The sequence below is a fragment of the Chroicocephalus ridibundus genome, chromosome 4 (assembly GCF_963924245.1).
Source record: "Chroicocephalus ridibundus chromosome 4, bChrRid1.1, whole genome shotgun sequence".
NCBI lineage: Eukaryota > Metazoa > Chordata > Aves > Charadriiformes > Laridae > Chroicocephalus > Chroicocephalus ridibundus.
In genome coordinates, this window is record NC_086287.1 from 83,745,707 (window position 1) to 83,870,439 (window position 124,733).

Here is a 124,733-nt window from a genome sequence, read left to right on the forward strand (position 1 = left end):
CACCACCAGTCCCCGTGAGGATGTGTCTGTCTCTGTCTCGGCTGCTTCACGGTCAGATTCTCTGTCCTTGAGATGACAAGATCTTTGGCAGATGATCTAATATAAGGACATCTCAGGATGTCAAGATGCTTCATCACCAGATTTATTTGGTGATTTATTTGGTGATTTGGGGAGAATTTATTGAAATGTGTCCTTGAAATTAAAACTTATATAATAGAGACACATTATTTACCATGTTGCAGGGTTTCTGTGTCACTTTTCACTCATTTTGTGGCAAGGTATGTCTCTGTGCCAGAACGCAAGCTTACCAATTTTCTATGTTGTTAACTGGATACTTGTCTTTTATGTTAACTTAGAGCCGTACCACGTTTTGCCCTAATAAGGAACAGCCTTTTCTTCAAAACAACAAAGTCATGTTTTAGGCTAGATTTACACTATTGATGGTACAGCTGGGGAATATGCTGTTGTCATTCTGATGACACTAAAAGTACAGTCGTTTTGAAGAGGGTAAATGTTCCATTACATTTTGCATTGTTGAAAAAGTAAAATTAAGGCACTGAGCTCTCTTTCTTGGATGAGATGTGTAACACCATCTTGATTCTTATCACTGAGATTCTTGAATTTCATTTTTAGTAGGGGATGAAGGTTTCACATCACAGTAGCTAAAATCATGTCCGTAGACTAGGCCCTTCTGAGAGCTTTCATCTAAGTGTGGCTCATGAACTGTGACAGGGCTCCACATGCTGTTCTTCCCCAGGGATTTATGTAAGAGTTCTCTCATTCTCCTGTTTTCTTTGGATGTGGATTCCCAAATGATTTCAAGTTCCCCTTCCACTTTCCTAGAAAAAAAATGATGAGAAATCCTAATTTTAAAAACACTTTTCAGCAGTACATAATTACAGTGTGTGGACAAGAAAATTACAAACTGCATGTATTTAGATGCTTGAAACGATCTGATTGAATTTCTTTCTTCCTTTGTTTTTAAAAAAAACTAACTGGCCAGAGCAGGTGCAGTTTGGCCCCCTGGGATAAATTGGAGGATCAAGTCCCCACCCAAGAGCGGTGTGTGTGAAGTCCAGCTGTGGTGGCTCCGCCGTCCCCTGGATGGGCATTGGCGGTGGCCACGCTCCCGGTGCCCGAGCCAGGCCGTGGGTGACACAGAGCCTTTCTGCGGGGGCTCTGCATCTCCCCACCCCTCCATCCCCCCAGCAACTAAAAATGCCCGATGGAAGCAAGCGCCAGACACTGTGCTGAGCCAGCGCCTCTCCAGGGAGGGCAAATGGAATGGTGTAAATGGCTGGGGGCTCTGGGGGTGAGGAAAGATAGTGAAGGACAGTCCTTAAGGCATTATAACTTTTTGGGCCCATTTCTCTAACTGCCCAAGCATAAGTGAATGAATTATTTAATATTCTTCACAAGAAAAAGGTTATTTTTCAAATGTGGCAGTTAACATGATTTAATAATGTAGTGTATTTCAGCAACAGACTTCTTAATAAGTTTTATTTGGTTAAGGTTAAGCTCTTGGGTTTCCTCTGCCTCGCTTCTAGTATATGTCAAAATATAATCGGAAAACCAAGTGGAAAGGAAAGCTATCGCATAGAAAATGAGCACACAAATCTTAACGGCATAGACTTTTCTAACACAGTCACTTCAAGCCACTACCAGCAGCCCTTGACAGAGCCAGCCCTTTACAGAAATTCTGCCGAATACCAGGTTCTAAAACTGAGAAACAAATACATGCAAAACAGAAATGCTTTGGGATTATGGGCAGCTGCCAGGCTATGTTTCTGGCAAAAGGTGTACACTAGAAAATGCATAATCAGTATCTCCTAGAGAGCCCTCTGTGATCCCCAACACTGAGAATGAAGTGGTAGAAGTGGCCCAGGCCGCACTAGCTTGTGTGGTGTTTCACCTTATGACTGGATATAGATGGAAGATGGAAAAAAACCCACCTTCTTGAGAAGGCCTTGAGATTATCCTTGTATATATTGCTCAGAACGAACTTTTGGTAGTGGAAGAGATCATTAACTATTAAGAATGGAATTAAAGCAAAAGAAGGCAGGTGAAAGCAGTACAGTTGCTAAAAGTATTAAACTTGTTTCTCACAAACGTAGGCTGTTGTTACTTAAATGAGTAAAAATAAAAATGCCATTCAACCCCTAAGCTAGCCAAAACGTAAGGTTTTACATCTTATTGAGAATAAGCAGAAGGCCAGTGCTGTGCTGATGGTCGAGGATGAAAAAGTTAACAGAAGCAGATTGTGAAAGCAGTTCATTCTTTACAAAAGACAGGGCTTTCTGCCCTCGCTGAACTAAATTAATTCAGCCATAATCTCAGAATGGCTCAAGAATTAATTTTCAGCTATCCTGTAACAGTTCACTTAAATGCTCCTTATTACAAAGATCAACAATTTTTATGGTGGTTATGATTTTCTCTGTCGCCTTACAGGTGACAGCTCCTCTCCCTTGCCTGTGTGTGGCTGCAACTGTTGACCGTCTTCTGAGGACAGTCCAAGGCAGCTTCGTTACTAAGGCCTCCCGCAGCAGCTGTAACTGTCCCCAAGTACTGTTCCTCTGCAGAAGACTTATGAACTGCACAGTGACCTAGAAAACTCATACAGGTAAGTGTCCTGTCAAATAAGACCTGAGGCATTTATGAACCTAGTTTTCTACCCTAGAACCACGTTAGCAACTTTATATCTGAAATGTGCCATGCATTTCATTTAAGGAAAGGGATGCAACAATGATGACTCACAAGATCGTAAACAATAAAAACGTCATTATGATTATCAGCTTGAAAAATAAAACATGATACTGCTTTCTCATCAGTTGCTTTAGGCGAAAGGTTGCTGTGAATTTCCAATATTCTCTAGCAAAGGCTGTAATTACTGAGAAGGCTCTACACCAGCTTCCAGTAAGGTAAAATTTGCATATCTTTAGAAGCTTTAAAAGCTTTCATTTATCAAAAGAACAATTATACCTTTATGCATTTCCATTTGAAAACCAAGTGGAAAAAATCTGTTCCCTTGGACGCAATGAGTAAGGGTTGCAACCCCTGATTTTAGTCATCAGGTGAAACGTGATGCAGGAGGGGAGAAAGTTTCAAAGGGAAGTCCCCTTCGTTACGTTTTATGAAGCCCATGTTAGTTTAGATGCAGCCTTGTTAAAAACAGAATGATGAGAGAAGCAGCAAAAATGAGGACGCACACAAATGTCACGACTGTCTAAAGGAAGGTGACATCTGCACCCGCTGTGAGGGCAGCAGCTCCCCTCCGGGCACGCGGCGGGGGGGTGGCCCTGTGTCGGAGGGTCCCCCCTCGTCCTGCTCAGACCAATAACAGGGGCTGCTCATCTCCCATGCAGCGTCTTGCTGCAGGATCTGTGCCTGAAGTGGTATCTTCCCTGGCTTTACAAGAAAACTTACCACCACCAATAGATCCGGTAAACGTTTATGGTAAAGAATGTCATGGCAGTAGCTAGGTCAGAGCTGGTGTGGTTTCCTGACTCCACTATTACAAAACCAAATGCAAAAGCAACTACATGGAAAAGTTTTCTGTCTTCACCTACTCGCAGTGCATTTAACTAGACTGACAGTGGTCAGTGCCTTTAAAATAGCTTAATTTGGTTTATAGTCTTCCTAAAGAGAAACTGAAATTTTAATAAAATACAAATCAGCTATGCAAATAGTTGGCATACCTTCAGCTAAATTTTAAGTTAAACTGGCTTTCCTGCTTGAAATGTGGTTTGCTACTTTGATTTTCATTACTTAAAACACTGAAATTAGACAATCTAATATAAAATACATTTATTGGATGTGCTTACCTTAATGTTTATGCAGGTAATTTGAATTGAAACATTATCAGCTAGACAGTTTTCTGGACTATAAATTGACACTGTAAACAGAGCTACTGGAAATAAATGTAATTGTTTGGTACTGTCCTGGCACTAGTGACTCTGGCTGCCAAGCAACAGCTGACTAGCAACATCTAACCGACAAATAATTTCCCCTTCCTTCCTCTTGTGACTGTGTGTAGAGAGAAAATAATAAGGCTTATAAAATCAGACATACATGAAGCTGACCAAAATAGGTGTTTCATCTCTGGCAGATAGGCATAACAGAGTACGTATGTATTTGGGTTACCTTGGGAAACTCCGTTACGTACCACAATACTTGAGGTATAAAGGAACATGAGAAAACTAGTTTTATATGAACAGTATCAGCTATGATGTTAGTTGGTTTTATTGATTTTTGTTTTATAAGAATAAAAACATATTCTTTCTTATATAGGTGTAGAATTCAGGTGACTTCTCAGTGATATTTAATTTTTTTAAATATAGCTTTTAATATAGTTATCAAAAGAAAATAGCTGATGATGAACCAAAATACAACTTGAAAGACGAACACAAACTTTAACTTTCGGAGTTCCTTATGTTATGTAATGCGTTTGTTATATTATACTCTAATATAAAGGCTGTTAAGGTTTAACTACCACCAGAAAAAGACAGTCACCAACTACACTGTTCATTAATATCAGAGACTGCAGAAATACAAGACGTTTGTGCAGTTCATCTTGAACTTGTTTCCATAAATCACTTTTCTTCACCATCATGTTGTTAAATGGTGTAGTTCCAGGGGCAGATCTTGCTTCTTAAAAGTTAGCTGCCAAGTATTAATTTTGTGTGCTTACTGAAGAAAAATGAGTCAATTCAGACTGAAGAGGAAAAAGTGATTTAATGTAACTTCTGTATGGAAAGTGTAATTAATTATCTGACACAGCTGTATTACATCATCTCATTTACCTACTTTGGGGTCAGAAAGGTAAATTTTGCATGATCCACAGATCTGAACTATGCTCTAGTCTACACTGAAAAAAACTTCATTATTTCACTAGCTATTCTCTGCTATAAAATACTGCAACATGAGCCCAAACGTATGAAAGGCACTTAATTAGTGAGAAAATCCTAACTAACTACTTCCAGAAAGATGTGGAATAGTCAAATTACTGTTTTCACATGCAAATTTTAGAGATTAGTGGCATGTTCATTGTACAGCTCCCAGCTACTCACACCTGTTTATGGAATCACGGAGTTGCCTAGGTTGGAAATAGCACTCAACATAGTTTAAAGCATAGTTGATAAATATAGTTTAATAGCACTCTATAAAGTAATTGAGGGGAACTGTGCTGATATAACTTAGATGATGCCAAGCCCTGTTTTTTCTATTGTCTCTAAATCTTTTACTTCATAATGGCAGAGGTGACTTGCAAAATGACAGCTTCGTTACCTCTCTTTGGTTGTAAAAAGCTTTTCCTGTATGCTGATAATATGAATGTGCTGTGCAGCTTTCCACTACCAGAGGGGAAAAATAACTTTAACGAGCTCTATATTAAAAGGATATTTAAACACTGACAGTCATAATCTTGTATAAATACGTTAAATTATCTTTTTGTCTTTTTATTCTGCATGTCGCCAATCTATGTCACTTATTAACAGAACAATAAGGCAGATTGAAAAGGAAACCCATCATATGTGTACTTGTTAGATCCCTTTTATTTCCTACTATTCTGAGAACTCCTAAGGGTTGTGGAGGAGAAAGTGTTCAGCCTTTAGCAGAAAATACTACTAAATAATTAACATATATCTTGATGATTTATAGACACCCCCCCAAATCATCAAAGACTAGGCTCAGATTGATTTTTTTTCTTAAGAAGAAGTCTTAAGAACAGCAGTATTCATCCAGAATAAATTCCTCCTTCAAAAGGTCTTTCTTGGAGCTGGGAAGGAGGGAATTAAGAGGAGCATTTTCAGTATAGCTAAAACATGAGTGAGAAAAGACACCCAGAATGCACTGTGTGAGGATCTGATGAAGAGCAAGAGCTCACAGCTCTGTGCGGTTGCCTCTCACCCCCACTTTCACCGTCAGGTCTAATCGGATCCCTTCAGCTCGTGCTCATTTACCCCTTCCTGCTGCCGGGGCTGCCTTACCTCTTCTGCTGCAGCACTTCATCCAGGGTTTCCTGCCTGTCCTGCAGCAGACGCTGGAGGTGCTTCATTTCTTGCTGGTACTGAGCCATCTTCCCGGCAAATTCTTTCTCCTGCTCAGTCATTTTGAGACTGATATCTCCAAGCTTCCCAGCTGCTTTCTTTTTATATACCTGTAGGAGTTAATAGGAGAAATAAGGACAACTCACTACCAACAAAAGAAACAGCTAGAGATACTAATTTGCAGTTTGATCTTTACATCAGTGATGCCTTGCTTAAATATGTCAGGTAGGTTGCATTATGGTGTTTGGGGGTTTTTTTTTTTTACCTATTTATTAATTTGAAGGTATTACACTTACGCTTTGTTCTGCATATGAAACTAGTGTGTACAGTGTATACCATACAGTATGTTTGTCTTGAGAGAGAAAAGAATTGGCTGCAAAAAAAAGGGTTTCTCTTCCAAGATGCAAAGCTGCACTTCCCAGCACATTGCTCACCATGTTGCTTGTCCAAGTCATATTTATCAATGCATATCATGAAAAAGTGTTTGTGTTATGTTAGTTGTTTAATCTTAACACAAAGAGGAAGAAAAGAGTAGCTTCATGTTGTAAAATAACTTGCTACTTCACATAACAGTTCCTTCAGTGAAGCGCAAGTGACTTTTTTGCTTACTGGCAATAATAACCAAATATATTGGTCTGGTCTCAAAAACAAGAAATCCTTTTTGAACAAAGTGATTTTGCTTTCTGAAATAACTTCCCCGTTAAATTGTCTAAGCACACAAGGAATTGAAAAATATGGCTTGTGTATTTTTACACATTTCTCCATGCTGCTGCTCTCGACAAAAACAAGTATTATCCACTATTAGGTTTTTTCTCATGATTACAAGGAGAATGCTCAAACTGCTATTGTATCTGCAAAATGCAATGTTTGATACAGGCTATAGGACAGAGTTTGGGGATAGAAGCACCTTCTTTAATAAAATTGTAAACTATTAAGTGAAGCTCTGAAAATACCGATATTTATGTTTCGCTAATGTAAAGTTTTATCTACTGTAAATACCGATATTTATGTTTCGCTAATGTAAAGTTTTATCTACTGTGTTTACCACCAAGGTTTCATCTTCATGAATCAAAGCAGAAAGAGTATGCCTTTTGGAGGAAGAAAAAAAAAAGGGGGGGGGGGCATTTTTATGTTATGTGCTGCAAGCTATATAATCCCCTTCACAAACTATTACAAGGTGTCATTTTGGAGTTTCATTTTCTGGAGGTACAGGATAGTGATAAATAGTAATATTTACCTCGAGCGTTAGTTACTCAGTATTTAAGGCTGAGTTCCATGCGTTTTTCCCCAGCTTTTCCCTGTTAGTTCTAAGAAAAGAATAGGAAGCCTGCCAGTTAACCAGTCACATCGCTCGACTTTTTAGATTTGTAACGCTGTGGGAGAACAGAGGTAACGACGTTCCTTTGAGAAGAGGGCGTGCAGAACCAGCCTGGAGGAAGTGCAGAGCACAGGAAAACACCTGGACTTCTGCCTCTGTCGGTAAATGCCTCCTCCAGATCTGGACCCGGAAGATGAAATTCTCTCTTTAGGGCGGGTGCCTATAATTATTTCAGAGAACTAGAGAGAACTTCCTTTCTCTTTTGACACATAAAAGGATGATAAAGAAAGCAGCCAATGATATTGGTGAAATCCATTTTTTTATCTAGTGGGCATAGATTATCCAGCTTGTGGGAAGTGTGTGGCTGAAGCTGCACTGGGATGGCGCCAGCCTGTGGCTGCCCCTGTTGCCATGCCTGCTCTCCATTTGCCAGCTGGATTTGGCTCACTGCAAAATCAATGGGGCACAAAGGGCAAAAGTGCACCATTTTCTGACCCAATAATTGGGGCATGAAACTAGATATAAGGATGCAGAGTTCTGATCTTGCTCCTATGACTCATTATAACTAGGTCTATTTAAAACGCATAAGCTATCTCAGCAGAACCCCAGCAGGTCAGGTGAAGGGTGGCCAGCCTGCTCCGTGCTGCTCCGTGGGGAGCCCAGCCTGCTCCGAGACGGCCCATGGGAGCTGCACCCGGTCGGGGTGTCTCTGGGCACATGGACACACACAGCTGCTGGCGCTTGGAGATCCCTCACAGCAGGCTGCTACCTCTGACTTCTTCAGGACAAGCTCCTAGTAATTTTCTCTGAAGCGAAGCAGGTAGCAGTGAACAGACTGGTGGAGACAGCAGTTGTCAGGAAGAGGGTGATGGCGTGTAGCTGGAAGTGGTGATATTTTCCTCCAGAGCTGAGAAGGGTAGCCTGCCTGAGGTCACGGCGTCACAGGTACATAGTAAGTGGTGATATTTTCCTCTAGAGCTGAGAAGCGTAGCCTGCCTGAGGTCACGGCGTCACAGGTACATAGTAAGCACCCAAGATGGGGAATGATCACAGAGGCAGCAGCTGGTAATGAAGAGGACGTAATTTACACTCTTCTGAAGTCGTTTCAAGAAGGTGTACTCCTGGGTACTGTAATTCTTTTATTCGTGTACTGAATAATAAACTGGAAATTGGAGAATTCTGGATAGAGAGCCAAGAAAACATTATTTCTACAAACACAGGCTGCTGGCCGTGATATATAGAATGATCTGGTCCCAAGATCCTTGCTGAGGCTACAAAGCTATTTTCTGTCAATCATGTATTGTTTTTCTCCTCTCCTTTACCAGTAAAAATTAGTATTGTCTCTTCCAAAAGAGATCAAAGTACCATCTGAAGAAAATTGTCTCACCGTCTCTATAAAAAGTGTTATAATTCTGATCCTGGCAGAATAGCCTTGTAACAGGAACCCGATGTAAGTCTTACTGGGTGCTATGGAACATTGCCAGTTGTCTCCCATGGCAACCAAAAACTTCTAAAATACGTTAATTAAGATCACAGACAATTATCTTCACAGCTGTGTAAAAAGTCATATACTGGGGGGGAGGTCCCTTTTTAGTAGTAGAGAAGGACAGTGCTTATACCTACAACCTTCCCAGGAAAACTGGGTGTGACAGAGGAAAAGGGACAGCCCATATATCCAGAAGTTTTAGTGACAGAATGTCTTTTGTCCAACACTATTGTGATGTTAACAGAAAAAACGTTTCCTCACAAAAACTAGATTTCTGGTCTGCTAAGGATTTGTTTCTGTTTCTTGAAAAGGATGTGTGCAAACTTTTAAATTAAAAAGCCAACAAAATGACAAAAACATTTGGCTGTAGTTGCGATGATACGTGCCACAATAAATAAGCTGCCTTATTTGCAGATTGATCTTGGCACACAGATGAAGGGTAAACAGATGGGAAATCAATTAAAAAGGGAAAAGCTGTTTATGCCGGTGAAGCTTTAAAAATACATATCCAAAGGTATGAGGTGGTTGTGTGTGTACAAGACCTGCTTTGCAAAAATTACATGAACAGAATTGACTGTCTCTTTTAGAAATGTAAGATAAAATTGACACAAGGAAAGGAAATCAAAATTTCTGTTACTTGGGTCTTACTTTATTCATGAGCACCATGAACATAAACCACTTTGCAAACTACTCCAGTATTCTGAAATAAATTTTAAGCTGGAATTATCTTAAAATTTAATAGCTTGCCAGAGAATTCACTTTATATGGGATACTTCCTTATTCTTATCTTAGTCTAGTCTTTCACCTATTTTTTTCTTATTCAATTTCTTTAACTTATTTCTATCTTAATTCTCTTCTACTCTAAAGAGGAGCATGTTCCCCTATAGAACAGAACTTGCATAAGTGCAGGAGAAGCCTCGAGTTTACTCGTTTAATCTTCCACCTGGTTTTTGAACTTGTAGGTTGAACTCGTCAAATTTTAAAGATCAACTGACTTGGTTTTACTACTTTTATGAAACATAGCACTGCTACAATAGTAGGACAGATTAATAACTTGAATATTGGGCTGTAGCATCAAGGAAACATTTTGTTCTTGTTACATTGCAGGTTTATCCTAAAAGGTGCAAAAGACTTAACCTGAAGTTTTAAAAGGTACTTAAATGTGCTAATGCTAAATGTTTACTCTTAAGTCCATTGCTTTATGACACGCCACCACTCACTCTCCTGGCAGAGACTGTCCAGCCTCCTCAAGCTCTACTAACAAAGTAACTTGCTAAACTTTCTGATATATGCAGTTTCTTCTACTTCACGGAGGTACAAGTAGATCTCAGATGTGGTAGGTTAAAACTTTGGACAAAAAAATAATCCATTAAAAACACATAAATGTAGTGATCATGTGCAACCTCTTACTTTACAGATTACACATCAATAGCAGCAATCAAATTAAATTTCTGTAGTTGTTATTGTACAACTGAAGGGTTGGTAAAAAACTAAAACAAACAAAAACCAACCAAACACATAAACCTCCCCTAATTCCATTCCTCTTAGGAATCATAATTACGCAAAATCCTGCTGTAGAAAACATGACTCTTTAGTTTGTTGTGACAAATTTGAGGCTTTCACCTAACTCATCACTTTGGTATCTAGTTACTAATTTGGAATTTTCTACATACATTGTTAAGGTGATCATAGTTTCTCTGCAAACTATTTTGGCTACCAAGTGTAGTTCAGAGGGGCTTACTGTGGTCATTTGTTCTTACTCTGAAATTGTCAATCTATATTTATTATTTGTCATGGAGACCCCCAAAAATATTCTAGTGCTGTCTGTGCTTAAAAAATTTTCCTTTAGGATCTTTACCTGTGAGTGGTTGTTCTTTTGAGAAGGTTTAAGGAACCAATGCACAAAAACTATAATAATCATCCTTAAAGGATGATCCTTTTTCTCCACACAGGGGGAAAAAAAAAGTATATTTATATAACAAAATTATTATCAAATAGAGATTCAGAATCCAAGAAACAACTTGTTATAATCTGACTGCTTCTTTTTGACAGTGTGTCTAATTTAAAGATGAATTACACTTGCACTGAAGGAGAGGAAAAGGTGCCCGATGATGAACTGGAGTGCAAAATCTGTTGTCGGAGATTTACTATTCACAGTCGTAAGCCCAAAATCTTGGATTGTCTTCACAGAATTTGTGCTAGATGTTTGACTAAAATACTTCACACAGGAGCTGGATCTCCCTGCATTAGCTGTCCCTTTTGCCGCCATGAGACAGAGCTGAATGAAGATGAAATTGAAGGACTCCCCAGTGATACAAACATTATGTCCAAACTCATATTAAAATACAAACCAGCACGGAATTCTGACCGTAAAGAAGTAGTTTTAACACCAAAAAACTTGCCTTCCTCAAGTTTTTCCCATGGATCACCAAACCGCGTAGTAATTACAATTACGGAGGTGCGAAGAGACCCCCCAAGGCCTCCCGGTCGCAGCAGCGCCTCAGATTATTACGCTGACCACAGCACTGAGTCCGTATCTCCAGGTTCTCCCCGTCAGCTGACCCGGGATCTCTTTTCAAAGCTATGCAGGCATGTACCCAGAATACTGGCATGGCTGCTTGTATTTCTTTACTTTAGTACCATTCCTCTTGGGATCTATTTACTCATGATTGAGAAAGTGACCCTAGGGATTGTGTTTCTAGCTTTTGTTCCCTCCAGTCTGTTTGTCTGTCTCATGTTTGGCTTCTGCCATTGCCTCTGCCACGGAGTTCGTGACGACTTTTCACAAAGCTGATAGACAGTGTTTTACCAACTGATAGATTTTTAACTGAATCATAAAACAACTTAATTGCAGACTTTAACCTTTATGGATTGTTAAAAATGTACAGTTTGACAAATATCTGTTTTTGTTAAAGCACAATAACTTGCGGGAATACTGGCAAAATGACAACAGGGCATTTTTGTGATTTTTTTTTTCTTTTACTAAAAAGAGGGAGGTTACTATCGCCTGTTCCTTGAGTAACAAACAGTTTTAGACCACCATCTCATTAACTGTGAATAGAACAGATATTTGAAGAGTATTTATTATTTTATAAAAACCCAAGCCCACCCACACCCTGTTTTTATCAAATACGTTGTCACTGTTTTTAAAAACAGACGGAGATGAGAAATGCTCTGTGTATGACCCGTTTAAAAAAAAAAAAGTCCCTACAAGCTAGTTCAGATTTGAGTCAAATCTCTTCTGATGCCAAAGTGAAATAAAGTTGCATTACATATTCTGCTCTACAATCAGATTATTCAGAAAAGTGTTGAGTTACGAGAATTATGACAGACATCTGTAGCTGAATCTTAAAGGGCCAATTAAAGAACAGTTTTTAAGTAAGCTTTAATATTTTTCATCATTTAGTATGCCTGAAAAATTATCTGAAATAAACCAAAGTATACCAAAGTAGAAATGAACTTAATTCATTTTAAAAATTAAAATACTAAAGTTTTGTTTCCTTGACATACTTCCTGCGCAAAAATGACTTACTTTTCTGAATATTTGTTTTCAACCTGTTTGATAGTGCTCTACTGTTATTTTCTGAATATCATATGGTTGTACTGATAAACATTTTGCACAGTGAGTGACATTTTATAAAGCTTGTTTACAGTAATTGCTAAATTTCAAACTAAAAATGGGTATTTATAAGAATCACTTTTAATTTGCTACGTAACTTAAGCATGCACTGTTTAAAATATGTAATAAAGCTGTGTATATAAATATCTACATGTTTTTTGGGTTTTATTTGAGCAAAAGCCTGTTACTTAGCTTTAAAGACTTTCACAGTAGTTCTGTTTAATAACAGATTTGCCAGATCTTCATTTATTTTGAGGTTTCTCAATGAAAAACAAAAAACACAGGATTTTTTTTCATTTACTTTCTCCAAAAGAATTTACTAAAAGGAAGAACTCTGGACCAGAGACTGGATCCACTTTTACGCGCCAAGCACAAATGACCTGACTTCAGAGGGAAACAATCCGAAGGGAATGGAACTGCCAGCTTTTTGAACAACCCCTGTCTGTAGGGTACGCGCCGGGTACTTCCAGTGAAGAATGGCCAGCCCACCCAGCCTCCCGTCCTTCCTCGCCCCAGATAACATTTGTGGCAATGTGAAAGAAGCCCCAGAGAATCTTTTGACACACACACGGTGCATCTGACCCGAAACGTAGGTTTGGATGAGCCTGTGCCTGCGGAGATACGAGGCAACGAATTCATCAAAAGGTAAATGTAAGATAGCTGGCTATGTCTAAAAAGCAGAAAATATAGACTCACATTGTAGGCATTTGCAAATAACTTAAGCTTGTATGCTAGAAGCTTTTCTCTCATCGCAACCCGGGACTATATGCTGTAACACATATAATATGTATTTCTTATCTTGTATCTTGCTGAAATAGCTGAAGATGGCTAAAACCAATGTAAACCACCCTTTTCTAAGAAATAGTGTAACACGTTACCAATAGTTATACCACCCTTTCAGAAAAATGAATGCATTTTAAATACTATTATCACTGTAGACAGATTACACCTAACTACCCCATCGTAGGTGTATTCTGTAACTCAGCGTACAGGGCAGTTACGTGATCTGTCATTCCCTGAAGCAGCTGATAGTAGTAGTACTCCAGCTGATGTAATCAGGCTAACGAGACCTCCAGCCTGTCTCATTCAACTAAGCAGGATGTATGTAATCTTGAAGTAAGCTGCTGGGCAGGTTTCATAGTTGTTAGAATTGTGCATGAACAGTGGAGGCAAACACGTCTTCGCAAGGAAGAATCCTTTTGCCTTTTCACATTCACCTGAATTTTTATCCTGCTTGAGGAACTGCATTATGTATTGGGATTAAAAAGTCTTGTGACTAAAAAGAACCAAAACTAAAAACTTGGCAATGTATTCAGATTTATGAAAATAGTTTTTTATATATGTAAAACAAAAGAATCCTGTAACTTTACACAAATCACTGAAGAGACCAAATTAATAAAGCTTATTATTTAGAAAAGTGGATTACCTGACTGGAGGTGTTTAAGAAATTAAGGTGCTTTCAGCAAAGAAATAAACGATACTAGCTTTTAGCAAAGTTCAATTAATACGATAACCAAGAAGTGTATGATATTTTAAGGTGCTTTGCGACTGTTTAGCCCTCTGGTTTACTGACAAAAATGAAAAACAAAAAAGGTTTTGCAAGTAGATTAGTCTCACTTTTGCCAAATAGAAACAGCAATATTTAAGAACTTTATTTACAGGCTGTTTTTTCTAATTTCCATTAACAGTTGATGGGTTAAGAAGGATTTTTTTGTTTTATTTAGTTTTGCACTTAAAATCCACTGCATATAAATATTCTTAATTTTATGCAAGTCTCTTCTCTATCCCTTATAGTAGTCACAGATCTATTAAATTGCAGTAAATCTGTATTTAAGAATAGAAGACACTGTCTTGGTAGGAGAGATGTTTTCTAAATTTAGACAGACGCGAATGAGGGTGAAAAATGGCTAAAATTTTTTTATAGCTGTATTAGTATAATTAGAGAATTCTTTTATGGTAGTCTTTCGTGCATTTAGGTATTTTATGAAAGGTTCAAATTCTAGCTATTTTTCAGCTTACTGCTCTCTCCTTACAGCTATGATTTGGTTAATTTTCTTTGTTGCTAATTCTGGGCTGTTGATCCTTAGAAGGAAAGTGCAGAAGGAGCTGGGCTCTGTTAACAGAGTGGTGCACGTTTGTGTCACTTGATGCAGGAATAGCAGCGTATGACTTGACTGGAAATGTACAATGTATGGGGACTATGGATTTTGGTTGAAATGCACAAGCTTGACCTAGTACAAAACAGCTTTTGAAAGTAGCATGTATTACTTTCTATATATATAAACCAATATGCCAGATATCCTCCTTCCTGTTTTGAGTTTACAGTAAAAGCAATTACAGCAGTACCAAAGATGTTAAAACATAACATTTTCAAATATATTTCATGCTATACCCTGTTATACTGCAACTGCACACTCTGCTTTGTATTTGTTTAGACAGTTGTGAAGATAACCTACAATGTGTTCCCTAATTAGGCTAGACGTTTGAATGTCCTCTGAGTTTCTAAACCTCTTATCCTACAGCCATATGAAATATTATGCTTTTTAAAATCTCTCTATAAAAATAATCCACGTCTCATAAAAACACTGACACAGATTAAGTACTGACTTTTCTCATTAAAAACCAAAACGTTTTATGTAATATTTAGCTTAGGAATACAGCTTACCTTCACTTTTTCTTCCAGTCTTCCTAAGCGTAGACTGCCTTCTACAATTTTGTTAAGAACACCATGATTCTCATTTTCCAAACATCTGGCCTGCAAACATATAGTATACATAACTAAATGTAATCGTTACTTTAGACAGGGCAGGCAAAATACATACATTGAAGAAAAAAGCTATTCTGTTTTGAGCTACAATAGCCTGAGAACCAAGATAGAAAAAGAATCCTGAAAATTATTTTCATAATGGCTACTTAATAATTTGTCAAGTGACTGCAAATACTACCTTACTAACAAAGTAATAACTTGAAAAGGTTTTATTCTGAAGGGATCATAGCTACTGATGTTGTAAACCCAACCAATCCTGCACATTCCTTGACAAACGCACGCACGTGTATTTAGGGATGCCGTTCCTATGCATGAGTCTCACCCTTCTGGGTCAGATTGAGTAGTCTGCTCCCAAAAGAGCCCTTGAAATTGGCCGGGGTTCAGACAAGGAATCTGACGTGTGGCTTATGAAATGCTTCTGTCTTTGTTTCCATCATTTCATAAGCACTATGTTCTCTCTCAAATATAAGAAGTAAACAAAACAAAAGCTGTATAAGCTGTAAACAACAAAATAATCTTAAAACTATAAGAGGTTTCAACTGTTAAATCCACTGAAAGCATTCAAGAGAGGAATAACAAGGTTTGGGGATCAGCACTGTCTGACCACTGTGAACTACCCGTATCACTCCAGAGGCATGTCTCCTTTCACAGCATGGCTGCAGTCTGTCACCATCGTGCTCAGTCAGGGATGTTTTGATTTACTGTCTGCTAGCTGAGGCATACAATCCCAGAGTCACTTTGACAGCTGCTAACTCAGGGTTACAGTTCAGCATCAGTGTTGCACTATTCAAATTGCTCTAAATAGATTTGTTGCTGCTGTTTTACTGGATTTATTGGTAAGCTGTCACTACTCGTGGAAACAATAAATTTAAATCTATCCATTTGTTTTTGTGGAGATGGGTTACTACCCATTTTAATTTATTGTTTTAAAATCCTCATTAGGGAAGAATATAGGCTAGTTTCTTATTCTGTTCTCCCTGTTCTTCTGGATTAAATCTGTATAAAATGAATTTTAACACTTTAATTCAATTAGTGAATTAAAGAAGAATAAGGCTAGGGTAATAGCAGTAGCTGAACTGAGTAAATAAAGTTGACATTACTGAATTTTGAGGTGGGGGAACAGTAATACATTTTTAATTATGTGTCATGCTCAGTAGTGGCTCTTCATAACCATTAGGGTCTGGCTCTAATTAATTTTTTTTTTGTTTTCTAGGCCTTCCCATTAGACAACCTCATCAGATTACCTAACTACAAGATACCTGCGGTCTTAACTTTCTGCCAAGGTGGGTTTTAAGTTCAGCAATTAAAAGTAGGAACAGGTTGTTCTGATTCAGCTCTACCAGGCAGCAAAGTAAACTGGATATTTAAAGGTTTTACTGATACTAGACTAGTAGAAAAGTTTGTCTCAGAGTACCTCTGCTGTCAGCCTAGACGCAGTGAATTCATGAAAAAGAGCAAGATCTGCACGCTCGTTAGGATCTAAGCCACAAAATGGAGAAATAATGGATGGCAAGTAAGTATGCATCGTCATCATACACACACACAAGGGAATGTGGCCCAAAAGGAAAAGAGAGATTCTGTTTTGCATGACAGGACTGGCTTCTAATTGCTGGATCCATTTATACCTGTCTAAAGAAAAACAGGTGGAGGTTTCAGAAGGGAAAAATATGATGTCAAATACTGCACACTTGCAAAGACAGAGTTTACACTACCTTGTGGTGATTAAAGTTATATTAAGACATCTTCTGAAACAGTAGGCTTTTACTGCTAAAAGTGTTCTGAACATCTACGAGGGTATTATTAAGCCAAATGACACATCTTGTACTTCCAGGTGATTCTGTATCTCTGTAATACTTCTATGTGGTATGCTGAATATTTGAAAGTAGATATATGAGAGACTGAGAAATAAGAACCAGTTCCCCTAATGCCTAGGAGACGTTTACTGTGCCTAGTTTCCACAATCCTAAAGTTCAGTTTGCAGTGGACAAGGATTTGAGTTGGATGACTATAGTTCTTCTTCTAGAATTAGGAATTAACTGCTGTAGAATCTTTTTACCCAACACCGATGACCACCTTTGTCTACTACGTAAACAACAGAAGCAAAAGAAGCTTTATTTTAACAAAGTTTTGCAAAATGGTTTCTAGGACCAATTTGAAGACAGAGTAACAATATGTGAAGTTGAAATTGTGTCCAAGATCTTGTAAAGGAAATGAGTGTGCCCATAAGAAGTCCAGTAACTTCCATTCCAGACACTTCCACTAAACAGAAGTTGTTCCAGAACTCTCAACCAGCCTGTCAAAATGACTGCTTGCCAAAAAGGAGCTGTAACGTGCGTGTACATTCACAGCAGCAGGTTCATACAGATCACTTCAAAGATATAGCTTACCTTTAGATTCAGAAACGCATATTAAAAATTTATGATTGCATGCTGTTTTTCAATACATGTAGCTTCAACAATCGAAGCCAATCTCTAAAATCAGGTTACAAAATTCTTTTAAACTTGATATATACCATTGCAGGCCCTAAGGCTGATGTGAGTTAAGGCTTAATTATGTTATCTCCAGAAATTAGGGTACTTGCCTTTAACCACTCTTCTAGAAAATAATCTTTTGCTGCTCCTATCATACTTGCAAAAGTCTATGTAAATAGCTAAATCCTTAAACTGAAATTTTAGTTTTCTTTTTTGACAATTCAATTTAACGGTAAGTTGTGCCAGTAGGATGATAACTGTGTGAAATATCAATTAAGTCATATTAATTATTTAAAGATAATTACCAAAAAAATAAGATGGTCACGTTCCTGAGCTATCTTCTCCACCAAACCAATAAGGTTTGTTAGATAGTGATGGGCTGCAACTTCTTTTTCCATTGCTTCTTCCAACTGCAGTTTCAGAAGACCTATTTTTTTCTTTAATCGTCTATAAAATTAACAGAAAAATGAAAATCTTCAGATTGGGAATTAATAATGGCATTAAGAGAACCTGCATTGCATATGCAAATCAATTTGTACAAGTATCAATCAATCAAATTTACTGTTAAAGATGCAATGGCTCAAAATATTTGCAATGCCAAAAGTATCATTTCCCACTTTTGGGGACTGTTTTTCTTTACAGTATATTGTGTGAATAACAACAGTAACAATGATTCAAAAGAATAACTCGTGCAATGGCTACAAGCTCATATTTCTTAAGAAATGTAACAATAATATTGGTTTTACTTTTAAAAGTATTGTGAGCCCAACTCTGAACCACTTGGGTACACGAGAAGGTCTGCAAATAGTGTAATACCCCATTTTTCAGGTGAGTACACAAATTATAGTAGTTGCTATAGATAACTACTAGCATTAAAGATATATTCTTCATTTGCACGTAGGCATAGAAAAGTGTGCATGAAAACATATAAAGCTTAGCAAAGCTCCTTGACAACCAGGCCTTCAGATGTCACAAAGATGTGTTAAGGAAATATGTTTTTTATAGGTAGGTAGGTTTTTATAGGTTATATATATATGTTTTAATAGGTAGAAATTACACAATGTGGGATGTCAGACAATATTTTTACAGATATTTCTGCAGTTATTTTTAGACATACAAGTACTTCTATTTAAGAAAATGAGAATGTCATATGACCTGTTTGTCTTTTGTGTCAATTCCATCTCAGTTTCCAGGATCTTGTTGTCAGCCATGAAGTTATTTTTCTCTAAAAGCAGTTTCTTGTTGTGAGCTTGCAGAGATGCTATCTTTCCCATTAGATCTTCCACCTCGCAGCGCTTTTTCTCCTGCTCCTGTTGTAAATGGCTACAAAAACCAACAGTGTAGAAGAGGAGTCATGCCTAGATGCCTATGCCTACTTCACTTAAAAGCCAAGTCACAGTAAGATACCCATGTTGAAGGTATGAAAAAGATACGTCAAGAATGCTTAATGTTCAGTGGTGACATCAGAGAGAGGTATTACAATCTCATGACATATCAAATCATGAATGAAGGATAATACAGACTACTCAAATAATCTGTCCTGACTGCACCTGAAACAGAATTTAAATTATAAAAATATCCTATATGTTCCAAATGTATTCCCTTCCTGATTTTTTTCAAAGAAATTACTAGCTGTGCCAAAAAACAAGGTCTGAGAACTTCTCAGGAAGGCACTGTACCAAGAAACAGTAACGTGCACTATCCTACGGCTTGAAAGCAAGCAAACTTACAGAACGCCTTTAGAAAAACATTACAGACTATGCTGCATGACAGCACTTTTGTGTTGTGCTGTTTCGTGTTATTTCCATATTGTAAAGACTGAAGAAACTTAGTATTTTTAGTTTAGAATTTCAGGATCCTTCAGACATTTCCCCAAAAATGGGAACAGAAGAATGAGAACGTTTTATAGACGGTGTTCACAGAAGTAAACAGGTTTGACAAAAATGGTATTTTTAATGCCTCCTCGTCTACTATTTAAAAAGGTACATTTAGAAGTACGTACTCTATGGTAGAAATGCTTCTACCGATGTCTCTAGATCTGGGATTTCCTTCTGTAGTTTTAATTATCTATAAAAAGTGAGACAGGATTTTTGAAATATTTCTTTACCTTTCTTTGTACTTTGGTAGTTACCTTCCTAGATTACCGGCCTACCTTTCCACTCGCCTCCTACCTAGAGTGACACGTGTGCAGCCCTGCTCATGTGAATGCTTTGCAGAATTGTTTTTCTGTGCACCATATGTAAACTCATACCTTTTTAAATCGTTCACCAAAGCAAAGTGCTCTTCTGCTGCTATTCTGCTATTCAGTTTGGCTTTCAGCTCTTCACAAGTAGAACGCAAAGCTTCCAACTGCTTGTGGTACTCTGCTATCTCTTCGTCTTGACTCTGTTTCTTACCTTCTAAGGTTATTATCTGTTTGGTCAATTTTGAAGCTTTTGGGAGAAGAAAAAAAAAAAACAAAACTGGGTACAGCAGAACTAATACAATCACCTAGTGGAACTCCAACTAAACCAGTAAATGTTGCTTCCTAGTTGTTCATGTAAATTTAAGCAGATTCAAACTATAAAAGTGTAAAATCAAATACTACTACTTATGCTATAACTAACTATATTAAGTGACAAATGTTAGTCACAAAGCAGAAAATTAAAAAACCCTACAAATTCTAAATTGAACATTTAAATAAGCAAGTAATATCTCAGAAATACCAACCTGTAAAGTTTAAAGTGCTCTTAAATTATGCAAATGAGTGCATTGCTGTTTAACAGTTCTTGTCACTTTTTCAGAGGAAGCAGGTCAAAATGGAGTATGCTGTATAGTGTCAATAGGTGATACTGACAATTCTTTTCAGTATCAGTTGACATCCAGAGCTTGATCTCATATTAGTATTACCTGCATTCAGCGATGCTTTGTTAGGCATATATGAAGTTGCAAAGAAAACACCAAATCAAAACCCCCGCAAAACCACCAAACAAACCAAACAAAAAATCCTCCACAAACAAACAAAAACCCCAAACTTGCAGTACCATCTTTGGTGTAGTTCAAATGACTAGCAACTTAAGCACTTTACCTTCTTGAACGTGTTGTCTGTGACTATCTCTTGCTTTAGCTTGTTGAATTTCGAGTTGCTCCATCAACAATCCATTTTCTTCCAAGACAAGCTTGGCCTGAGTTTGCAGCTGCTGCCTGCAATGACAACCGGCTTATAAATAAAACAAAATTCAAACATTGATTTATGTCCAAAGAAAAAACACAACTGACTTCCAGCAGTGTAAACTTATAAAATCATATTTGAACCTCTTTAAAAAACAAATCAAAAACCCTCGTTGAAAGCAATGTCAGGACTCAAGCTTATGAGAGACATGAACTCACACCCCTCAAAATGTTAATTATTTTAAATAACGTTTAAAATCTTTGACTAACTAAAGCAAAAATTCCATATAGAAAGAGGGAAAAATATGTATGTGTGAATTAAAATTGTAGCATCGCAGAATGGCTGAGGTTGGAAGGGACCCCTGAGTCTTCTCTTCTCCAGGCCAACCAGTCCCAGCTCTCTCAGAGTTCTGTCATATGAGAGAATGAAAGCTACATAATGGTGCCAGACGATTAGGAGACAGCTATGTAACTACTAACTGAACCAAATTTTTTTTCAAAACATGCCATAAATTCTTGGATAGGATTTGGATTTACTTGGCTTTGATGTCTGGAAGAATACTACCAGTGTGTTTTATGGGCCTGTACAGAAGATGGGTGTTTAAACTGAACTATGCTGAGCAGAGAACTTAATTCTGCTTTGTAACTAGTATTAATTCAGCTTTGAAGAAAACCAATACCAATCTTTCTGATGTTCACCAAAGCTTAAGAAACTACTTGCTGTTCTAGTAATAGCTTAAAATAGTTGAGAAGTATTAGCCAGAATGGAAGTAGAAATACAGGACAAGTGTCAGATGATATCACACCAATTTAAAGTCGAGAGTTGTCATAAATCAATCAGCAAGAGTAGCCTAAACCCAAACAAAGTGTAGCAAAATAGACTGTTACCAAGGATTTCTGATGACAGTAATTAACACCAGGTGTATCTACTTTGTTCATGTGCATGAAATGCAAACTGAGTGACAAAATACATTTGTTGCTTGTGACAGGAAGGTCAGTGCTGATGTAAGACGCTAAGCATTACCAGCTGAAAGAAATAATAGAAGTTTTTTTCCCATCAAAACTATCGAGGCTGGAGTTAAGGTTGAGGAAAATGGATTGTGGATCTTACTGGGCAAGTCTCTGAAGTATAGCAATTTTAAACAAAGAACAAAATAATTTTCCAGGTAAAACTGCAACTTTCAAATTGATAGCACTAAGATCGTATTTCATTAACAGGTTTAGGCATAAGGAACGTCTCCCACTCTACCAAGCTACGTCCTCAGCTATGCCCGGCACCAGGAGGCTACGTTCTGAAACAAAATTTTTAAAAATTGATACAAAAGCAGGATTAGGCTGGTCAAGACTGGCACATTCCTACTACTAGTGGAAGTGTAAAAGTTAAGCGTGTAACCTACAAGGTCTGGGACAGAATTACATGGGCTTCAGGAGTAAAACAGCGCTATTTAATCTGCAACTATTTAATCTTTACTCCAAAATTATTTCACACACTGCAGATCAGCATTGTTCCAACAAAACATAATCATGACCCTATTAACTCTTCAGCAAAACATAATTTGCTTGAGGGGAACAAGATCTTTCCTTAAGATCTGTGATCTTATGCAACAAGCAAAATAATAAGTAGCTTTTAAATTAATTTCTAGTAATATAACTTGCCATTCTGTAGGGGTAATAACGTTATTTTTATTCAATTGCTCATGCAGGTCTTCATTCTCCTTCACCAACTCTTCAACTCGTACTTTAAAATTCTTCATATCCTCCTGGAAGACAAAGGACTCCACATAAAATTCTTTAGAGGTTAAGTATTTTGTTTTAATTTTTACATCAATAAAACTTTTATAAATGTACATGCCTGGGTGCCTTCTTCTGTTAACAGCGTATTATCTCAATACTCACTCACCTTTAATTCAGGTGTGTCTATTAACTTTTAAATTGCCTCATCAATCTAGTAATATTTGATTAAAAATAATATAGATTTTTGAATTGTGTCACACTTTTGCCAAGTCATTTAAATTAAGCGAGTTGTAAAAGAAATTATAGATTTAAAAAATTGAATTCTGGAAATTACTAGATAGTACTATACATTTTCAGTATGAACGACATGAATTTGAACATGGTAGGACAATACAGTGAAATTACAGTAGTATAAAACCCTCTGTGTTTTCTGCTCATTTTACGGCTGAAGTTTTTGAGGGAAATAAATTATTTTGAAAAGCTATGGGAGTTCTGCTCTGAAGCAAATCACCATTTTTCAAAGATTTGGTGACAAAAAAAATACTTCTGAAGAGCAAACAGAGTACCCATTCCTTTAAATAACTACAAATAAATATTCTTCTACCACAAAATCCACAGGCCTGTAACTGGAAGAGCAGCTATACAGGGCCCTCCATCCCCGTTATAAATGACAATAGTAAATCCTGTCTACCACTGACTGTGTTTATGGTTTACTCTATGCAGAGAGCAGAATTCTTGTACGTCTCAGTGTACACGCTTCTACATCTGAACAGGCCGATAAAAACAAGCAAGCCAAGTAGGATAAGACAGCACAATAACTATGCATGTAAAAGTAAAATAAAGTCACTTTTAATTTTAGGCAGAAAACAGCTTTGACAAATCCCTTTAAAAAAAATTCAAGTAATTTATTTCTGCTTTAGTGTAGAAGTATATTTTCTTTAAATGGCAACTTGCCTCATGTTCAAGATATAAATCTTCCTTTTCTCGTATTCTGTCTTCATACGCCAACAGAAGAGGTGACAAATACTTCATATCCAACTTCAAAAAAAAAATTAAAAAATCAATCCATATAAATCAATTACAAACTATAATATCAATATTTTTTACTACTTTTCTTGCTATATGTTGCTAGTTTAAAAAGCTATTAAGGGTTTTTGAATATGTCTTGCAGACAAAAGTGCAGGATTTATACAAGCATGCAGACCACCATATGCAAAACGATGCTGCAAAAGCACTTAATATCACCGCTTTAGGAGCAAGCTTTGGAAAGGACAAGGCTGGATGCTGCACTTGCCCACTTCACTAAAAAGCAGCTATTACTTATCAGGATATGTAACAGCAGAATGTGGATGCAAATACAAATACCAATACCAAGCTGAGACACTATAGTGAATACAGTTAATAATAATCAAATTTATCCCAGATTCATTAGTAAATGGGAAAGGATTTTTTACACTCTCAAACCTGCATCTTTAAATACATACATATGTGATTCTTGGATATTATAGCTAGAAAGACAGAGAAGATGGAGGACGTTCCTATTTCTTTATAGTTCTGAATAACAATGAAGAAGGAAAATTTAAAATCTGATTAGCATTTCAAGGAGAAATTGTTTCACATATTACAGATGCATTCAATTTCACAGACTATTTGCCTTCTCCTTGCCAGAAGTTCATAGGCTACTAGTAGATCCATGACCATTCCTACCATCAGAATCATTGAAATAACGCTGTTTTCTTTTAGCATCATCTTAAAAATAATCACAACAGAAGATTAACAATTAAGCAACAGATGCTGAAGCTTCTCCTTTAACTAAACTATACGCTGGACAATACTAAGTGAAGATGGTATTTATGAGTCTCAGGGTAACAGTGCTTCTACTTAATTTGCATTCAGTAGTTCAAAGTTGGTGATTATATGCGGTCTGTAACTGAACTGTAAATTAAACTGGAGCTGCACACATTCATTGCAAAGTTCTGACTTACATCTTTTTATGCAACAAACTTAAATATTCTACTAGTAGAATGTGATAGTTCAGCAGAGTAACTAAATAATACCCTCAGTATTTTGTTTCCAGTAAAGGAATTCTATTACTTTACTTAGAAAGGAATGGACAGATAAGTGAAGATACTCTTTTACTTACCAGCCATGGTGGTGGTGGTCCTTTCATGGGTAAACTTTTCAGTTTTAGATGCTAAAGTAGATTTTTAAAAAGATACCAAAATTATTTCCTGCTTTTTGAAGCACCAACCACTGTCCACTGCATCTACAGCTATTACCTGAAACCAGCTTATGTTTCTAGCTATGTATGTTGCATATTTAACACACACTCAATGAAGTCCACAAAGCTGGAAGGTCACTATCTTATTTAGTATAATAATTAAAGGTAGAGAAAGTCTAACTTTAAGAAGTTAGACTTAACTATAAATTTCATACAAAGCCTATGCCATTTGTAGACTTTGTGGCAAATTTGGAGAAAATAGTCTTAAAAACTCAAAGACAAATGAAAGGACAATGGGAATGGGACATTTCAGTACAAACTGCCTTTATAAACAAGATTCTCACCTCTTCTTGGGACAAGGGCCTGAATTTAGTTTGATAGCGACTTAATTCTACGTTTAAACGATGGATCGTCATTTTCAAAGCATCGTTTTCATCTACCAGTTCTTGTGCTTGTTGTCTGAGAGAAAGTAATTCTGCAGCCTCCTCTATTAAAATAAATATCCAACAAGAAAGTTTGATCAAAATTCAAGAAGAGTTCAAAATAATTTGTAAATTGTAAGGAAAAAAACCAACTCAATAAGCTAGAATCATAAGAGAACTTTTCTCAAAATACTGTAATGGAATGAAAAATTACTAACAAAAAAACATTAAATTTCAAACAACCAAGTAAAATTTTTTCATGATCATGTAGCTATTCCTTGACAAAATTTCTACAAATATAGAAAATACTCTTCAGAAACTACTTCTGCATAGATACTTGCTCAAATCAATGAGTGGAAACCTATTACTGGAGAAGTAGGCTGTAAGAAATTAGAAAAATAAAATAAGTTAACAACAGAATAGCTTCTATGTTTCTCCCACCTTCTCTGTGTGATTTCTCTGCGGCTTCTTTAAGTCTTCTGTTTTCTTGTTCTAGTCTCTTCAGCTTTAATTGCTGTTCTTCTGTTTGCTGCTTTGTTCTCTCAAATTGTTGGACCATAGCCTGGTATGCCTTCTTCAGAGACCAGTTTTCTTGTTTTAGTTCTCTGAACTTTTCTTTAGTCTTATTTTCCCGTGCTTGCCTTGCTCGAATAGACACATCTGTAATGCCACAATACGATGTGTTTAAATGGTATTCAGACTTGAATACAAGTTTCAGCAAATTTTAATCCTTTTTTTATCTAATATTAGTATTACGTATGAGTGATACTTTGTGAGATATAAATCAGTTTACGGCTCACAAGTCACATGGGTGACTAGAGAGGTGAGACAGAAATATACACTTTGCTTACTGCAGTGGATGTGCCCTGCAGGGGCTAGTCAGTCCTCCTGCCCCCTTCTTATTTTAATCACCTGTGTAATGAAAGCTTTACCCTCCTTCCCACTGAACAGGCTTCAGTGTTACCGACTAGAAGTTACTTAACAGTCCTTACAAAAGTAAAATTTTATATCATCTGCAAAATTGTAGATATATTGTTGCATCAGTAATAATGTGTCACAATTTCACGTTTTTCTTTTCAACTGTACAGGCTAAACAGCTTACCGATTAAAACGAAGGCTGAGATTTTACCCTTACGATCAGACTTTTAAGAGCCAGCATAATCTAATAGCATACAGGCGTGAACATAACTTAGTACGGAACAGTTCCTTAGTAGAGGATATATACGAAACCAATGAATTGGTTTTGAAATACAGAGCTATCTCTGTTATTGACGACATATAACGGCTTCATGTGTTTATGGTCACAGTTAAGTTCCTGTGGGAAGGCATGAGATACTTGGATAGCACAGAAATATGCGAAGTACACAAAACCCCACGAGCTTGTGACAGACACATATCCCATCTGTAAGACACACCAAGTTCAGAAGTGCTGTGCCTGGAACTGTTACACGGATGCAGTAACATACAAATCAGGCACTAGCTGAAGGTAGACCACATATCTCATATCACTGTATGTTTACCACTTCAGTTGCGATGGGATACTTAATAACGGTGATATCCTCTAGTGTAGATGAAATTTAAGGGAGTGGGGAGTTCCAGTATGACCTTCATTTCATTACGTCATTTCAGAATCATTTACTTAAGACTTCAAAAGTCGCTCATATTGGAAGATAAAAACAAGTCTAAAACACCTAACAGAAAAAGTCTGGAACTATTGTTTTTTATACATATCACAGAGCACTCGGCACTTTCTCATCTCTTGTACAGGAGAAATACTTCCCCTCTTCCCCGCCCCCGAATTAGGCTTAGAGAATACAAGCAGGAAAATGTGGTTTTGTATGCATAATGCATATTATTAAAGTGAAGATTTGTATTAAAGTCATGGAAAAATAAGAAGTACCTGGGGATGGTGGAGGCTTTTCACGTATCAGATTTTCGGCTAATGATTTTTCTTCCTAGCAGAGAAATAAAAAAATGAAACAGTTTGCTTTAACAGTTACCCTTTCTGAAGTACTCTGAACAGCATCACTTTGAGAACTTAAGAAACAGAACTTTCGAAGCAGTTTCTTTTATATCAAAAACTGACAATATACAACTTGTCACTTACCCATCTTGACATAATTTTGTCACTTATCACTGCCATTAATCTCTTGTGGACACTTGAAACTTAATATTTCCTTTAGTTGTCAGAGACTTACAGTTCTCAAAACAATTTTATGGTTGACATAGAAGTTACATAAACATAAAGCTTCTTGACCAAACAGGATGGATATTGCTCCCATTTGTTAATTTGTATAAAATGTGACTTCAGAATAGTCAATTATGATATGAACTGACAGTCCCTAACTGGGAATCAGCAAATAAATTAAAATGTAAAATTCTCCCTTTGCTGGTTAAAAAAAAAAAAAAGTACCTATTTTTACATTTTCAGAAGGTTCTTTCATCAGGAAAAAACTACAGGTCGAGTTTATATTAATGTATTTACTTGAGGTGAACATAATTGATACACAAACTTTCTCCATGCTGTTTTTATGAAACAGCAGTGAAGTTGCGTAAGAATATGCTGCCATGTAATTTAACATACCAAGACACTGATGACTAAATGAGTCAAAACTAAAGAACAATTTCAAAAGAAAATATATGTGGTCAAGAACTTGAAAAAAAGTGATGTTAACAATGGAAGAACTAACCATTTGCATAAATAATATTTCAGCAAGTTGATCTGAGAAACTAACCTTTTGGGTATTCTTTTTAAGCTTATGAAAGCAATCAGCTGGAAAACTAGATAAAAATCTGGTAGAAGCCAGGCTCACAATTTGAAAATTATCAGTAAGAGCTATCTCTTGCTATAACATATTATCTTGCACTCTCACTTTCTTTCTTTCCCATGAGGAACAACAGAAGATATATTAAAAAAAAATATATAAATAAACCCCAACTTTTGTATGGCCCTAGTTACCTATACAGTGATATCTTTCAAAAGGAATGATTAGCCATTCTTGTACTCCCAAAAGAAAAAGATTCCCTAGCGACAATAAATTAGTTTTCTTTTAAGTGACTGTAAAGTATCAGCTCTTTATAAAGCCTTCTTTTCCAAAATGCATCACAAATGAACCTTCATATAAGTCTTACCTTTAAATTCAAGCCAAGATGTTGGTCTTCTGTTAAAGAAGAACAGATCTTTCAGTCAATTAAAAATAAAAGTATTTGTAAGTCCATAAATAATAAGGGTTCATATGGATATATAAGTACACATATTATATACTGCAAATAAATGTAAGAAAGTCCTCCAAAGACCACAAATTAGATCACTAACTTCCCATTCTCTCTTTCATGGTGTACCAGGATACTGATGGTGAGACCCTACTCTACCTCACTATTGAAGAAATGAAGTTGTATTGTTGTCTTCCACTATCCTTTTAGAATTTAACTAAAGGACAAATGAAATATTGTCATTGATTTTACTGGGCTTGAATCCTATTGCATCTCTGAATAAGACAAGAGCAAATCTGACAGCTTTCAGGATCCGCAGCACTTACTATGTAGAAGAGGGATTAGAAATGGTTTATATACCCTATTCTTTTCAGTTTAATCCATCCACTTCCTAAGTGGTTTTATCAAAGCAACCCATTCTTTCTGGATATTGTTCTCTATAAAGCTTTTCAAATAACTCCACTGAAATAATATTGAAACAAAAATGGGATCCAACATGAATAAAACTTAGACAAAGATTTTTCAAATGGACTCAGTTCTGCTTTCTCTTTCCTATTCAATAGCTACTAGAGTGCTGCCATCCTCTGTAAAAACTGCATTTTGCAGCTGTGAACAAATCCTGATCTCCTGTTTTCCTGATTTTAAAATAATGGACAAGATAATTATACAATAAAACTCCTATGCAGGTGACTATTCTTGCATTCGTCATATTTTTTTCTCCATGATATTCTACTGTTACGAGAAAATAGCTTAATGGCAGGTCCAGTTACGAACCTAATGTCCCTGACCTAATAAAATTACTTATTGCAAAAAAATTATTTGTGAAGCTTAACAGTTCAGAGCTTAGGGTGATAACCGGAGACTGATGATCATGTTCAGCTCTCTATTCTGTCAGAACCTTCCTGTGTGATATGATGTACAATTTGAAGGCCCAGACCTTAAAAGGCAAGAATGAAACAACTTCTGTAGAAAAGAATAAACAATCTCAGTATCATGCCATTTGATTATTAAAAAAAAAAGGTTCTTGCTGATGATTTTCAGACACAACGCGTTTTTTATCCAAGAAAAATGACTGATTAAAAGTGTTTTCTTCTACCTCTCAGGGGTTTTTTTAACATTGGTAGTTTCTACTTTTTCCCATTTTTTTGAGCACAGTAACACTCCAGTAGTTTCCAGAGTATAAACTGGAATTATTATGGCACATATATCAACAGACACGTAGTAGAGAATGACTGTACTAGCCAAGACAAAGAGTTCACAAAACTTCACGCCCCACCCCCCTCCTCTTTTTACACTGGCTGATAGTGGATGTTTAGGAGTTTCAGTTATACAGTAAATATAGACAAATATTCCCTCTGTGCAGATTTTTAATTTTCTTAACTACTAGTAATCCCGAAGTATTTAGTAGCATTTCTTCCATTATCCTTTTAAAAAAAAAAAGGAATACATTGTGATCATATAGTAGTAAATTTATTTTATTAAAAAATTATTTTTCCCCATGGTGTTAAAAGGTACAGTATTTTGACTAAAGTAAGTTTATTTACCTTCTATTTGCATGTTTGACTCATCCACCAGCACCTGAAACTCCGTTTCATGAGAAGGCACCTCTTTCTTGTCAACATTAGTACTAGGAGATGGTGGAAACTCTTCCTATGTAAAAATAAGACAAGCCTATCTAAATCATGATAACAATGTTAAAATAACCCACACAATATCTGTATGAAACCTTTAGTATACTAATGTCCTGGTCACATGTGGAATTGTACTCCAATATTTTAAGATAATAAATGATAAGACTGGGTTTTTTTTGTTTTAGGGCTCTATGTAAACAAAATCTAAACCTTACCATCATCAGCAGGAGGTACGACGCTATGATAGTCATTAGTTCACAGGGCCAATGTCCTCTGTCACCTTATTCAGTCACTAGGGTCTGTCAAATTATGCTACTTTTGCTTGTTCTGTGTTATATCTAAACTCACTCTTAACAAAAGATCAACCATTTATTTGGTTGATCCATTGGTTTATTTGGTTGAACCACTTATTTACTCTATCATAGCACTAAGGGATTAATGAATAATTTTAAACATCGTCTATGCCGGTTTTCCCCTGTTGATTGCATACCAGTGTCCCACGTATTCCTACTGTTTTCTGATTTTTTCACATACATAGCATTTTATCGCTTCTTTAGTACTTCTTCCTGATTGTTAAATTTTTGTATCATTTGGACAGAGATACAAACTGAACGTTAAATGTGCCTTAGGAGTATTAACCTGCTCATTGCTGGTTAAGACAATCCAAACCTGTAACATAGAAAAATCCACTGGTCTTCAAGGCAAGGTCATTTATTTAGTTTGATTCTGAATCTCCCTGGCTCTATACAGGTCTCTACTCATTAGCACAATACTGAATCAATAACTAAGCTTTCACCACTTGTAAAAGTATAGTTCCCAGTACTTTTAACAAATAATCTACTATATAAGTATTGCACTCAACATAAAATATTGGACTTTTACAAGACTAAATTATGCACAGTAATTATACACAATACCGGTGTTTTCCCAATAAATAAAGGCTCCTAACAATCAGAGATATGGAATCTGTGAGGATCAACAAACAAACCTAACTCATGTAGGAGGAAATAAACCACAAAAAGAAGCATGCGAAATAAAAATCTAATAAATGTCTAAACGGCAAGGAGAGAATGAAATGCCTTAGAAATATTTAAAATTTGCATTAATATATTAAAACACGGTAAAAGGAATGAATGCATTTTGAAGTTTTACCTTTTTATTTTTGCAGGGAACAGCATAAATGGCGTTGGTGCTAAAGTTTTCTCCCCTTTTCTCATTACTCTGACAGCTGGACTCTGCCTCTTTATCCACATCTGAAAGATAGGTATCCATGTCCTCATCCTCACAATAATTGCCTGATATTTCCAGGGACTGTACAGGAGATCTGTCACTACCATCAAGTTTCCAGTTGGGCCTGCAAGTAGAAAGCAGTTTAAAGCCTGTTTCAGTGTTGCTTACTCTTCCAAAAAAAAAAAAAAAACCCAAACAAAAACCACTAGTAACGTAGAACCATCAGTCTTAGAATATATGCAAATCCAAACAGCTGACACAGACATCTAAGCTTCTGTTAGGTGCGAACAAGGAATCTAGCCTGTCTATGCTTTAAAATAAACAATTAACATTGGAGCTACATTTTCTTCTCTATCTTAAAGAAAATGCCAAATTAGAGACAGAAGGTTGCTAATTCTACCAAAAGAAGAGTCTGAAATAATTATTTAGCATAAAAGAAATATCTGACATAATTCAAATGATTCCTCAGTGATCACCTGTTTGTACAACTGATTGTCATTTGGCAGAAATAATACACGTTTTCACTTGTGACTGCTGTACAATCCAAATCTCCCTCCCTGAAGATTGTATGCATGACATCACTTTATGAGAAATGGAACGAGGATTATAGACACTTCAGACCCAATTTATGATGTGGTGAGAAAAAAGTAAGTGGCTATAACACCAGGAGTTAAATTAGTTTGCTGTAACTCTTTGGTAAAATTGTATCATTGACAGGTTCTATTTCTAGTATAAGATATCAAAACAGAAAGTACACACTACCCCATTCTGAGCTCTGTGACTGTGGCATATGGTTCAAAGCATTCTTGTTCCACATAGGTAGAATCACTTTCAGAAAGTGATCGCTGCCGAGGCTGAGGAATAGCAACAGTGCGTCCTGTGAGTGCTGTTGCAAGGATAGCTGCTGCTAAAGCAGATCTGGAAGAAAACAGAATAAGGCAATGAAACAATACTGATGTCTTCTCTGTGCTCCACGTGCTGTATTTTTTTTCCATTGCAAAATGCCTTTTCTATTTAAGCAAAGCAAAATGTTCACAGTTAAGCATAAACACCACTGAAAGTGCTAAGGGACTGGTTATAAACTATTAACTCCCAAAGCAAAGCAGAAAACTAGGCAAGCTATCATTAACACAGCTATCTAAGAGTAAAGTACAATACCTATCGGTTTTCCCAAATCACACGCATGAAAATCATGGAACATACTGAGTTACATTACCAAAATCGACATGGATAATTTACAGTACTTAGCATTCACTTCGGCCATAACAATGCTACCTGGTGTTGTGTTGAAAAAGTGTTCCATGTTCTGCTATTTTGTCTCCTAGTTTCCATTATTCCCTACTCTGAACCTTTTACTGATGACTCGGAAGCCGTTAATAAATGCTGGCACGTTGCAAACTAGCGCAAGCGTAAGCAGATAGAAATGCCTATTTGTGAGATGCTACAGAGTATAGCAAAGGGTAAGATGAAGAAGAAAAAACAAGTAGGAACAAAGAGAGAGAAATGGTGAGGACTGTAACAGGAATGACAACAACTGGAGGTGAAAAAGGAAGAAGAAATGAACTAGGATTACGTAGGAATGTTACAGACACTAGAAAGACCTGAACTAAACTAAACACAGAGAAAACAAAATAAAAACTGCAAGAAACTATGAATGAAAATAAAAATAAATTTGGATTTTCTCTTTATGTAACTTGCCTATATAGCTAATTCAAATCCAGTCCAACATGGGTTTACATGCCAGTTTTTTAAGTCCCTGCTTTTATTAATATGCAATCAAATGGCATGTTAGTAACACTTAAGTTATGCTCTTCTAATGAGTTAAAATTTCCTGACTTACAGTACAAGTACTGCTACAATCCTACACCCTACTGTAGCAGCCAAACTAAAAATGGCCCTAACTTTAAATAGTCCATTTGTCTTTAATCGATTCAGATTTATAATAAGTAATAAGTAACATATTCATAATGGTCAGTGTGCTAATTATTTAGCATGTGTAGGAGTGGGAGAAAAATAGGCATCTTTAAAGTTCAAAGAAGGGAACTGCCCCAATTAAAAATATATTCTATTTATGAAAAGGTTTATGTAAATACTGCAGCAAGGACATGCAACTCTTCTAACCATGCTTTTCTAGTATGCTATTGTAGTTGATGAAGAACAAAATAAAACAAACTCAAAACCTACCTGGGCCTTTCTGGAGAAGGGTTTGGACTACGAGGGGGAGGGGTGCGGGGAACTGCAGGTTTAGGAGCTATGGTAGCAGCAGGGACCAGGCCATGAGCTATATGTTTCTAAATAATTTAAAATAAAATTAGTTGACAATGACTTTAAGGATCATAATGAAAAAACACTGAATTGAACATGCACAAAAACTAACAATGCAAAACAATATAAAAAGGAAGAACAATTACATGCAATTAATGTAAACAGAAGACTTTAAATGGTTCCAAGTTTTTTTTAACATATATGAACAGCTGCTAATGAAGGTTAGAAATGTAATTTACATGAGACCCATGAATGTAAGTTTTCTACCCACCGTATCACAATCTGCAAAAACAGTATTTTAATTTACTCAATTTTTTCCCTGCATATATATAAGAAAAATGGATTACTAGACATTAACTTTTTTCAAAATATTTGAACCCTGTTTCAGAGTAACAATATTAGTCCGTTTCTTGTAGAAAGAGTCTGTCAGTCAGAAGTAATCCTCAGTCATAGCAGTATGAGATGGAAGAAAAAACTATCACTAAACAAGTCTTGTACTCAAAGGTTCAACCTGAATAAAAAAAAACCCAAAACACACTAATGTGTTTTTATCAGCAAACCCAAAGTTGTTTTTTTTTTAAAGGATAACATTAAATACTACCTCAGAAAAACTGGGACCAGAGTTCCCTACAAAGAGTACGTTGAGTGGAATCACATAATGGTCAAGGTTGGAAGGGAGCTCTGGAGATTGTCTAGTCCAATTTCCCGCCCAAAACAGGGTGAACTGGAGAGGGCTGCTTGGGATCCCGTCCAGTATCTCCAAAGGTGGAGACTCCACAGCCTCCCTGGGCAACCTGGTCCAGTGTTGGACCACTCTCACAATAATTTTTTAATTATTATTATGTTTAAGTTGAATTTCCTGTGTTTGAATTTGTGCCCATTGCCTCTTGTCCTCTCTCAGGCATCAGAAAATACTATGTCATAATAAAATCCATCACTTTCAGACAGATGTTACTTTTTTATGGAGTAGAACAGGCCAAGTTCCTGCTATTTCTGCTACAGATAGTTTTTTTTTTTTTTTTTGCAATTATTCTTTAATTGTCTTCTCCAACAGGATAATGAACAGGTGAACTGGGAAGCATGTCTGTCTTTACAGAAAGCCACACCGAATAACTAAATAGTGCATTACAAAGACTGCCTTTTTACTGCGTTTTTATCTTGCAACTGCACTGCTCCCTAATTCTGGAAGCCTATCTGGCATGCACCATTTTGTTTACTAAAGGCTGTTGACTGTAGATGCCTTACTGGGATTACCAGGGAATACAGCTGAGGTAAAAGGATGCTGTCATCTACAGTAAAAGTAAGATGACAACAGAAAATGAATACTTTATTTTAATGCCAATACTAAAAAAAATAAATTACTTCACGTAGATTAAAAGACAATACCTGGCACTATTGCTGACAACCCTACAGCCCCTGGCTGCTCTAGGCTTTCGCTATGAACTTGTACCAGTTCACTTTGCGGCAGTGACCGTGTGCTTCCAGGATCACCTCAGCAAGCGCTGGAGGCGAGCGGGCTGCACCTCCCCTGGCGCCGGGCTGCAGCCCCGCCGGCAGCCACAGGCCTCCCTGGAGGAGGGGGGTGCCGGGAACACCTCCCCGCCAAAGCATCGGCTCTTGGCCTCCGGACACCTTCTTTCCTTTGCTTGGGATTTACTTCTCTCCCCATTTTTCACCTCAGTCAAACCGCCCCAGCGATCACCCGAGGGACCTCCTCCCGTCCCGCCGGGGGCGGCTTCACGTCTCCCCCGCTGGCCCCGCCTCACGGGGACGGCGACCCGCCCCGAGCGGGGCGATACTCACGAAGGGGCCCTTCCTGCCTCTCCTGAAACTAAACGCCATCGGGAGCAGCAGGGAATGGGTCCGCCACTGCCTCCCGGTTACTTTCTCCCCGCTCCGGACGCTTCGCCGCCACGACGCGCCCAGCAACAAGGGCGCGGCGGATTTGCTGCGGGTCCGCGCTCCCCCAATCAGCGCGGGCCTTACTCCCCCTTCCTCCGACCTTAGCAACCTACCAGCGGCGAGGCCCGCCCCACTCCGCCGCCTCATTCGCTCGCGGGCGGCAGAGCTCTCGCCTCCTATTTGCGGACTCTGTTGTCAGTCAGGCACGCGCTCTGAGGCGGGCTGTTCGCCGCGCCGCCGTGAGGCGGCCTTTCTCCTGAAGGGGTGGCGGCCTCTGCCCTCGGCTTGCCCGGGCTCCGCCGCCGCCCAGGGAGCTGGGAACGCCCGGGACGGAGCTCACCCTCTTCTGGGTAGGCTGTTGGTGGGCCGGTGGCCGCCCTCGGGGCCGTTCCCCTGCTCCTCTCGGAGCAGGTCCCCGGTGAGGGCTTGCTCTGGGCCGGGCTGCAGGGCGTGGCTCGGGGTGATGGTGTTTTCGGTGGCACTGGCTCGTCTCTGGCTCTTCTCCTTAAATCGCGCCTTAGCCTCGAAGTCTCCCGTTCCCTACTAAAGTCAGGACACCGCGTAAAGCTGGCAAACCTGAAAATAATCTCTCACAGCAACTACCTTCTAATAATCCGTCTGGAGACTTCTGCCACTTGAGGGATGGAGATGCCTCTGGAGTCAGCTTTGTAATTGAAGCAGACTTTCTCTCAGCAAGGGTGGATGAAGGCATAGAAAAGGCAGGTGGTTTTGTTTTGTTTTGTTTTGTGATTTGTGTGTCTTAATTCAGATTTTTTTCAGTTTGACTGGCAAAGTTGGGAGTGGAATTTGCAAGCCAGCAGCCTGTACCCAAGTAAACAAGAGTTGCTTACTGCTTTCGGTATGTTATAAGTAACTGTAAGGTAGCTTTGGGGAGGAGACAGTGTCTCTACCAGAGTATTACATCTTATAAATTTTAATAATAAATTTGTAACAGGTTTATAAAATGTGTTAATATCTCTTCCACATTTCTTTCTAGGGTGTAAATTCTAATGAGGTAGAGATTTAAAGGAGGTCTGATGACAACAAAAGCAAACTTTCCTGTGACAGCAGGATCTATAGTTGTCCCTTATGGGCATGTGATTGGAAATGAGAAGTGGAGAGGGTCAGAGATAGCCCAAAGGCTACAAGGTAAGCACAAACAAATTGAAAGAGGAAAAACGATTCCGGCAAAGCGTTCCCCTCTATCACCCAGTGTTGTTAAGATTGGCTGGAATATGCTTTACTCTGTGCCTGGCTGGTCCCATATTTGTGGTACAGCCTATGTTAGCAGGCTGGAAATTCCTGTTTGTCTATCATGTATCTACGTGATCAGATCTGTCATATTTGCATAGTTGTGGAGCACTGTAGAAAAGAAGCAGGAGTATCCGCTACTTGGGAACCACATCAGTGGGGCTATTGGGAATATGCAGCTGCACTGAAGTCCCTTGAATTTACATACATACTGGGACTATGCTATCATCTTTTGTCAGCAACGTCAAGGTGATCATTTCAGAATAGCGTGTGATGTTTTTGTTCAGAAAAGTCCAGAGTTTACTGAGAAGCTATAGCACTTTCAAATCTGTAGTTTGCAAGTGCTATAAATTGGCATTAATAAATGTATCACACAGTACTCTGGATCGCTTGTAGTAGTTTTGCTTAAAGAGAAGAAAAGTTTTTTAAAAATAACAAGTTCATTGTCAAGTTGCTAGGATTACTGACACATTAGGAAGGTTGTGCTATGAAGTAATTATTAGTTTGATGTTTTTTTTAACTACTGGGTTTTTTTGCTTTAACACTCTCACCTTAAGGAAAAATTAGACTCATCTTTGAAGATGGCTTGGGACTTGTGGATTTTCATCTTTCAAACAGAACTTGCATATTATATATTTCTGAAGCAGATTTGGTTGCAGGGGATGAATTCAAACGAAGATTGGTTCGGTTTAGAAACGTAAGTACTACATAAAGAGAAAAATTTTCACTTGGTATTTGGCTATTCCATGCTTCTGAAAATATTCTTCTTGTGTTATTTTTAAATTCTAGTGGAGGTAAGCTTTTGTGATAATTTCCACCTGAAATCTGAAAAAAATATGCAGCCCTGTAGTATTGCTATATTAAACCTCAGTACTGTTGCTGCAACTTCTGTTCTTCCTCTGATTTGCTTTCAGGCAGCTCAGACTTGACAGAAGTTTGCTCTCTGTTGCATTGCATCAGCTTGTCGTTAATGAGGTCTTTTCCACTTTTTTCCTTTCCATACAGGCCAGCAGTCTTGGGGGAATTGTAATTGTAGAGAAAACCCAAATAAGTGATCAATACTTCTTAGCAGTACAAAAGCTTGTTGTGCTAGAACTTGGAATGGTGTTGCTTCCTGTGGCAAATCAAGGAGAAGCTTCTCAACTTATTACTCAGCTAGTAAGTTTTGTGTGTTAGTGGACAAACGTTTATTAAAATATGGGATGTGAGGAGAGTTACCTGTTTTCCCACAATCATCACTCATTTCAGAAAGAATACCTGTGATCTTAAAGGAACACAACATATTTTGTTGTTTGAATGTAAGAAGTAAATAGCCTGCAACAGTAATAGGGTAGTATAGCTCAGAAGAAAGAGGGATCATTTGGGAACAAATTTAAAAAGTTGAAGAATATGATACTGGATTTTTTTTTAATGCAAATTTGCACTGAGATGCCACTGGCATTAGGCAATCCTCACTTAAGTTCTCTGTCAAAACCAACTTGAGATTTTGCTTTGTCTCATGTTGGGGAAGCTGTGTTCTTACATTGTTTCTCTTTATCCTTTCTCTGATTGCATCAAAGAGATGACAAAATCTTTGTTTTAATTAATGGTTAAACAGCTGTTGGTTTCCTGGTGAGACTTTGTGGATCTGCATCAAAACCCTTAATAGGGGTGCACACCTAAGGATGGAGCTTGTTTTTAGAACTTCTAGTGATTGCACTGAACTGTCTTGAGATTGAGTCTGTATTAAAAACCAAAAGCAGAGCTCCAGCAGAGGGCGCTCGGTGTCACTTATGGTTTTCTTTTGCTTCAGGTCCGTGAGCAAAGTAAGGATCACAACCGTAACCCCTTTATTCGTAAACAGTGTTCTCAGCTGGCAGAGCCATCAGTGTTTCGGACTGTGCAACAAATTCCAGGAGTTGGGAAAACAAAAGCTCTGCTTCTACTGCAGCAGTTTGGAAGCATCCACCGGCTTTGTAATGCATCTGTCAAAGAGCTTGAGCTAGTAGTTGGACAAACGGTAGCACAACAAATTTACACTTTTTTATGTTCCTGACTGTGCATGCATAGTGCTGTTTTGGAAAACAACGAATTTTGTTTATTTCTTGTGAATTATAAAATTTTGGTTTTAATAATCACATATTATGGTAACTTCTATAATCCTGGTAACAACTAGAGGGTGTTGACTAATTGTCTAGATATTACTCTGCTCTGCTTCTTTACAGCTGGTCTGCTCATGTAGATGGAGCAGTGAAAATTACCTTGGAAAGAGGGCTATAAAGTGTTTTGCATCTGTCTTGCACAAAAAAACTGGGAGAAAGCTGTCTCTTTTTTCAGCATCCACAGAAAGAAATTGGAAAAGCAATTTGCTTGCTTGCTTTTGTCTCCCAGAAATAAACACTTTGTTAATATGTGTGTGGTCTTATCTTCTCAGTAACTGGAAATGTGAGTTACAGTGTTTTAAAAAAAGTGAACAGATGTTCCTTTATGGTAATAGCTTTGACTTATAAATTTTTGAAGTTCCTTTGGAAAGCCCTCCTGGAATACACCTTTGACTTTACACTAACTTATTTCTCTGGTTCCTTTTTCAGTTCACAGGGTGTTATCAAATTTATTCCCTTGTGTCTAATATCCAAAATCTTGGTTAATTCGTGTTGCACTTCTGAATATAGGTTGGGATAATTATAATAAATTACAATATATTTTGACATATTCATTACAATTATAATGTATTAACTCTAATATCAGTTACAATTTACACTACAAATAAAATCATATGGGAATCTTTGATGAAAATTCATAATTCATCCTGTTCTTCCAGTATTAATTTTTTCAGTTATTTGTAAAGAGGATTGGTTTTCCTGATATATTGCATTTCATTTTAAATTATATTCTTATCCTATTTAGTAAGGGTGAAATTGCCTTTTGCCTCATGTACCCATTAAGGAGGTGTGTGAAAAGCTTCTTTCATACTCCTGGGGTTTTGGATCACAGCAAGAAAGCAGTTGAGCAGGATTTTCAGCTCCCTTTTGTAAACTAAAGAGAAGTGAATAATAGAATATATATAATAAAACCTCTGAAACCAATCTCATCCACAGTGGCTTGGACAGCAGATAGACCTGCTATTTATATTGATTCCTTACTTGGGATGAAAATACACTTACAATTTGGGCATAAATATTTAATTTACTGAATAATAACCATCAGAATTTCCAGACCTACAGAACAGGATACTACTTAACAACTAGGGAATCCTTAAACTTTTTTTATAAATCTGTTTGTTTAGATTTTATTCCCCCTCTCTCAGATTTTGTCACTTTGCTATGGAGGCTGGATTTCACATCTAAAGGTATGTGGCTATTGATGTTGCAAACATCTTTTTACTACTTCAAATGGCCATCTGCTCAGTGTGTTAAATAAAGTTCCATTAAAGTAGTAACAATTAGTACTAATGGAGTTATAGGCTGAACTACTAAGTTACTGTCAACCTTTGTTTCTAGGGCTTTATATAGCCCCATACCTCCTGTACTAAGAATAAATTTGTTACAAATATTCCTTTGGTCTGAGCAAGAATGTAACTTGCTGTGAAATTAAAATTTGCCTGAGGTTAGCTGTTGGCTCCTGCTTGGTGTAGAATGAGTCTTTAGTTAGCTGACAGAAATGGCACTTGAGAAGGCCAAATTTTGACTTGAATTGAGGGGAAGTGTGGTTAAATAAAAAGATGCCAACCTTTCCTCAGTTAATCATGCAGGTAAGTGGGAAGATATCTGCAGGAAAACTATCATAGTGGGTTTAGAGAAATTAAGAGTTGGAAGGGTGATTCATGTGCCTTTGCTGAAGATTTCATTAGCCGGATAGTAATTTTAGCCATACGTACAAAGTAAATCTCTTCTGTATGGAATATTGTATGGCAGGGTGTTGCATATCAGTATATGACTGCTGCTGCTTCTGTATGTAAAAGTAGTGCTACTACAAGTACACATGAAGAATAACTACTAAGAATAGCAGAGTCACAAATAACTTACAACATTTTTTAATGTAATCTTTATAGGAAAACTCTAGAAATACGTTAACACTCTTCTTAAGGAAGCAGGTTTTAGACTTATAAGTTCCTGTATTATACAATATAAACTTTTAAGACAGTTTCTTAGATCTTTGTAAGCAAGGTTACAGAAACATGCAAGAGGTATGCCAGCAGTAAATAGTGAAAACCTGTAAATTATGCTGCATTACCCAAGCTGTAGCAGAATCAAAAAGCTACTACTGAATGGGCAGCATCTGATTTTTATTCTTAAATAAGTGTCATCAACATATTTACAGCTATTACATAGAAAACTAAAAATAAATGACAACTTTAAAGTTTACACCCAGAAGCAAACTTTCCCCTTATTAAGTTTTGAGTATCAAACAACATATATCTACTCTGTAGACGGCAATGTGAACTAACACTACAGTGTTAGCAATTTTCAACTAATTTAAATTTCAGAAAATAGTAGAATCTCAAAGAAATGTTCATGCAGTTATTTTTTTTTTTTTTTTTGTCTCCCTCCTTAAGTGAATATATATATAGCCAATACTTGCTCATGAATTGTTCCAATGGGAGGAGGATGCTTTTATATCTGTTTGGGTTTTTTACTTGGTATGATAGTAAATAAATATTCTGCCACTTAAGACTTCTTTTCTCACATTTTAAAGTATCACCACAATTCATGAACTCTTGATCAATATACTGGAATATGTCAGTTTTGAGATTTGTTCCACAGCTATCACTTTTATCAAGACTAAGGCGATACAAGTCATGGTAAGTAGATTAAATAATTTCAAGTTTGGAATAAAGCCTGTTTTTAACAATAGAATCAGCAGGCATTTAAAATGTAACCTAAATCAGAAATACAGCAGAGTAAAAGCCTTTTGTAGTTCAAAAGATCTTTTGACTTCTAAACCTTCTAATTCTCTTCCAGAATTAAATTAACTATTCACTAGCATACCCCTAGTACTCTCAGAAAGAGAATGTCTACATATAAAAACCACAACTATATGACACTGCCCCTTGGCACAAGGCTAGTTTCTCTGAATAACGTTATTCTCTCTCACACATGGCTTGTTAAGATAATTCTTTAAAGTAGTGTTAAGTGATTTATTATTGATTCTAAACTTTTACAGCAAAATCATCCTTTAATGTGTCCCCCTTTAATTGTTTTGCACGCAGCATCAAGTTTGTAATAACTCCCGTCTATCCACAGTTATAGAAGATTAGTCATGATGCCGTCTTCTGGAATTCCAAAGGAATCCAGTCCTCATGTAAGCAATTTTATCATCTTGTTATTGCATACCTCCCAAAAAACTTCATTCTAACCTTCAAATACTTCAGAGTTTAACAGTTTTTGCCAGCCTCTGACCTTCATAGTGGCTCCACAGTAAATGAAGTCAATGGCATTTGTCTGAATTTATACACATGTATATATATAAAGAGAAAATTGACCAATATTTTTATATATACATTTTAAAGAAAAATGTTGTGTTAACAGATCCTTCTGAAAGATTCAGTACAATGAACTTTCTGTATTCAAAAGTGTGAACGGAGAAAGCTTCTTCTTCATTCGAGAACTTCCAGCCACAGCTGAAGGAAGGCAGAGGGTGCTTGCAGCTTTCTGTCTATTTTTAGTTCCCCAACTTAAAAAAGGCAGTTTCAGTGGGGCTTTCTTGGTCTGATCAGTCTTATCCTCTTCCATGGCTAAACAGATTAAGGAGTATGTCTTCTGCATTCCCACAGAATAAGTTGCACTCTTACTATGCTGTAGGAAAAAGAGAAGCGTTATAAGAATCAGTCACCCAAAATAGGTCAAAATTTGAAGACAACAAAAGATCACTGTGCAAACAGTTTTCCAAGGCAGACTACAGCAAGCTTTTTGTGCTAATGACACACTAAGTGAACACAAGGCCCTTCAGAGTGCTGTGACTCTGGTATGTTGCCCATGTAGGCTCAAGGGTATACTGCGCAAAGCGTAAAGGGCTTGTGAATCTTATCCATGGGTTGTGTTACAGTTTGCATTTACTGGCTATATGGTATATACACTAACCTCTCTACAAAGCTTAAGTATGTAGTTCTTGCACAAATCTCTGAAGGGGAGTCTTTTTGCTGCCTTTGGACAGGTTCCATGTTGATTGCAACTATGACAACAAGAGTTACTGTCGGACATTCTTTTGGGAATGTCTTGTCAGCCTTCTCTGTCTTGTCTTAGCTGTACCCTGAAGCAATTCAATTATATTTCAGTCTTTTGTTTCCAGTAGCAGCTTGGAATGGCAAGTGCAATTCCTTATTTTCAATAAGGAAAAATCAACTTCTTAAAACAAGAAAACCTTGTTTTAAAAGCAGTTAAGAGCACTTTGATCACTGCTAAGGGAACAGTACTCCAGTGCCTAAGCTTGCCAGGGAATGTTAGAAGCGTGAAGCAGTGGGTTTAGCTGAACTACATGTTCTCTCACACTACAAGTAAGTTTTTTAGAGCTTAAGATTTTTTAATCTTGTGATCATTTTTCCTTAGTCTAAAGCTTCTACAGCAGCTTAGTAACTGACTAGACAGTTAAAGTCCACCAAAATAAAGAATACTTATATTAATATAAAAGTCAGGACCATTTATGTTAACAGTGCATAGAAAATAACTATGTAGTCTTGGATGTTCTATTTCATTCCACTGTTGTTTCATTGTGGCTTTTCCAGTGCTGAACAGGGTAATGTTTTCATCCTCTGGGACAAGTTAGGGGAAAATAAAATATGCCCCGGAATTTATAATGCAATTAATCTAAGTAGCTCCACTACAAAAAACCCTATCACCCAACCATTCTTAAGCACAGACTGTACTTTAGCTTGCTAAGGCACAATGATTTAAACAGACTGTTTAAAACTGAACACAGGTCTGAATGCTTTATGTATTCACTGGTAGAGTGGGGTATCTAACTACGTGAAAGTAAACATTAATCAGGAACGGAAGCCAGAGAAGTGAAAAAACTCTCACATAGCCAACCTGCAAAACATATTTGCCTCATTACATACCATAGATGCCGCTGTATCCTGGCAACTGATCACCTCAACCTCAATGGGCTGTTCTCCCACGCTTTTGAATTTTTCCAGCACCTCGTTCACTCCAAGCCACTTGCAATCCACCCCACCAACTGAAACAATGTAGTCACCTTCTTTTAGGCCCATCGACTGTCAAAAAATTGTGCACAGGTTATTATCTGGAATTATAAAGATGTATAAAATGTTTTGTCATCATACGGTATCTGCCCTAAAGGCTTTTCCCTCTTAGATGCTGTAAAACCATTGTCTAGCCAGACATGTGGAACAAAGTGTATATATAACATAGAAACATCCAACGTTTTCCAGTACATAAATTAGTATTTGAGTTACCGTTAATAAATGTGATTCTGGCATACTGAAGTGTTGGCTGTTTTTATGTCTTTTTCACATATCTCCTAAAGTAAGTGAAATCTGGTTTTTGTTACCTTATCATCACCCAGGAGGTATTTTCTCCAGTTTTTACTTCTATTTATTCTGTATTTTAATTCATACTTCTGTGGTTGCTTCTGCCTTTCCTATAGCTAAACTGTGCTCATCACAGCATGCTTCTTTATCCCTTTGGTTTTTGTCCCCCAAAAGAACAACATATTAGAAGCTGATAGTATGTTCTTTCCCCTCTTTTTCCTTGGGCGCATGCTACCTACCTCCTTGCCTTCCCTTCCAGATCCTCATCCTTACTGTTGTTGCTACTTTCTAAAGCCTTTATCCCTTCTAACTTCTTGAGTTAGATGGGGAATAACATTTGCTTTTATTATTTGGGACTTTTTATCTGTTAAGCATAGAGAGAGGAAGAAATCAATTCTTAGTTTAATGCGGTGTCAGGGATATGGGTACTCTAACATCTAAGGTGTATATAACATTGAAAATGCATTGAGATTATATGAATTGACTACACTGACATACGGTAGAACTCAATAAATACTCCGTACACCAGTATGAACAAGCTAAAGTCACATTTAAAAGATTGCAATGCTAGAATCTGGAGATAAATTGTTAATATTGCACCAATGTACTTACTGCTGCAGAACAAGCTGGATCAAGACAATAAATCTGTACTGGTGAACCTCCTTTAAGACTGAATCCTAGCTCTCCTGCTTCATGGTGGATGTGAATGGTACGTGGAGCCGTCCACCTCTGCTTGGCCGAGAACACTGTCAGTGGGCCCTGGAGGTAACATAGCAGCAGGCACATCATGGCTTACTGTCATTCGTAAATAAGCACTTCTGGGTTTTTTTTAAGTTATAATGCTTGAAGCTCATTTTATGCAGGTTTTAGTCAGGTTAAATTCCAGCTACTTCCATTGAAATAGAACCATGAGATTTATCCCAGAAGTTTAAGATGTCCCCTGAAGTGCTCAGCCCTATTTCATGACTGTTCAGCTGATGCTTCGGAGTGCAATGAGAGCAGATGCTGCCAAGCTGTTCTGAGATCTGTTAAGGTGTGCAGAATATTTTGGCTGCAGCATGCTCTAAGGTTCTATATTACTCCATTTTGGAGGAGATAAATTGATTCATGAAACATCGCATATTCCGATCCTAACCGCAACTCCCAGTTCCTTTGCCCACTGTTACACACAGAGCCACCTGAAGGACTGGCTTTGTTGCATGCAACGTTACACATTCTGCACACATCCCTCACCCTGGAGTGAGTTTATACGTGCTAGCAAAGTGACAGCAGTTGGTCAGCATTAGCATGTTACGTACCAGCCTGTGAAAGAAATCTTTAACTTTCACCTTGGAAAACTGGGGAGCAATTGCTTCTATTTTATGCTCCGTTTTAGCTAAAACAAAAAGAAAAACAAATTAATTTTCTCTCAAGTATTAGTTAAAAGACATACAAATTTATTTTTCTTGCATTTCAAGCTAGACAGAAATTTCTCCTAAATTCTTACCAGGCTATGGAAATTACCTCATTTTTGTGGAAATTTGTAAGGCGTATCTGAATAACCTTAAAAATATTTTCAGAGCTCACAGTATCAAGACAGAAAACTTAAAACAATCCATCCAAAGAAAACTATGCTATTCTCCTCTTTAATTTATTTTTCTTTGAGAAATATTTAAAACCAGCGCACATTCTTTCCCGCTGCTTCCAAAGAGGAAAGAGTTGGATGTGCTGGACTAAGGTAGGAAGAAGCAATACCAGTCAAACTGAGTTAACAACTTAGAGTTATAGTATATAGTATAAGAGTAATGTATAAGAATTGTGCTACAGTTGTGCTACAAGAAACAGTTGTTAGTTTTCCCCCGTATGATGTTAGCTTTTAAAGTTTCCCTATTTTTTCTAGCTCATAAGATAGTCTCCAAAAAAAGCTGAATTCTAAATAATAACCATTGTTATCTACCCCAGAAAATGATGTGTCCAGAAACACTGTAAAGTAGCCGTAACAAAATTCATTTATCTGTGATTGAGGAAACCTGTAAGGAATCTGAACTCGAATGTACAGTATATAACTTGTACATTATTTATATTATGGATGCATATGATATATGTATCTAAAATAAAGGCATATCCCCATATGCATGTATGGTTAGATACCCTTTGTTTCTAGCTGTGTATACTTACGAAGGATATCTGGAGCCTGGATTAGACTGAGGAAGTCATCTTCCGTCTCTTGTTGAGCATATTTCAGAAGTGAGCGCTTATGTGCGGCTGTCAGAACCTCCTGAAGAACATCAATGTTTCGAAGCTTCTTGCACAGACCACAGACTCTTAGAGCTTCTTCATGGTAAACAATGGCTTTGCGTAAATGTGCTTTCCCTGAAAGACATTAGGAACTATTGGTCGTCCCCCACAGACAATAAATACAAGGTAATTTTCAAATTGTATCTAGTAGCTGGGTAAAACTCATAGGTACCTAGCTGTTTTCTCTGAACTTTGTCCTTTAAAACAGTGAGAACCATCAGTCCTTCAGGCATGTAGTCGTACAACTGGGACAAGGCTTTCTCCTGCTGATCTTCATCATCACCGGACTGCACTATAATACAGAATACAGATTCAGAACATTAACCATTAGACATCTCTTGGTGCCCTGTTCCTTTAGGTGTATCGTTGTGTAGTTATTACTACCTTCTCTCTATATGCAGTCAAATATTTTCACACATGTATATTGATGGGAATTTCACGTTTTTAGGACTCCTATCAATTTTATCATCTGCAGTATGCAATTAATACTCATATGCCAGAATATATTTACAAGAATTAAACAATTTAGTAGCATATAACGGATGTAATATTTCTTTTGTTTCTGCAAAGTTCGTTTACTGAACATTCACATTCTTCTGTAAAGGACAAAAAAAGCACGGCCTCATATCTGAACAGGAAAATGGCCACAAATTAACAAGTATTGAACTTCAAAGTCCCTGACTCCTACTCGACCATATTATAACTGTTTATGTGTTTATTATTGTTATTTATATGAATAAGTAGAAAATGTATGATTCTTACATTCATGGTCACACAGAATGGTGGCAATGAAATAATGTGCCAGAGCTTTGTAATGGTCTGACTTTATTTGTGCCAGTTTAGACCAGGAATAGGGAATATTCTCTTTCACTGGTTCCTGATTCATTGCGGTGTTAACCAGCATGTAAACCTCTCCCACCTAAAATAAAGCACAGAATTGAAGTATGAGAATTTAACATTAGTTATTAGGAGCTCAAGTAAGGGATATTATATTCAGCCTTAAGATAATTTCACATGCATCACATCAGAGGGGAAAAAAATGGTTAGAAAGGGTTGGAAATAAGTTTTGAGACAATTTGAAATTCCATCTCTGATTTTCCCTTACAAGAAAAGTAAATCAATTTTGTACAAGAACAGATGGACAAAGTCAGTCAATCTATATGGCTTCAGAGTTCAATTAAAACACCTTATAATAAACAATTTTAAAATTTCAAATACATCTTATTGGGTTAATTCAGCTGTGAAAAAGGGTGAAGCATATTACTTATACAGAGGTTTGTGCTTCGCTTCTGAAACTGTGGAGTCATATCTACCCTTAAGTTCGTGTGGTCTATTTAAAACTGTGCTACTGTCCTTTATGGAGAGGAAATAAAATAGCTTTTCAAGCAGTGAATGTTGCTTTAATAGATCAAACTACTCCACCTGACAGAATCTAAAATCTTTCCCCTGCAGCTGATCAATCCTACAGGTAAGTCAGGGTGGCTTTACAGGACTGGCAGGAAAGGCTTTGCCCATTTATCTAGCATGGAACCAATTTTATGTATCTCCTACTCTGCAATGGCTCAGAAAGCATATTCATATCTTCTTGGCATACCCCATTTTTGATGTCAGCAACCTCAATCAAGTACGAACACAACCTTCTGGGGCACAGCCTGTGTCCCCGTTTTTCAGGCAAGTCCCAAGACAGCTCTGCAGCTACCAATCTGGCTCTGCTCAACAGAGTCCTCCCCCAGTTACAATCTAGTTATTCTTTTGGACTTAAGCTTTTTAGGTTCTAACCGAGAACTACACAAACGACCCTGTCCCCTTGTATGTTGTTCTGTGGACACGATCTGTACTGTTTGAAAAAGCAATATGATCAATAGCTTGTAAAAAAAACTTCAGCAAGTTCACTGCCCAAGTGTTCCAGCATTTTTCTAGTAAATTTTATGAATTAAAAAAAAAAATCATTACAGTTCTAAACTAATGATATTTAAATTGCACCTATTTGTGTTTTAATCTTCTGAAAGGTTGTGATTCTCATTGTAGCTTGTGAGCTGTCCCTTGTTATTTTTGATTTTCAGTAATGGTTGTTAACATTTAGGTTTAATAAATTCCCTTAATAACATAGTAACCTAGTAACATAGGTTACTAATTTTAATCATCAAATACTAAATTTTAAGTATCATATTTTACCTTGGCAACTTCCTGTGTCATTTTCACTAGTGTGAAAAACTCATTGCGTATTCCAGGAAGACCAATCTGCTCAAAAACACACTCTTGAGCTTGTGCAAGCATCATTTTTACCAGTACGTTCAGCATAGCTGGGCTCATATCATAACTTGGTGTGTGAGTAAAGGTCTCCTTTAAGTAGCTTAGGACTCCTGAAATTACAAAATGTTTTTGTCAGCATTACAGAGAGGGAAACAAGTGAACTTAATTCTAGCGTGTAGCATAATCATTCAGACTGAAAGCATACTCTACAGCAATATGAAGGGATTCTTCGTACACGTGAAATTAAACTGACCTACAGGTTTTGCTTTGCACAGTTCTCAAAATTACAACTCAGAGAAGCAACAGGAGCTGTAAGTTTTGAGGGCAATACCTTCAGATTTGCTTATAACAGTTCTTGTGATTGACCATAGAGCTGTGTTGAACTGAATGTGACTTGTATAAGGGAGTGGTAGGCTCGGGCTTATACACAGAACGAGAGAAAAAAAGAAATTTACACAGCTATAAGGAGGTGACAGTAGAAACCTTGGATGGAAGGAAAAAACACAAACCTATGAACTTAATTAATTATGAAATTTTTTTTTCAGATGCTGCTAAACGCACTGTGTCCCAATGAAAGCTCAGTTCTATCCCTGTAAGTAAACTAGAACAGTCTATTTAATAGTGTAAAATTAGATCCTGCTTTAGACGTTTTTTCCACCAACACATTAATCGTTTTTATCATTTATCAAATTAAAAACAAACACTAACTGTAGTGTAAATATTAAGTAACAGTTTCACGGATGGAAGCATAACGTTCAGCATGCACGTCATCCAGCTCGTTTAGTGAGTTCTACTAGCCTGCTAATTGCTGATAATACTACAAAAGTGTAACGATAAGACCTCTGCTTTTTAAGTGTCCCAGCTTCTGTAATCTTACTTCTTGCCACTACGTTCGGTTCTGGCCATGTTGTGCTGTATTTTCTTACTGCTGGTTTCTGAGATGTTTCCTTTTCTGTGTTACAACTTGTGTCTTAACTTGTTAATACGTCCTTACACAAAGTTCAATTATGGCCATATCTGCCTTCTTGCACCAAAAAACCCAACCCCAACCTGGCCAGGCACACCCCAAGTCCTGATGCAGTGCCCTACTGAAAGGAACTGAAAGTACAGATGGGGAATTTTTGTTTTTCATTCCTAACATATTTCTGCTTCTGCAGTAAGGATGTACACAACAAGAGCTTCACTGAGGATAAACATTTAGCGAAGAGAAACGGTTAATACATGCTCTCTATTGTGTCTCCACCAACATGATGAGAAGTGTTACGGAGCCGTGCACAGGTACAATGAAATGCCTCCTGAGCACATTGCTTTGGGGCCCTGCAAAGGTACTGGGGTAGCAAATGATGCATTTCAATTTATGTATTAATTCTATTCTGCAAATAAGTTGAAGTGAAAAGCGGTAATTTTTTTATTTGCAAAATGGAAGGAGCAGCAGCAAAATGGAGAAATTTTTAAAGTATTGAAGTTTCTTTTAGATGAAATACAAAGGTTGAAAAACAATTTATTTAATAAATGCATGTAGAAATATGATCAAGTTTTGGTGATAGCTGTATATTCAAAAGGGGGTTTTATGACAATCCAACTCTGTGGCCCACAGTTTGTAGCTGATAAAGCCACCCATACAATGGAAATGAATAGCCACAGATTGTTAGTGCAAAAATAAATCTTACAGTACATATTAATTACGTAGGTCATGTCTTTAAGTATTACATGTAGCACATGACATTTACAAAAAATTAGAAAATCTACTTGGAAAAAAACAAAACAAAAGCTTCTCTAACATGTTAATTCAGGGGATATGATTCCCTTTGTTAAAATTTGTATTTTTCTTCTCTTGGGACAGAGATTGATACAGTATTTTAACCTGTTTGCCTTTGGAATCTATGGAAAATATGTAGTCAACTTCCAATGAATTGCTAATTTCACCAGAGAACACAGTAAGATTAATTTTTGAAGAGACCATACAGAAAACTAGGGTTTAAGCCCTTTATGACCCTTTAAATTCTTTCTCGTACAGATTTTACACCAATGTAATATTACTGAGGTAAAAGCAGCTATGTTGGTGAAGGAAAAAATTAACAGAGTTAACATTAGGGCTATTACTCAGACCTTTGAACTGCAGTTCATTAATCATTAACCACAGTATTCACTGTCTTTATCTGCATGTTCAGACTACAGTTCCAGGTTTTGAATTAAAGCTTCATCTCAGGTCTTCACTAGGCTTCTTGAATTTCCCTATTCCTCTTTTTTTTGTGTAACGAAGTCAGTGGGATATGCAGAAGTCTGCAGGATGTCAGGATGAGATCAGGAATATCTGCATAAAGACCTTTTCAGTATTTTTAAATTTGTACCTGCAGCTCTCTGAAAAGCATCAACAGCATTTTCAAGTCCGGCCTGGGTCTGACGATTGCATCTTGTTCCAATCTGGGTGTAGAGGGCTCCGATGTTGAATAAAATACTAGCTTTTTCAAGCAACAGATTCTGCTGACACACTGGGACACCTGTGAAGGAATCATACCTTGGGAAACAAGTATTAGAAGAAGTGTTAATATTAGCAGAATCCATTGAAATAACAGTTACTTTCAATCTGTTTTTCAAAAAAAGCAGTGGAATTCTTAATAATTGTACTGCTACAGAGAAAATGAAGGTGAACAGAAACACCATTATATACTGTGAGGACAATCTAAATGCTGCAAGCCAGAGAACAGCTTTATTTGAGGCTTAGTTTTCAGCAGGTTTTACAGTGGTGCCTCCATGAGCATGGTATATCTAATTCAAAAGAGCCTATAAAACATCAGAGGCTGGGAGTATACTGGGGCAGTATCCATATGTGCTGTTATGTTCTTGTACTTAGTTATTGCCAAAGATCAGCTATTAGCATGGTCAGATCCTCTATAGCTTGTATTTTTAAGTTTCTTCTTGCAGTTATGACTAGAAATTTAACAGTTCCTCTTGGCTGCTTGGTAGTCATCTTTTTTCATCACAAAAACTCTGAATTCAGAGTCAAACTTTGCTCACAGATGTAATAAAAAATCTGCTATAATAAATTAAGTTGCTCCTCCTCTCTTCTGGCCCAAATCCTCCTCTTAACAAATTGAAGGAGGGGAATTAAGGTCTGAACCATTCCCCATCTGCTTCATGCACTAAAGTTCAGAGTCCAGGAAACATCTGCAGGTATCCAAAATTAAGATTATTTTCTCTTTTTTTCCCCTGTGCTAACCTGTAGCCCAAGTCATAATCTACCCAATGGCTTCACTCTAAGCATGAAAAAGGTGTATTGTATTCAGGTTTACTCTTAACACTAAAAAAAAAAAAAAAGTAATTAACAACACACTGCAGGGAGTGAGGGGGGAAGCACACTGACATGCTCAATTTAAACAGAAGGCAGTTAATGATTAACAGTGTTAAAAAAAAAAAAAAGACAAAAGACAAACATGAACTACACACTTACCATGTAAATAAGACTCCCATGTGCCTGGTGGGTGGGAAAAATCTGTTTTCTACATAACCAAGTTGAAGGAAATAGCTTATCAACATCTCAATGCCAGCTTCATCTCGGCTAGGAGTGCGGCAGGCCTTAAAATAAAACAGATTAAAATGAAGCGTATTCTGCTGTTACAGGATGAATACTGAAACACCAAGGACAAAGCTCTGCTTCCTTTGGACTTCTACATATCACAGAAATGTGTGGAATCTGGGAATAGTAAACTTAAGGCCATATGGATGCATTCCAAATAAGAGTTTTTCAGCTGCACAGAAGTAGTACACAACCTTTAAGGAAGCAAAGAGGATCTGTTTGGCAAGTCTCAGAGTTAATTAAGGAAGCAAAAGGGATCTGTCTGGCAAGTCTCAGAGCTAATTAAATAAAGATTGTTGGTATTTTATGACAGCTACAAACAAAGTTTGTGTTTCTAGTATAATACAAGAAACAAACAATAGTTAGAAATAACCACCATTCTACTACAATATTTTGCTGGATTAATTGACTTCAACACTCTTCCTGCTAAATTTAAAATACTTTAAAGTAAATCTTATATTTACAGGATTTACAAAGTTCTGTCAATAGCTCAATCACTTTGCATACTTCATCCTTTTCTTTACTTGTTCTTTACTCAGATTGTAAAGCTCTTGGACAATGGAGATTAATGTTCCGTATCTCAGAAATTAAGTCAATTAGAATATGGTAAGTTATAAGTAATAATGGCATATTCTGATTCCATACAAATGTTATTATTTACAATTGTAGATTAAAACACCTCATGGCATGCCATACTTGAACTTACTTGTCTCAGATCCATGAGATCTGCTATTTCATCTTCATACTCAGAACTGTCTTCACTATAATGTTCCAGAATAAAATCCTAAAAAAAAAGGTAAAAAATTGGAATATCTAAAATTAACCTAAACTATTCATTTTTTTCTGCAGTTGCAAAGAAGTACAAGATTGATTTGGTAGTGATTTGCATAGCGTCTACTCCCTTCCAGTCAATAGCACAGTAACATATAGCAAAGAGACTAGAAAAAGACAATAGAAGTAATAATTTGATTCTATATCCGAGACAAGAAATTTCAGTCTGGTGCAAAGGAACCAAATGCCTATTACATCAACTCCATTGGGTTTTAAAACAAGAACACTTAGTGGTTTTGAAAGGGACAAATGAACCCTGTTAGCTAAAAGAACAAGGGAATCCAGTGACCATAAAAACTTGTTAACAGAAAGAGACTGCCAAATTCTTGGCAGTCCTAAACTATATTAGGACAATTCCACTTAAATTAACAAAGCGGCAATGGCATAAAGTGGTACCATAATCTGTCCATGGAGATTAACCTTCAGAAATAAAAGCAGAGACAAATGCTACGGTGATGTAAGATTTATCATGAGATAAATCTAGATTGCACAATACACAGTAGTCCAAAAAATACAGAAGGTGGCTCAAATAGCCAGCAAAGCACATTAGCCAACAAACAGGCAGTGTTAACACTGCAACGCTGCTTCCCAGCTGGGCTAGCCTGGATAGTGCAAGGTGGAGCATCACTGCATTATGCTGAGTAAAACCTTCATTACTACTTCCTTACACAATAAGTAGTAATCAATAGTCTTATTGGAACCAAAAACTGGAGAAGGAATTTTTATTCTCTGTGGTTTCACTCTACTGTCTCCAAAGTGGGATATCTTATAACATCTTCTGACTCCTTGTCCTAGTTAAATATGAGCAGCGATCCAAATAATTGGTGGTTAATTTTTAACACATTGTAATCTCAGTTTTAGGGCAAATGAAACAAATAATAATTTGTACATAAAGTACTTCTGCTTTTTTAAACAAATCTGAAATGGAAGTTATTTCTGTTAACTATTCATTTTGAAATGTGTCTCTGAAATTTACCTTGAGAGGGAGTGTAAAGTCTACCTCTTTGGTTTCCTTCAGGCCAAGAGGTACCAAGGGAATGCTGAAAGTCTCTCTATGGAAAGAAAAACACAAAAAGATTCAGAAATATTTGTTTTCTGTTTGTCTATTGATAATTACGTTTGTTTCACTTGATGACAGAAAGTTAGTATGCTGATGGGTGTTCACGTAAAAGGTACATAGTTTATAGCAGTTCCTTTCTGCCCAAGAAAGTGTGCTTAATGGCCTGTGACTCCTCAAGAAGAGAGCGAGGAAAGCTACTTACCTGTGCTTTTTTGTTGTTTTTTTCTTTTCACTTCAGCCTATTTTTCCTTCAAGGAAAGGAAAGGAGATTCTCAAAGGTTGGCTTACTGCAATTTACCTCAACTTTTATACACCTGCACAAGTTCTGTGGACAGAAAACCGCTTCACAGCTGCTAGGAGATGTGTCACAGTAAGAGTTATGGTATTATCAATAGTTATCACCAGTATTTTAGATGCTACCAGTGGTTTCCTATGTAGAAGTGATGTGTGTCTAACATGGGAAAAAGCAGGGCCAAAGCATACCAACTTTAACAATGAAAGGTCTAAGAGTAGGAAGTCTGAGAACTATGTAGTTTGTAGACAATGCTAGGTGTTAACCTCTAAAAAAGTCAGCCTCTAAGATATCAAAGGCAATACGGATAAGGACTGCGCCTTAAAAAAATCTGATCCTCGAGAGAATACACATCTGTATCACGGACTTAAACCCAGATCACACTAGCTAATAAGACTATTATGAATTATGAATTAAAGATCACCATTTATTCCTCAAAAACTACATATATTGCTCTTCCACTAAGAATATTACACAATTAGAAAGATCAGAATTGCTTCCAGACACATAGTTTGTTGAGTATATTTAACAGATCAGTATTGGGCAGTTATAAGGTTTATCTGATATTTTCCTTTTTCCTGAAAACAACTGATTGACCATCTAATCATTGTTTAGAGCGTTCCATTACCAACTACAAAATCCCAAGGTGTGATTCATTTATGGTCTTATCAGCAAAGCCAGCAAAATCACTTTCTTACTGGTGAAAATTCCATCTTGGGAAGGTGGGAGTAGGAGTGCAGCTTCCTCAGCGGAGGAAGAGTCCTTAAACTGTCACGATCCCGAAAATGTCTCTGCTAGCATGAAAAGGGCTCCCAGGATACAGAGCCAAAACACCACTGCAGGTAGTGCAAATGATCTGATTTCTGACGAGGCTTTTAGAAGAAATCACAACACTTTTACAAAAGATTTTATCAAGACTTTCTCCCCAAAAGGAAGTGAGACACACAGGAAAGAAATCCTAATTTACTGATCTAATGAATTCTAGTACCACCCACAGTCCCTGTAGACACCAGCATTTGTCATTCAAAGGAACGGAATTTCTATTTTTTAAGTTTCTAAGGTGCCACACCCATGGCGTCAACATCACGGGGGCATTGAACAGTTAGGGAGGGGATCCTGTATTTCCAGAACTGAGCAGAAATAGCGCCATGGTTCTCAATCCAGCTGAGATATGTGCAAGTACTGGGAGGGCTAACCCTCCAGGCTGGTGTAACACAATACCGGCTAACCCAGCAATGTGGATGTGACCGCATGCTGATGACTACGTGCACAATAGATTCAGAGAGCAACTATTAACAGCTATTTGCTATACGAGGCTGGAGAGCAGTTACAGAGGGAGTAAGTTATTTTAGCTGATGGAACATAAGAAGCATTTAGAGTTTAGAATGAACAGCATCAGAAAGGTAAAACACCATTCAAAACAGACCGGGAAATAGGATCAGGAGAAAATAAAAAGCATACTACTGTCCAGCCACAAGGCTTCTACCTGGCTTGGGGCCTGACCTACTGCTTCACCCTTCATTGAGAATCCAAATATTTCCAATATTCTTTAGCTAGAAGAAGGAACAGTACTTCTAGAGTCTTGCTCTCATTCCCACAGCCATAGCTTCCATACTGCTCTCTATGCTCACATGCATCTATGAAGACTGGTAAAACCTTGAATGAAAAACACTTTCACATCAAATAGTTGTCAAAGTTTGACATAGGAGTGGAGGGCAGGAACTTTAGCACAAGTTTCTCTTTGAGAAAAATGAAACATAGATATTTTGCATCAGGTCAGCATTCAGTTGAAAGAAACCCCACTGGAAATGTGCTTAGTCTTATACATGAAGAATTCCTTGTAGTCCACCTAGAAGTTAACACCTAACAAAGAATAGTGCTAAGAGGGACCCAAATTTATACCTCCCTCGTATGAAGTGCTTCAATTTGTGTCTTGAGCTGCTAATATTAATCAAATAGTAAACGTTTAGTTTTAGAAGCAGAAGACGATCATTGCAGTATTCAGGCAATGAGTAACTCTGAAGTTTCATCTTTGAGGAATCCATTGGAATTTGAAGTTTAGTGTGCTTTTTGAAGTTGGAAAAATACCTTGGAACAACTCCAACTTCATCTACTAAATATTTCTCTGGTTTAGCCAGCTAATTTATGGATTTCTGTCACTGAAGTGCACACCTTAAAGATTACCTTGAGTCTGCTCTGAGCTCCAAATCAGTGTTGGACCTCTCCAGGTAAAGAGAGGACTGTTGTACACACTGCGTTTTAGACCAGATATCAGTAGGTTTGCTCACTCCAGAACGCACTGAACCAATTAGCCATTTTAGTACTAGAAATTCTGCTAGGTGCCACGTGTTTCCCCGTAAAGCCCCAAAATCTTTCAATTCTTTCAGTACTCTCCTCTACAAAGGAACTCTAAGGATTAGTGGTGCATACCTTTCCCAAGTGAAAGACAAACATACAGACTAACCCTTAGTCAACAAATCTACCATCAAATATGTTCTCTTCCTATCAAGCTCACTGTTCTTTCACGTAATTATTGTCCAGCACTCACATCCACCTAGAAACAATTTTGTTTCCACTAGTAAACAAAAAATCTGTTAATAATTGAGTAACTTAGCTTTATACTTACTCTGTATTTTGATAAACTTCTACTGAGATATTAAGTCCTTCCAATTCCTCCTTTAAGATCTGCAGGTCTGAGTTTACAAAACTCAATTCCAGTAGTACCTGCTCTCGTACTTTGTTGTTGGTGGTTGCTCTGCAGAAAGAGACACATATGATTTTTTTTATTCTACAGAAAAGGTTCTTTACATAAGCTTGGTTGACTCCCTTGCTATAGCATTCTCAGCATTTTTAAGATTTTTTTTTTTTTTTATCTCCTTAAGAGATAATACAAGACCTCATGTTTCAGAATTTATTAGGTTTTTCTGTCAAGAGAGAGCCTGGGATAGTTTCCAGATAAGTGCATGCAGACACATAAAAGGTTTGCTATTGTGCTAAGTTTTTTTACGTGATTCAGGGTCAGGCTGAGTTTCAGATACATTAATGAACAAAACTAAAGCATCTTAAACAGAATCACTGCCTATTCTTGGATTACGTGATCTTTTCCTAGAAGAAGATATGAGGGTGAAGGTAGGGGGAGTCAGGAGATATTTTTTCAAGAGACTTCCCCACTTTATAAACTGAATAATGATCTGTTGAGGCTTCGGATCCTAAGAATAAGAGAAAACAACTTTTCCCATAAAACTGTTACTACAGAGTGTTTTACAACCAAATATACAGATAGAAAGATATTTCTTTTTAATACAATACAGTTTTCTCTATAATTTTATTTTGTTGGATACAAATAGGCTTTTTTTGTTTGCTTGTTTCCTTTGCCATTTATATATTTACATGACAATATTTCGAACTGCTAGCACAGTGGATGTTAGTATTTAGCCCCCCCAGAGCATTTCTGTGTGATTTCTTACCTGTGTATTTCAGAATATTGCATGACTATTTCTAACCTGATTCTCCATACAGTATTACTGTTTTCAAGAGGCTTAAATTGTTATCTATAACCACAGGTATGAGTTTAAGATAAAAGGCCTTGATCCATATCCAGGCTTAAGATATTGTACTCTGACAGTAGACAGTCCAAATTGTTAGACAATACAAACTTATTTTAAGTTTGCAGCATTTTGCATTTAACTTTATCGTATGGCAAGGTTCACCCTCATAAATATTTATTAACAACCCCCTCATACATTTAGTCTCCCCTCGGAACAATCCCTCAGTTTTATGTAGCAGCTTGGTGAAGAACTAGTTATTCCAAGGCTAAAATTCTAAGCTTGTACTTCATATTATAAATACGCGTTATCTGTGAATTTTCTATACTGTACTGAATACCTGAGATTGCTTAGATTAAGCAACGTTAACATCTGCTCCCTACATAAGCCAAACTGGACACAAATACAGGGTGGAGGGGATCTTCCTTGCTAAAGGCAGCACCACATAGATAACCAGGTGAGCTTTGATGCTAACCCAGCATTCTAATATCCTAGAATGGGGATTCTAATATCTTTCTCAGAAACCCCAATGGTCCATCCAGGTGAACTTCTCCAATATGGCTATATTGCTCTCAACATCCATGCCAATTTAGAGTTAATTTGATTACCTTTTCATGCTGTTGCAGTGTAGACATACTTTAAGGACAATCATCAAAAGACAGCAAGAGGGACAACGTAATATCCTTGAGATCCACATAACTCTACTGTGAATTCATTTTTGACTCAGAACTTCCAGAACAAAAGTCAACGAAAAGGAGAGGGTGACTTTCAGAAGTTATAAAAACAAAAGTCTTTGCACTATATGGATCACTTTTTTCAAATCTAGTGCTTACATTCAGCCATAAGTAAAGAAACACACATTTCTAGTTTTTTTTTCTCAAGTCCTACTGCAGGAAGCTCCTTGTAGACAGCAATTGGTTTGCTTATTTTAGATGATGAAATGCAAATAGAATCTCAAAACATAAAGCTTATTTAGGAGACTGTAAATATGTCTAGTCACGTGAACTATCTAGTGGTCAGGTTACTTTTAAAAATGCTTCTTTCAAGGAACTACAAAGTTTCAATAGTCTAACAGGTGTAAATTCATTTCAGATTTTTAATAACTTAGAAATAAGTCTGATCCTCTATTCTTCAAATAGACTTACTTCCCACGCTTGTCAATAGCAACTTCAGTATTTCAGCAGTTAATACTGGTATCAGGAGCTGAACTTTAGGACATCTTTCGGTTGAATGTTAGAGTAACCAGTGTTCACATTAGGTATTACTTGTCTCTTTAGCCTTTCCAAAACACTGCTGAGTTGGCATGCAGAAACATTTACTGAGTTAACAGTGCTCAGTTTCAAAAGCAGATATAAGAATTTTGCTATGCCATGCAAAAGATAGCAAAAGACCCTAAGTCTTACTCCATAAGTAATTTACCAGAAAACAAAGCAAAATGAAGACAGTCACAGAGGCTAAAACTACATAAGCTTTGCACCTATCACCTCTCTTGCCGAGAGTGGAGATAAAGGCAGGTGACAGGCAAAGGGCAATTAATGGCAAATTTAAGAAAAATTAATTTATCCAAGCATTTTCACTTCTCTAAGGGAAGTATATTGACTATATATTCTGAGAGTCCCATTTGTTCCTCCAGTCGCAGAGAAACAGACACTACAGGAGATTACTGCAGATGAGTACTCGGGAAATTTTCAGTTCTGTGGATATGATGGATTGTTGGAAAGTTACAGGACTGTTTGCTAAGCAGTTAATTACAGGAAGTAATAGCCTCAAGACAGGGTCAACATTAGGCTATTCGTATAGGGACAGCCACATAAGAAACTGTGTCTTAGAAAAGATTTGGTGGACAAAATATAATAGATAAAGGGCAAAATCTCTTCCAGTTACCTCAAACTGTAGGAGAATTTGGTGGCAACCGGAACCCAGCTCAAATGAGATGTGCACTACCCTGCTACTCCTGTGTCACACTACTACATGGAATAAATACAGCAACTGATAATCCTTTCCACTGTGGAGCACAGATCTAAAGGATCTTGGAAAAGGCAACCGCATAGTGACAATACCTTTATTTGCTTTAAGGTGTAAAAAGGACTCATTACAATATTGAGCAAGGTTCACTTGCCAACATCACTAGCAATAAAGCTAATCAAACTGAGCAACATAAGGGAGTCTAACATTCAGCTAATTTGCTACAACACAGCAGCTTCAAAAGTGCACTTTATAGCAGGTAATAACTCTGTAGGGCTACAGCATTAAAAAACTCCAGGGAGATTGACAAAGCATACAGCAGCATGTTAGGGGAGCTGTTAGGCAGACTGGAAAAAAGTAATAGCTTAGAGACTTTTAAAAAATTAAGAAAATAATCATTTTGTTGCTCAGGCAAGAGAACTAAGAAGTTATGATACATACCTTAAAAGATTTTCAGCACCTGCTCTCATTCTTACTGCTTTTAAGATCTGTTGGTTTAGGACAGCTCTTTGATTTTGCAGTTTGCTTCGACCAGTCTCAGCAAGAGGATTACAACCCTAGAATAAAGGAAACAAGTGTTTTTGTTGCTGTTGAAAGAGACTCTGAAAAAGGAGTAACACTGAATTTGAATTAACTTTAATGGTATGGGTTTTGTGTGAATACAAATTAATTACATTGACATCAGTGATCAATGACAGTGTTTCTTTTCTCAAACTTGGTCTTTAAAAGCAAAAGAGACACCATGACCAAAGCATTTGACATTAAAATCCAGGCAGAAAATATTTGGTTTAATATTTGTTACATACATGTGTGAGCCACTCTGTTCTCCTCTAGAAATCTTTTGAAGATATTTTCCAATTACAACCAAATTTGATGGTGTTAGTAAGTTTCTATGGGTTTCATAAAAACAGCATCTGGCAAGGCAGTACCTCCTATCAAAGCTTCTGCTGAACCTTTGCAAAATATCAGAGTTCCATACTGGGATATAAGAAGCCTATCAAAACCAGGCTTTGGTGGCACCACCGTTCACAGTTCTAAGAACCTTTCTAAGGATCTCTGCTCTTCCTTCTGGTGCTCAGACCCCCAGTAGAATTCCTGTCCCTCCTTCCCCAAGTTCCTCTCTTTAGATCTCAAACTTACTTTTGGCACAATACTGCTTATCTGCACAGCTCTTCTTCACACCCAGGAAATGCTCTCAGATCTTTAAATCTAACCTGCCCTAACCCAACAGCGCCCTTGCATACTGCACCAAAAATGTGAAATGTGAATAAGCTTTGTAAGTTATGTCAGCTGTATATGTTCACAGTGCCAGATGCAATGATTTATCGGCCCATTTGTTTTTCTTGCTACCTGTTGGACAAACAAAGATTATATATTGATAGCTCAGTATCAAGTAAGATGAGAAATGGAATAATATGAGATGGGATATGGAATAATAGAACTTGACAGGGTAAAATGATGATTATATCTTTAGATACTCAAAGTTAAGCCCTTAAAAAGTAAAGCATGAAATCCAGAATTCACAAGAATGCTCCTGTGTACATGCATACCTTACACAAGCACAAGATTCAAACTACTGCAACCTGTGTTTGAGCAGGACTGAGCCACTGCATTCTGGTGAGCAGTGTTAAGCTAAAACTGTTATAGATGAATAGGACTGCATGTTTGTCTTTTTTTTTGTTGTTGTTTTTTTTTTTTCTTTAAGGGAAACACAACCTTAACACCTTTTTAAAATAGGTCAGAAGTTTCACTTCCACTTTTTTATTCTTTGCCTCTGCCCCCCACTTTTTCTTAAAAGTATCAAATGTTTTTGAATATCAATACTCATTTATAGCCAACCACCTCATGCCTGCAGCCTTAATTACTGATTCTGAAGCAAATAAGATCACTCTTTTTTTAAGGATTACCCTTAAGTAAAGCATGCCCTTTTGAGTGGCCCTGCTGGGCATCGTTACAAGGCTTATCAGGGTCCTGCTGGATTGTGCATTACACAAGCAGGAGGCTCAGATCTGCCTGATACACATCTTCCCTCAAGTATTCCAGCCGCTAAATTATGCACTATTTTGGACCTCTCCCTCTCGATTTTCACTAGAAAAACTTGGGTTTGATACAACACCATTTAAAAATCTCTTAATAAGCTCTAATTATGAGTGGTCAGGCAATGACATACCAGCACAACAAAAACAAGCATTTAAATAGAACACGAAGTTCTAACCATCTACTTGGAAGTTCAGTTCTTATTTGGGTTGGCAAGTGAAAGCAAACTGGCAATAGAGAAATGAGCTGATCAATCCAGATTACACTAGTTAACTGAGGAAGCACATAGCCTAATATCATTAATTTCAAATCTCTAGTTTGAAAAGTTTATAATAAATAGGTAAAATGACAGGAAGCTTGTGCAAACATCTTCAGAAGCACCGTTTGTCAGATAACTTGAAAAAACATGTCATTGCAGAAATGTTTCTGCATTGAAATACCAATTAGAGCAGAAACCCCAAACTTGGGTGCACAGCGTGTATGCTCTTTGTTGAGAAAGCACTGGCAGCAAGCACAATACATAGAAGATGAACTCTTTACCGGAGGACACACACATGTAGCAAATTCATTCACTGATCTCAGATTAAAAGTAGTCCTTTAACTACCAAATGCTCCTTTCCACACATTTATACACAGGGACATAAGCAAGGCACACTTAAAGGTACAACATGGTCAGCTGCTTTCTGCTCTTAGCCTTTTTCTTCTTCTGGGCTGCCACTGTTTTTCCTACTCTGCTTTTCCTTCACTTTGTGTTGTATAATTCTCTACTACTGGTATTCCAAGTCTTCCCTTCTATCCATGCCGTATCTCATTTGAACCTTGCCAATTATTTCCTCTTGCTTTCTGCATTCAGTTTGAATACTTGATTCTCATCTTGGGCCTTTCATCTTTACATCCCCATATAGGTCTGTGATACTTTCTTCCAACTTCTTTCTCAACCACTTAGCCCAAGCGTCCTTCCTATCATATCCTTGCCTTGCCCTTGTCTTCATTTTCTCCACAAAGCTGCAGCTTCTTTGCAGAACACCCTGCCCTTCCTGTGAGCCAAACAAGTTTCATGACATCATTCAAATACTTCTTTACAGCTCTACTTCTGGGAAAGTTTTCAGAAAGATCAACTACTCGATTCCCAAGCCCATGAAGCTCACCAAAAAGTGGTGTGTTTATTTCAGTGGACCTTTGATCAAGCTCCAGTCCAGAAATCAAACAAGCTCCCATTAAACAATGAGTGCAAAAATACAATGATCTTAAACTCTGTGCAAAAAGAAAAAATGGCAGAAATGTTTCCCTGCATTTCAGGACCAGCCACTAATCTCTGTATGAAGCTTTAATGCAAAAACAGCCCTGGGGCCCGAGAGGAGAAGGCACTGACAGACTGAGGTATCCGTACCACTGCTGGCATGCCTGGAAGGGCTGCACTTTTGTCTCCCTGATGAAAGGCTTCTTGTAGATAGAGGAGTCTGTTTTCAGGACAGGCTCACCTGCTGCAGGCATCTACCTCCCATTTACTTCTCAAGGCCTGTAAGAAACTCTTGGTTTACCTGTTGGAAAATGCTGCTTTTTACATCTCCTGCACAGGGGATGCAGCCACTCAGATAGTTTGTGTTCATTTGCAGGCTTAAACTCTTTATTGTAATCAGGCTGCCAGAAAACTGGTGGGTAGATGACTGCATGGAGGACAGTGAAAATAACCAATAACTGGGGCGGGGTGTGTGTGTGTGGAAAAAGGGAATACACAATCTGGGGAAGATTCCCCCTTGTGTAAAGCACGAATTCTGTGTACTAAGAAGTTATTTATCCAGCAGGTCCAAGCAAGTGCTTCATTTTGTTTTCCTCCATGCAGAAGATACCTTTCCCCGACAGCATTTGTAGTTGGTTCACATTTGGACAATCCCAAGAATGTTAATGTTCAGTTCATTACAATATCTGGCAGCCAAACTTCCCAGCAGTTTCCACACCTACTATTTCATTTCTTGTCAACAGGATGCTAGATGCTTCATTTAATTACTGTTTATTTCTTTGCCGAGCCACGAGAACTTGGATAGTGAAGTAGATTTTACCCTGGTTTATACACTATCAGTAAAACTATTAATTAAATAGCAACAAAAGAATGGTTATTACTAACGAAGTTGCAAAAATGACCAAGGATAGAATATGATTTAAGCTTTCATTGCATGGCAGGGGGGCAGGGGAGGAAGGAAAAAACAAGTAAATTGAGTAACTCTGCTGTGAAGACAATTCAAATAGTAAACTCAGCTATCAGTTTTAGAGCCTTTCCCACCCCTCAGAGCATAGCTGCACTTCATAAAGAAGTGTTTAAAGTCCTTAAATATTATTATACTTTTAGCTCCTGAAGCAATAAAAGCTTCTTAAAACCTGAAGTTCGGTTAGCTAGTTACTTTATTTCTTCCTGATTGGTTGAATAGCATTGTTGAACCGCAGAATCAGGAAGCTGGTATGTTTTTAATATATCATTTTCAGAGGCAAGACCTGCACAAGAGCTACAGATTCTTGCCATGTGTTATTTACATACCTAGTCAGGTAACATCTTGAAAGAAACAGACACTGATTATTTTTTTTTCTCCCTCTCTGAGAAGACCCTCCTGCAGTGCTGCCTCTAGCACTGGGGCACCAACATCAGAAGGACACGGAGCTGTTGGAGCGGGGCCAGAGGAGGCCACAGAGATGCTGTTAGGGCTGGAGCCCCTCTGCTGTGAGGACGGGCTGAGAGAGTTGGGGGGGTTCAGCCTGGAGAAGAGAAGGCTCCGGGGAGACCTTAGAGCCCCTTCCAGTCCCTAAAGGGGCTCCAGGAAAGCTGGGGAGGGACTCTGGATCAGGGAGGGAAGCCATGGGACGAGGGGGAACAGTTTTAAACTGAAAGAGGGGAGATTTAGGTTAGATATGAGGAAGAAATTCTTTGCTGTGAGGGTGGTGAGCCCCTGGTCCAGGTTTCCCAGAGAAGCTGTGGCTGCCCCATCCCTGGAGGTGTTCAAGGCCAGGTTGGATGGGGCTTGGAGCAACCTGGGCTGGTGGGAGGTGTCCTTGCCCAGGGCAGGGGGTGGCACTGGGTGGGCTTTAAGGTCTCTTCCAACCCAAACCATTCTATGGTTTTGGACAAATAGACATGTCCTCCTGATGAAGGCTGGCCTGTGCAGGGCCTGCACATTTGACAGCGATCCTCTGACTAGCTAATGGGGCATGCTGGCAGAGTCCAATGGGATGGCTGCTCATCTCTTGCTAGAACCGATGCCTGAGCTTAGGTGGCAGGATACCCCTCTGGGTTTTATTTTTAAGTTTATAGACGTTATTCCCCCTCCACTTATCTGGCAAACAGCTGCATTATGAATGGGATGCTGTCTCTGTCTGGCCAGGCACAGCCTGCTCATGAGCAGGAGCTCAAGCAGGGCCAGGACATGGCTGGCTGTTTGGGACTCGCATGGGATTTAGGGGAGATTTTATTCTACAGACTGCATGGGGGAAGAGAGGGTAGGGATGCAAGCCTGTTGTCATGTACTCCAGGTTAACTATGGATGGACGGTATCCTGCCTCTGTACAAGGCACCAGTGCTTACCTCCATCCAAAGGAGCCTTCAAACCCCCCAGTCTAAGGGGCACAGGCAGTACCCTTGTGGTTTTCCAAGTTCAGGCTCTAGGCCTTGGGCAACCACTCACCGCAGAGGAAAGACAGATGCCAAAAGTATGGGTCCCAAATAAAGAAGCAGTTGTATTTAATGTGGATGGCAAGACAGAAGTATTTTTTAATATCAGAAATCCAGTTGTGATGGACACAAAAATCATGAGTGTTTGCCAAACAATGAGTAATCTCAGTAAGCATTTGAAATTAACATAAATATGCTTTATGAAGTGGTGGTTTGAACTGTTAAAATGAGCCACACACTGTCTGAAGGTGACACAGAGTTGAAACTGGGTGTGCCTTCTTACTTAAAATAAAACATTCCTTTCCAGCCAGTGCAACCTGTGCTGCTTGTCAAGCCCAGCAGTGTACGCAAATGGCCATATCCTCCAGATATCTAAATGTGTATGTAATTTAACATGCACATAAGTTCTTTGGCTGTAATAGCAATTGCAGTAAACAGCATGATTCACACCAGTATTTCTAGAAGTGATCCTAAGTCCTGCTAAATTATGATGTTTCTTTCCTTGCCTTCTTCCACTACTATAATTAAAGTTTTTCTTTGCACATTTCTACCAGTTCAATTTTGAAATTTTAGCTGTATACTGCAAGTCTTTCATCCGTAGAAGTTTTAACCAAGTTAAAAAAAAAAAAGCCAAAAAACCCAAAGCAGCGGGGACGGAAGATCTGGTCTTCCATAGCCTGGTCCACTTGTGCCATGAACAAGTATTTTACAGTTCCAAGTGCCTGGACCCAAAGATTAATATAAAGTTTTAGAACTAATTATTGTATTAAATTCCAAATATGTATTTTTTATACAATATTCCATCTTGTCACACAGCTCACTAAGCAAAATGGAAATTAATATTTCATCAGAGATGTCTGTCTCTTGACTAACCAAGTTTCAATGATTCTTAGTTTCACATGAAGGCCTACTTGCCTACTTTCATTTTCAGGCTTTATGAATTTGTGTACAATGAGTGGATATGGCATGAATCATTGCAACGTGGTTTCTGTCCTGCCAGGCACGTGGAAAGAGAAGAAACAGGCAAATAAATATTGCTGTGTCAATGCTAGTGTTGATGGTTGCCTGGCTACTAATGACTAGAGACCCCCATGAGCTAAAGGCCAGAGGAAGCACCGTGCTCTGGCAGACGGACACATTAGCCACAGCAGAAGAAACCCCAAAAGCTAAGGAGGGGGAGGAGAGAGAGTTAATTAGGGAAGTGCTGATTCATGAGCTGGTTACCATACCTATCATCATTTTCAGCTTGGTGCTTCATTTATGGAACTACTTGTTTTCTGTTTTTAGCCTTCTCCCCCGACAGGGAGGACTAATACATACTGTCCTTCTTTCTGAATCATCAGCTTGGTCTATATGATAAGTATCTAGCCTCACAGATGGAACCAAAGCTTTAAGAAAGGGAAAAGAAAATAAGCATCTTCATTAAAATGATCAGAATCTAAAGATTCATTAAGCTAGCTGTCCTCCTGCAGCACATGGACTGCTATTCAAAACAACTGCTTTGACGATGGGATGCATAGTGCTGCACCAGCAGGAGCTTGGAGAGCTACAGAAAGGGTAAGCTTGGAATACGAACTATGGCTTTTTCTTACAATTTATTGCAACTTCCTGACTGATTAGGCCATTTGAAAAGTTACAGTCTGCGTAAGGTGTCACAAAGCAGTAAACCAAGATGTGAAAGATACCTAACGAGTTCTTTCTACTGTATCTCTTCCTTGCCCTGCTCCTACCTACCCAACAAAAACAAAACAAACAAACAAACCACCAGGGTAGGCATAGCCCTACTAGTAGATCACCATGCAAGTGTTGGATCCTGTGACTGGATGAGTACTACTTTATAAATATCCTGAGTTCTGTATTTTGATGGGTTTTGAGGATGTTTACTTTGTGAGAACTTACTGGTTTAGCGGGGTGGTGTGCTGTAATGAAAAAAGGAAAAAGAGAAAAAATAAAAGAAAGGAGAGAACAGCTTGAAAAAGAGAGTTGTTTCTCCCACGAGAACTCAAAAGTAACTAAAAAAACAGGAAGAGTTCTGAGAGGCCAAGCAATCCACAGAGCCACAGCAAGCTTAAAGAGTAACTTCCCCAGAGGTGAGCGAGGCATCCTGCGTAAGCAAAGCAGCACGAGCACTGACCTGCTTTAATTACTGTCGGCCTGTTGAAAAATCCATCCTGTCTAAATGCCCTGCTCTACTTTTAAAACAAGTTGTTCTTTGCTCTTATCATTAGTTTTGTCATTATCTTCTGCTGACCACAAACTCTTTCATAGGGAAGAATGACCGGGAGCGGAATCTGGATGGACGTGTGGGATATGCATGGTTGATTCACAGGTTGCTGCCAGTAACAGTGAAAGAATGTGGAACTCTGCACAGAGGAGGTCGAGGCACAAGGCTGCCGCTCCAAGAGCGCTCGCACCACCCAGGAGCACAGGTACAGCACGCCCTGGCAATGTACCATGGAATATATTGAACTAAGCTATCCGCACGTGATGGTCAAGATAAACAAAACAGTAGCAAAAACAGTTTCCTGGTGTGTTATCCTCCCAGAAAGTAAAAAATTCTAGACAGAAGCTCCATCTTCTTTTTGATGGAAAGTAAGATGCTTCTTCACCTTGCCAGATCCTCTTCAGGACACCACCAAGGATTTTGTTGTTGTTTTGTTTTTAAAACTAAAATCCTTATCACAAGTTTGGTTGCAGCTAATCAAATGGTTAAAAAGGGTTGTTTTGAAGGGGAGATATAAGGGGAAGGGAATAGGGGCAAGATTGACAGAGTTGCATATACCCTGTGTGGCCCAAACAGGTAATTTCTTTAAAACTAGATATTTAAAAAAAAAAAAAGCAGCATCTGAGCCAACTCAAAGCATCTTGCGGGTTTAAGGAAAATTTAATTTTGCCTGTATAAATATGATGGGCCTTTGCCATGAGGAAAAAGGAGACAATGGACAGAGAGGGGGCAGAGGAAAGAGGAGACGGTCCCTACAGAGCAGCTCTGACATTGCAGGACGGGAATGAAGAGAGGGAGTCTGAGGAAGGGTGCAAGTGGGCTGCAGAAGCTGCCACCCAGCACTCCTCAGACTCACCTGGCAGCGTCACAGCGAGCCCAACCTTCTAATGTGGTGACAGTAGTCACACCAGGAAACAGGACTGGGTATCTGTTTCCCCATTTCTGGTCACAGCCCTTTATGTAGAGCCAGTCATAGTTTTACAGCACCTCCTCCCTACAGGAAAAACAAAAAAGTGCTAAACAAGAACTAAGTACATAAATTGTTTTACATATTGTATCTTAGGGATACTGAGGGTCGTTTTCTGGTATGCTGTATTTAAGACTTTAAAAAGCATATTACACAAAAGGGCACTATACAAACCTTGAGTATACTTCCCACAGTAATCCATTTATCAAGAGAAAATATGAAATGGATATTGTATGAACTGCTCGATATTTCTCAATTATAAAATTTCATTGTGCACAATATTTTTGCAAAGTATGGAAGGCAACCTCATCATGCAAATAGTGCTTGGAAGCCCTTTTGTGACCAGAACTGACATGAAGCAAGGGTTTTCACCTTGTTCCACAGCTTATAGAATAAAAAGACAATGAAGTAAGTGTCTTTTCATCTAAAAACATGAGGCCCAGCCTTGGAAATTGATGCGATTCTGCACCAACAAAATTGGTAAACCAATCCTCTCAGGAAAACAAGAAGCATGATTTAAAAAGGGAGGGGAAAGCGATACAAAGGAACGGGGGAGAAGGGAGACCCTGGGCAGACGCAAACAGTGCAATCACTGGTTTCAGTCATATGAAGTCACCCGGCACGCCACGCAGATGAATACGTAAGGCCAGACGAGACTCTCCCCAAAGTATCTCCTTGGCTTCACAGCTTAAATCTATTCAAGATTCCAGGAATTGGACTGCTTTGTTTTTTCTTTCCTGCCCCCTTCTAGAGCTACTGAGTCAGAATGAAAGCTCTGATCTTTGAGACCATTCAACTAATGTGTAACAAGGAATACTGGTTTCCTGCTTACATCTAAATTTTAGGGACAGAAGGCTTTGAACATCTAGCCTGATCTGAAGTTTACAACTCTATTAGACACTTATGAGCTGGATGAACCTTTCAAAGATCTGAGTGAGCAGAGGTAATAGTGTAGCACTGCAACACTGGCTCACCCAGATTTATTTAATATCAAATTCATATCCATTTGCTACTGCCTTAAGATATAAGTAATTCAAAAGTGAGGAAGATGCTCATGATTAGGTATAAAATTGACCTTACAGTACTTTCATATATGAGAAAAACTTCATTCTTTTCCAGGGTATGGGGTTTACATTGATCTAATGCTGTTTCAGTGAACTTATCCCTAACATAAAGCAATTTAATTGAAAATAAACTCAGCCCCCTTTAGCAAGTCTGAATGCAGAAGATATACTCCTCTTATGACTTATGAAGCACAACTTGGCTATTAAACTTCATTTAGTCCCCATCAGTAAAAACAAAGCGGTGGAAAAGTTGATTTATCTAACTTAACAAGTTCATGAAAAGTCAACTTTTTTTACTAACATGCCTCAAGGCAGCCTACGAGCATCCCATACTATAGAAAACATAGCTGTGAAAACTCTAAATAATTACGACTTTGCCACACTTCGGGATTTCCTGCTACGGACTACTAAGAAAGAAGTGATTACTCACCAAATATTATAGTAGGATTACTCAAATGAAGAAACAAGACAAGACTGGGTAAAAGTTTTGTTTCAGCCTGTCTAGTTATTTCCACGGCAGTACCGACTGCTCGCAGCGCGGCTGGCCCAGGTACAACTTCACTCTTTCCAGCTGCAAACAGTTCCTTTGCTAAAGGGTGATACTGATGCTTAACATCCTGAAAGCTTATGAATTTGGTAAATACTGGGGGCAAAAAAACCAAACAGCCTGTGAAGAGGCAGCCGAGCGAGGCCGACGTGCCCTCTCCGTGTAACCCCGCTGAGGTGCGCCGCGGGGGAGCGGCGACAACCCCGTGTGCGAGGCTTTTCTTCCCTCTGCTCCGCAGAATAAGCTGTTTGTGGTGTCGGATCCAGAGTCCACAGCGAACCCCGCGTTCCTCCACCGCTGCTCGGAGCCCACCAGCAAAAGAGCTCGGGAGCGGCGGGGGGAGGACTCCCGGAAAGCGGCCGGCGCTGCCGGTGAAGTCCAGCTGAGCCCGCGGGGCTGCCTCGCAGGCCATAATTAACTATAATGACTGTTGTGCAGGAAGAGCTCGGGTGCAGGTTATGGCACAGGCCGCCCACTCAGTCTGAAAAGTAATTAGGGCAGATGTTCATTAAGAACTTCCTAAGGAGCCTGTTAACTTCACTGCCTTACTCCAGTGACCTTTCCTGCAGGTACACCAGGTACTTTACTAGAGAGCGAGCGCGGAGCGAACAGGGCAGAGCGCGGGGACGGGAACGCCGTGATTTCACTCGTCTGCGATCCCGCCAGGTGCGGCCCGGCCCCGACACACCGGGCATTCGCGACGCGGCCGCCGCGGACCCCGCGGAGCCGAAACCCGCGCAGCGCCGAGCGCCGCCCGGACCCCGCCCCGGGGCGCTGGCGGGACCAGGCTCACCACGCTCCGCCGGGACGAGGCAGTCGGCGGACGGGGACCGCCACACCGCCGGCGTCCCCGGGACACACGGCGCCCCGCCGCCTCCCCGAGCCCGCCGCTGCGACCCCCACCTTGCGAAAGTAGCCGTCCTCCGCCGGCTCGGCCCCCGGGCAGCCGCGGGGCGGCAGGGCGTCTGTCATCTCCCTCCGTTCGTGCCTCCGCTGCTGCGGGCAGCCGCGACCCTGCGGGAAATGTCGCCGCTGCCCCACGGCGCCGCGCGGCTCCGCCCCCGGCGGCGGCGGGGAGGAGCGGCCCCGCCCCGGCCCCGCCCCCGCCAGCCCCGCGGCGGGCGAGGGGCCCCCGGTGCGGGTGCCGGTGTGGGGGGCGGCTCGGTCCGCTGGAGCCGGGGCTGCTCTTGAGGCGGAAAACGGCCGTAGCCGGCACCTCGGGGAGCGGGAGCCAGAGACCTGCCCCCGCGGAACTGCGCTCTGCCCCATTCTCATCCTACTCGCACCAGTACTTCTTCCTTTTTCTTCAGTAATCCGAAAGATACTGGGTGAATGTATCAAATTACGCGTTAAATAGAAATAGGGAACGTGGGAAAGTGGTTCAACTTGCTCCAATTTCTATTTGGGGTGTAAAAAAAAGTTTTAAATTATTTTTGCGCTATTAGAAAATGTACTTGCCTCCCAAATTAAAAAGTATTTTAAAATTTTAATCTTTCAAGATCAGTGTAAAACTCCAATGCAATACATATAAATTAGTTTAAATTAATATAAATGAGAGGTAAACTCGTAATTTGCCAGCATAGGCCATGCTGATAGGATCTGGCAATTAAACCAGTATTAATGTGACCATCTTGGGAGTTGTCACTGCTTCCACTGGATTTATTGAAAACTGATCCCATTGAAAGGCTCCGGCTATTACTCCAAATAACGTCCTAAGAGTTTGTAGCCAGGCCAAAGGGTCAGTTAGTTAACCTGATGAGTGACTATTATCATGGGCATGTGTAAAACACAAATTTGCAGATGTTTCTGCACAGTACAATACTTCTAACACACCTTGGTGACAAAATGCAGCCTTTCTTCGTTGCTGGTGGATTCTCTGAATAAACCTAAGTCAGTGGTGCTACACACAGCAGATTTCCACAGCAAACTGAAAAGTCCTGGGCAGCTCTTAGAGGCTCCTCCTGTTACTGTCCTGGGTGCATCACCCAGTGCCCCACAGCCACCCGATCTCACTGTGCCCTCCCCTCATTTGGGTAAAGGGCCCTTTGCCATGATGGTGTTAGGACCGATACCCTATTTCTTAAGTAAGCCACAGTAAGTTTTGTCTGCATCTGGCGCATATGCTCTTCTGCAAAAGGCACAGGGTGACTGCATGGTGTCAGCGGCTGGGGCTGAGCTGGGTAATGAGTGGGTAGCAGTGCTCCCTGGCCCTGGAATGTAAATTGCAGCTTACAGCATTTCGAAACCTGATGTACCCTCAAAAACACATGTCCCTGCTCTTCTCACCAACTGGTTAAACATCTTGTCTCTGGTAGCTTTTTGATTGCTATTAGAATTCCTAAATAGAGGCAGGTTCATACCGCAGACTTTCTCAGTTTCTCAGGATTAATCGGAGGTTTGGTTTGCTGCACTGTAACGATGGAGTAATGACAGGCTAGGAGCCTGGGACACTCAGAGAAAGGGGCGTATAGGTGCAGATGTTTGGTTGATATTTATCTTTCATATCAGAAGAGACTAAATTCAGTGATCTGGTTCACTGGACATGGCACTATCTCTGAGAAAGCATCAAATGCTTCAGAATTTGCATCCAAAGGAGATCAGCAGGTTGTGCCTAAAGTATTGAAATTGAAAGCAATGCATCTTATCTCTGCATCGAATCTCTGTCTTTGTTTTACAGAACTCTGGCTTTGTGCATCTTCACAGATCTTCACCAGGCAGGTGACCCGGACAATGGCCACACTGAAAACAGGCAGAGAATGATAGAGACTGAGTTGTCACAGACTGTCCCACAATATCAGAGGTAAGAGGGACCAGAACTTGGATAGCCTCACGGCACACACACCACAGTAAATATGATATCTATGTACGTGTACAGATTATGTGCCATATTTGTTATGTTTGTATCACTCCACTTGCTCAGTCAATCTTGTCCTTCTCCCCCTTCTTGAAAAATATGTGAATATATGAAATTCCATCGTTAGTCTTCTCTTTGGCTGCTAGGAAATGGTCTGGGTTTGGGAAATTAATTTCCTGCTGGGACGTGTGTTGGTGCACTGTTACATACTGAAGAGATGAATCTGGTTTGACTTAGTAGGGGCAGGTGCGGCTCTCCGGAAAGAGGTGGTTTATTTTTTTTGGTGATTTTACAGGCCTTGCGGCTACAGGATGGTAACACGTGCCTCAAAGACAGCTTTTGTCCCAGAGACACACAGGCTTATCAGCAAAAGCACGTTAATGATCCTGTGTGAAGGGAGAAGTATGCATCAACTCCTGCCCTTTCTCCAGGTCGATTCTTGAATTCTAATCTGACACATGGTTACATGTTTCTCCCCCTGTTGTTGGTAAACTTTGAATAGTAAACTTCTGTTCTGAGCAGGAGGAGAATAAGATTTCTTCAGTAACCCTGGCAGCCTGTAGCTTTATGGTCCATGAATCCAACTGCAGCAAGTTCGTGGAGTTGGCATCATCATTTAGTTCTGAAGAGTGCAGTTCTTAAGGAGCAAATCTTGGCTACCGTAGGGAGGTTTTAAGTGAGGAGAGAGGAAAAGGGATCATAGGTTGATTTTTTAATTTTTTCCCCACTCTCAACTTTTTCCAAATATTTATTTTTGGGAAAAAATAAGAGATTGAGAATGGCAAAAACACACGGCATGGGGACCCAGTAGCAATGGCGCTATGAATCTGCTTTGAGACTGTTATCCATTTACTGAATGGAGGAGACTTTCAAGTTGGAAAAGTTTGAGAGTAAAGAATGAGAAGTTGTTCTCATAAACAAAAGAAGTTCTTCTGCATTTTATGACAGATGAATTGAAAAGTGACCAGACAGGAACTGCAAGTAAGAAGTGCCAGCAGAAGGTTTCCTCACCAAGCTATTTACTGAGCAACAGCAAAATGGTACAAAAATGGTACACAAACTCAGCATAAGGGCTTTGGATGGCCATGGTATGGTGGGCTGTAGCTGCAGCATTTCACCGCTGCTGCTTCAAGTTAACAGTGTGGGGCCATGGGTGAGCTGCACCTTCATCGTCACTGAGAAAAAATCCCAATAACTATTGAACAGCTGATGCGTCTTGTCTGTTCTACTGTGAGATCCTGTTGGAAACAAGACATTGCCATTTCAGTGGGAATTAACTATGTAAGGCCAAACACAGGCAAAATCATCACCACTTTCCCCAGATAATGCCTTGCCTTTTGATGAAAATCCGTGTGTTTCAGGACAACATTCATTACCTCTTTTTTTGTTCATTGTTTTAAAAAATGAAAAGTAGTGCTTTGTAGAAGATAATACAATGCCTCAGGGTCTCTGCTTCATGTGTCTGTTGCCTCAACTGATAAGAGTAGCCATGAGGAGGCAGGAGAAATATTTGGGAGGAATACTCCCATTGAATGCAAGATAAGGCAGAGGTGAAGTCAAGCTGGCTGTTTCTTTTTGCTGTGTTTTGAAAAATAACACGGTAGTGTATTTAATATATTTTTATACTCCCTGTACTTACGTTTTCCTTTTTTTCTCTAACATAACATCCTTGTAAATAAATCAGTTTTTTGCTTCCTTCTTTTATACATCAGTTATGCTGCTTTTAGTCTGAAGTTCCAGTGACTCACATTGAGTCACCATCCCTGGAGGTATTTAAGAAACATATAGATTTGGCACTTAAGGGCATGCTCTAGTGGCAGAGATTGTAGTTTTTTTGTGTGTGTGTATGGTTGAACTTGATGATCTCAAAGGTCCTTTCCAACTATGAAGATTCTATGATTCTATAACTTAAAACTAATCAACAAGAGGTTATCTATTTGAAGAACTGGTTCTAAAGAATATAACAAAAGATGTAAGAAGACACTTTTATGGTCGACCTTCTTGAAGTACTAATTCAAACACAGATGTTGAAAATGTATTGGAAAACTGAAGCCTGAAGTCCATTTATGGTTCGAGGGCTCAACTTCAGCCTTGTCTATACTGGCAAGTATTTGAGCTGTCATTCAAAAATGTTGATTTTTTTTTTCTCACCAGCATATGATGGTAAAAATTTAAATGTAAGCTATACTGACCTACTAATATTTTGGTTTCATTACAATTATCAAAGAAAGACACTGGAATTACTGTCTTGTTTCACAGCTACAAATAGCAATTGTCACCTCGTTTAAAAATTGTAAACAGGAGATAGAGTTTACCGAAGGAAATACCACTGGGATGCAACAGTAATTCTAATCTGATAAAAGCTTTAAAAGGAAGAAAACTTCGGTATTTGATTACCCCAACTCTTTGACTATAACAGACAAGATACTAAAAAGATTTTCTGTTAACATTGTGGAAAAAAGGTTTATTTAAGCCTGTGTGTGAAATCAGTCACGTAGAATTGACTATTCAGGAACAATTATTTCCTAAACAAAGAGAAACAGCAACTCTGCTAACAACTCATTTTGCCACTATACGTTCTAGCTAACAGCTTACTAATTAGTAATGATGAGAAAAGATAATGCATGTAGATAAATGACTGTGGCTTCTACTATATTGTTTTTAAGGGAATTAGAGACCTAAATTAAACAGAGCACGCCCTATTTGCATGGAACCGTGTGAATGTTTCCTATGAAACCACATGAAACTCCGGTAGTTTCACTTTGAAAGAAACCAGTTCTGTGTATACAAACACACATAAATACTGGATTAGAGAATACACCACTAAACGTGCAGAAGCCCTATCTGCTAACAGCAGGAATCTCCCGAGACTGCGTTGTGCTTTATTTTCACGGATTTCAAGAAACTGGCGGTACTTGCTTACAAAAGTTATGGATTGATAGAATCTGTCTTCGTCACAAAATGAAGTGTTTTTCTGTTTGGGTTTGTGGTGGTTTGGGGTTTGTTTGTTTTTTAAAGTTACAATGTATTTTGCTTGTAGTGAATCTGAGTATTAAGGTACAATGTAAACTTGAGAAATCAAATTAGTCAAAATTGACATGTGAGTTTCTCATGGCTAACGCTGTGAAAAGCCATAAAATTGAAATCCGAATTTTGAATATTTGGGTCTTACCGGTGAATACTTATGTGGTCTTTGTATAAAATATATTCAGGAGAAGTTTCTCTCGTGATACGAGGCTCCGCAGAGAGGTGCAGAGATACCTGAAAGCGCAGAGGGATAAGGCTCTTTTACTAAATGTTTGAATGCACAGACTTTGCACTGACTCCTGCGAACGTTCTTACTGAATATTTTGTAAAACAATGTTGTTAACCAAATTCTGCCATATATCTGCTAAAGCCCGTAATTCAATTAAATCCACGCCTCCCCCGTTCGTATTGATGCAGAGTGCAGTTCTGAATGTAGCAGAGTGCAGCGCTTTATACCTTAGTTTAGATAAAATCTGCCCGTTTCCTGAGGCGTTTTGCGCGGGGGCCTCATCGGCTGCATGAAGTGCCTCCAGATAGTCGATCGGACGGCTGTTGACTGTCAAGTGTTTAACCTCTTCTAGCGTTACTACCTTTTAAAGAGATCAGGCAGCATTTCGCACCGTTAATTTGGAGCAGCACACGGCAGCGTTTTCCACACTTCTTCACGGAGTTCTCCGGGCCGGCGGAGCCCCGGGCGGCTCCTCCGGGTTCTCCGCTACCGCGCTGGGGCCGGCGGGGAGCAGAGTGGGGCTCCCAAGACCCGGCCGGGGCTCCACAGCCCGGCGGGGAGCAGAGGCGGGCTCCGAGGGCCGGACGAGGGCTCCGGGGCTGGGCCCGCCCCGGCGCAGGCCGGGGCGCTCCGCCTCCCTCATGCGTTGTCCTACGCCAGCCACCGCCGCGGCAAAATGGCGGCGGCGGAGTCCAGCGACAGCGATGAGGAGGATTTGGTGAGCTATGGCACCGCTTTGCAGCCCCTGCAGGAGGGTAAGGGACCCTGGGGAGCTCCTCTGCTCCTCCTCGGTACTGCTGTCTTGCGTTGCGGCGGGCGCTGGGCAGCAGCGCGGGCCGGGGTGTCTCGGGGGGCCTGCCAGGCCCGGCCCGGCTGTCCGCCCCATTGCGGCCTTCACGTGGGGAACACTGTGGTGGGTGGGCCCGGCGCAGACCTGCCTTCCCCTTCTCCGGCCATCCAGGGACGCAGGGGCTGCCTTGGCCGCCAGGCTGGGGCAAAGGGCCGCTGGGGCGGGCAGCTTGGGGCTGGGGGGTGGGCAAGCTGGGTCCTGCGAGCCGGGGTACCCCAGGGTCGATGCCGGCACTGCTGGCTGGGGGCCTGTCCTCTCCCCGAGTCTCAAAACAAGAGTAGAGTTCAAGTATAACAGCTGAAGTGTATGCAGTTATACTAATGTGAACGTCCTACGCTTATACTTGTGACACAGACTCTGTCTTGTCCAAGGACTTACGTACACCGGCGATTCCTGAGTCTGTGCCCCATAATTCATAGAAATGTTGTTTAAAAAGTGCAAATGTTTAGGTCAGAGTCCATAGCTTTGTTTTGTTTCAGTCTTGGACACTCATGATGTGGTGTAATTTCTCAGGGCAGTTACTTAAGTCTTGAAATCCTTGTCAGAGGATTAACAGCTAAATGTGTCCTTTCACAGGAAAAAAACCCACACATTCTCAGAACTCGTTGGAATTTAGGATTTCTATTTGAACGCTTCATGCTTTTACTTTAACAGTGTACCTCAACAGTGTATACAAATATTTAAAGTAGGGTGGGAATAAATGTAAACTGCGGATGCTTTCCACTTCAAGGTGGCTACTATTTGATCCACTTCTTAATCGCAAGGAATAAATGCATCTGGAGCAAGCGGAGAGTCCATTCTGTGTGCGATATTGTTACTTAGTTTCTGATTTATCTGATTGTAGGTGAACGACTTAAAAAGCCAGTTCCTCTTCAAGAACAGACTGTTAAAGATGCAAAGGGACGGTACCAGCGTTTCCATGGAGCGTTTACTGGTGGTTTCTCTGCTGGTTACTTTAACACTGTTGGCACAAAGGAAGGTTAGATATTTTTCTGTCTTCTTGGAATGGTTAATTAATTACTGTAATTTAATGTTCGTGAAAACAAATGTCATTAAACATTTTTTACTTTTCTGCTATTCATTATACTGTAAGTAGGTGAAACAGTATTGAAGTTATTTCCCCTTGAGTTTTTAGACTGCAGTTTTATAGATGTTCCCTTGATGTATCCTTAAGGTGTAAGGTTGAAACGTTTGAATTGTTCTCAAATATTATGTTGCAGTTTACAGTACCTTACTTAGATATTTACTTTCTTTAAAGGATGGACTCCTTCAGCTTTTGTATCATCACGGCAGAAGAGAGCAGACAGAACCGTTCTTGGACCAGAAGACTTCATGGATGAAGAGGTAAATTTGTAAAGGAGTACAAATCTTTTGGAAGTAGTTGCTGTGACAGCGTGTTTTTCAGGCATTGAAATATTCTAAAGAGCTTAAATAGCTAAAATGGAAGTACAGTGTTATACTTCTAGGTCCTATAGGACGTTTCATAGATTCACTTAGGAAGCTCCTGTAATCTCAATATTTAAAAACAACGCTGGAACTCAATCCTTTCTCTATCAGAAAATACAAATACTTTTGAAGCTGTTTAAAATATGACCAAGCTATTGAAAAAGCAACTGATTTATATAGTCATGAAAAATTTAGCCGATATAAGGGTCATATCCCATTTTCTTTCCTTTATGATTACAGTAAGTAAGCATTTGAGGGAATCATATTCTTAATCTAAACTTTTCCATTTTGTCTATGTTTTCCAGGATCTTAGTGAATTTGGGATAGCACCAAAAGATATTACAACCACAGATGATTTTGCATCCAAAGCTAAAGACAGAATAAAAGAGAAAGCTAGACAGATTGCAGGAGTAGTTGCTGCCATTCCAGGAACCACCGCATTTGATGATTTAATAGGGCCATCAAAGTAAGTAAATTTAAATAGAGTTAAGAAAACAATTCCTTTCACTTAGAAATGTTGTAGTGGTTAGAAAAGTAGTGTTTGACCACAGTAATCCATGAAAGAGACTGGAAGATCTGCAGTGCTACGCTTTCTAAATGGCCTCTCTTTTTGTTTTCTAAGTGCAGACTTTACAAACATTTACAAACTGGGACGGTAGTGTATATGCAAATGTTGATGCATTCAGATTTAATTTTAAAGTGGGGTATAAAAACATTTCAAATACCATTTCCAACGGTATATATGTGTATTACTTCTCTAGAAATATTAAAAATGTGATTTGAGGTAATTTTTTTCCCTTTTGTTTTTTTTTTTTTTTTTTCTTAGAATAACAGTTGGGGTTGAACTGTTACGAAAAATGGGCTGGAAAGAAGGACAAGGAGTTGGACCACGAGTCAAAAGAAAGCCACGCAGGCAGAAACCTGGTAAGTTTAGTGAAATTCCTGAACTCATTAATAGAAAGTTAGCATTCATGGACTGATTAGAAAGTTCATTTTAAAGCCTCCTTTAGTAAGGTAATTTAATACGATGCTATTATATCTCTTACAGACCCTGCGGTGAAAGTATATGGTTGTGCATTACCACCTGGACTGTCTGAGGGTTCTGAGGTATTGCAGTTGTTTGTCGACTTATGTAAGAACATGTGATAACATATTTTTAAAAAACCCTTCTTTCATGTCTTTAAACAGTATTTTAACATACAGTTTGAGTTTTTGTTCCGTAAATAATTACTATGCTTATTGTGAAGAAAGGTTTTAATGTAACAAAATCTATTCTTTTGCTACCTTAAGCAGGTGTCGTTCTTGCATATTTTCATATATAATTTAGGAAATGCAAACTTGCCTAGTGTCACGTTTACTAAATGTTGTATTACTAAATGTTGTAAAAGCTCAACGTACAAAACTTTTAATTATATTGCTGTTACATACTTGTTTTTTACAAGGATGAAGAGGATGAATACCAGCCAGAGAATGTGACATTTGCACCAAAAGATGTAATGCCAGTAGATTTGACTCCAAAAGAGAACGTCCATGGACTTGGCTATAAGGGTTTGGACCCCTCACAAGCTTTGTTTGGTGTATCTGGAAGAGAACACCTGAATCTTTTTGCAGCTGCTTCTGAAGACACAAGCAATTTACTTGGTGATCTGAAACACAGCAAAGGAAGAAAACTAGGTATTACAGGTCAGGTAAGGACATTCTTTTAATGCATTTTATTATTAGTGCAGTAAAATCTAAGTAAGTTTTATTTTTTCTTCTGTGGGAGGCACCTAGTCATTGTACACACCTTAAGCGTGGTTTGAGAACAGGATTATTTTTTTTTTACTTAATAAGAAAATGTGGGCAAGTCCTTAGAACTCTTAAATGCCTTCACTTATCGATGTTGTTAAAGAGAAGTATAAAATACCTCACTCTGAATAGTTGGGTGGAGAAAATTACCGTGTTACTTTGATTAGAGAAAGCTGATGTTCAATATGTTCAAGGTTTTAGTTTACATTTTTTTGTGTCAGTTTTACTGAATCCTTTCAGTAATGTTGAATCTGTCAGCTAGAGGGGTTTTGCATCCTGCTGTGGTATTTGTAGTTCTTACATAGAAGCACTGTCAGTTTATATTCCTGGGAATTATACTTGTTTAATTTTCATGGCAACTTACTTTTTTTTCTTTTCGAGAACTTAACCTGCTCTTAGACTGCAAATGTTACCTTGTGGAATTAGGCTGCTGTCCTCATCCTGTACAGACCAAACTCACTGTCCCTCCCTGCCAAGGGAGTGAACTTTTGTGTTTGGTGGGTTGGGTGGGTGGTTTGTTTTTTTCACTAGTTGGTAGTGTTTTTTTTTTTGTGAAGCTCTATGTTTTTCCCTGTGTGTGTGTGTGTATGTATGTGTGTGTGTATGTGTGTGTGTATATATATGTACGTATGTTTACTGGACATCTTATATAGATAGATACACCCGTAGGTGTGTTCTGACATGTGACTTAGAAGTATTGTTTTTACACTTTTGAATTCTCATTATTTAAAATATATTTTAGGCTTTTGGTGTGGGAGCTTTAGAGGAGGAAGATGATGATATTTATGCAACTGAAACACTCTCAAAATATGATACAGTTCTGAAAGATGAGGAACCCGGAGATGGCTTGTATGGCTGGACAGCACCTAAGCAGTATAAATCCAAAAAAAGTAAGAACTGTAGTTCTATCTAAAGAGCCAGGGTAATTTGTGTTGGGGACTACACATAAGTGTAGTCTCTATTTTCCAAGTATTTTAATTTTCAAGGGACTGGTATCTTCTAGACCTGATGATCTGAAACTTCATCTAGTCTTTCTTCTGTATTGAAGTGTCCAAATCTGGAAATAATTTCCAAAGTCCTCCACTAATTCCAATGTAGATTAAACCCCCAAATTGTATCTTTAAAAGGACAGTATGTGCTGCTTTGTGAGATGCAGCATTCAGTTCCACTGAAGGAAACAAACGATTGTGAATCATGGCTACAAAATATGACCCAATACTTGCAAAGAGAATTTTTTTTTTTGAGATATATCTGTGTGTTTTCAAATAGCATTTGTAAATTTTATCTTGATACACCTTTATTTTTAGTGCAACTTTTAAGTGCCTGAAATATCATAGTGATTTCTAAGTACCCATTGATGTTCGTTGTACACAATTAATGGCATTCATGATGGTAGCTGTGCATAGTAGTGGTACTTTTGCCTCACCATTAGTCGTGTTCATCTTGCAGCAATCTCTCTGGTAGTAGTTCTTTAGCTGTATAATGCTAATCCCAATTCAGAACCCTTAAATTTAAATGAAAGGCATTGAAGACAAAGAACTACAATTATGCTCCAGAAAATATATTGCAAAACGGAAGATATTCAGAAAAAAATGCCTTTTACCAAACACACATGTTTTAAATATTGACCAGCTCTATGGTTATTTTATAGGGTCTGAAAGAGAAGTTAAATATATAGGCAAAATCTTGGATGGTTTTTCCTTGGCATCAAAATCATCAACTCCAAGCAAGGTAAGCAGATAGTAATATTCTCATACTAAAGAACAACATCAACAAGTTGACATGTGAGCTGTATGGGCTTCACTGTTTCTCAGTGTTTTTGATGTTCTTGGAAATAAAAGTTCTGGCTAGTGATAAAGATTGCTGAATGAGCAAAATTGTAGTGTCGGAGGCTATTCAACACAAACTTAAAACTTGTCAGACTGCTGGATGAATTTAAACTTTGTGTGTGTACTGGCTTTGAGCAAATGTCTTTTGCACTGTGCACTGTTACTTGGCATAAAGTTGGACTAATGATTTGATTTAGCTTTGACATAAAAAAAATGTACATCTTTTGCTTCTAGGTCTTTCAGATGTAATACTCAGTTTTCTGTAAAAATCAGGCCCCATGCTTCATCCGCTCTGCTGTTTTGATGACAAGTTAATTTGTTAGCCCTGTTCTCAATTTGGCATCATTTATGCCATATATATTTGCATAAATTAGAATGAAAAACAGAGTTGTGTGACATGGTCCTTTTTCTGATGAAGAAAAAGGAAGAAGAGTTGTACATAAAATCTCATCGTATAGGAGGCATAGGGGTAACCTTTGAAGTAACAGTTTGAATGAAGAATGTGAGGGAAAAGGACTTTGAAAGTCATTAAAATACAATAAGCACAGACTCAATAGTCCAATTAATTGCTTAAATCATGTGACTTCTGTTTTTAAAAAATGTAATTATTAAGCAATACCAAGAGCACTTTCTAAAATAAAAGCAATGCATATTAAGACTCTTGTTAATTTTGCTGCAGCTTGATGTGTAGGTCTTCCTATTTTTCATCATCGTTACATATTAACAATATAACAGTTTGTTCCCAAAGTTTGTCTTACGATACCACTTGCTGACTGGGTCTAAAAGAATCAGTAGCTTGTAATATTTGTTTCTACTGCTAAGATGTAAACTGAGGAATTTTTTGATTGACGTGATTTTTTTTCCGAAACACATTTGTAAATGCTAAATACAAAGTTCTGTCTCTCTCAGTGGATTTTTTTTTTTTGTCATCCCCCTGCCAAGGTTTATCCCCCACCTGACCTGCCACGAAATTACAGACCAGTCCATTACTTTCGACCTGTGATAGCAGCTGGGAATGAAAACTGCCGTTTACAGAAGGCATTAGAGGAATCGACTGGAAAACTTGAGAGTGATGCAACACAGCAAAGCAGGCATGCTCTGAATGCATCTCAGAGGAGGGAACGACTAGGAGAGGCTGCTCTGAAAGGTATTGATATATGTGAGCACACCTTTACTTGTGTTTCAGGTCCCCTGTTTGTTGATATTGCAGTAAAAATTTGGTCTAGCCTTGAATACTACTTTTTGATGTATTAAATCTAGTTGGATTAGCTAGAATACCTTGTCATTGTTCACTTTTATCTCAAAGTTGAGTTGTTGACATATCTGCCAGTATTTTCATTTACTTAAATCTTTTCAAGAAAAGTTTGTGTGGGATTGTGATTTGTTGTGTTAGGGTTTTTTTTGTGGGTGTTTTTTTTTGTGTTTTTTTTGGTGGCTTTATTATGAATTAGGAATACAGTAGGCTGTGAGGTTCTCCCCGTGTGCAGCTACATGCATACACGCACACACACACCCCTCCTCACCCCCCGTGAAAATCAGATTTCCCTGAAATACATGCAGATTCACTAAAAAGGTAATTTGTAAATGTGGTTCGCGTTTGTATCTACAATAGTAAAGTTTACAATGTAATATGTAAATATGTGGTAAATAGCATAAAAGATGCAATAGTGGCCAATTTTTTATCTGCCATCTCTGCCGTTATACTGTTTATTGGTGCTTAAGAGCCTTTCCTCTGAATGTATATGCATAGTGGTAGGCTTTTTTCCTCCACTACAGTGGCAGAAATAGTTGTAGTAATTTTTCATTTCCATTTGTCTCTTACTGCTTTTTTTTGCTTTTAGGTCCGGCTCTTTCTGTTTTGGAATATCTGTCTGAAAAAGACAGAGAAAGACTCAAAGAAGTGAAGCAAGCATCTGAACAACAAATGAAAGCAAAAATGCCGCCTCCTCAGTCACAAAATAGCAGATTCCAGCCAGCCCCCCCAGCTGATGCTTCTCACAAATGGCAGATGTTGTTGGGGGGACAGTTAGCAAATGTTGGTTCTAGTGACTTCAAACCATTTGCAAGAAATCCAGAAAAACAAAAAAGATATGAAAGTTTTGTGAAAAGTCTTAAACAAGGAGAAAAAGGTAACTGAAGAGATTAATCCTGACACTTCAATCTTTCTCTGAAAAAAATGGCTTGATTTTTTTCCCCTTTTCTTTTTTTTTTTTAAATTCCCTTTTTCATCCTGTTGTGTTCTGTGTTCACTGTGAGTTCTCTTCCTGAATTCCACAGCATTTCTCCCTCTCCTTCCTTTTAGGGCCAACATTAAAAGAAACTTTTACTGCTATTTAATTGTGTTGACCAGGAAAAAACTGCTCAATAATTTTAAGTGTCAGCAAAATTTGATGTTAGGCGTTGCAGTTCATACTTTTGCGCTGTAGCAGATGTGACGTTCTCCAGGGTGTTCTACTTAATTGGCTGTGTTTCTGGGTTTCCCGTCTTTTCATTTGGCAAAGTAGACTTCAGCTTTGGCCAATTCCATTAGCTATGCATGGAACAAGCATTTTCATTTAGCTTTTTTCTGTTTGAGGAGTAGAACTGACAGATCCTATAGAGGCAGAAAGATTATTGGGTCACAGTGAGAGAGCAATTTTTTTGCCTTTTCCCCACACAAGACAGGAAAAATCAAAAGAAAGCCCATACCCTGCACTTTCAGAGGAGATAGGGATCCTAAAGTGAATGAAGTAGTTCACACTTGCAAAGCTTGTCCTGTGGGTACTCAAGCTGCCGCTGTCAGTTATATTCTGTCCAGAGTTCCTCCACTCAGGACTGGGATTTTCCCTGTGTAAAACTGAGTATCCTCTTAAATGTCTCCTTAGTCATAATGATGAAAATGCAGAAATATTTAAATAACTTGAATGATCAAGATTTTGTCTGTAAGAGTGTCTTTGCTTGGCTGGTGTTATTGCCTATTCCTTCTGGGAGCAAGTGTGAACCTCTTGTTTTAAACAGGGTCTGTATTGTTCACAGAAACCTGTGTCCAAATTCTGTATCTATCAGTCGGCACTTTATATACCAGAAAGCCCCTTGAAGTTACCAAAGCCTGGCCAGGCTTACTCACTGGTTAACTGGCTGTGTTTTAGTTATTTGATAAAGCTTCGGATTATACTGTTTGTTTTAAGCACCTATTAAATACCTTAAATATTTTGAACATTCCTTAGAGGGCAATGAGTAAGGAGTCAGCATTACAAGTACAATTGTTTAAAGTATCTATCTTGCATTTGGCAAATGCCATCATTCTTGCTATCTTGCAAAATGACCTCTGCTTATGAAGGAATAACACAGTTGAGATTAATACTGTCCTTAAACTAAATACTCATTAAATACTTCCAAGGATGGATGTATGCTTAGTATCTTATTTTTTGTTTGAAAATTATCAGACCTAAATCAGCTGTAATCTCTGCTAGGCATTTCTCTCCTTATCTTATAGTAGATACATTGGAGCATTGTTTAGACCCAAGTATGACAGAATGGGAGCGAGGAAGAGAACAGGAGGAGTTCTTCCGTGCAGCCATGTTCTACAAATCCTCAAATTCAACACTCTCATCCAGGTTTACCCGGGCCAAATATGAAGATGATGTTGACAAAGTCGAAGTTCCTCGGGACCAAGAGGTATGTGCTGTTTACAGTCTTTTAGTACATCAGAGCTGCAGTTGCTGCCTTAACCCTGACTTTGAAAATTCTTTTTCTTTAAAACTCTTTTGCAGATATAATGTCAATGTTTTGTTGCCCTTCTGTTTAGCAAACTTGTGAAAACACTCGCTGCATACAAAGCAGTAATTTGTTAAACTACACTTAAATATTTATGTTTCTGTCCTGTTCTTAGTCTTAAAACAGTAATAGTCAATTTAGTAAGTTGCTACTTATTTAGCAGCTATGAATGTTTGACTTTTTCAGAATGATACTGATGATAAGGAAACTGCTGTGAAGATGAAGATGTTTGGCAAACTCACAAGAGACAAGTTTGAATGGCATCCTGAAAAGCTGTTGTGTAAAAGATTTAACGTTCCCGACCCATATCCTGAGTAAGATGATTGATACTGGTATTTTTAACACTTTTGGAAAATTCTGAGTATTTCATATGCTTGTGGAAAATCTGGCTTGGTGTTTTCTTTTTGTGTCATAATAGATGTAACATAGAACTGCCTAATGGTTTTATTTGACTCATTAAACATAGTGACCTCTGACAAAATAGTATGCATTTTAAGGACTACTGTAGGTGTTTCAGCTTGTAGTAGATAATTTGAGGCCTTTTCTGTGTTGAAAATTATAATCAACGAACATTTTAATTTCCCTCTAGTTCTACCATTGTTGGGTTACCAAAAGTGAAACGAGACAAGTATTCTGTGTTTAATTTCTTAACTATGCCTGAGCCCACCACGTCTGTAACTCAAGCAACAAATGAAAAAATTCAACAGAATAACAGTCTCAACAGTAAGTTTGTTGGTACTTTGTTACTTTATTACTTGAGCTATAAATGAGGTAATAAAATAGAAAAAGCATATCTTTGTCACGGAGAACTTACCCACCTGATTTTTTTTTTTTTTAAATAATAAAGAAAACCCTGAACGAAATTGAAAATAAATTCAATGATATTAAAAACTGAAGTCAGTGATGTTTTGCTAATTTCTTCCACCTATAAGACCTTTATAGGTCAAATATTCATTAGAAAAATTTAAAAAATATCAAACTATACGGAGGAAGCAGAGTAGTTTAAAATCAGGTAGCCAAGAAATGCAGGATAATTTGGCATGCAACTGATTTGAATGTTTGGGACTCTTTCAGAACCAAAGAAACCTTCAAGATGGGATGTGTCAGATAAAGAGAAGGAGAAAAAAGATTCCATCAGTGAATTCATTAGTCTTGCTCGATCAAAAGCTGATGTTCAGCAGCAGCCACCAGTGCCAGCAACAGAAGAAAGTAGAACTGGGCCAAGCGAAACTCTTCCCACTGAGGTGAGATCACAATGGTGTTGGAACTTAAAAGGAATAGCTGTAAACCTTCACAATTCTGAAACAGGATTGGGTAACATACAGATTGATTTAATACAGTTCAGTTTACAGAAGAGCCAACTCGGGATAAGCAAAGACGTGAGACTTGACTTTGAAGAATTTTGAGGTTATAACTCTGAGATATAGGGCGCTTGCAGCAAGGACAGCAAGTGTGACTGTCCTTGAAGTAGCAGCTTAAGAGAAGATAAAACGTAGCTCAGCAGTCTGGGAGTTACATTCAGTCCCTTACACCCGCTTTGCTCACAGGCACATAGTATATTTTTTTTTTTCTGCTTTGAATGGAGGAGGGTGCATACGTTGGGGAGAAAGGTGATGTTTTCCTCTTGCTTAAATTTAGTAGTGTAAAACTGAAGTTTGAATTAATGAATTAAAACTTGTAATATCTTGTGTTCTATCTTCAACTGTCTGTGTAGCACAAATTGCACTACCCTTTACAGGAAACTGACTTAGTTTAGCAGCATTTCAAGGTTTTACTATTTTGGACTAGCAGTTCCTAGGACTGTACATTTCAGCTATTGTGATATTTGACTCTTTTGTACATACATATTGGCATGTTTGAATGTATTACTTATCAGAGACAGATTGTTAGTTTCCTTAGTGTTTAAATACGGTTTGTTATGATGCTGTTTTGCAGGTACCTAATGAAGATAAGGATCAGGAAGAAGAAAGCAGGCCATCCATGGACTTATTTAAGGCCATCTTTGTGAGTTCCTCAGATGAAAAATCGTCTTCCTCTGAAGAAGAGAGTGATGAAGAACAGCAACCAACTACCTCAGTAATAGATTCAGAAACCACCAAGCAAGTTGATCTACCAGACAGTTCTTCATCTAATCTACAAGGTAGTACTTAATGGGTATTAATTTTTGTAAATACCTTGTAAAAGCTTTATTTATGAATCAAACACTCCAGGACTGCTACAGTAGTCCTATGCCCTTGTGCAGATCATCTGACATTGGTGGAGCCGGGCATGTAGAAAATGCGAATTATAAAACACTGGATGAAGCCTTGAGTGTTACAGTGTTATTTATGTTATCATGTGTCTTGTGTAGATTTTAAAAGCAAACTGCACTGTGGAATGTGCTTGTTAAACAATGAGGGGGTAAAAAATATCTAATGTTAGGGCTTACTTAGGGCTTACGTTGTCTATCTGGACTTTGGTAAGGCCTTTGACACTTTCCCCCACAGCATTCTCCTGGAGAAGCTGGCGAATCATGGCATAGACAAGTGTACTCTTTGCTGGATTAAAATCTGGCTGGATGGCCATGCCCAGAGAGTTGTGATTAATGGGGTGAAATCCCCTTGGCGGCCGGTCACCAGTGGCGTCCCTCAGGGATCAGTTTTGGGGCCAGTTTTGTTTAATATCTTTATCAATGATCTGGACGAGGGCATTGAGTGCACCCTCAGTAAGTTTGCAGATGACACCAAACTAGGTGGGAGTGTTGATCTGCTTGAGGGTAGGAAGGCTCTACAGAGGGACCTGGACAGGCTGGATCGATGGGCCAAGGCCAACTGTATGAGGTTTAATAAGGCCAAGTGCGGGGTCCTGCATTTTGGTCACAACAGCCCCAAGCAATGCTACAGGCTTGGGGAAGAGTGGCTGGAAAGCTGCCCGGCAGAAAAGGACCTGGGGGTGCTGGTGGACGGCCAGCTTAACATGAGCCAGCAGTGTGCCCAGGTGGCCAAGGCAGCCAACAGCATTCTGGCTTGTATCACGAGTAGCGTGGCCAGCAGGAGCAGGGAAGTGACCGTGCCTCTGTACTCGGCACTGGTGAGGCCTCACCTCGAGTACTGTGTTCAGTTCTGGGCCCCACTGTACAAGAGGGACATTGAAGTGCTGGAGCGTATCCAGAGGAGAGCTACCAGGCTGGGGAGGGGTCTGGAGACCAGGTCATATGAGCAGAGGCTGAGGGAGCTGGGCATGTTCAGCTTGGAGAAGAGGAGGCTGAGGGGAGACCTCCCTGCCCTCTACAACTACTTGAAAGGAGGGTGTAGAGAGGTGGGTGTTGGCCTCTTCTCCCAGGCGAATAATGACAGGACCAGAGGAAATGGTCTGAAGTTGTGGCAGAGGAGGTTTAGATTAGATATTAGGAGGAATTACTTTACTGAAAGAGTGGTCAGGCATTGGAACAGCCTGCCCAGGGAGGTGGTTGAGTCACCATCCCTGGAGGTGTTTAAGAAACGTCCAGATTTGGCACTTCAGGGTGTGCTCTAGTGGCAGAGATTGTAGGTTGGTTGATCGGACCCGATGATCTCAAAGGTCCTTTCCAACCATGAAGATTCTGCGTATAATTTAATTAGTAATTGCATAGTGTAAAAGGTCAGTTTTGATTAAAAAAACCAAACCCAAACAACAGTATGTTGACATGTTTCAGAATGTCAGCTGACCAAATGTCAACTGTCAAATGTCAGTTGACCAAAGCAGTCCACAGTGATACAGGATGCTATCAATTTGCTTTCTTGGAGGCTTTTAGAAAGCCTTTTTTAACTTTCTTCAGCACTTCTTGGAAATAGTGTTACCTTATTTTCCTTTCAAATAAAGAAGCTTTTGTTTTTTCCATAGAGAGTGTGGCTACTACAGCTGATCCTGGTGTTCCTTTGTTGCCTACTTCAAAGCAGGAACTGGATGCAACAGAGGAATTTGGACCAAAGTTGCCTCCAGCTTTTTCTTCTGGTAGGTTCTGTAGACTTCTAATGTGTAAATTCTGTGCATTGAAGTTGTATGTAAAATACATGATATTTGTCTTTAAAAAACATTTGTGAGTTGGTACTTTACCTCTTAAATGCCTGTGTTATGTCAGACTGGTATAAACAAATGCTTTGTTACCATGCTGTGATCGACTAGCAGGAACCTCTTTGTCTGTGTACCAGTTTTGTTGGATAAAAAAGCTATTGAAAATATAGGACCAGCCTTACAATTTCTTTTAGTAACAGATTGGAAAGGCATTTAATTACAGTAGGAAGGTTGCAGCTAGGAGTTGTAGGCATTTAATTTCCATTTGAAAGCTTAGATTTTTTTTTTAAACTATCCTATTAGATGAAAAGTAATATAGAATGTAATAATAAAATGACCTTTTTCTTGTTGTGTGTTTTTTTGTTTTTGTTTCTGCATTTCCTTTGTGCTTTAGGCTCTACTTGCCAACAAGAACCAGTGGTGCCAGTAAGTTTTCCTGGGCCTAGTAGGAAAGAAAAACATAGAAAAAACAGAGAGAAACACAAGACTAAGAGAGAACACAAACACAAAAAGGAAAAGGTATTTAATATTTAATTTCATTTTTTATTTATTTTAATTTAAAACAGTTTATTGATTTTTTTTTTTTGATCTACCAGTCAAAATGTTTTATTATTTATGGTACATGTAGAAAATAGTTATACTAGGACTAGAACTTAAGCAACTGCGTTTCTTAGGTGTCTTGAAACCTGAACTTCAGAACAGAAAATTACCCAAGTAGGGTGCTGCTTTTTCCATATATACAATGTGACTACAGACAGAATATTGTGGGTAGTTTAGTGTTGTATGCTGAAGATGTTAGGCATATTCTGAGAACTGCATATAATTCATGGCTTGTATGCAAATAGTAATAACAGAATTTCTATTTTGACCGTTTGGTATGAAATGGGTGATTTGGGTATATATTTTCTAGCTTAGTCCGAGTAGTGGAAAAGAGTCATTAAATGTTATGTTTCAGTTAAGCCTGGAGTCTACACTGAAATCAACTTATTGCTGTTTGTTGCCTTTCAGAAAAACCCAAGTCTTTCACAATGAAATAAAGGATTATTTCTCTCCTTTTTACAGAAAAAGAAACATAAGAAACAGAAAAACAAAGGAAAACACAGGAATAAAAAATCAGAAAAAGACAGCAGCTCAGACACTGAAGATAGCAGTGACAGCCTTAGTGATAGAGATACCACAGGCTTGTCACCCAAAGAACTTCTTCGAAGGTAAACAGAAAGTTTAGTTAAACACTTGAAAATTTTGCAGTGGATAACCAAACCCTCAATTTCTGAGTTTTCATTCTACTCTATTCTATTTGCAACAAATATGGATCAGCTTGTCTCTTTATGAATACAAAATACTGCTCATTCTTTTTTTAATAAAGTGAGGAAAGAGTACAAGTATTATACACCTTAAACTAAGGGGTAATTAATTTTAGGATAGAAGCCCCTTAAGATAAAGGGCACTAAATACACAACTCTGCTAGTTAATGGAGGTTAAAGATGACTGATATTTTTGGAAGGTATTTTGAATGGGAATTAAAAATTGAGTAAGTGCAGGTGGTGATTCATATTTCCGTTACTTTGTCGACTTCTCTTTACTTGGAGACATTGGAAGCAACATTTAATGCTTCAGAATGTTTTGAGTCTGCTTCAGTGTATTGATAATTAGCAAAATATCCTATTCAGATCCATTGTGTGGCATTGATGCTTAAGCTAATTGTGTGCTTGAGCAAGGAACAGTGAAGCAAGCAGAACAGTGCTTGAGTCAGTACGTGTCTGCTAAATATAGACTGTGCTGTTACATTTTTATTAACTAGGCACTTCGGCATAGTGCCAATAGAAATGTGAAAATCGAAAAACGATTTGCAGTTTCATTTTGCTCACACACTTGAAGTACAAACAAAAGTAACTGTCTCTTGTTCAGCTCATAGTCAGCTTCAAGTGCATCCCATGCGGAACAGTCACTGCATTGGCTTCTGTTCAGTGTTTCTGATTAGCTTAAGGAGAAGTCTCGGCGTATTTGTTGCAATGCCACATGCATGGCAAAATGGCAGAATGGTTGGGGTCAAGGCATTTAGTGGAATGGACATGTAGCCATGGAAAGGCTGGCATTCCTGAAGACTCTGCCTCCCCATCTTTGGAAGTGAGCATCAGTTATGTATTGGTGTTTCCTTACTGAAAAAATAAACTACTTCTCTTGATTTCTAAATAGCTAAAATATGTATATGTATTTATGCATTTTGCACAAAATAGTTAGACTTCTTTGTACAACTGGTTATTTTGGAAGTCTTCGTATTTGCATGTCTCTATATCACTGAGAATATGATTTTTATCTCGCATAACTGAGATCCCTGTCTTAAACTAAGGCTTAAGAAGCTGCCTAAGTAATTAAATGTTCTTAATGTTGCATGTTTCTATTCAGTCTGACCTCTTTCTTTTTCTTTCCCCATTTTAGATTAAAACAACTTCAGTATTGAAGAGGCAGCTTGGTTTTGTCAGTGCTGTGGGACTTCTGATCTCAAGTTTTTGATCTCCTCCATGATGGTAGATCAATCATGTGTACTTTGAAGCACTGTAGATACTGTATTCATATTGAATTTGTTTGAAAGTAAATGTACATATGTTTATTTTGTGGTGCTTCATATGTTCAAAACGTATGGATTATGTAATGTTGAAAAGACTCCTTTCAGGACAGCATAATCTGAAACGCTGCAGGCTCTGTTTTAATTAACATGAAACAAGATGTTTTAATAAACTCAAGTATTAAAAATCATTTTTGTATGGGAAGTAATTTTTAAAGAGTCTAGTGCAGAATTTCAGATGGCAGTTTTGCAGTATCTGGCTGTACTTGGAGTTGGTTTTGCATCTCCAAATTGCGTATAGCGTTTACCGTAGCCGAGCTAAACCAATAAACTGGCACTTTGACACAAATTAGTAAGGCTAATGTACTAAACGATTAATACTGTAATTCCAACCTGCCTTATTTTATGTAGTTACAAGGGAAACTGTTTATACCACTTTTCGTTTCATGCAGTACATTTAAAAAGCAATTGTTACCTTGTAGAATTATTTTAATATAAACTATGAAATAGTACTGAACTGCTTTTTGTGTGATCAAGCTGTTAAAATAGATGCACAGAACTTCTTTCTGGAGGCACAGGGGCACCAAAAGAATATTCCTGCTTAAAATTACAAACAAAAGCCTTAAACCGAAATTCACTGTTGTAGATGGCAGTGCTCTGATTTAACGTGTTTTTCAGTAGCCACAGCGTTGTCACAACTCTTGGTATCAGCAAGGTTACACAATAGCCTCGTGTTGACACAGATCGTGCGCGTTTAAATGCAAAGTCAACAGGAAAACTTGAGTGAGGGAAGGAAAAATAAGAAATTTGGCCTCGAGGTCGCCTGCATTACCGTAAGGGAAGCCACTGCTTCCGGGCGCTGCTCCCCTCCCCGCCCCGCCCGGGGATCGAACCCGGGGTCCCGTCGGTGGGGCGGTGCAGGACGTAGCGGCCGCGTGAGGGGGCACGCACGGCCCATGGCGGCGGGGAGGGGCCCATGGCGGCTCCGGGCTCCGCGGCCGCCGCCGGAGCCGTCCCTGGCCCAGGGGCGCTGGGACGACCGCGATCCGACGGCGCAGGGACGGGCGAGCCTGGCCTCGGCGGGCGGGGAGGGCCGGGGGAGGCCGGGGCTGCGGAAAGCTGGGGGTGGGGGGGGGGAAGCGCTCTGTCACCTGTGGTTAATGCTGGCGGCAGATGATCTTTTTGTTCGCCCTGGTCACACAAAAGCCTGCCGGGCAGCCATCAGCAAACTCCTAAATGACTGAGGAAAAGCCTTCTCAAAACGTCTTTGACAAAATCTGAAACGGTCTTGTCTAAAACGTGTGGTCTAAGAGCTTGATGTGCTGCCCTGCGCTGGGCCAGTCAGGGAAACAAGTCTTTGAAGGACCGGAGACAGACTTCATGAGATTTAAAGATAAATGTTACTTTTCGTGAGAGGAAGAAGAATTGGCAAACCAAAGCAAACCTCCTTCCCCTCCAGAAAAATAAAACTAAAATCCGTATCCGTCAACCTTTTTTTCTCAATGAGGTTTGGTAAACTTGTGCCATGCTAGTACCAAGGAGAGGACGTGAACTGTTCTCGGACAAGTGGAACTTAGAATTTTTATTCAGCTCCGGTTATTGCTCTCATACTCCCCCTCATGGACTAAGCCGCCAAAAATAATTTCAAGGGAAAATATTCCTAAACTTTGCTCTGTTCCTTCGCAGATCCATTTTGAAATTCTGAGAGGACACAGTGATACTGTGAGCTCCTGCCATTTTTGCTTTGAAGACACAAAAATACTTTCGTGCTCTTATGACAGAACAGTGAAGCTCTGGGTATGTTATGAGTGCAACAACAACAAATTAAAAAAATACAGCTGAAATCAAACAAGGAATGTTATATAGGCATGAAGATTGACTTAATCATCAAGGAGCCCTCTGGAGATATTTTACTCAAGTTTGAAAATAGCAGCTGTTAATGTTTTTGCAGTCACAAATAAATAGTAAAACTCCTATTTTATACTTTGAAGATATCTTTGATGTTAAAGGGTGACCCCTTGTAAGCACATTTAGCATACAGTGAATCAGAGCTCTATTTTATTAATATTTTAAAACTGTAAGTTGATACACAAAGCTTACCTTTTTTTCGGCTGAAAGCTCCTTTCTCTGACTTATGTATGTGGCTGTTTGTGGAGAAGTAGAAGTTAGGGATCACGTGGTTGTTATCAGCATGGCCATGGGGTTTTCATACTTGGTGCCTGCTTTTTTCCTTTTATTTAAATCTTGATTTGCACTCTTTATTTTCTTGCTCCTCCAAGTTTTGCGTAGTTAGCTCGGCTTTCCCTAAAATTCCAGCCAGCCTGGGCAGAGGGCGGTTGTGGGATGTGAACTGTGGAAGTGTATGGATTCCGGGTGATCACATCTAAATTTAGTCTATAATATAGCTTGGATGCGTATGGTTATGTGAACCCTTGAATTTCATGGAAGCAAATGACAATGTAGCTGTGCTAAACAGATTGTGGGGACTGAGATCTGGTGTGTATTAAACAGTCGTGTCTTGATTCAAGAATTGGTAATGAGTTGTAGTAATGCCTTAATATGATACGAATACAGATGAAATAATTTTATAAAGGATCTAAAGGGATGGCTGATTACCAGTGCAGTACTAGGTTTCCACCATAATCCGAACCCTTTTTTGAATGTACTGAAAAAAAGCCAAAAAGCCCAAAAGTGTAGAAGGCCCAGGCAATTTTCAGGTTAGCACCATTATGTTATCCAGGAGCTCTGGATGGCTAGATCCAAGAAATCAGGCAGTGTAGAATGAAAAAAGTCCCAGCTTTCCATGATCAGTTCCAAAATAAACAGACATGTGGAGATCTTAAGCAAATATTGTAGACAGGAGAAATAAGTATCTCAGTGTGTTAGTCATGATATTTACAGTTTAATAACTCTCAGTTTGACAGTTCCAAACTTTTCTGCTTTGTCTGAACTCAGACCTGGAACTTGTATTTTTCTGTCTTCAGTGAAATGTTATTCAGCTGTCTTACATGTAAGTAAACTGAAATCAAGACCCGAAAATAAGAAGATAATCGATTAATTGTTTTTAAGCCCAGTAGATCCATGAATGTTCTTTTTTCTGTAAAGGCTATGATCTGCCACTTGCCTGAAGTGTGGAAGGGTTAATCTGTCTAAGAAATTCTATCTTTACAATTTTTTATAAGAAAGACTTACTCAGCACTTTTTGAACAATACTTATTTTTCAGAATCTATTTAAAAGTGTTAGTGCCTGAGTATTGGGAACTTTCTGACAGCAATGTATAGGCAGGATTATGTTCGTTTATTTAGGTAAGGTGAATTTTGTCTGGACAAGCCTGATTTCCTCCTCTGCTGGAACAGCTGAAGCAATTAGAATTCAGGAGAGCACGGAGGACTCGGCCGCGTGGGGCTAGGCCAGCCCTGATGATTTCACTTTGGGGTTCTCTATATTTTTTTTGTATTTTTTTTCCTTGGAAAGAGTAGATATGAAATAATTGAGTGTACTGAGAAAGCATTTGAAGTCCCTCTTGAGAACAGACAGTATCTCACTGACAGTTTGTTTGTTTGGGTTTTTTTGTGTGTGTGGGTGTATGGTTGGACTCAATGATGTCAAAGGTCCTTTCCAACCATGAAGATTCTATGATTCTATGATTAATAGACTAGATAAGTCTAGAAGGGCAGTTGTGACTACAAGGCTTTTTTTGACTCAGAAAAATAGAACAAGAACATATGGTAACTTTTTGATCTGTTTGGGGTTTTTTTCCCCTTCAGTCTTAGGGACATTCCTAAAGATTGTAATGTCAGTTGTTAGGCCTGTAATGTGTTGACACACATTCAGAAAATAAGTGAAAAAGTGTAAAATAAATTTGCTTTCACTCCAGTTTTGTCTGTTACCAAGAGCTGCCAAGTTAGCAGGATCGCTCCTTCAGAAAGTCCTTGTCAGGAAGCAGCTCTAGATCTGAGATTTGATAGTTGATGTTAAAAAGGAGAGGAGTAGTCAGGGGTGCAAGATTTTATTTTCATATTTAAGACAAATAAAAGAACACACACACCATGAAGGGAGTTTATGTTGCCTGCTTCCAGACTGATTCTAAAACCTCTTGGTACTTAGGCAAACAAAAATGTAATAGCAATAATTGTGTTAATTGTGGAAATAAAAGATTATTTACCTAGATAACCGTATGATAACTGATCCTCTGATACTTTTGATCTGTGAGTTACTCTGCATGTCAGCAGTCCTCCTGGGGGTTTTTTGTTTTGATGTTCACAATTGGGCACCATGATCCATTTGTAAAACTTGATTCGTATTTTTATTTGTATTACTAAAGAACTTCAAGGCTTTACTCATGGGTTAGGACTACACTATGCTTTGAGCGTTACATATGACAAAAATATAGTCCCTTCCTGAAATCACTTAAAACTCTGTGTAACAGACTAAGTAGATAGATAGAAGCTGATAGAGAAATACAATAGTCTGAAGTTGCACCAGGGGAGGTTTAGATTGAATATTAGAAAAAATTTCTTGACTGAAAGGGTATTCAAGCATTGGAACAGGTTGCCCGGGGAAGTGGTGGAGTCACCATCCCTGGAGGTATTTAAAAGATGGGTAGATGTGGCACGTGGTGACATGGTTTAGTGGTGGTTTTGTCTGTGCTAGGTTAACAGTTGGACTTGATGATCTTAAGGGACTTTTCCAACCTAAACGATTCTATGATAAGCCAGTAATGCAGTATGGCTCATCATCTCAGCACTGCAGCAATCTGCTGTTGTAGGAGTCACAAAACAGGCATTTACGTGGGATTTTGTATTACAAGAAAGATTTCCAGTTATTTATAGGTGACTCCTTCAAAACACGAAGGACAGCAAAGGGGAACTCAAAAATTTTGAAAATGTAACAACTGAGTGACAAAGGCTGGCATCAAAGGTGGGGCAGAAGGGAGATAATGTCTGGAATAAATCACAGAGCTTTATATTTGAAGACAAGAGGCTTGTATTTGTGACTGAGAACGAGGAATCAGTGAAGGAACACAGACAATGACATTATGTGGACACTAGAGGGAAATCTGTGGAAAAGCACTGCACATGGGGAGAGTGCATTTGTGAAAAAAATGGTGTTGCAGTCATTGATACGGGGATGGCAGGCCTTGAGAGCATGAGTTTTAACAATGTGAATGAAAATGGGAAGCTATATATTTGGTTATGAAGACACACTTGCCAGGATTTAGGTATCGGCGTGGATGTGAGAGTCTAAGGGGAACTCTTTTCAAGAAATTTCTGGTTAAAACTATTGTGATGGGAAGGAGATAAATACAAGTCTGGGTACGACAGATGAAGAACTGTGTTTCAGTCAGTCTTGAAAAGAAGGAATAGAGAGTCTGAGATTGTAAGAGTAACTAAAGCAAGACTAACTTTACTGATTTCACAAGTTTTGTTTTCCCTTATTTTGTGATGCTTTGTATTTTTTTACAATTTAGCAAAGCACTTCTTAATCAAACTCATTTGGATTTATTCAAGGATGTTGATAGAGGTTTTCCTATTCAAGTTTTTGAAGAAGAACACACCGCCCCAATTTCTGAGTGCAACTTGACTCCTGATGACAGAAGGTGACCATTTTCTATCTTAATTTATTAAAAAAAGTGATGGTTTTGTGATTTCAAGGTTCAATTTCAGTGCACGTGGAAACAGTACAAATAAGTTACTTTTTCAATCCTTACTATGGTTTCCTAACTTGGCAAACTACTTTTGTGCTGCATAGTAAGTCGTTCTGTTATAATTTTCTCTTACATCTCCCTTCCCCCATACACTGCTACTTTTCCACTCTCCATCCTTGCACTCATTTATGCTGTCCATACTCTGCTAGCAGACCGTTTACTGCCAGACTCCTTCATCCACATGAACTACCATAAATCTCACCGTGTTCTGATCTACAGTTTGCACAGGAGCTCTTAAATCTTTTATGCTTTGCATACGATGTCTGCTGAATTAAACACGAATCTCTTTATTGTCTAAATTGAGTGTTGGAATAGTCTAATAGATTATGGCGTCTTTTACGGCAAAGGACTTGTCTAATACTGTTCTTGAGTTATATGGTGCTGGAAGTCTATCTTTGCCAAATGTTCTGAAGGGGATATATAAATATATATGACTTGTATAAAAGAACAACATGGAATTAGGCAAGGTTCGGGGGTTCTTTCTGTCAGTGAGATTTATACCTTCATAAAGGATCTCTTCTGTCTGTATTGTTTATTAATATTCTATAGCCTTTCCATTAAGCCTGTCTTGTCAATTAAAGAAGAAATGCATCCTAAGCCAGTGTCAATCTGTGGACATAGTAATTAAAACAACTGCAGCATATATTAACATTCAGTTAAGTAGGTCATGCAGTGCCTCTAGGGGTACTGTTCCTGGCATATTTTATCATTAGGTCATAGTTCAAGTAATTTTTTATCAAACTGTAGAGTTGACAGATTAGTTTTTTTATCACTGGATAGTACACATACTACGCTCCCTATGGCAATTCTGTATATTCTTGAAAATCGCTAAATAGCAAGTAAAATGCCATTGTATATGGCCCTGGAAACCACTTTCCAATCAAAAATGCTACCAGTTCAGAAACTTCATGTGGTCTTTTGCATTACGTGTTTCTGTTTAGGAGCAGAGATTGTTTTGGTTGCAGGAAGTATACACATACGGGGAAAATAAAAATATTTTAATAATATAATTGTATTTTTAGTTGTTAGGATATGAATGCATTGAGTTTCTTAGGCAAAATGCCTAAAAGTGACAGTTTATGAACTTCATCAAAATAAAAAGTCGAAATAGTGCTAAAAATATTTGTCATATCTAGTGACTTTCAATATAAATATTACTTTAGGTATACAGGAATATTTTAATAAAACTATGTGAGGGAAAACTATTTGACTTCCCATTTCATGGAAACCTGCCAGTTTTAGTAAACTTTATTGAATAGCTTTGTTGTCTAATGTGGCTTTGTGTTTGTGCAGAGCCGTGTTTGTGGTAGAGGGTTACCCAGCAACATAACCACTGAAAATCCGAAAAACCCTACTGACAAGAACACTTCACATTCATTAAAGAAAAGACATGATAATGGCTTTAAAACTATTCTAACGTTAGAAATGATTAAATATATTGTAATGGATGAAATTAAATTGAGTTGACTGCTTGCACTGAAAATTACACATGTGACATTTTTATTATTAGTTTCTGTCTGAAATGTAAATAATCCTCTTTTCAGCTAAGCTATGCAATAATTTTTGCTGTGGACCCTAAATATCTATTTTAAATTAGTGGGGGGGAGGATGTCAAATCATTGATAGAATTAAATGTTGTCATTAAATGTTGTCATTCTTTTAAGTGAAAACATTGATTGCTGTTTTCATTAACATCATTTTTAGAGTGGTAACATCATCATATGATAACACTGTCAAGGCTTGGGATATGGAAACAGGAAAAATGCTTGTATGTATCCTTTTGAATGCATCTTGCAGAAGGTACAACTGTAAAATTCAGATTTATTGCTTTGTTATTGAAAAATAAGAAAACAAAACATTCTTTCGTAGGACAATACAATATACTTAGGGTTGGTAGGCTTGATTTTTAGTTCTAGTTTTGGTAGTGATAATTGCTTGATCTTGGATAAGTCTCTTGATGAACATTTCTCAGTTATTTCACGTACAAATAGGTATGATAATAATATCCTTTCTCAGAAGATACGTTTAAGATTGATTAAATTATCATTTTAGGATTTGAGCAGGGTGGCTTTGTCTGATTTTAAATTTATTGCTAATGCAAAAATAGAAAAATTGGATATAAAGACATCTATCAGCTTTCACCAAAACACAGTTATATCAAAATTCAGTAATATCTGAATCTGCTTACAGGTTATAGAAAGTCTGCTGTAAAACTGTCTCTGACCCTCAAGCATGTTTCTAAAACCTTCTGTTTTCTCTTTAGTGGACAGTAGAACATGAAGGCATTGTAACTTCATGTAATATTTCTTGTGATGGTAGATATGTGATATCTGGTTCAGAGAAAGAAAATACCATATATGTTTTTGATGCAGAAAGTGCAACAGTAGTGTCACGTATCCAAGGTAAGATTTATCACTTTTACATCTTGTTTATGCAGCTTTTATTTTTTTTTATTTCTTATGAAAAATTGAGAAAATGAATTAATTCAGTTCAAATATCCTTACTTCGGAAAGGCAAAAGAAAGTTATCTGTAAGACATTAAATCCAGTATTTCTTAGAATAGGTTTATAAAAAGGAGATAATGGGCCAAAATTAGACCAACGGTGATTCTTTTTTGAAACATACTTTCCCTTTGAAGGTAATTTCACTAGTGAGACCTCAGTCCCAGGAAGCTTCCAATCGGGACTGCAGGTCAGGGAGTTTGCCGTTCCTGCAGAATCAGCTTCTAAATATATGAGCAGTCTTACAAATGTTAAATTAGCCTATGCTTAACGTGCTCCTGTGAATCAGAGCCTGGTGGTAAAATCATTTGCATTTAAAAATAAAAAGTGCAACAAATGGATTGAAATAGCTTCATTAGAACTGCTTCTGTTAGGTGACACTATCAGGACATATTTTGTTTACATTATTTTAATGTAGCTATTTGCATTCTTAAAGAATAATTACCTGCTTAAGTGCTCCCTAAGAGTCTGAGCAGTTAACTGTCATTGGCATTATGGGGCCACACTTCCAGACTTTTTTGCAGGAATGGAGCGGAGAAATAAGTTACTACAGGGCAGCATGTGGATTTACATTAACTGAATGTTGAGCACCTGGGTACAGGTTCGTATTTCATACTGTCTGCACTAACGATGAGGCCTTCCTCTCGCTGAGAGCTGTCCTAGCCACTGAAACAGCAATTTGGAAATGACAGCGTTTTGGAAACTGATGTGTAGATCTTATGGGTAATTCTGCCTTTCAGACCTGTGTTCTGAGATCCAGATGTAATTATTCAAAATAACTAATAGTCTCACTTGGTGCTTTTTGGGTAGGTCATCACAAAAGTACAATCACAAGATGTTGTTTTCACCCTGATAACCAAAGAGTGACTTCAGTATCGTACGATAAGACCATAAAGCTATGGGATATGACAACACGATCCACCTCGATTACAATTAATGAGTAAGAAACAATACTATAGTTAATTATGCATGGCATTATTTGTTTCTTTTACAATTACCAGTGAAATTTATGCTAAGATTTGTACTAGAGAAAATGAACAATAATTGTTGAACTTAATAAAGTAACATGCAAGCAAATGACACATATAGAAAGTGTGAATAAAATGTTCTACTCGAACTTCCTGCTGCAAATAATTGAAAAATAGTATTTTGATGACTGTAAGCATTTCTAGTAATATTTTTTTTAGAGCTTCTAGGTTCTTGGGTATACATAGAGGCAGAAGATAGCATATGCAATATGGTACTGCAGTGTAAACTTCACATTCTCATTTCTACTAATTAGTAAAAATGTGTAATCATTGATGAACGAGGAGATAAAATATTTATAATAGTGAAGTCTTTAAAAACATTATGGAGTGAAGCAAAAATAATACAGAGGAAAAGGAGAAAATATATCTAGATGTTGGGAACTGATAATTAATCAAGAGTTCTTACAGAATATTTTGTGATAATTAGGCTTTGCACTGCAACCAGATCATAAAATTCATGGGCCTCATAGCAACCTCAGGATGATCCGCTCTGCTTCTCGTGAGCTCCAGAGGAGACCTCACAGGCTTCCAAACCATCTGTTCCGATGCCTCACTGTGGTGATCATGAGAAAGGTTTTCCTAAGGTGGACTATTTTGGCTGCAGCTTAAGCTCACGTTTCTGTTTAGATCCACTGCAGACATGGAGATCATATTATTCCCTTGTTTTCTTCTACGTTTTTGTATATATCCAAGAACTTCTATTATATCTGTCAAGTCATCTTTTCAGTAGATTAAACTATCCTTATTAATTTAGTATTTAGTTATTATTTCCTATTTTACTGACCATTCTTGTTGCTGATCTCCGAGATCTTTCCAACTGGCCCACATTCTGCTTGAATTTTATGGCCCTGTAATGTAAACAGTATTCCTTCTAACTGGAAAAAAATGGAAATTTATTAATATTGCATGCTTCTCTGTGGATGTGCCTCTGTTCATACATCCTGGGATGAATTCTACTCTTTTTTTGACAGCATGATGGTGAAGAGGAGTCAATATTTGTTGCATCCTTTTTTTGCAGAACTGTGATGTAGTCCATTGTTCCCACCCCTTATCTGTGCAGCTGATTATTTCTATGTTACTACAGAATGTCAGACTTGACAAAATTGACCTGATCAGGCAGCACGCCTGTTAGATAATTGATTAAAGACTCTTGTAAACTGCAGTGACGACAGCATTGTTTCCTATAGAGACTATTAACCCTTTTAGTTTCTTGATAATTTCTTCAATTTGTGAAGATAATTTTGAAATTTAATCTTCTCCCTTGTATAACTGCAGACCCTCTTTGGCTTCATTTCATAGCTATACTCTTTACCTTATTATCTATATTGTTAATGGAAGCATGAAACAGGACTGGATTCAGGACAGATGCTGTGAACCCCAGCTCAATATGTACTTTCATTTTCACAGTGAACCAGTTATGGCCGTTCTCCGAGTACAGAGGTGTTTTTTCCAGATCATTTTTCCTTATATGCTTTTGGAGAAGGTTGTGCCCGGTGCCAGAAGCCTGGCTCGGTATGATCTCCTGAGCTTTCACGTGCTAAACTCTTATATCTCTCGCTAAAGTCTGTAATACCGTAAAAACATTATGTCAATTTAGGATATTGTTATCATTTTAAGAAGGAAGTATGCAACAATAGACATGTCCAATCAGCCATTAAAAATATCAGTGTCTTTAAATAAACTCAACCAATTTAGCTTTGAATTCTTAAAACAATAATCAGAGAGAGAGTCTGCCTTTAAACACTGTAATAAAATTTTCTTTGAGGGATTAGGAATTACTTTGGATGGGAAATTCAATCTGGAAGATTGTATTGTTGCTTCTAAATTGCAGTGACTACAGCATTGTTTCCTGTAAGAGATGCTCATAATCCTTTCCTCGCTGTAGATTTCAGGAAGCACTAGAGTCCTCGCCCAGTTCTGGAACGTCCAGATTTCTTATCTGATGGGTATCGCTGCTTTCAAAACTGGACTTTAATATAGAATTGTTTAATTTTTTCCTCTTAATGTTTAAGTTGAAACTTACATGCTGAGATGGATGCATGGGATTTATTTAATGAAAAATGGATGGCTTTTTTGGTAACTTGCTTTTAGTAAAATGTGGTTGTGTTTTAGCTGCTGAACATTTTCTTGTTAAGCTGCACTCAACAACAACAACAAAAAAAAAAGCTGGTCACTTGTCACTTAACAGCTGGGGTTCAGTCCTGCAAAATGACCCAAACCAATAAGGGGTTTAAGCCCTTGCTGCTGCTGGCTGTGAGGTTGTGTCCAGAGATTTCACAGAACTGTTCATGTGGTTAAAATTCAGAACGTGCTGATGGTGCTTTACTGGATGGCGACAGGGTGCTCAATGTTGCAGGAGGCTCTTCGGGAGATTTTTGTAATGGTTACCAAAAAAAAAAACCAACTTGCTCTTCCTGTGTTTTTCATCTGTGTTTCAGGGGACACAGCAACGCTATCTCAGATTGCTGCTTTACCTCTGATGGTCATTACTTGTGCACAGCATCCTGGGACAGAAGCTTAAAAATATGGGACATAAAGACAGGAGAATTTCAGTGTCATGAACCCGTTTCCTTGAGCCAAGGACACGAGGGTTCTGTTAGTTCCTGCCTTTTTAGCCAAGATGGTGAGTTATCTTAATACGAGTGCATGATGTATCTCAATAGCTATGTATAGGACATCTCAGATGAGCCACAAGTGACCACTCTAATCATGTAGGTAACCAATTCATCATTTCCAAGATAACATGTTTAATTATGAGAAACTGATGTCCATATAAATAAGTAAATTAAAGTTGATGGTCTGTGTTCTGTCTTAACCAGGCAACTGAACACTTGTTTAATTGATATACCCATCAAGAGATACAATAAAAAGACCGTAAGGGAATAAAAGCACAATACAATATGATGTTAGAAGATTAATTTAGCACTTGTGGATATTCTCCTAACATTATTTAGTTGAAAAAAGATGTTCAGTAAATACTGTGCTGATCTGTAATAATTAGGAAGATGTGTATCTTTGTGCTAGTATCCCCAAAAGTAATGTTACTTCACAGCCCAAACACCATATGGTAGTAATGTACTTCTGGAGAACTTCGTGGATGTTCTCAGCTACACTGATGGGCACGCAAACTACCATGTTGTCCTGGTTCCGGCGGGGATAGGGTTAATTTTTCCTGGTATTCCATGCCATGTGAGCCATGCCCACCCTGAGCTGCCGGGGGAGGGGGCAGGAAGTCGCTGCTTGGAGCGGGCTGGGGCGTCCTGGGTCCGGTTGAGCGGCGGGGAGCGTCGGTCCCGTAATCGTGTTTGTATATGCCTCTGTCCGTGTTATTGTTGTTGTTTGCCTGTTCCCTTTGCTGTCCTGTTAAACTGCCTTTGTCTCAACCCAAGAGTCTTGCCTTTTCTTCTGATTCTTCCTGTATTAGGAAGGCCCGAGCGAGCGGCACGTGGTTCTTTGTTGCCGTCTGAGGCTAAACCACGACACATGTTCAAAGTAGATGATATTTATGAGTTTAGAGCAAGACAATTTGGCACCTAGAACTTGATGTCTCCTTAATGCTTGGATGAATAGGAGGAGAACAGGAGGAAGAAACAGACTCTCCAGTTTACCTACATCTGAGTGGAGGGAGTGGGGAGCTATTTCTTACTGCCCTAGTTCAATGACTTTTCATTAGATCATAGACAACTCCTAGTGCCCCCACAACATGAAATTAGTGTTACTGCAAACTCCTGCTGCACTGAATCAGCTTCTCTTCACTTGGATGGACTAATACGAATTTCTGTACATTGTGATCTAATTGGCTGTTTTCTCTTGCAACTTCACATCTGAATACGCCAGTAGAGATGACTCCTGAACTGCTGACAGCGGGTTAATCTGCAGTCGTACCCAAACTGCCTTCTGTGTTAGGCAACTCAATAAATAAATAAATAGCAGCTCTGGAGAAAAATGTACCTGTGGCTTGAAGACATGCAAATGCAGACAGGCCTATGAATATTGGAATCTGAAAGCATGCTTTCCACATGAAACTCTACTTTTTGTTTTTATTCACAGCTGACCTAACAATTCTAAAAGTATTTTCTATATTTTCATTTTTAAACAAGGTATCTCCTTAATTTTCTAAGTCAACAAAATTTTCATGTATGGTTTTTTTTTTCTACTCAGTTGTGTGTTTGCTAAATTTATGTATAAATATTTAAAAAATTAAGAACATTAACAAATAGCCAAAAGGAACTTCTGTGATCTTGTTAAGGCATGACTAATAGCTCATTGTTATATTTTTTTTTTACAAAGTGTGACTCACTGCTAGAAGGGGCCTGTCTTATTAGTCTGCATGACAAAGCAAAGATAAAATATAGTGTTCTGATTTTATATTTCAGCATCACTTGTTGTGTCTGGCGGATATGACAAAACTATAGCTATATGGGATACAGAAGCAGGCTGTAAAAAGCTAAGCTTAAAGGTACCAAGCTCTTATTTGGTCACTAGTTTGATGAGAAGGTGTAAAATGTATTGCTGATTTAAAAGTGTTGTATATTTCATTATCTTACAAATACTCTTGCCCGTCCTTTTTAGATAGAGGCAGGAATATATCCCTAATTTGTGTGATTTAATTTCGTAGAGCAGTATATTCTTACACAATTAGCTACAAAGATATTACCTTTGTCAAGTCAGTTGTTAATAAGCTATTGCATTTCTCTTTTTATGAACAACTCATTTAAGGATTATATTGAATGGAGTTGTACCTGCGTTTTGGGAGAGAGTTTCTTCCAGCAAGTAACAAGAGCCTGGCTAGTGCATATATTCATTTTGAAATGCCACACTCTTCTGTATATCTGTATGTTTACATCCTTGCTTATGTCCACAGAAAACAGTACATGTAAAAGGGAAACATTAAAAAAAATAATACGTAAATATCGGTGTTGAGGTTATCAAGCTGAGCTCAGTCCCTAGGTTACGTAGTTTACATTACTGCTTATAGTGACGGGGAAGTGGTTCACCATGTTACAGTACTTTTTAGCATGGACAATTCTGTAAATGAGGTGGCTATTTAGTATTCAGCTATCCCTGCTTAGAGCTAGGACTCCTCTCTTCTTCCATAGCCATGGTAATACTATCGAAATTTGACGCAGTAAGTAATTCCTGCATAAAATCAAAAAAAAGTCCAACGCTCATTAGGTTGGGGTTTTTTTGTGCCATCATGACTTTATTTTTTGCAAACATACCTTCATTGGTTTCTTATTTTAGTGGAAACAATCCACAAGACTTGAACTAATGATGAGACGTGGGTCAAGAAAAGGATTAACAGTATTCATAAAGCTATGTGCATGCATTTTGCAATTACTAATTTCACAGAAGTCAAGCAATGTCACAGTTCAGATTTGCAAGCTTGGCTCTCTCCTATCTTATGAAAATATGATTTTAATGGACTTTGTTTTTTTCCTTACACTATTCCAGGCTTAGTTAAAACACTCATGAACAAACCCACTTGGAAGATCTCAGGAAACCTCATGAACAAACCCACTTTCCTTCCAAACCTTGGGCTTAAAAATAGCTTTCAACTGCTGTTGCGTTCAAGGTAGCATATTCATGCAGGAGAGCTCATAAGCCTGTGCCTCTCACCCGTTACCCTAAATTAAGCTTACCTGCCCTCCAGAATTGGAACTGTCCTGATTAAACCTTTTAAGCACTAAGAGTACACATTCTTCACCTGCATCGGGGCTTTACGTAATACAGCTACTGCAGATTTCCCAGCTCACAGTAATCACTGTAACGGACTGTCTCCCATAAAAAAAGAAGGCATCTGTTTAAATGCTAATATCTTGGTAACTATGGAGAATTCCAGCTTAGTATCCATGCCTTGGTATAATTATATTCCGGGCTCATAACTCAATCTAAAAACACGTTTTAAAGATTCTGCTATAAATCCCACATTTTATGTATGCACGTTTGACGACTATTCTGTGCTGGAAAAATATACGTTAATCTTTCTATTGTATTTCTCAGGTGTGGCATTTGTCTATCAAAATGTCACCGTGCCTTCCTAAACTCTAGGAATTTCATCTGTTAATACCATTCCTGTTTGAATAACGTCCCTAGTTGGAATGAATAAATAATTAATTTTAGATTTTAGCCTGTTTCTATTCTCATGCCAACTCAATGCTGTTAGCCTCAAATCAGCGGTGCTGTCGGAAGGAGGATATCGGCTACAGCTGCTTGGCTTGGCCTGCTCTCAGAACTGGCTTCCTTCCGTAAAATGGGGGGAAGCTGCTGTCTGTTCCCACTGCTCTTCCTCCATTATCGTGTGATAAACAGCCTCAATATTTTTTTAGGTAATGAGTATTAGAAGTCAAATCGCCCTTTACAATTCTTTATTAAACTGTTATACAAAAATAGAAAGGACCTGTGCTTAAATGTAGCTCAAACCTATAACTGTGTAGCTGTTGTTCTCCTGAGTGCTACAGCTGGTGGTTTGGCAACCGGAGATCATAACGGCTACTCTTTTCAGGTTTATGTAGGAAAGTATGAACGTCACAGCAACATTTTTTCCTTGACTGGACGTGAGGTAATCTAGATAAGAGTTTTCTCACTGCATTTCAAAATGGATTTATGGTACAAATAGTCTTTTTATTATAATAAAAATAATAAAGTGTTTTTTCCTTGTGTTATAGTTCAATTTTGCTTTACCGTAGGGTCATTGGGACTGGGTGACAGATGTTGCGATTAGCAAAAACAAGAAATGGATTCTTTCAGCCTCAAAGGTAATCACTAATTCCTCATGTGGTTTCAGGAGCTGGCTTATAAATAGATGTGAAGATTTCCTCCCTTGTTTTCAGCTTCTTTTTTTGATGAAATTTAACAGTGGTGAAGTTGTTCATGAAAGTGATAAGTTGTAATCAGTATTTACCTCAAGTAATTACAGAAAATCTGTAAAAGAATTTGATAAGTATGTTTATTTTTGGTTATTTTAAAACGTGCAGGCAGTTTTAAGATTGCTAAAGGTTGTTTCCAAAGACATGATATTTAAATGTGAGAGAGTTTTGCTCTCATATTTGAGAGGGTTCATCTGATGAGTTTTCATCCTTATGGAAATGATTATGTAAATCACTCTTTTGGTAATATGCAAATACCTCAAAATAATTGCATCTTTTTCTCAGGATTCTACTTTGAGATTGTGGAATATTGAAAAGATGGATCATATTTCTTCAGTGACAGAAAGCAGAAAAGCAAGAGGCTCAAAAATTGCTCAGGTTCTATCGCTTTATTTTTTAACCACACCTCATACTTTATTCAGAAAGAAAATCTGAATGTTAAAGGGAAGCTGTCAGATTTCTAGGCTGAGAACACAAACTCATCATGTTTGTTCTCTATTTGCCAAGATTGTCAAATCCTTTTTTGGGACTGGCATGTAGTAATAACACTTTTTTTTAAAATTTATTTTGGTAGGGACACCCGTTTTCGTATACAGGTGCATTTTTGTTTTTGGAAAGCAGCCACATATGTGTACTTCTGAAAACAAACATATTTTGGTTTTCTACACCTGGTGCTTGCGCAGAGTAATTGGCTGCTTATATAGAAGTATTACTAAATCAAGGCAGTTAATATTCATGTGCTCCTGGACATAAATCAGTTTATACGAATTCTGAGGAGTGTCTTTTTAAAGTTGCGTGTATTCTGTCTTCTAAAACAGGAATTACAAATAGATATTAGGAAAGAAGAACATTAACAAGCTTGATGCCACTGAAACATGCTTTTTATTGCAGCCTCTCAGTTGGTTTTGGTAGTGGATTTGCAAGGTCTTGTGTGTATTTTTCCCCTTGTCAATAACCATTAAGTGAAATGGCACGAAAAAGAACTAACTTTTTTTATTATTTCTATAATATTTTAATGAGAAATTCTTGATGAACAGGAGGTACTCTAAAGCAGCGTATAGCTTTTTAAGCTTTTAAGTAAGTTTTGTAAATGTGCCAGCAGTGAAAATGTGTACATTCCTAAGAGTATTGATTAACAGAAATTTGAGAATAAAATTGGTACAGGAAAGGATCTTTTTGGTGCATTTTAGCAATACTTAAAGCATACCAAACAACTAGAAAAATGTCTCATTTTTTGTAAATAGTTTCCCAATTAGCAAACTGGGAATCAATGTTATGGTGACTCTGATAGAAGTGGGTTAAACTTCCTGAGTATGTGTGTTGTCAGCAGAAAAACTTCGTACTTACTAAAGTGGGTTCATAGTTAATCTAAAATTATTGTTATGTATCAATTTTCCTTTCTTTTTTTTTTTTTTTTACTTTTTCTTTATACATTTCTCCTTTAGTCAGATAACAGTCAGGTTAAAAAAAAGTAAACAAAAAAAGCCCCAAACCACCTAGTGATTATCACCCAGACAGAACAGCTAACAGCTGAAAAAAAATAAAATCGGAGTTCACATACAATATAGTTTTATTCAGGAGAAAACCTCCAAACCATTCTTCCCAGGAACGAGTTTTGAGCAGCACTATCTGTGTCAAGTTTACGACAGCTATATGCACTCGGTGCATCTCAAAAATCAGGCGGATATATGTGTACATATATATCTCTCTGACACAGATGATTAACTGAAATGCCATTTTTTGTTATATTTACACCAGTGTGAAGAATGTGAAAAACCATTCTTATGCCTGCAGCGTAGTGACTCTGAAGTGATATCCAGGTGTGTGTTCTGCCGTCTGTCTTCTCCAGTGAGACAGACTTTGCCGATGCCACCTTCTGTTTCTCCTGATCTTTAAATTAATCTAGCAGTTTTGGAATGTTAACACATTTAAGAGTAAATGGAGTGTCTGTACATCTTTATGTAATACACATATAAAGCCAAGACTTTCCTCTAACGTTGCTCTACCATAGTATTCTGCATGACAAATAATAAAATACATTGTACTAATCCATTAAATAGCTGTGATGTATTGGGTAAAGAATAAAATCCCCAGCAGCAGAAATCTTATTTATGCTGTACCGTACTAGAGAATAGAATGACTGACTTGTCCTGTGGGAAATTTTAAACAATTTTAAATGAATACACTAGTTCCAAGTTCAATTTACTGAAGAAAATATGTGAATTATTGACAGGTTTCCTTCTGTTCTTTAGATAAACCATTCTTCTTTACCATGGCAAGCAAAGAATCTTTGCTGTCAGTGGACATCAGAAAGAGTTTTTTGAATAAGTCCGTGAACTTTTTTCTGACTTTATGCCATACCCCTTAAAAAAATTCCGTAAAGGAGCTTTCAGGCATTGAGAGAAAGTTGTGGCTCGTGTCTGACACGGTGCAGCACAAATGAGTTCCCTGTAATAAAGGCTCCCTCCAGCAGGAGCCTGGTATTTTGTCTACCCTTTCTTAGGAGCAGCCCTGAGAGGATTACAGCTATTCAGTATATGTAAGAATGTCAATTAATAAAAGATTAAGTGTTTCAAAATGTTTGGAAGCCTTTTTCCTAAAAATAGTGTTTTCAACCTTTTCAACATTTCTTTCTAAAAGGAACTTAAAAGCGGGGAAAATAGTTGGAACTGGGCATGTGACAGCCTGGAATGCAGTCAAGCTGTGGAATACAAAGAAATCTAAGTAGGTAGATTTTTTCCCCTTGTTTATATTATGTGAATTATGTAGCAACAATTACACGTGAATCCAAGATTAAATGAAAAATATTTCTAGGGAATAGATTTTTTTTTTACAGATTTATGGCTTTGAATAGTATTAGATGATAAATCATATTATTTTCCAGCATTCTTTTCCCCTCTTTACTCCTTAATTAAATATTATTGTTTTGTTACAGGGGCTAAGAGAAAATGCTGTGTCTATGCTCCTCATGTTTGTTTTTTTTAAAAAAACAGATCATATAAAATAATGCGTGTTTTACAGTTGAATTAATTTGGCTTTAATCTAGTTAGTAATACTGCACCAATTTCTGTATGTTAGAAAAGATTAGTCCTAGAATAATTAATGTTATATTAGAGTTGAAAGTGTTCTTTGTTTCTTTCTTTACTGTGTTCATGTGGAAAAATCAAAACTGCGGTTTTTTGCCCTGAAACAGGAAAAATAGCGGTTGCTCTATAGAGGCTTGGTTCATTTGGCATTAGTAATGTGAATAGGTTGGAAATTTTCTTTTGAATGAATCCTCTTTCTGTTTCCCAAATTGAGGGGGAAAAAAAAAAAAAGAGGAGAAATGAGTTCTTACATTCTGGTTTTAGTAAGATCAGTAAGTTTTATTACTGTTTTCTGTCCATTGCTGTCCCCTGTTCGGTGTTGGTGCCACGCAAGTTAGTGTGACCTTGGCCCGCGCCGGTCTCGCCTGCACCCTCGGCTCGTGTTTGCAGCACAGGGTTTGTGGAGAATGTGGCAATTGCAGACAATTAATAAGATGGAGATTTATCTGCATTTTTTCTGGCTCTTGTACCCCTACAGTTGGACTAATTCACTCAGTCCCCGCCCCAGCCTGAGGAGAAAGGTGTCGGGCTGTTGCAGACCAGGTCGGTGCCCTCCGGAGGAGTTACTGGGGGATGACATCTGTAGTGTGGCTGTAAACATGCCTCGGATGCCTGTGAAGTGGCCACGGCAGGCTCTGTGCCGTGCAGGCTGCGCTGTGGCCGCAGGCTGGCCGCAGGTGGGCCGGCGCCATGGTCCTGTCCCACACCCCGCTTGTGGGCCGAGCTCCGCGGGGGCCCGCGGCCCATTCCGAGGGGCCACCATGGTGGTGCCAGCCCCGCAGGGAGCTCCGACGGCTCTCTGCCCACATCCTCTTGTCGTTTAGCGTGTAGGGACACGGGTGTCTGCCCAGGCAGTGACACCGCTCTGGTGTGACGCGTGTGCACACATCATAAAGCACATACGCACTGCGTGCACGTGCACACCATATGTTAAATTTTTGCATCATTGTAGATGATTGGGGCACATAATTGAGGCCTGATCCTCCCTTGGCATCTTCTGCCGTGAGCCCTGGGCAATCGAGGCGCTGTGGGATGAGGCAGCACCGGAGCCTAACTGTAAGCTTTCTCGCCTAAGTATATTTTTGCAACGCTGACATTTATGTGTTTTCCTTCAGTCTCTACACGTGCGGTGCAAGCAAACGCCAGCCCGTACCGCCGCCCACAGCACCGCGCCTGGCGGAGCCCTGCCTTTCCCCTGGGCCGCGGGTGGCGCCCGCCCCGCTGAGCCTCGGCCGGAGCCGCTGACCGCTCCCGGCGGGGCCCGGTGGCTGTGCGGCGTGGCGGGGCCGGCAGGGGTCGGAACGCTCTATTGGGTCGCGCGGAGGCTGAGCCTATCGCCCGGCGCCGTGGCTTAGTTGGTTAAAGCGCCTGTCTAGTAAACAGGAGATCCTGGGTTCGAATCCCAGCGGTGCCTGTGCGGGCGGATAACGTTTTTTTTTGCCCGTGGGCGGTGTTTTACCGCTGGCCATTGCTGGGGCGGGAGGGGCCGCGCCGGGGTCCTCGAGGAGAAAAACCTCCTCTGGGCTTAAAAATCGGGGCGCCGTCACTCAGGCAGAGCATTGCCCGACGCGGGCTCGGCAAAAATTACACCCCCTACCCCAGAAAACGCCTCTCAAATGCATTTTTTTTCATGTCTCCAAATCATCAATAGCCTCTCAGTTAGGTAAACGGAACTATTCTTGCTTTTTTTCTTCCTCTTACGGTCTGAGGGCTTGTTGGCTTGGTGTCTGATGCTGCGCTGTTGTCACCCAGCAGTACCCAGACCTGCCTTTCGCCTCTTCTTACCTGCTTGTGACGCATAAAGCCTGCCTTTTCCAAATGAAAGTTGTAACCAGTGCTCAGTGCTGTCCACACGATTAGCGACACAGCAGAGGGACAGAAGGTTTTCCTAGACGTCTTTAAAAATCAAGGGCCAAATCCTGCCCTGTTAGGCTTGTGAGCTAGGCTCAGTGAAATAGTTCCAAATTTGTGTTATCGTAAACAAAGGCAGAATCTGTTCTCAGATCTAAAGATTCCCAGGTGCGTTTGGAGGGTCGGGTTTTCAGGACTCGGATCCATATCCAAATTGCAGTGGGTGGGATGGAGCTGTCAGTAGCCCCAAATGCAACGTGTAAGTCTAACGTTTAGGATCAGCATCTTTGGTTACAGCATTTACCTGCAGGAATCTTTCTTTGAGTAGTGTGTACTGTAAGAATGCAACATAGATAGGATTTTATATGTGATAAATATAAGTAAGACATAATTGCAAGTTCCAATATGTTATTTAAAAATTAGGAGTATTTTGGGATTAGTGTCCCATAGATCGGCATTGTCTAAAAGAAAACAAAAAGAACTAGAGTTTGAGACAGTAGGAAAGTGCAAATTAAGGAAGATTTGGGGAATAGAAGCTGCAGTGAATGTCAGCCAGGTCTCCTGCTGCACCTCAACCAGTGGCAGTTTGTATCCTGCAGGAAAAAAGAGTTTTGAAAATAAAAATCTTGTGAGGATGCTGCTGTTCCTCTGACCTTTGTAGCTGGTACAAATCGCATCACTCTCTAGCACTGATTTCGAGCCACAGATGAAGTGCAGGGTCCATCGACCTGTGAAATTTTAGTATCAAGAAACCCCAGCAGTTTTGTGTCAAATCAATCCCGCCATCACGAACGCAGGACTAGACCCTGCTCTGGAGGAGGGGGCTGGCTGTGGAGCCTGAGGCTGCGCGATGGGTGGGGGAGACGCATCCGTGCCCTCACAGCTCCCCAAACCCTTGGCTGCTGGGACGGCGCTCCCTGGACTCCTCTGTCTTTCCTGTTCCTCTGCTTGCAGGTTTTGTGCACGAGGAGATAGCGCCTGAAATGAAGAACAAAGGAAAACAAATACTCTGGTAGTTTTTGCATGTGCTGTTTGTAACCAAACTTGTTCCCAGCTCTGGCACAGTAGAGAGAGGTGACTGAGGGGCTCTTTATTGTGGGTATATGTATGTGCTGGTCACTCTGTTACGTTCCATCTCGTTTCTGTTCTTTATCTTGTAGGTGAGAGCCGCTGGTGATAATGTGTATCTAGGTGTTTGTATCAAAATCGTTAACACTCTCTTTTGATGCATCCGCAGGAATGGCATGATGGCCAGGATGGCACCAGAGTGGGCTGGCCACTGTGTACTTCAGCATGGGCACTCTAAAAAAGCCTCAAAACATTTGAGGAAGGAGGACAAAAACAGAATCTGGGTTGGTTCAGGAGCACAGACATGATTCGTCCGGATTCCGTAAGAGCGACTCTGTATTTTTATGTGTTAGTCACAAACACGGAGCCCCAGCTTCTGTAACAGACTTCTAGGGTGATCTGCATAACATGGGAAGTAATATTTTAAACCGGTATTTAAAGAAATTGAATGAACTGTGGCATAGGTTTTTATGCATAATGATATATAAATACATCATATAGGTTTCTTGTTTTTGCTCATACCTGCATGTTTTAAATATGTGTTCAGGAAATCCCTTCATCTGAGCACTGAGCTTTCACAGACTGCCTGGGTGAAGGGCCTGCCGTGCTGGACAATTCGCTATGTTTCTTATTTAGGTAACAACATTAATAAGAAATTCAACAATGTGAAATTTGCTTGGATGTGCCCGTTCTGCCAACAGTAACAATATTTCAGTGTTCACTTAATTCCAAGATTTGCCACCAGCCTTTTCCTTGCAGAGGGGCTTTGCATACTTTCAGACTGTAATACGTCAGCCTAAAAAGGTGTGAGTCCATCTGCTCATCACTTACACCATCTGTGTAAGTCCATCTTCCTCATTCACTTTTCCCAACGTTTTGCACTACCTTTTGTCTTTTCCATACAATTGCACAGAGGAAGGGTAAGCGCTGTCTACACAGCGTGCAAAATTCAGCTGTCTCAAGAAAGGTTGAGTTTTTTGAGTGTCCCAAAACAGGAAATTTGGGTAGATTCTGGTTTACAAATGAAAGTGGTGCCTGTCCCTATTGAAATTGGCCATTTTCCTTGCAGTAGTCAGCTGGGCTATTCAGTCAGTCCAGCTAACTTCAGTGAAACTATTCCCATACAAAAGTTTTTGTGGGATTAAGGCCTTTAGCTGTTCTCCTGTTACAGGTCATATTCAGTTCCTAAATTGAGAGCTTGAGTGAGAAACCCAAGAAACGTACTCATCAACGGGATTGTGCAAGTGTTTTAATGGATGTGACAAAAAAACAAACCTCTGTTAAAATGTCAGAACACTAGTCATGCCCAAAAGTTTCTATATTATTTATCATGTGAAATTCTACGAAGATAGGTTTCTAAGGTAGTTTAAAACTACTAAACAAATCACTAACACTTAAGCTAAATGTGCATGTTGACTGTGTGGTTTTTTGCAGTCGAGTGCCACTTTTGGCTCTTCAGCTGCTCCTGGGCTCTGGACACACTGCTCTTAGCTTTTGATCTCTTTCGCCCTCTGCAAAATTATAATAATACCTAGTGATCTCACAGAGTTGCTGGGAGAGTTAATTAATGTTGTATGAAGCACTCTGAGCTTTTGGATAAAATCAATATTATTAAAGCCATGTTTTTCTTTTTCTTCTGGGTAAAGCTCAGTCTTTCTGCAGTCAGGTCATGCTGGTGCTAAGCCTCTCAATGGCGCTGGCAGCCTCCACAGATGCGCATTTGGAGTGTTTCTGGGAAAAGGCGCCCGGCTGACTCCATCTCAGTGATGGGCTGGAAGAAAACTCGCAAGCAAAACTTCCGAAGGGTTTAAATAAAGATGTTCCTTGAAAATTTAGTATGTAGGACTGTTTTAGTCTTCTTGTCGAAGGTGCTTATTAGCTATTCAGATTATTTTATGCTTACCTTGCAGAAATATATGTAATACCTGTTTTTCCAGGGCAGTACTTTTCTGTCAAGATACTTTTCCTTTATTAATCTCTCAAAATATTACAACGTTTTGCATGAAGGTGTGTGATTATTATATCAACATATGATTGACATTGCCTGAGAAGAGGTAAGTATAATCGGTAGCTTATGATGGGTATTTAGAAAAGACTTTAAATCTTTCTAATTGTAAAAAATGCTATTTTTTGATGCCAAGCCCAAACCAAATGGCCACAATTTGTAAGAAAGAAGAATGCATACCATATTTCTTCTGACATGTTCCCATAATGACTGCCTCCTTCAGATGGAACGGATTAACACCTGGTAAAGACAGGGAATCCTTGTGAGCTAAATATGATAAACGATAGCCTTTGTAAAAGCATCTTCTAGGAGCTCACACGGGACCCTGTCCGATTCATGCCATAGACACAGATCCCTAGAATTGTTAATTGTGCTCTGGTCCTTTATCCACCAAGCATGCAGTGTTCAACGTTTTTAGAGCTGTAATCTCTGAAATCACATTAAGGTGGAACCAAAGAATAATTTAGTTGCCAATAGTAAGTGTACTGTCTTATTATTTAAGCTGGGAGAGCAAATCCACCTGCTTTTTAAAATTTGGGATGAAGTAAGTGGTGTAAATTCTTGAACAGTAACTGTTTGTGTCCTCTATGTGGACATTACATGTAGGTCATTTAACCATGATTTCCTCTGGTTCCTAAAATGCACTATTTCCTTAATCATTACTTGTCTTTGCCTTAATTTTGTAGCTTGTGTGGGCAAGGACAAAGTATGTGAGATGCGGATGCACAGATGGGTCAGGAGGCTCTGGATTGTTCACGCGCAGTCTGTAACCAAAGACCCAGGTGAGCAGTACAGCGCAGCCCCAATCTTGGCAAAAACTCTTTTAGTTTAGAAAGGCAGAGGTTTTATCATTAAATATGTTAACCTTTGTGTATTCAGTGTCTGTTTTTATGGCTGCCTTTGACTTGCTTTTGTAGGGTTTAAATACAAAAGATGCAAAATACATGCCAAGAGGACTCGGTCCGGTGGCTCCAACATCAGCCAGTTACACCAGTGCTCTGGCCTGAGCCTGATTAAAGGTTTTCACCCGACATTTTCATGTGTTACGAGTGGAAAGTAAAGCCTTGTGGTGGATTAGCCTAATGAAACACTTTCCATCTGGAATAGAAAAGACCATAGTTCCAGGCTTTTATGAAAGCCTTAAAAGTTAACTTTGGATGAATTAAGATACCTTTTTATGTATGTAATCGGAAGAGAATTTTCTGTTCTAGCAGCTTTTCATACTTTATCCCAGTGATGGCAAATTTACTGAGGTGAGAAAGGGAGAAATAAGGAATCTGGCTGTCTCTATATTCACAAATCATAGAATCATAGAATGTGCTGGGTTGACTTTAAAGGTCATGTAGTCCAACCCCCCTGCAGTGAGCAGGGACTTTTCCAGCTAGATCAGGTTGCTCAGAGCCTCATCAAGCCTGGCCTTGAATGTCTCCAGGGATGGGGCCTCTGCCACCTCTCTGGGCAACCTGTGCCAGTGTCTCACCACCCTCATTGTAAAGAACTTCTTCCTAATGTCTAATCTAAACCTGCCCTGCTCTAGTTTAAAACCATTGCCCATCGTCCTATCGCTACATGCCCTTGCAAACAGCCCCTCCCCAGCTTTCTTGTAGGCCCCCTTCAGGTACTGGAAGGCCGCTATCAGGTCCCCCCAGAGCCTTCTCTTCTCCAGGCTGAACAACCCCAGCTCTCTCAGCCTGTCCTCACAGCAGAGGGACTCCAGCCCTTTGATCATCTTTGTGGCACTCCTCTGGACCCGCTCCAAATAGGTCCATGTCCTTCTTGTTTTCTAACAGCAGCTACATCACTGGAAAATGTGTTCTAATGAGAATATTTATTTTTTAAATAGGAGACTAAACTGTTGAAATATCAGTGCTTTACAGAGCTCTGGGTTGGGCCAAGTGACTTTTAAAGCCCAGGAACTGCATTTTCAGGGGTGTCAGCTTAGATTCTAGCTTTGTTCTCAGCTGCTGCTCCTGCAGTTTTTCCCTTTTGGTGTCTAACTGATATAATTCAAACACTAAATATTTGACTTGCATGTGTAAGGTGTACACCAGTGGTGAAAAAAGGTGATGTATTGGCATACTTTATTGACTTAACCACAGCATATACAGGACCTCTAAGGACCTGTCAGGTAATAAATTTAAGTTATCCTCGTAAGTATATTTTTAATAAGCCTTTACCTTAGACAAGTGGAAAAAACTCTGTAATTTGTACCTGTTACTGACTTAGAGCTGAATTAGGAGCACAAAACTAACCTGGTTTCAAGAATCAGCTGCTGAGATACTGTCAAGGTGCTACAGAAGAATAACACGTGAAGTAATATCTCAACAGCTTAGCATTTATATAAAAATAATGTGAAATGGTGAAATAAAAAGCTGGTGTCTGACATTTTAAAGAATTCTCAAAGTGGCAGGAATTGCTCCAGAAGATCTGTATCTCCTGTGCTGTTGTGACTAATAATTTTCCTGGGAGTTTCAGAACCAGTTTGTTGTCTGAAATTGTATCCAGGACTTACCACCGTCGCGGTGACTCCGTGCTAATGACTCAATGAAGCGAGTATGCCAAGTGTCACTTGACATGAGAAATAACTGTACTCGGATTGATTCAGACGAGAGGTGCACCTAGCCCAGTGTCCTCTCCGTAGCCATGGCCGATAGCACGTTGAGGGCAGAACGTAGGCATGGGGCAAACACGCAGTGATGTTTTGCCAGGAGCCCCCCCAGCCTCCAGTGGTTTCCAGCCCAGGGCCCTGAACTCTCACAGACAGACCCGATCAAATTTAATTTTTCATTTCTCCGTGTCTGTGAATAGGAAAAAGTGAAGTGGCTCCTGCAGGCACATGTGTGTATTGGAGACGTCTTTATCATAGGGACAGTTGCCTAGAGAAAGAAAATATTAAGGGCAGACAGATGTTTAGTGGCTGTTTATTGCAGCAGTGACTATGGGCTCAGGGGAAGATATTTCCCAGTTTGCCTGTGAGCTGGCATTGCTGCCTGCACGTTATTCACAAAGATTTGGGTGAAAACATTTGATGGAAACATCCAGTGAAGCCACGCTGCCTGTTAACCCCGGTTCGCAAGGCTGCCCTTTGCTGTTCCCCGACATGCTGTTCCGTGATGCGTGACGCTGCGACAGGCAGTGACGGCGTCGTGCCGGTGTAGCTGGGTGTGATGTGTGTGTCACAGACAGATTTCCAGGGTGTAGTGTGTCAGCTCTGAACTCTGGGAGGCACGGGGACCATTTGGGATACTGTAGCCTGCATATTGGACAATATGCAGTTATTGCTTTGCTGCTTGTAGAAGATATTGGGACGGATGGTTTAATTGTTAATGTTACTTGTAGATTTCTTGTAAGATTTTAACTGTCTGTTCTTACAAAATGAGCAATGGCATTAGTGTTTTATTGAGAAGAAAGTGACTTTCCCCCATCACCCAGCAGATCAGTCCCTCACGAATTCTGCTATTGGCATTTACAGACCTTTATGGAGGTAAAACTGGGCTGTGAACTTAGATATCCCATAGGGTGTCACTTAGAAGACAGAAAACACAACAGAGGGCAGCAGCAGAGAGAGTAAGAGACGGCGCTGAGTGATTTGGGTTCTCCCCATTGAGGGCCTGCGTTGCCCCATTGAGGGCCTGCGTTGCCCCATTGAGGGCCTGCGTTGCTCCATTCTCCAGTCAGCCCAGCTCATGAGTACACCTGAACAGAAAAAAAAACAACCCCAAAATGGTTTTGAAAGCTTGGCTGTATTTCGGTTCAGAATGAAAACCAAGGTTGTTCATGCAGGGAGACAGGTTGGCTAGAAAATTGCAAGTTGTGTGCCTTCCTGCAGCACAGTGGAGAATTTTCCATCCAAAAGGCTGAAATCCCACAAAACGTGGGGTTCTGTGAGACCAGTGGGAGAAGTGAGGCAGTTTTGGAGATGTTCTCTGAAAAATGTGGCGCTTGGCTCATGTCCAGAAGTTTACTTTCTTGAAGGTGTTTTCACTTCTCATATTTTAAATGTACATTGCCTGTCTTGGCAGTTGGGATTTGTTTTATTAGATGGTGAAGCCGTTACAGTTCAGTTTATTTTCATCTCAACCTTCTATTTCTGTTCCAATAGGTTATAAATGGATTAACAAACATGTATACATAAAAATTAATTTTTATGTCTTGTTTTTGTGGAGGAGTAGTATAGATTTGAAAGCTATGCAGCCTGTCACAGGAGACCCGTGTCCTAAGCGTGATCCAGGTGGCGTGAAGATGGACTTTGCAGTAAGAAATACCTGCCTGTAAAAATGTTGCCTAAAACTCTCTTCCATGTCTATAGCCTTATTGTTCATTTCAAGAACTGTGTTCAAGGTAACTGTTTTTAAAAAAGGGCAAGTGTTGTTAACGCCTATGAAATGAGATCTACGATGTTAAGGCCTCCTAAGCACCATCAGCGACAGCAGAAAGGCCAGCCCCAGTCTCTGCTTTAAGTCATCTGAACATTAACGCCTGAGGTATATGAAGCAGGGAGGCGTCCCTCTCTCCTCTTTGCAACAGGTCTTTTCTTCAAAAAAATGTAGTTAAGCTATGGTTAAGGTTTAAATGCACAATGGTATTTTCAGTATTAGTTGGTGAGGCAATCGAGAGTTGGCCTCACTGACGTCAATGGCAAAACTCCCACTGACTGCGCTGTAGTCAGGTTTTCATTCAATAAAAAGATAATAAAGAATCTGATTCATAATAGAGGGAGGAAAAGATGAATCAACCCAAGCTGTGTGGGTAGAGTTTTTCCTGTGTTATTAACTGTGCAGTGCCATCAAAACAACAAGGTCTGTCCTCATCTGCTTTAGTATTTATGATTATTCTTTACTTAGATACGACTCAACACAATTAGTCCTCACATTATTCCTGCCAAAGCCTGTGTTGAGCTCTCATTGTTGTCAGTGGGAATTGTTGAGGGCTCAGTTTTTCTGAAAATCTCCTGATAATATTTTAACACAAGAAGTAATTTGAAATTGTCATCTGAATTACAGCTTTTTTTACAATATAAAGATTGATTAGGTATCGTTTCTGGATAATTTTTTATACAAATGTGCTTTTAGTATGTATACTATATATATACAGTAAAAATCTTTCTTTTTCTCCTGTGATAGCAAAATGTAATGACTGAAAGTATCGTAAGAGCAAATAATAAGACCGTTTATATCTATAATTTCCTTTGATCTTACTGAATGAACATACTAGAATGTCATAGCCCAGAAATAATTTATTATAGTGTCCCTAATTATTATGGGTTTGGGTTTATATTTGGAAAAATGTCTGATGTAAACTGTTCGATCAGCTTTGTGTGTTTCTTTTTCATGAATTATACTATAGGTAGTGCTTTTCTGTTAAAATAAATATTCACTGTCAGAAATTGTCAAATATCATGTTAAGTCGGGTCTATTTGGCCAGCCCTAAGTGGCTATTGTTTTCAGTACTAGACTTTCTTTCCTTTTTTTTTTTTTTAATTAACATTTTAATTTGCTGGTCATTTTCAGGCAAAACAGGATCACTAATTTTTTTCTCTGGTATGGGTTATGCTCTTTTATTCAGTGCTTCTCATGGTCATTTGGGTTATCTTTATTTAACAAATACACATCGATGGCTTACCTTAATTGAGCAGGGTACCAATATCCTATTATTTCCCTACCTTTAAAGCAACCCAAACCCAATCCTTGTGCAGTATTATCTATATTAGCTGAGTTCCAGAGTTTGTTCTTTTGTTTTCTAATAGAATGTCCTTTAAAGTGTAAGAGCTGTCTGCCCTTAATCACTGTAAGTGCACGCACGTGTGTGATGGAGGTTGGGATTATGCAGACTGTTCAGGTACCATTATTACATGACATCCTTTTCTTTTGCCTGAGAAAATGTATCTAAGGTATTTCTAGCAAATTCCTTACGTGAAACTAGTGTATGTAAGGTTCGCGTATTGAATGCAAGGAAAAAAAAAAAGCTCGAGATTTATACTTCTCAGCTCTTAGCAGCTGAAGAGATACACAGGTCTCTGTGTCCCGCAGCCCTTTGACTACCCAAAGAAATAATGCGTTTGGTGAATAGTTAACTTGGGGCACTTGGTCAAATTGCGTATACTGCCTTGGTTGCCGTGGCCAAAACCTGCCCCTGTTCTAAGAGGGCAGGAACAGCGTGAGCTTCGCGTTCTGCTTTGACGTTGTGTCCCGTGAGGCCAGTTGCTGTTTCTTCTGGCAGCCTCTCTGGCTGCGGTCTGTGGCAACGGAACCTGGGAGATCGGGGGAGAATTAATGAATTAGTAGTTGCAAACACAAATTTGGAGTGACTAGAGCCCAAGGCTGCTATGACTTTGCACATCTCTTAAAAAAGTGCTAGTAAGACCCATAACACTGTAATTTAGACGCAGAGGTCCAAATGCAGTGTTACATGACTAGAAATTGGAGAAGGGTTTAGTCGCTTTCTTTTGATACCGTCTCGTTGAATCTCTGACTTAATAATTTCCAAATTATTTCACATAAACTGATTACGCAGCTGCTGCTGGTTTCCGTATTTCAGCAACTCTGAACGCGGGGTCCTCAGGAGAGCACAAAAACAGATGTGGTGCTGCCCTGGCACCGTGGGTTCCAGCCCTGCCCGGCACTCATCATCGCTAATTTGGCTGCAGAGCTCTTGGCTGGTGCTGTACTGTTGGAAATTGGTCCAGATCCTTGCTCTGTGCCTGGTCTTCCCTGGGAAGAACTTCAGGAAGAATATTCAGTAATGACCACTGGAGTGAAAATTACCCATAAGGAAGAGGGTGTACTTACTCAGTAAATACAAATACTTCTGAAACAAAGTTATATTACAGAGCTTTGCAGAAATTCTGACGAGCCCTTCTGTGCTGGAATGCATCAAGTAAATTGCCCGCAAATACAGCCGGACTTGTGCCGAGCAACGTGTGGGCACTGCAGTGAGTAATTGTAATTGTTTCCAAGTGGGATTACTGTACTTTCAGTAAATCTATAGACATGGGATGAAATATTTAAAATTGCTTGGCAGTTAAATATTTGCTAGTGCGCCTCGCTTTTGAGAAACAGGAAACCTTTGCGATTCGTACCTCTGCGTCGCTGCAATCAACGGGCGCTGCTTTGTCATTAACTTCGTCAACGTGGAAGTGAGAGCAAACGAACTAATCAGAGTACGAAAGGTCTTTGCAATGGGGGAGACAAGAAGAATTGAACCTGTGATTACTACACCCGCGGCTGTGGAGATGGATCAATGCCATGTTGGCTGATGGAACAATGGTACTAAATATTATCTCTTTGGATAACCACTTTGTGACAAGCTAGTACAATGCCATTTTTATCACCGTAACTGCCACTACTCTTTTGTAGTTAGAGGCGAAGAGCATTGCATAAGTAAGATTAAAAAATAACAATTATCGTAATTACTTTCACTTATGGAAGTTGACAAGTTACTGTAGCGGAATAATATTTTAAAATCCATAGGTTTTCCTAAGTCGCATGAAATTGTACGCAAGCTGCCATATTTTTAGTACTCAACAATATGAGTGCATAAAAATACTTTTGTTCATTTGTTCCAAGATGGTCTGTGAATAATGATAGATTCATAAAAGCTAATTACAGTGAACTCCCAAAGCAACTGTCTGGTTGAGTTAGCAACTGAAAAATCAACACAACCTGTCTATAAATGATTCTGACAATGTGAATACACATTTAAGTATAAATAAATACTTATTCTTTTATTCAAATAGGTTTAATCTTCACAGCACC

The 124,733-nt window shown here is 38.8% G+C and overlaps 5 protein-coding genes, 1 long non-coding RNA gene and 1 other non-coding gene across 12 annotated transcripts; 4 read left to right on the top strand and 3 right to left on the bottom strand.

Moving 5' to 3' along the window:
* Window positions 1-601: 601 nt before the first annotated feature.
* CEP89 (centrosomal protein 89) lies at window positions 602-35,689 on the bottom strand. 4 transcript variants are annotated; one of them, XM_063334545.1, is made up of 19 exons: window positions 35,375-35,689; window positions 33,491-33,597; window positions 32,069-32,224; window positions 31,229-31,430; window positions 29,990-30,095; window positions 28,365-28,393; window positions 27,133-27,187; window positions 25,674-25,892; window positions 25,155-25,297; window positions 24,733-24,783; window positions 23,544-23,627; window positions 22,508-22,615; window positions 20,773-20,884; window positions 19,957-20,137; window positions 18,861-19,028; window positions 18,011-18,152; window positions 15,133-15,222; window positions 5,985-6,154; window positions 602-839 (listed from the first exon to the last, which is right to left on the bottom strand). In XM_063334545.1, exons 1-19 carry the CDS (start codon window positions 35,618-35,620, stop codon window positions 605-607), a joined length of 2,604 nt encoding a protein of 867 aa, XP_063190615.1. In that variant the 5' UTR covers window positions 35,621-35,689; the 3' UTR covers window positions 602-604. The 4 variants fall into 4 exon arrangements, with proteins under 4 accessions (XP_063190615.1, XP_063190617.1, XP_063190618.1 ...); XM_063334547.1 differs by lacking the exon at window positions 33,491-33,597 and having other exon boundaries at window positions 35,375-35,511; XM_063334548.1 differs by lacking the exon at window positions 33,491-33,597 and having other exon boundaries at window positions 34,958-35,503.
* A 26-nt stretch (window positions 35,690-35,715) lies between these two features.
* FAAP24 (FA core complex associated protein 24) lies at window positions 35,716-39,449 on the top strand. Of its 3 annotated transcripts, XM_063334554.1 has the most exons (6): window positions 35,717-35,823; window positions 36,243-36,332; window positions 36,471-36,622; window positions 37,282-37,421; window positions 37,730-37,882; window positions 38,517-39,449. In XM_063334554.1, exons 3-6 carry the CDS (start codon window positions 36,511-36,513, stop codon window positions 38,757-38,759), a joined length of 648 nt encoding a protein of 215 aa, XP_063190624.1. In that variant the 5' UTR covers window positions 35,717-35,823; window positions 36,243-36,332; window positions 36,471-36,510; the 3' UTR covers window positions 38,760-39,449. The 3 variants fall into 3 exon arrangements, with proteins under 3 accessions (XP_063190622.1, XP_063190623.1, XP_063190624.1); XM_063334552.1 differs by lacking the exon at window positions 36,243-36,332 and having other exon boundaries at window positions 35,716-36,196; XM_063334553.1 differs by lacking the exon at window positions 36,243-36,332 and having other exon boundaries at window positions 35,716-36,192.
* A 1,264-nt stretch (window positions 39,450-40,713) lies between these two features.
* Window positions 40,714-71,529, bottom strand: RHPN2 (rhophilin Rho GTPase binding protein 2). Its single transcript, XM_063334549.1, has 15 exons — window positions 71,390-71,529; window positions 60,431-60,546; window positions 57,106-57,234; window positions 54,104-54,179; window positions 53,003-53,080; window positions 52,171-52,295; window positions 51,071-51,237; window positions 48,642-48,829; window positions 47,229-47,385; window positions 46,639-46,758; window positions 46,347-46,541; window positions 45,488-45,564; window positions 44,802-44,948; window positions 43,758-43,913; window positions 40,714-42,498 (listed from the first exon to the last, which is right to left on the bottom strand). Exons 1-15 carry the CDS (start codon window positions 71,456-71,458, stop codon window positions 42,247-42,249), a joined length of 2,052 nt encoding a protein of 683 aa, XP_063190619.1. The 5' UTR covers window positions 71,459-71,529; the 3' UTR covers window positions 40,714-42,246.
* A 1,882-nt stretch (window positions 71,530-73,411) lies between these two features.
* On the bottom strand, window positions 73,412-77,137 carry LOC134515506 (uncharacterized). The gene is made up of 3 exons (XR_010071033.1): window positions 76,824-77,137; window positions 76,513-76,601; window positions 73,412-74,578 (listed from the first exon to the last, which is right to left on the bottom strand). It is a non-coding gene; the product is annotated as an uncharacterized LOC134515506 (long non-coding RNA).
* A 59-nt stretch (window positions 77,138-77,196) lies between these two features.
* GPATCH1 (G-patch domain containing 1) lies at window positions 77,197-93,375 on the top strand. The gene is made up of 20 exons (XM_063334544.1): window positions 77,197-77,351; window positions 78,291-78,425; window positions 78,705-78,790; window positions 79,198-79,358; window positions 79,719-79,816; window positions 79,941-79,999; window positions 80,335-80,580; window positions 81,423-81,570; window positions 82,332-82,411; window positions 83,452-83,656; window positions 84,351-84,638; window positions 85,985-86,166; window positions 86,452-86,579; window positions 86,855-86,988; window positions 87,340-87,509; window positions 88,201-88,405; window positions 90,127-90,237; window positions 90,692-90,816; window positions 91,360-91,505; window positions 92,737-93,375. The coding sequence occupies exons 1-20, from the start codon at window positions 77,273-77,275 to the stop codon at window positions 92,756-92,758; spliced, it is 2,808 nt and encodes a 935-aa protein (XP_063190614.1). The 5' UTR covers window positions 77,197-77,272; the 3' UTR covers window positions 92,759-93,375.
* A 464-nt stretch (window positions 93,376-93,839) lies between these two features.
* WDR88 (WD repeat domain 88) lies at window positions 93,840-115,282 on the top strand. Its single transcript, XM_063333186.1, has 13 exons — window positions 93,840-93,927; window positions 94,413-94,660; window positions 98,375-98,463; window positions 100,276-100,339; window positions 100,835-100,973; window positions 101,883-102,012; window positions 104,539-104,723; window positions 106,477-106,559; window positions 108,790-108,858; window positions 109,255-109,347; window positions 110,728-110,789; window positions 111,610-111,693; window positions 115,144-115,282. Exons 1-13 carry the CDS (start codon window positions 93,840-93,842, stop codon window positions 115,280-115,282), a joined length of 1,473 nt encoding a protein of 490 aa, XP_063189256.1.
* On the top strand, window positions 113,396-113,469 carry TRNAT-AGU (transfer RNA threonine (anticodon AGU)). Its single transcript has one exon. It is a non-coding gene; the product is annotated as a tRNA-Thr (tRNA).
* Window positions 115,283-124,733: the final 9,451 nt, after the last annotated feature.

Excerpts from the sequence above, each read along its gene's own strand:
- CEP89 (XM_063334545.1), bottom strand. The coding sequence starts at position 35,620 with ATGAGGCGGCGGAGTGGGGCGGGCCTCGCCGCTGGTAGGTTGCTAAGG. Across the intron at positions 31,431-32,068 it reads GTCACAGAGCTCAGAATGGG|GCCCAACTGGAAACTTGATG; the intron begins GTAGTGTGTACT and ends TTCTACTTGCAG. Across the intron at positions 6,155-15,132 it reads GACTGGAAGAAAAAGTGAAG|GTATATAAAAAGAAAGCAGC; the intron begins GTAAGCTGTATT and ends TAACTCCTACAG.
- GPATCH1 (XM_063334544.1), top strand. The coding sequence starts at position 77,273 with ATGGCGGCGGCGGAGTCCAGCGACAGCGATGAGGAGGATTTGGTGAGC. Across the intron at positions 79,359-79,718 it reads GATTTAATAGGGCCATCAAA|AATAACAGTTGGGGTTGAAC; the intron begins GTAAGTAAATTT and ends TTTTTTTCTTAG. Across the intron at positions 86,989-87,339 it reads ACAGAATAACAGTCTCAACA|AACCAAAGAAACCTTCAAGA; the intron begins GTAAGTTTGTTG and ends GGACTCTTTCAG.
- RHPN2 (XM_063334549.1), bottom strand. The coding sequence starts at position 71,458 with ATGACAGACGCCCTGCCGCCCCGCGGCTGCCCGGGGGCCGAGCCGGCG. Across the intron at positions 57,235-60,430 it reads GGTGCTGAAAATCTTTTAAG|AGCAACCACCAACAACAAAG; the intron begins GTATGTATCATA and ends CTCTTTCTGCAG. Across the intron at positions 43,914-44,801 it reads ATCCAGCTTGTTCTGCAGCA|TCGATGGGCCTAAAAGAAGG; the intron begins GTAAGTACATTG and ends ATTTTTTGACAG.
- WDR88 (XM_063333186.1), top strand. The coding sequence starts at position 93,840 with ATGGCGGCTCCGGGCTCCGCGGCCGCCGCCGGAGCCGTCCCTGGCCCA. Across the intron at positions 93,928-94,412 it reads ATCCGACGGCGCAGGGACGG|GAACTGTTCTCGGACAAGTG; the intron begins GCGAGCCTGGCC and ends AGGAGAGGACGT. Across the intron at positions 104,724-106,476 it reads CTGCCTTTTTAGCCAAGATG|CATCACTTGTTGTGTCTGGC; the intron begins GTGAGTTATCTT and ends TTTATATTTCAG.
- FAAP24 (XM_063334552.1), top strand. The coding sequence starts at position 36,511 with ATGACAACAAAAGCAAACTTTCCTGTGACAGCAGGATCTATAGTTGTC. Across the intron at positions 36,623-37,281 it reads GATAGCCCAAAGGCTACAAG|GAAAAATTAGACTCATCTTT; the intron begins GTAAGCACAAAC and ends TCTCACCTTAAG. Across the intron at positions 37,422-37,729 it reads GATTGGTTCGGTTTAGAAAC|GCCAGCAGTCTTGGGGGAAT; the intron begins GTAAGTACTACA and ends CTTTCCATACAG.